This window comes from Amblyraja radiata, chromosome 10 (genome assembly GCF_010909765.2).
Source record: "Amblyraja radiata isolate CabotCenter1 chromosome 10, sAmbRad1.1.pri, whole genome shotgun sequence".
Lineage (NCBI taxonomy): Eukaryota > Metazoa > Chordata > Chondrichthyes > Rajiformes > Rajidae > Amblyraja > Amblyraja radiata.
Window position 1 is genome coordinate 13,237,780 of NC_045965.1, and position 144,179 is coordinate 13,381,958.

The window sequence follows — 144,179 nt, forward strand, 5'->3', positions numbered from 1 at the left end:
AGCACGAGGACCCAACTGAAACTTGAACTCAGGAATAGATGAAAAGCTATACTTTATAACCTATGAACCTATCTCCATTGATGTATTACAGGTAACCCATTCCACCTCCCTTGTTTTTCTGTTGTGTTTTTTTTTTTTTTTGCTTTCTTTTTTATTTGTAACTTTCTACCCTCTCTTTTTCCCTCTTTCTATAAAAAATAAAAACACTAGAAGCAGAAGTAATTGATAATGGAAAATTTTAATAATGTATGACTGATGTATATGAAAAGTTTTTTTACTATAATATGTAACTACATTTTATAATATGTCTACTTCTAATAAATAAATAAAAAAAATAAAAAAGAATACTTCATACAAAAAACATTGAAATCATACTTCTACAGTGCACTAAAACATGATTTTAATACATCAAATTTCAAAAAGTTCCTACCCTGGGAGGGGGGGACACCCTTCTTCCACACCCTCTCCCCACTCGGTTGCTCCACTCCCTCACCGGGTACCCCCAAGGCCAGTGATCAGTGATCGCACAGCCTCCCCCCTTTCAAAAACGCTCCAATCCAATTTAAAGCATATATATTGCATTCAAGTGTAAGTTAAAAGACTCGCTACAGTATGCACCATATTGCACAATTTCAAGCTGAAAAATGCAAATGTTCTGTACCAATGGGAGGAGGACACTCCCCTCCCCCCCCCCCCCCCCGGTCGCTATACTCCCTCGGGCTTGGTCTCTCGCAATTTCTCACTCCCAACTGTCACTCAATGTTGGCAGCCCTGTTATGATCACCCTAAATCAGTACCCCGTTCCTGCTTTCTCCCTTGATTCCGTTAGCCCTGAGAGCTGTATCTAACTCTCTCTTGAAAACATCCAGTGAATTGGCCTCCGCTGCCTGCAGTGGCAGAGAATTCCACGAAACTATTGCGACAGTGGGCAAACTAACCAGGGCACTGTTATTTGCAAGACCACTCAAGTACCAGTAACGTCAGGAACACTGCTGTTACAGTTGCAGACCACAATTAGTGCCAATGGGTGTGTTACAGTGTACGTTGCTGCAAGTAAAATCTTTGTTGTTTTGTTCAACAATTGAATTACAATTAAACACTGTTGACTCTTGATTCATACTGCATGGTGGCGCAGCGGTAGAGTTGCTGCATTACAGCGTCAGAGACCCGGGTTCAATCCCAACTGCAGGTGGTGACTGTTCGGAGTTTGCACGTTCTCCCAGTGACCACGTGGGTTTTCTCCGGGTGCTCTGGTTCCAGCCCCCACTCGAAAGACATACAAGTTTGCAGATTCTACAAAAATTGTAAATTGACCCTAGTGTGTAGGGTAGTGCTAGTGTACGGGGTAATCGTTTCCATGCAGTGTCTCTAGAGTCTAAATTACTAAAAGGAATCAACAAGCACCACTAAGTGGCTGCTTCTCCAGAGAAAAAAACTGCTTAAGCACCCGTCTGTCCATCTCTCTCCACGGATGCTGCCTGACCCGATGCGTTTCCCCAGCAGTTTCTTCACTCAAGATTTCAGCATCTGCAGTCGCTTGTGCCATAGAACTTGGCTGAGCTGTTTCTATGTGAAATACATGATTGAAATGATTCTGCTGGGGCTGTCCATAGCAATGAAGGTATAAGAGACTGAAAGCTGTTACTTCCACGTTGAGGAACAGCTTCTTCCCTACACCCATTAGGTTATTAAACACTGCAATCTCCAACTAGGCTCCAAACTATAGACTTAGAAGCATTTATTTTTACTTATTGAAAAAAAAATTGTTGTTGTTGTTTATTGTGAGTTTTTAGAGTACCATGTTTAAATGTTAGTTGTGCGGCTGTAAGAATTTCATCATGTATGAAGGAACTGGAGATGCTGGTTTACACAGAGGATAGACATAACTGCTGGAGTAACCCAGTGGGTCAGGAATAGGTGACGTTTCAGGTTGAGAAGAAGAGTCTCAACGCGAAACGTCAGCTATTCCTTTTCTCCAGAGATGCTGCCTGACCCGCTAAGTCACTCCAGTAAGAATTTCATTGTTCCATTTCAGGGCATATGACAATAAAACATTCTTGACATATAATCAAGAAACCCAATGTACAATAAACCAGTTTCTAGCTCTGAATTTCTTTTTTATTAAAATTGTACACAAAGGTCAAACAGGATTAAGTCACTTTATTTGAAATGCTTGAACTCTTACAAACAGTGCATTTTGTTCATTTACCACTAAGCACACGGTCGAAACATTTGTACATGGCAGTGAACAACTTTGTTGGTGTTAATGGCTCAGTCTAATTAACAATGCTTCAGGGCACCGTCTGCAATTTATGAACTTGCATTTATGGACAAACATCAGAAATGTTCTGAAACAAACATTTCGAACTTGTGGAGATGGGCTTCACAAATTCAAAGCTGTAATTACACCTGCAAATGTACATAACATGTTACACAATTAACGGTTTTAAATGGAGAAAGAGAAAAAAATGCCAGGCTTTGTTCAGTTTTCTACGTTAATGGTGCAAACACACGAGATGCAAGAATCTTTCGATCTGTCAAGTGTGATTAATGGAAACTGGCAAATAGCACTTGCAGGGGTTACTAGCAAATTTATAATTACATGTCACAGTACTTGGTCAATCACATATCGATTTGGGGAGATTATTGCCTGATATACCTTTTAAATATTTAAACCGATTCATTCCAGGTAACAAATTCATTCATTCGTTGATCATTCCACTCTAAATGTATTTCCATCCCTCTGGTTTGACTACATTTAACATGATTCCATTTAATGATTCAATGAATGAGGAATTTTCACCCCTCTGGTTTCAATACATTTAACATGATTTGGTTGAGTCATATGTAGATGTCAGATATATTCCATGATACCAACTCTATGCTTGCCGATTATTTAGCGGACATGTTGCACAAAACGTATCTCTGGAATAAATCTACAATATTTATAAACATGTGCAAAGTCTTCTGTGGACTTCCAGACAATCAGTTGCACCTAATGAATGGAGGATTCGATCTAGTTCCAAAGCATCAACAGGATCATTTAAAAAAGTTAGTTCAGATAATAAAACATCACAATCTCAGAAGTTTAGTTAAGGTTCGGGCAGCTTTTCACTGTAGGCTACTGGTCCAATGATGTCGTTGGACAGAGGGAGCTTTTAGGCAAACAGGGCAATTGGGAAAGTTGGCACATTGCGAAAAAAAGTGCTGAAACTACGATCACATGGAACTTTGAAATGTTAGCTGCAATTGTGTTCTATGAAGATGCTGCTGGCTATCAGAACCCATCAGATAGTTTTGTTCAGCGTGGATCCGTAGGTGGCAAAATGGCAACTGGATTGTAGATTTGACGATGCATTTTCCATCCCATTACACTTCACACCAATCAATGATCGGTGTAAAATGATATTATAGGTTCTTTTCGGGAAATTGGGGTCACATTGTCCCAGGACCTAACCATGTTGCATTCATGCCACGTGGGATGGGACCGCGGTAGGTCCATACATTTTGATCCAGACCGGACCGGACCAGACCCACGTGGAATGGATCCAACCACCTATCCCTCGTCCCCACACCCCCAGGTTGCCCGTCTGACTCTTGATCGCACCATCACAGTGTATCACAAAACCCCAGCCACATCCCCTAGGTTTGGTATGTACCCCGTCCTCCCATTCACAAACTCTCCCCCCCAACTTCACCAAGAGCCTTCATGGACTTCCAAACAGCTTTAGTCAACCGCCTTCAGTGCTTCCCAATATAAATATGTTAGGGTTCCAACCTAACCCGTAGGCCCGTCACATCACTTGATTTGTATACTGCTACCGTGACATTCTCCAAAAACTGGGCTAAGATTTTTTTTTTAAAACCTGTACATAGCACAACCGTGCCCTTTTATAGCCCTAACTGTCCTCATAAGTAGTACTGATACATGGACATTATGTATGGACAAGAGTTTCTTTTTATACAGTGTCATTAGTTAGTCTGATACAAACCATTTGTTTTCGAGTAGTGGATTGTGCAGCTGTAAACGTTCAATTAAACAAAATTATGCACGAGTAGACTGTCAATTTGTTAATTTGTGGCTTGTTTTCCTTGGTCAGGAGGAGAGATGACACCAGTGAAAAGTGCCCCAAAGATGTTTAAACCAGTACATTTAATAGCTCTACAATCTAGTTCCATTGTTCAAATTGGTTGCTAGATCATTAATGAGGTGGGGGGGGAGGGGGGAGAATTTGGTTCAATCACATCAAGATTATTATAGCGATGCTTTGAGGTGCCCAAGTAAAATGTTTTAACATTTTTTCATGGGAACAAGAACAAAGATATTTATAAATAATCCTGCTTCTACAAATATGCACATATACTTAAGACGATTGTCTATGAAACTACAATACTGCTCTGAAGCCACAATTTACGGGACTGAAACACTCTAAAGCATTTCTGATAAGGCAGATTCTAATAATAATAACAACCATCTCGCCAACCAACAATTTGCAAGATAGTTGCAGAAAGTATGCCCATAACAAATAAACTCAGATTATTGTGGGCTTCTCGACGATGGATCATAGAATAGAGTACACCTGCTGACCTGTTCACTCTGTACAAGTCCACTCTATGTTAGTTTCCTTATATTTTGTCTTCAAGTTTTTTTATTACTTTACTTTAGAGATACAGCACGGAAACAGGCCCTTCGGCCCACCGATTCCGTGCCGACCAGCGATCAGCCTGTATACTAACACTATCCTACACACTTGGGACAATTTTACCAAAGCCAATTAACCAACAATCCTGCACGTCTTTGTAGTGTGGGAGAAACCGGAGCACCCGGAGAAAACCCACGCGGCCACAGGGTAAACATGAAAATTCTGCCCCTGTGTCAGTGCCGCCCTTTTTTTATGTGAAAGAATGGACAGTCAGGAATTGAAATGAATTGAATTATTAAATTGCTGCGAATCACTGGATCATATTATAAACATTTACAAATTCTACCATAACAGGTCATTATGAATTCAGTAGCCTGTTTGCTCTGCATGAAAGCTAGATAAAACATATCACATGATTTCTACATTGTGTAAACTTAGTTTGCAAAACACTTCAAAAACAAAAAGGCGGACCCAGTGATTAGAAAGATGATTTGTTCTTTGGACCACGTCACCACATATTGTCACTGTGGACTATGAAAAGTTCATGTACAACTCAGTACACTATTGCTCATACATAACAATGCACCGGCCTTTGTACTTTAGTCGTCTATCACACGTCTTAAAAAGCTCAGACATACAAGTCCAAATATGTTGCTGACAGAAACAAAGCTTGTGGCATAACACCACAACCTTGAAAAGTAGTGAGATAAATTACCTGTCCAAAGTAACTTTCAGGATATAGCACAGGGTGACTGGCTAGGGTCCAGCATTATTTCATTTATTTCTGTGTTATCACCAGCTTGTTCGGCAGTGAGTTTAAGGCATTAAGTTCTTAGGTTGCGTCACCAACAGTATTAAAGTTCAGATGTACCCAATCAATTATTTTTTTTACCGTGTTGCTTAGCTGCAGCCCTATAGAATATTATTTTTTTAATATAAAAGTATCTCGTAAAGGAAATCCCTGCATACATGATTTTTAATAAATGCAGTGCACTTGCAAATGCCACCTGGGCTGTGAACCAACAACTTTCCAGGCACTACGTTTGGCTTCTTCTGTTGTCGTTGAATAAATGTTTCAGCATGTATACCTGCAGACACGACACTATGAGCATCACAGCAAGGTTCACTATCGACCAGAAATTCACACAATCATAGTTGCCTTCTTGGAGGTTCCGATCACGTGCCTCAAAGGCTCGGAGCAGCCCCTGTATCTGGTTGCTCTTACTAAGTCTCCCTTTCACGCTGTTTATCGTATCCTGAAAAAGCGTCCCAAAAGAAAATAAAATCACATTTCACAACAAAGAGATCCAAGCTGAGCAAAGAGTTAAAACAGTGGCAGTGGGTGGGCATTCAAGAGCAGCAGACTTTAATAGCAGCAGAGTTTTTGAACGTTGAATATTCTGCTTTAAGATGAAATGCCTAATGATCTATAATACTTTATATTATATTCATTGTATAGACACACAGTTTCTCTCCAAGAAATCAGTTGATCAATTCTCCTTACTGTAGAACCGCAGATGCTGGTTTACAAAAGAAAGACACAAAGTGCTGGAATAACCCAGCAGCTCAGGCAGCATCTCTGGAGAACAAGAATAGGTGACGTTTCGGGTCGGGGCCCATCTTAGTCAGGAGAAGGGTCCCGACTGGAAAAGAGATGCTTCCTGACCCGTGGAGTTATTCCAGCTCCTTGTGTACTTCTCCTTTCTGGTGGGCTGAATACTACCTGTAATAGTGGACATCACCACAACTGAATTAGTCATGGTGAACTTACTTCCCTCCCAATTAAAGTATGTAGAACAAGAGACTTGTAACATTTACATAATTCCACTTATTTATGAAAGAAAAAGCTCCCAAAAACCCAGCTAACACAAATTCTACCCTCTCTGGTATGCAAATCCAATCATTTCATTACTTTATGCATAACATGCTCTCTTGAACGCTTACCCCTTTTTGTCATTTCCCCTCACATTCCCATTGCCAATGGCAAACAGAAATAGCAGAAATTTAATTCCACCTGTGATCTTATAAAGTTGTACAAAATCAGGTCAGGTCGGGGGGGGGGGGGGGGGAGTTTCCCCCTGCCATGGGTACCATGTAACCCCGTGCTACCTGCTCCATGGTCGGATAGTCGGCGACTAAACCGTCTCCCCCACCTGGTTTGCCAGGTGAGGAGGGGGCTGTTGACCCCCAGCAGGACCAAAAACAAGACCTGTCAAAGGGCGGATGAGCTCCTAGCGAGCAATTGGCCATCCACACTTCAGTAGAAGTTGCGATCACTGTCGTACATAGCATTGTAAGGAATAATGATAAAGCACACACACCAAAATCCTATACTTCCAGCGGCGGAAGACCGCAGGAACTGCAGGACAGAGATGTGTGGTGCGTCCGTCACCGTTCCTGCTGGAAACCAGCATCACTGTGTCACTAATGTTTTCAACGATGATGCATGAATAACAAAATCATGAGAGGAGAATCTCTTGCCAAGAGTGGGGGAATCAAGAACCAGAGGACATGGGTTAAAGGTGAGGGGGGAAAGATTTAATAGGAACCCGAAGGATACCTATTTCACACAAAGGGTGGTGGGTGTATGGAATGAGCAGCCGGAGGTGGTAGTTGAGGCAGGGACTATTGCAACATTAAAGAAACATTTAGACAGGTACATGGATAGGACAGGTTCAGAGGGATGGGGGCCAAATGCAGGCAGGTGGGACTAATGTGGATGGCACATGTTGGTAGGTGTGGGCAAGTTGGGCCAAAAGGCCTGTTTCCACACTGTATGACAATGCATATTGCCTTACTATTGATCTGAGACAAACAGTGACAAAGGGTGTGAGGCTAATACGCAAGTGATATGTAGCTCAAGGTTGAGCCGTATTGAAAGCAGGGAAAGCCAAAAGCTGAAGTGACATGGATTATAAAATGTAAGAATCTGTACTGCATTGGTTTAAGTAGACTAACAAGATGCGTATCAGGAATGTTACTGGCTGTTAAATAGCTAATTGATTTCTGTTGTACCTGCCTCCGATTTTCTCAATCCATTCCTAATTTTGTATCACACTAGTGATTTTGATCAGAAAAAAAGACACATGCAAGTTGCCACCTACCAGAATATCTTCCAGTTTCATATCAAGCAGCTCTCCTCCTGGTAGAATATCGTTCCACTTGGTTGAGTCACCCTCAGGTTCCATGTTGTCCAGAATAAGCTCAAAGAACACTATCTTTTCTGATATGGAACTAAATGAGTTGTCGAAACAAAACATGTAGTCCCCATTCTCAGTTTCGATGCTAAAAATGATAGAGAAACTAGTCAATTTGAAATGAATGGAGATAATGGAGGTAGCAGCTAAATGGAACTATTTTATACATTTGTAACTATTTATAAAATAGGCTACGAATGTCACTGCTTTGCAAGTCGACTATATACAGTGCCCTCCATAATGTTTGGGACAAAGACCCATCATTTATTTATGTGACTTTGTACTCCACAATTTGAGATTTGTAATAGAAAAAAAAAATCACACGTGGTTAAAGTGCACATTGTCAGATTTTAATAAAGGCCATTTTTATACATTTTGGTTTCACCATGTAGAAATTACAGCAGTGTTTATACATAGTCCCCCCATTTCAGGGCACCATAATGTTTGGGACACAGCAATGTCAAGTAAATGAAAGTGGTCATGTTTAGTATTTTGTTGCATATCCTTTGCATGCAATGACTGCTTGAAGTCTGCGATTCATGGACATCACCAGTTGCTGGGTGTCTTCTCTGGTGATGCTCTGCCAGGCCTGTATTGCAACCATCTTTAGCTTATGCTTGTTTTAGGGGCTAGTCCCCTTCAGTTTTCTCTTCAGCATATAAAAGGCATGCTCAATTGGGTTCAGATCGGGTGATTGACTTGGTCACTCAAGAATTGAACATTTTTTTTAGCTTTGAAAAACTCCTTTGTTGCTTCAGCAGTAGGTTTGGGATCATTGTCTTGCTGTAGTATGAACTGCCGGCCAATGAATTTTGAGGCATTTGTTTAAACTTGAGCAGATATGATGTGTCTATACACTTCAGACTTCATTTCGCTACTACCATCAGCAAGTGTAATATCAATGAAGATAAGTGAGCCAGTACCTTCAGCAGCCATACATGCCCAGGCCATAACACCCCCACCACCGAGTTTCACAGATGAGGTGGTAGGCTTTGGATCTTGGGCAGTTCTGTAGGCACTGGGAGCAGCAGTCTGTCATTTCTATCTTTTTTTTAATGTTCAGTTAGTCCAAAGTCTGTTTTGGGGGGGAACTTTTACTTTTCTATGTGGGGGAGGGGGGCAGGGTAAGGGGGAAACCGTCTCCCAGTCTCTTCCTGGCGGGGACGCGACTATTTCTCCGAGTCGCGTCCTCGCTCCCCACCTCGCGGCCTACCAGCTGGATCGGAGCGGCCTTTCCTGCCGGGGACCGGGAACCGGGAACCGGACCGGGGCTGCTACAGCGGCGGCGCAGCGCTGGAGTCACCGCGGAGCGGGCGATGCCTACCTGGGTCGCCGTTTGGAGCTCCGGAGCGCTGGGCCGTTGCTCCAACATCGTGGAGCTCTGGTGCGGAGAGCTTCAAACGCGGGCGGCGCTGAACAACATCGTGGAGTCCTGGGGCGCCTTGCAGAGGGTCTACAGCAGCAGTCTCCACCCGGCACGGTCTGCGGACTTTGGAAGCTGCCGACTCCGGTAGGAGGGGGCCGGCTCTGGTGTCCACGCCGCTGAGGACGTCCCGCAGCCCCGACGTCGGACTTGTATCACCCCGGCGAGCGGTCCTGGACATCGGGCCGCCCGTAGCTGCAACTGCGGAGGGCTTGGGGAGGCCCTGACCACGAGGAACAGTGGAGGAAGAGACTGACTTTGGTGCCTTCCCACACAGTGGGAAACTTTGATTCTGCTGTGTGGGGATGTTTTATGTCAAATTCTATAGTGTGTTGTGTTCTTTATTTTTATTGTATGGCTATATGGGAATTTCATTTCACTGCTGTATAATTACAGCAGTCATTTCTACATGGTGAAACCAAAATGTATAAAAATGGCCTTTAATAAAATCTGACAATGTGCACTTTAACCACATGTGATTTTTTCTATTACAAATCTCAAATTGTCGAGTACAGTGGCAAATAAATAAATGATGGGTCTTTGTCCCAAACATTATGGAGGGCACCGTATGTATTAGGAGGAAAAGGGGGCACAGGCAATTGAACCATCCTATCACCAACTAGAGAGCGATCCTGGCCTTCAGAGTATTTTTTTAAATGACTCTTTACTGGACATTATCTTGCACTAAATGTTATTCCCTATATCTGTACACGCCGTGGTTGTAACCATGTATAATCTTTCCGCTGACTGGATAGCATGCAACAAAAGGCTTTTCACTGTACCTCAGTCCACAGGACAGTAAGCTAAACTATTACAGATGCACAGCCCTAAGTCAAAAGGCAGTGAAACTTTAAAAAATAATTATTAAAATAATCAATATTCATCATTATTTTATCGCTGCAAAAAGGCCAGAGATTTAATTTCTGTAAGCTACCTGCCTTTAAAACTGAGAACATAGAAATCATTGTTAGCATTCAACTTGTGCACAATTGCAACATGCATGCACATTTCTGCAAAATCACTGATCTTCAGTCATCTCTGAAATGCATTCTGCATACTTGAACTGAAGAAGATTTATTGTAAACACAAAAAGGATTGAGCAGTTTGTGACCAGGAACAGTTTATTTTCTGTAGTTGAACATTTCTCACTGGTGCTCTCTTTAGTTTAGTTAGGTTTAGAGATACACCAGGGAAACAGGCCCATCGACCCACCAGGTCCGCGCCGACCAGTGATCCTCGCACATTAACACTATCCTACACACACTAGGGCCAATTTATACATACAACAAGACAATTTACCTACAAACCTGTACATCTTTGGAGTGTGGGAGGAAACTGGAGATCTTGGAGAAAACCCACGCAGGTCATGGGGAGAAGTTACAAACTCCGTACAGACAGCACCCGTAGACGGGATCGAACATGGGTCTCCGGCGCTGCAAGCACTGAAAGGCAGCAACTCTACCACTAAACCTGTCCTTGGCAGAGCAATTCCCAAACCAGATGGTAATGTTCCCGGACAAGATGCTTTCCACAGCCGCTGCGTAGAAGCACTGGAGGATCCTCGGAGACACTCTGAATTTCCTCAATTGCCTGAGGTGGTAAAGGCGCTGCCTTGCCTTACTCACGAGTGCTGAGGCGTGTGATGCCCATGTCATATCCTCGGAGATGTGGACTCCCAGATATTTAAAACAGTTCACCCTATCCACAGGATCCCCATTTATCCTCAATGGAGTGTACGTCCTCGGATGATGTGCCCTCCTAAAGTCCATGATCAGCTCCTTCGTTTTTTTGATGTTCAAGAGGAGGCTGTTATCCTAGCACCAGAGTGCTAGACCAGCCACCTCCTCCCGGTAGGCCTTCTCGTCGTTGTCTGAGATCAGGCCCACCACCACAGTGTCATCAGCAAACTTAATTATTGAGTTGGAGCTGAACCTAGCCACACAGTCATGTGTGTACAGGGAGTACAATAGGGGGCTGAGGACGCAACCCTGGGGCGATCCTGTGCTCAGGGTGAGGGACTTCGATGTATTCCCTCCCATCTTGACTACCTGGGGCCTGGCGGTGAGAAAGTCCAGGACCCAGGCACACAGGGAGGTGTTGAGCCCCAATTCCATTAGCTTCCCGGCCAGTCTGGTGGGGACTATCGTGTTGAAGGCTGAACTGTAGTCTATGAACAGCATCCTCACGTAGCCCCCCTTCTGGCTGTCCAGATGGGAGAGAGCGGTCTGCAAGACCTGGGAGACCACTAGGCAGTAATAATGGATTTAGGATTGAGGATAATTTGTCTCCAATATATATATATATATATATATATAAACAAGGAACTGCAGATGCTGATCTACAAGAAAAAGACACAAAATGCCTGAGTAACTCAGTGGGGAACATTGATAGGTGATGTTTCTTCAGTGTACAGTGCGGTCCAGACACGAACTGTCACCTATCCATCTTCTCCAGGGATGATGTTTGACCTGTTGAATTACTCCAGCACTTTGTGTCTTTTTTTTCTGTCTCCGCTCTAGTTTTGTGGATTCTGAGGTGGCTAACAAGGACAACACAGGAATTGCAGACCCTTCCACGGATTGGGTAGTAGATGCCTTATGGCAGCTGGGCAGTCTGTGAGGTGGTTCACCTCTTTAGGTTTGCCCTTCCACACATGGCACTTCGCATCTTGTCCTGTAAACTGGCCACCACCTATGCTGCGCTGATGTCAAAGAGTCGGTGTCTCTAGGTTGTGATAGCAGAGGAGCATTCAGGTCTGTCACTGTTTCGGGTTGGGACCCTTCTTCAGACACTTCGGAACTACTCTGAAGAAGGGCCCTAATCAGAAACCTTATCTATCCATTCCCTCCACAGATGTTGCCTGACCAGCTTTTTGTGATTTGCTCAAGATTCCAGCATCTGCAGCATCTTGTGTCTACTGTCAGTGCTGTACTTGTCCAGGCAGATCCTGGTATTCCAGGTCCTGAACCTCATAAAATGGAGTGAAACTTGCCTGTGCATGCTTTCTTTTAACCTGGGGCAGCCATAGCATAATAGATTCATAAGGATAGTGTTAATGGAGTCTATCAATCTTTATCCCCTGTACCCGACTCCCCAGCATCTACTCCACCACCTACCAAGGCCCCTCCTTTGAACATCTCCACTGACCTCCTTACCCCTCCTCCACACTGCTTCCTCTCCCAGTTTGACCTGGTCACCCCTATTGAAATCTCCAAACTCATCAGCTCTTCCAAACCCACTACCTGCTCCCTTGACCCTCTCCCCACTCCCCTGCTGAAGTCCTGCCTTCCCGTTCTCTGCCCCTACCTCACTAATCTCTTCAACTCCTCATTGTCCCAAGGAATTGTCCCCTCCGCTTTCAAAACTGCTGCTGTCACACCAATCTTAAAGAAACCTGGTCTTGATCCCTCCTCTCTCATTAACTACCGCCCAATCTCAAACCTCCCCTTTCTTTCAAAAACCTTGGAACTTATCGTTGCGTCGCAACTTCATTCCCACCTCCTTGTGTATAACCTACTTGAACCCCTCCAATCTGGCTTTCGCCCCCTCCATAGCACAGAATCTGCTCTCCTCAGTCCTCAACGACCTCCTCACCTCTGCTGACACTGGTTCCCTCAACATCCTCATCCTCCTCGACCTGAGCGCAGCCTTCGATACAGTGAACCACAACATCCTGCTCACCAGACTCAAAGACCTCGGCATTGAAGGCTCTGCACTCAGCTGGCTCCGTTCCTACCTTTCCAACAGATCCCACTTCATCTCTCTCCACAACCACACCTCTGCTACAGCCACAGTCACTCAAGGCGTTCCCCAAGGCTCCGTACTCGGCCCCCTCCTCTTCATCATCTACATCCTCCCCCTTGGTCAGATACTCTGCCACTTCAACCTGGACTTCCACTGTTACGCCGATGACACCCAGATCTACCTCGGCACCAAATCCCCCCACAACCCCCCCCCTCTCCCATATCAACTCCTGTTTGTCAGCTATAAAAACCTGGATGCAACATAACTTCCTCAAACTCAACAGCGATAAGACAGAATTCCTCCTCATAGGCTCCAAAGCCACACTCAGCAAAATCAATAACCATCGACGGCACCACTGTCTCCCCATCTCCCAAGGCCCGCAACCTTGGCGTGATCTTTAATTCTACCCTCTCCCTTGAGCCTCACATCCTCCATGTCATTAAAACCTCCTTCTTTCATCTCCGCAACATCGCCAAACTCAGACCCTCTCTCACACCTCCCGCTGCTGAAAGACTCATCCATGCCTTCATCTCCTCCCGACTGGACTATTGCAACTCACTTCTCCTTGGCATCAGCTCCACCTACATCAGCCGACTCCAACTGGTCCAGAACGCAGCCGCCCGACTCATCACCCACACCAAATCCTGGCATCACATCACTCCAGTCCTCAAACAACTTCACTGGCTTCCCATCTCCCACCGGATCACCTACAAAATCCTGATCCTCACCTACAAAGCCCTCCACCATCTGGCCCCCCCATATCTCACTGACCTCCTCTCCCCCTACCAACCCTCACGGTCCCTCAGATCCACATCAGCCGGTCTCCTCTCCATCCACAAGTCCAACCTCCGCAGTTTTGGGGACAGAGCCTTCTCCAGGGCAGCTCCCAGGCTCTGGAACTCCCTCCCCCAACTGATCCGCAATTCCGTGTCCCTCACCATCTTCCAGTCCCGCCTCAAGACCCATCTCTTCACCTCTGCCTATCCTTAGCCCCACGTCCCCCTCCCTTTTCATCTGTGCATTAATTGCCTCATATTGTGTTTTGAATTGTATTCTGTCTTTACTTTGTGTACTAGTCATGTCTCTACTATTTATTTCATTCCCCTTACATGTTTTTCCTCTACCTGCTAAATTTTTGTAAGGTGTCCTTGAGACTCTTGAAAGGCGCCCATAAATAAAATTTATTATTATTATTATTATTAATAGCCCTGTCCCACGGTACGAGTTCATTCCAAGAGCTTTCCCGAGTTTAAAAAAAATCAAACTTGTGGTAAGCACGGAGAATGAACGTAGCGGGCACGTCTGAGCTCAGGAACGTCTCTTAGCGGCTCGTAACGCTAACGGCAGGTACTCGGGAAGACTCGCTAACGGCAGGTAAGCACGGGAAGACTCGTGAAGATTTTTCAACATGTTGAAAAATGTCTACGAGAGCCCCGGGTAATGACGAGTGGTCATTACCGTAAATCTCCGAGTTCGAATCAGGGCAAATTCGGGAGAGCTCTTGGAATTAACACGTACCGTGGGTCAGGGCTTTAAGACAATTGGAGTCAAGACCCTGTGGCATGGAATTTATGACTTGGCCACTGTTTTAGTTTAGAGATACAGCGTGGAAACAGGCCCATTGGCCCACCAGGTCCACGATGACCAGCGACCCCTGTACTCTAGCACTATCCTACACACTTGGGACAGTTTTCAATTTTTACCAAAACCATAGACTGCTTCTTGACACAATTGCACGTTCTCCCCGTGTCTGCACAGGTTTCCTCCGGGTGCTCCAGTTTCCTCCCACAACCCAAAGACGTGTGTGTTTGTAGGTTAATTGACCTCTCAATAAAATTGTCACTTGTGTGTAGAGAGTGGATGGGAAAATGGGATAACATAGAACTAGTGTGAATGGGTGACCGATAATCGGCTTGGTCGGACGAAGGACTGATTTTCATGCTGTATCGCTAAACTAAAATAAGCCCACAATTATTATTTACATAATTCAACTTTGGTTCTTGCTCATCATTTGAAATTTATTTAAAACTGTTTAAACACATAATTGTCATTATATGAGCATTCTCTCAAAATGTTGAAAAACAAACACCAGGTATATCACAAATCACATGCAATTCAAATGAATGCTTTGCAGCAGTGTCAATAAACACCTGCTTATTTATAATTCACTTTTGCAATTCAATAGTTTAAGCCTCCATGAGCTGCTTTTAAATACACACGCCCACATTTGTAAAGGAATCTGTCATCATTTAATTAATACAATTGCTACCTGTGATGGATCTTTGGCAGCCTCTTGGCCAGTCCCGAACAGAAATCTGCTGGGCAGGGTTAGTGCGGGTTGGGAAGAGATGGGGATTGGTTTGTGGGGTATTAGAAATTCATTTGCCTTCTGGCAATCAAATACATTGATAAATGCCTGCCAAAACACATAACACTAACCAACCGATAAATATAGAAAGAAGGAACTACTGATTTTGCTTTACACTAAAGGACACAAAAGGTCCTGACCTGAAACGTCACTTATTTTGTGACCACGTAGGCTTTTTCTGGGTGCTCCGGTTTCCTTCCACATTCCAAAGACATACAGGTTTGTAGGTTAAGTGGCTTTGGTAAGATTGTAAATTGTCCCTAGTGTGCAGGACGGTGCTCGTGTATGGGGTGATCGCTGGCCGGCGCGATCTCGGAGGGCCAAAGGGCATGTTTCCGTGCTGTATCTCAACAGTCTAAAGATGCTGCCTGATCTGCTGAATTACGCCAGCACTCTGTGTCATTCCATGAATGTATTAATAACTTGACGATGTTACCTGCTGCAAGGCAAACAAGACATGTGGAAATAATACGTTATTATGGTTGTTATGTTGATTCAGATTCTGTTCACTGCTGTCTGTAATTTAGGTCACAGCAGTTTTTCTGCTGATATGCACTAATTTCTTTGGCATCTGTGGAACATGGTTCTGCACAATTTTACAGCCATGTTTCCTGCATTACACAATAGCTAAACAGCGAAAAATAATTAATTGCCATTAGAATCCGAAATATTTGAAGCTGCTGGAGCCTCTCTTTACAGTCTCTTTGATCCAGATAATTGTGGGAGCAAGCTATCTGTAAACTAGGTTCCAGATTTTATGTTATCATTCTGTATAGCATAACACCATTTGATAGCACATATTACTAGGAGCAGGGACCATGTACATGAGTGCACATAACATTCAATGTGTTCACAAATTATTCAATGCGCGCACAACTGCAATGTTTATTTTAGTATTCGATGGATTCAGAGCAATAAGCTGGAGTAATACAGAAAATAGTGGATGGCTCGGCTTGCCCTCTGTAGAACCGGGAGAGGGAAGCCGCCGAGTTTGGCCCCTGAAGTCGGGAACCAGGGAGAAGGTGGAAGGTGTTGGCGATGGTGGCGGACGCTGGACAAAAGGTCCAACCTTCTTGTGCCTCACCTCGCACCACTATTCTGCCACAAAACAAATGAGCTAGTCAGTTTAAAGTTCAAATGGAATCCAATGACAAAGCATGTTTGATGTTTTTCAACAAGAGTAACTCCCATGACGAATAATGAACATTACAAAGTCTGTCACTCACCTGTGTACTCCATCAGACTTTCTTTGATCAAAATAGAGAACCTTTCCATTTGGGGATGAAATGTAGAAATCCACATCTAATCCCGCCCCATCGATCACCTAGAGGGCAGGGGAGAATATTAGTTTTGTCCAAAATCGTACAATGGATTCACTTGGTCACTGTCAAATTGATCTTTTCATAATAATTTAAAGTAATAAAGAAATTTAAATAAATGCGCACCTCCAGATTCAGGAACATTTTTTTCACAGCTGTTATCAGGCAACTGAGCCATCCTATCACCACCTAGAGCTACTATCTACCTTAGTGGAGATCCTTGGACTATCTTTGATCGGACTTTACTGGACTTTATCTTGCACGAAATGTTATACACTTTATTCCCCTTATCATGTATCTGTACATTTTAGATGGCTCGATTGCAATCATGTATTGTCTTTCTGCTGACTGATTAGCACGCAACAAAAGCTTATCACTGTACCTCAGTACATGTGACAATAAACTAAACTCATAATTAAATCCAGCTGAAAACAATAATAGTTTTTAAATATTTAATTAGTATTTAAATACATAAAACTGCAGATGCTGGTTTACAGAAAAGGACACAAAGTTCTGGAGAAGGGTCCTAACTTGAAACGTCGCCTGTCCATGTTCTCCAGAGATGCTACCTGACCCACTGAGTTACTCCAGCATGTTGTGTGCTTTTCAATTTCATTAAATTGTCGCTAACGTCAGCAAATATTATGGATCATTAAAATATCAGTAGAAAATCTGCAAGGCAAAACCTCCTACAACAATTGCAACTGGTGGGTTTTAACATTTTGTGTTGCAGGTAAAATATTGGCACAGAATTCTGTGCTACCGTCTCATTGCTTCAAAGGCCCAGAGTTGATGCTAACCTCAAGAGTGCGGAGCTTCTCATGGTTTCATGGATTTTACCGGGTGCTCTGGTTTCACCCCAAATTCGACATTTATGCTGGTAGGTCAATTGGCTACTGTAAAATTAACCCTCAGTATAGTTATGAAGCAAAAGAATCAGCAGAGAGTTGATGAGCAAGGCTACAGGGAAATAAGCAGAGGGGAAAGAGGACTGGTAGGTTTCTTTGGGGGGGGTGATGGAAATCAGGCATAAGACCTTATGACACAGCAGAATAAGGCCATTCAACCCATCGAGTGAACTCTGTTATTGATCTATTTTTCCCTCGTAACTCCATTCTATGCCTTCTCCCCAGAATCTTTGACGCCCTTCCTACTCAAGAACCTATCAATATCTGCCGTAAAAATACTCAGTCGATTGCGGCAATGAATTCCTCAGATTCACTGCCCTCTGGCTAAATAAATTCCTCCTTATCTCCATTATGAAGGTACATCCTTCTCGTCTGAGGCTGTGCCCTCTGGTCCTAAACTCTCCCATTTTCACATCCTTTTCACATCCATTCTAACTGGACCTTTAATTATTCAGTTGGTTTCAATGAGAACCCCGTCATCCTTCTAAACTCCAGTGAGTACAGGTCCAGTAGAGGCCTTCAAACGCTCCTTGTACGTTAACCCAATCATCTCTGGGATCATTCTCATAAACCTACTCTGTATCCTCTCCAAAGCCAGCACATCCATCCACAGATATGGGGCCCAAAACTGCTCACAATATTCCAAATGTGGCCTCACCAACCTCTGATAAAGCCTCAGCATTACATTCTTACTTTTATATTCTAGTCAGCATTGCCTTCTTTACTACGGACTCAACCCACAAATTAACCTTTCGGCACAGCCTCTCCCCATTTAGAAAGTAGTCTACATTGTCCTTCTACATTCTATTCTATTTGCCACTTCTTTGTCCACTCTCCTAACCTGTCCAAGTCCTTCTGCAGCTTTTCTGCTTCCTGAACATTACCTGGTCCTCCACCTATCTTTGTATCATCTGCAAACTTGGCCACAAAGCCATCAATTCCCTCATCCAGATCATTAACATGTAACGTGAAATGTAGCGGACACAACACCGGTTCCTGCAGAACACCACTAGTCACTGGCAACCAACCAGAAAAGGCCCCTTTATTCTCACTCTTTGTCTCCAATCTTCTATTGACTCTTCAGTTTGGAAGGGCTTGCAAGAAATTACCAGCTACAAGAGGAAAGCCCCCTGCTCTTTGGACAATCGTCAGCTGGCCAACGACCTGAATGAGTTTTACTGTAGGTTTGAAAATCAGAAACGTAACCCTGGTACCCACTCCCGCCTTCCCCAACCAACACAGCCAGACCCCAGTCTGCAAAGAATGGACCCTGCACCCTCTCCTTCCCATTCACCGCTTCACACCTACTTAAGGCAAGACTCCAGTATGAAAAGACCACCCCAACCAACACTTCACACCCACTGACCTCAGTCTGCAAAGACTAGGCCCTTCTACACCCACCCCCCCTCCAATTACCACTTCACACCCAATTATCCACACCCTCCTTGCTGAACAACATCACTTCATCAACAATAAAAATAGAGGAGGTGGAGAGTCTTTTCAGAAGACAGAAAAGCCGGAAATCTCCAGGACCTGACAATGTTTCCTCCTCTACTCTCAAGCTCTGCGCCAAACAACTGACACCGGTCTATACAGACATTTTTAACCAGTCCCTGCAAACATGTACTCTCCCTGCCTGCTTCAAAGTCTCCACTTTTGGCCCTGTACCCAAAAAGGCAAGGATTACTTGTCTTAATGACTACAGGCCTGTCGCACTGACCTCTGTAGTCATGAAGACACTCGAAAGGCTTGTGCTGGCCAAGCTGAAAAATATCACAATCCCCCTGCTGGACCCTATGCAGTTTACATATCGGGCCAATAGATCTGTGGATGATGCAGTGAACCTGGGCCTGCACTTCATCCTACAGCACCTAAACGGCCAGGGGACCAATGTGAGAATTTTGTTTGTTGATTTTAGCTCTGCATTCAACACCATTGTGCCAGAGCTACTACACTCCAAACTTTCCGAGTTGACTGTGCGTGAACCCCCTCTGTCGGTGGATCTCCAGCTTCCTGACAGACAGGAAGCAGCATGTGAGGCTGGGAAGGCACATCTCGGACCCGCAAACGCTCAGCATAGGAGCACCGCAAGGCTGCGTACTCTCTCCTCTCCACTACTCTCTCTACACCAACGATTGTACCTCCACAGACACCTCTGTCAAGCTTCTCAAGTTTGCAGACGACACAACCCTGATTGGGCTGATCCAGGATGGGGAGGAATCTGCCTACAGACAGGAAGTGTCACAGCTGGCATCCTGGTGCTATCGCAACAACCTAGAGCTCAATGCTCTTAAGACAGTGGAATTGATTGCACACTTTAGGAGAGCTCCCCCTCCCCTCACCCCACTCACCATCAACAACACCACAGTGACATCTGTGGAGTCTTTTAAGTTCCTGGGAACCATCATCTCCAAGGACCTTAAGTGGGGGACTACCATCGACTCCACAGTCAAAAAGGCACAACAGAGGATGTACTTCCTACGGCAGCTGAGGAAGCACAATCTGCCACAGGCAATGATGGTCCAATTCTACACGGCCATCGTAGTCTGTTCTCACCTTCTCCATCACTGTCAAAGCTGCCACAGCTAGACATAAAAACAGTTTTTATCCACGAGTAGTTGCTCTACTCAACAGCCAAAAATCTGTAGGCTCCCTTTGATGTGGTATTTTGTTGGTTCACATCAAGTCAAGTCGTCAAGTCAAGTTTATTCGTCACATATGCATACGAGATGTGCAGTGAAATGAAAAGTGGCAATGCTTGCGGATTGTGCAAAAAAACTACAAAACTTGATCAATTGATCAATGGTGTTTTATCATTAATGTTTTATTATTATTAATCTTTAGTGTTTTCTGAGTCATTCGCAACTGTCACTATATGTCATGTTGTTATTTATGGGCGGAGCACCAAGGCAAATTCCTTGCATGTGAATACTTGGCCAATAACCTTACTTACTTACTTACCTACCCATGCTTGTACTTTGCCTATAATAAATACCATGGACTCTCATCTTTCTTAACAGCCTCACATATGGCAACTTGTCAAAGGCCTTCGGAAAATCCAAGTGAACAACATCCACTGACTCTTCTTTGTCTATCCTGCTTGTTAGCTCCTCAAAAAACAGATTTGTCAGGCAGGTTCTCCCCTACGCAAAACCATAAAGGGAGAGGAGGGCAATGGGGGAGGTGAGGAGGGATAAGCAAAACCGTGCTGAAGTCCGCCTATAATATCAAGTGCTTCCAAGTACCTAGAAACCTCTTTAATAATGAACTAGACTAAGTGTGACCCATTGGAGGCTTGGTCCCCCAACGCAATGTTCCACCACTCACCCATAGTCCCCAACTGCACAGGCGCAGCTCATTTCCCCTCATCCCTAGCAACTCTCTCCTCGCCATTCCTTCCTCCCTCTTCTTCCTCTCTCCTCCTCCCACTCCCCCATCCCTCCCCGCACCCCGCTCTCCTCTCCTTTCCCCTACCGTCAGTCATGCCCTCCGCCATAACTCCTCTCGCTCACATCTCCCACTGCCCTTCTCCCTCATCTCCCCACTTCCTCTCCCTCTATTTCCCCCTCCTACCTCATCTCCCTCTCACCTCAGCCCTCTTCTTTCCCTCGCCTCCTCCACTCCCCAAATCCATCCCTCACCTCTCCCTCCTCTCCTTTCCCCTACCCTCAGTCACTCCCTCCCTCCCGCCATAACTCCTCTCCCATCCCTACTCCCCTCCTCTCCCTCTATCCCCTCTCCTCCCCCACTCTCCCTCCCCAGAATCTCGAGGTTGCCGCTCCTCTCCTTTCTTGCGTGCCCTGGAGGAGCATCAGCTGTCGGCGCCCTCAGAGCCAGGCCTCAGTTCGGCCCAGAAGCACCAGCAGCTACGGCCGCGCCGGCGTGTGAGCGGGAGGGGGGGGGAAGAACCCGGAGAAGAGATGGGGGGAAAACCCACGGGGGAGAGGGGGGTATCACGGGGTAGGGGGCAGGAGCCAGAGAAGGGGACCAGAGGGGAAGGGGGTGGACCTGTGGGCCGTTGCGTTTGGGACCGATAGCAGGAGCTAGATGCTCTCCTCCGCCGGGATCAGAATGCCGCTTTCCGTTTGGTGACATTGCCGCGATGCTGGGCTGCTGCTTGGGGCAGGGCTGCTTCGGGTCCCTCCGAAAGTCCGGTTGGAAACCTCCGCCGGCTTTCCTCAGCTCCAGTAAAGACGCGATGGCGCAGGAAGGGGCGGACCGTCCCGGGGAGTGACAGGGGAAGAGACTAATCCGCGCGGCGCTGGAAGGCAGAAGAGATCGATCTGCGCATGCGCGGTTTTTAAGGTTTTTAAACCTCGCTAACTGTGACGACATTCAACCGATCGGAACGAAACTTGATGGACTCGGAGCATAGGATGAACGGTGAGTGAACTGGCGGAAAATCGTAGCGCTTTCGCGAACCGTTTTTGCGCTAATAGAATGACCGCCAAACCGTAAGATAAAAAGATCAGAGTTTTAGTTATGTATAGATTCTAAAATGTTTACCAACCACAGAAGTCAGACTAACTAGCTTATTATTTTCTTTCTTTTGCTTTGCTCACTTCTAAAACATTGAAGATAGACACAAAACTGCGATTTTCCAGTCCTCTGGAACAATATTCTTGAAAGATCACTGCTAATGCTTCCACAATCTCAACAGCTACCTCTTGTTGAACCCTGGGGTATAGCCCATCTGATCCAGGTGACTTATCCACCTTCAGTCCTTTCAGCTTCCCAAGCACCATCTCCTCAGTAATAGCAACTACGCTCACTTTTGCTCCCCTGACTTACATAGACCAGAGAGGCCGAGTGGCTCTGTCTGTGTTGCAATAAGAAAATTACATCTGTTAAAATGAGGAAATGAATACTGTGCACATCTGGAGATTGCAGTACATTCTTCCTCTAACGTACAAATGCAAGGTTGTTCTTTCCACTGAATGCTCCTCGTCACAGCCAATTTGAAAGCTAAACAAAGAAGGGTATTTCCATATCTAGCAATGCACAGTTGATTCCTTTATGCAAGGTCAAACAGAATCTGGTAAATTTGGGTTGCAACCTGTTCACCAACAGAACTCCGCACCAAGAACTCACAACTCTGTATCAAGGATCCAAAGGCATCGCACAGAAAATAGTAAAGCTCCAGGGAGCAATCTGCCAGAGTCTGTCCTATAAGTAATTGGATAATGTACAGTGAAAACAGCACAGCAACAGAAGGGTCTCGAGCCGAACCGTCACCTATCCATGTTCTCTAGAAAAGCTGCCTGACCTGCTGAGTCACTCCAGCACTCTGTGTCCTTCGGCACATCTTGTGACATTTACCGGCACAATGATTTGTTTAATATGCATATGCAAATCTATAGGAGTGAAGTAAGGTCTCAAACAGCATTTTACACATTTGAATTGAATTGAATTTCTTTGTCATTCAAAAACAAGTTTGAACGAAATTTCGTTACCATGCAGTCATAACAGTAAGAAGGCAAAAAACACTCAATTAAACACAAACATCCATCACAATGACTCTCCTCCAGGCACCTCACGGTGATGGAAGGTAAAAAAAGTCTTATCTCTTCCTTGCTTCTTCTCCCACGGTCAGGCATCAAACTGCTGCGTTGAGGCGATCGAGGCTCCTGATGTTGAAGCCCCCGCTGGACGATGGATGATGTCACAGTCCACAGGCTCTGCGACCGGAGCCCTCAAGGTCGATTCCAGTTGGAGGCCACCAGCTCCTCGTGGTTAGGCCACAGCGCAAACGGAGATACGACACGGAAAAAGGTTGCATCTCCGTTGAAGAAAGAGATACAAGTCTCCCCCCCCCATATACAACTAAAGACTATAACATACATCTAACATTAACAATAAGACAAAGAAGAAAAAAAAGAGACAGACGGACTGTAGGCGAGCCGCAGCTGTAACAGAGCACCTTAAAATCAGGTATAAAGAGCAAACAAACAGAAGATCATCCAACCTCCTAAAAGCCTGTCTCACTATTTAACTAAGTCTGCAAATCCATCTTTTCCTTAGTTATAAAGCTTTGCTGCATTAAAACTGCCCTTTTCGCTCAATTCATCTATGGCAACCCAGTTGTCTGACAAAGTCCCACTTGCCTGTGTCTGCCCATATCCCTCCAAACTTCCCTACACATGTACCTGTCCCAGTATCTTTCAACTGCTGTAATTGTTCGTACTTCTACCACTTCCTCCACCAGCATGTGCCATCTATGCACCGTCTGAATAATGTATACAGACCCATACATTAACAGTTAACTAAAATATATTCATTTCAAGTATAAAGTTATTTATGAATGTTTTCCATATTTCTTCCAATCTTTCCCAACTTTACTCTTAGTTTGAATAGGTCTACCTGTTCTAGATTTCACAATCAACAGAAGTAATTTCTCCTTATCTTCCCTGTCAGTTCCCCTTAAGGTCTTGAAAAGCAATCTCGACTGTCTACATTTCAACTTAATAATCTCTTGTCTCTTCTCGAAACTTGACCTCCAAGAAAATATGTCATTCGAGCTGCATTTCCAAAGCCAATATATCCTTCTCAAGCTGTGATGCCTAAACTGCTCGAACTATCCAAGTGAAATCTCAGAAGTCTGAAGAAGGGTCCTGACCCTAAACATCATCTGTCCATGTTTGCCAGAGATGTTGCCTGATCTGCTGAGTTACTCCAGCACTTTGGGGTTTTTTTTCAAGTGAAATCTAAGTTGGGCTTTATACTGTGCATCTGCAGAACATTAAAAAATAAATAAAGGCCCCCCCCATTTGGATTATTTTCTATATTCAGAAGATAAATAAATTGTTTGCCTTTAATGATCTAGATACCTCTCCAAGCTTTCACAAACCTTACCCACTTCATGTACATTATCCAGTTCTGATCAGGTCCAAGTTGACATTCACATTTTGCTCACATTAAAATCTATTTTGCCCAAATCCTGCCCATTCTCCCAAGTTAATAATGTCTTTACAATTTAATGTTGCCATCCACACTGCTTATAATGCTGCCTATCTTTGTCTCATTGGCAATGGTGCAAAGGTAAATTTTTGTGCTATTATCCAGGTTATTTATAAATACATCGAACAGTTTCAATTCCACCTGCCACAATTTTATAACTTAAGACACAAAAAGTTACTCAGCGGGTTAGACAGCATCTCTGGAAAAAAGGAATAAGAAACATTTCGGGTTTGAAGAAGGGTCTCGACCCGAAACGTTACCTATTCTTTTATTCTCCAGAGATGCTGAGTTATTCCAGCTTTCTGAGTCTATCTTTGGTTTAAACCAACATCTGCAGTTTCTTTCCACACAATTCTCTAACAACTTGCATATTATTGCTGCCTTCTACCATAATTTCCCAATCGTGTCAATAACCTTCTACTAATGGACTCTGATAACTAGTATCCATTAACATTGCCCTGTTCATCATTTTTGTCACCTTTGCACAGAATCTTGTTTTATCAGGCATACAAAATATACCTATCAAGCAAAAACTTACGGTCACTCTGTCTTTAATTATAAGCTTAGCAATCTCTCAACAATATGGCTAATTAGGCCATAGCAGCTTCCCTCTTTCACCTTCCATAAATAGTGGACTGACATCCACTATTTCCCAACTTAAAGCAAAAGCTAAATGAGGAAACATTAGAAGATTATAATAAGGTCTTCTGAATGCTCTTAGTTCCCTTTAACATGGAAAATTGATTTATTTTAAAACAGTTGAGTTGCTGCTTAACAGCGCCAAAGACGCGGGTTCGATCTTGACTACGGGTGCTGTCTATGCAGTTTGTACGTTCTTGCTGTGACTGCGTGGGTTTTCTCTGAGTGCTCTGGATTCTTCCCACATTCCAAAGGCCTGCAGGTTTGTACGTTAATTGGCTCCTGTAAATCGCCCTTGGTGTGTAGGATGCGAAAAGTGGGATGACATAGAACTAGTGTGAACGGGCGATTGTGGTTGGCATGGACTTGATTGGCCAAAGAGCCTGTTTCCACGCTGCATCTCTAAACTCTAATAAAAACATTCTGTTAGGGTTCCATCAACTGAAACGGAAATTATAAAGGACTCACTCATAATTAAATATTACAAACATTTATTCCACGTGGATATGTCAAATTTGTTGCTTGGTAAATCAGAAAATGGACCAGGGAGAGCCGGTGGATGTAGTGTACCTGGACTTTCAGAAAGCATTTCATAAGGTCCCACATAGATTAGTGGGCAAAATTAGGGCACATGGTATTGGGGATAGAGTGCTGACATGGATAGAAAACTAGTTGGCAGACAGGAAACAAAGAGTAGGGATTAACGGGTCCCTTTCAGAATGGCAGGCAGTGACTAGTGGGATACCGCAAGGCTCAGTGCTGGGACCGCAGCTATTTACAATATACATTAAGGATGTAGATGAAGGGATTAAAAGTAACATTAGCAAATTTGCAGATGACACAAAGCTGGGTGGTAGTGTGAACCGTGAGGAGGATGCTATGAGGATGCAGGGTGACTTGGACAGGTTGGGTGAGTGGGCAGATGCAGTTTAATGTGGATAAATGTGAGGTTATCCACTTTGGTTGCTATAACAGGTAGACAGATTATTATCTGAATGGTGTCAGGTTAGGAAAAGGGGAAGTACAATGAGATCTGGGTGTCCTTGTTCATCAGTCACTGAAAGTAAGCATGCAGATACAGCAGACAGTGAAGAAAGCGAATGGCATGTTGGCCTTCATAACAAGAGGTGTTGAGTATATGAGCAAAACAGTTGTACAGGTCCTTAGTGAGACAACACCTGGAGTATTGTGTGCAGTTTTGGTCTCCAAATTTGAGGAAAGACATTCTTGCTATTGAGGGAGTGCAACGTAGGTTCACGAGGTTAATTCCCGAGATAGCGGGACTGTCATATGTTGATAGAATGGAGTGGCTGGGCTTGTTTACTCTGGAATTTAGAAGGATGAGAGGGTATCTTATTGAGACACATAAGATTATTAAGGGTTTGGACACGCTAGAGGTAGGAAACATGCTCCTGATGTTGGGGGAGTCCAAAACCAGGGGTCACAGTTTAAGAATAAGGGGTAAGCCATTTAGAACGGAGATGAGGAAAACCTTTTTCACACAGAGGGTTGTGAATCTGTGGAATTCGCTGCCTCAGAACGCAGTAGAGGCCAATTCTCTGAATGCTTTCAAGAGTAGTTCTTAAAAATAGAGGAGTCAGCGAATATGGGGAGAAGGCAGGAATGGGGTAATGATTGTGGATGATCAGCCAAGATCACTGTGAATGGCGGTGCTGGCTCAAAGGGCTGAATTGGCCTACTCCTGCACCTATTGTCTATTTTAAGAGAAACAGCTTCAAAGGATACTGCAATGAGCAATGTTAGAGTATGAATCTAAAGGCTAATTATTCGAATGGAATCATATATTGTCTTTCCGCTGACAGGTAAGCACCTCGGTACACGTGACAATAAACTAAACTAAATACTTTTCTCCTGTGTGGTAGTTTGTCCAATTAATGATCGAATGTTATCTAAATTTTCTTCAACATCCAGCCGGAAAACCAAATGTTGAAAAATCCATTAAAGGAAAATGCACAAGATAAGATTTCACAGTATTGCTGGGGAAAGAGAGTGTTTTAACGTTGATTGAAAATTGGTAACCACACAGAAGGCAACCACTTGGTAACCACACAGAAGTCAGAATAGGTATTTTTCATGCTAGATGGATGCAACTCACGAGTCTGGTAACTCACAAGGCTTAGGTATTCATTATCTACAGTGGCTTGCAAAAGTTTTCATACCCCTTGAACTTTTCCACATTTTGCCACGTTACAACCACAAACGTAAATGTATTTTATTGGGATTTTATGTGATAGACCAACACAAAGTGGTGCATAATTGTGAAGTGGAAGGAAAATGATACATGGTTTTCAAATTTTTTTACAAATAAAAAACTGAAAAGTGTAGCGTGCAAAAGTATTCAGCCCCCCTGAGTCAATATTTTGTAGAACCACCTTTCGCTGCAATTACAGCTGCAAGTCTTTTGGGGTATGTCTCTACCAGCTTTGCACACCGAGAGACTGAAATTTTTGCCCATTCTTCTTTGCAAAATAGCTCAAACTCAGTCAGATTGGATGGAGAGCGTCTGTGAACAGCAATTTTCAAGTCTTGCCAGAGATTCTCAATTGGATTTAGGTCTGGACTTTGACTGGGCCATTCTAACACATGAATATGCTTTGATCTAAACCATTCCATTGTAGCTCTGGCTGTATGTTTAGGGTCGTTGTCCTGCTGGAAGGTGAACCTCCGCCTCAGTCTCAAGTCTTTTGCAGACTCTAACAGGTTTTCTTCCAAGATTGCCCTGTATTTGGCTCCATCCATCTTCCCATCAACTCTGACCAGCTTCCCTGTCCCTGCTGAAGAAAAGCATCCCCACAGCATGATGCTGCCACCACCATGTTTCACAGTGGAGATGGTGTGTTCAGGGTGATGTGCAGTGTTAGTTTTCCACCACACATAGCGTTTTGCATTTAGGCCAAAAACTTCAATTTTGGTCTCATCTGACCAGAGCACCTTCCTCCGCATGTTTGTTGTGTCCCCCACATGGCTTGTGGCAAACTGCAAACGGGTCTTCTTATGGCTTTTTTTCAACAATGGCTTTCTTCTTGCCACTCTTCCATAAAGGCCCGATTTGTGGAGTGCACGACTAATAGTTGTCCTGTGGACAGATTCTCCCACCTGAGCTGTGGATCTCTGCAGCTCCTCCAGAGTTACCATGGGCCTGCTTCTCTGATCAATGCTCTCCTTGCCCGGCCTGTCAGTTTAGGTGGACGGCCATGTCTTGGTAGGTTTGCAGTTGTGCCATACTCTTTCCATTTTCGGATGATGGATTGAACAGTGCTCCGTGAGATGTTCAAAGCTTGGGATTTTTTTTATAACCTAACCCTGCTTTACACTTCTCCACAACTTTATCCCTGACTTGTCTGGTGTGTTCCTTGGGCTTCATGATGCTGTTTGTTCACTAATGTTCTCTAACAAACCTCTGAGGCCTTCACAGAACAGCTGTATTTATACTGAGATTAGATTACACACAAATGGACTCTATTTACTAATTAGGTGACTTCTGAAGGCAATTGGTTGCACTGGATTTTATTTAGGGGTATCAGAGTAAAGGGGGCTGAATACTTTTGCATGCCACACTATTCAGTTTTTTATTTGTAAAAAAATTTGAAAACCATGTATCATTTTCCTTCCACTTCACAATTATGCGCCACTTTGTGTTGGTCTATCACATAAAATCCCAATAAAATACATTTACGTTTGTGGTTGTAACGTGACAAAATGTGGAAATGTTCAAGGGGTATGAATACTTTTGCAAGTCACTGTACATCAGTGACTTGGAAGAGAGGTATAAAGTCTTCAAATGTGTAGTATCCAAGTTTGCCTGTAATGTGAATATAGATTGACAGGCAGGCTGTGATGAGGATACATGTACTCTGCAGCTGATTATAGATAATTTGAGTGGCTAAAATATGGAAAATGACATTTAAGGTACAAAGTCATTAATTTACGTAAGAGCAATCAAAATACAGGCTATTATCTAAATGGCGAGAGATGGCACATGAATGAAGTATAGAGTAAGAGTTCTGGTCACAATAACAAAGGGTTAGAATTTAGATGCAGCAAGTAGTTGGAAAATGGCATGTTGGGCTTTATTGCAAGGGAAATGGAGTAAAGAGTAGCGGGCGGCACAGTGATAGAGTTGCTGTCTTACAGAGCCAGAGACCTGGGCTCGATCCTGACTACGGGTGCTGTCTCTACGGAGTTTGTATGTTTTCCCCGTGACCTGCGTGGGTTTTCTCCGGGATCTTCAGTTTCCTCCCACACTCCCATTCCCTTTGTCCTGTTTTCACACCTTACACTTCCTTATCTATACACCTCCTTTTCCATGTACCGCACACTCCCCTGATATCAGTCTGAAGAAGTCTCGACCCGAAACGTCACCCATTCCTTCTCTCCAGAGATGCTGCCTGTCCCGCTGAGTTACTCCAGCATTTTGTGTCTATCTTCGATTTAAACCAGCATCTGCTATTCTTTCCTACAAATTTTGAGATGTTTCCACTTGTGTGAGAGTCTCAAAAAAGTGTAGATGGTTACAAGATATGAAGACAGCCATTTATAATAGAGACATGAAGAAAACTATTCTCCTAGAGGACCGTGAATCTTTGGAATTCTTTATCTTGGAAGATTGTGGAAGCTAGTGCACTTTGAGAAGTTGATACATTTTTGAAATATTTGGGAATTGAGGACCATGAAGAGCTGGCACAGAAGGGGGGTTGAAGCCTGGATCAGATCAGCCATGATGGTAGTGAAGAGCAGGGCAGGTTGTAGGGGCGAGGTGTCAACTCCTGTTTCCATTTCCCGATCCTGGCACAATCATCAGATTTGGATATCAAACACCAGAACTATGATGAATTTTCCAGCCAAACATTAGTGGAAATATTGATTATTACTCTTAAAGGATTACACTCAATTTTCTTAATAAACAATGACAAAAATAACTGTTTTGATTACAGGGCAAGTGATATTTGCAATGTAATGGCATGTAAACTTGCTGACACATGGTAAAAATGATTGGATTAACTCCATTACGCAAAGACCAAATTACATCGAATCTACCCAGCTATTTCTCCATTATGTGACAGATGCAAAGGTGCAGATGGGTCTTTAACACACATTTTTTGGTCCTGTTCTCATATACAAAGATACTGGTCTGAAATATTTAAGTGGTTCTCTGGGGTCTATGGAAAAGATATTCCCCCTGAACATTTTTCACACAGAGAGTGGTAAATCTCTGGAACTCTGCCACAGAAGGTAGTTGAGGCCAGTTCATTGGCTATATTTAAGAGGGAGTTAGATGTGGCCCTTGTGGCTAAAGGGATCAGGGGGCATGGAGAGAAGGCAGGTACAGGATACCGAGTTGGATGATCAGCCATGATCATATTGAATGGTGGTGCATGCTCAAAGGGCCGAATGGCCTACTCTTGCACCTATTTTCTATGTTTCTATGATCCAGAACTGGCACTTTTTGGATGCTCAGAGACTGCTTTGTACTTCACGTCTGAAGAACAACACACACTGATGCTTGGTATGGTGGCAGCCAAGAAAATGATCCTAACAGACTGGAAATCATCCACACCCCCCTGCTTCAAAAAATGGCTCAATGAAATGATAATAGTCATACAGATGGAAAGGATACGCTTCTACAACTCCAAGGTACCCAACAACTTTTTAAGTGTTTGGGGACCATTTATCAACCATCTCAAAGACCAATAATTTCATATTATCTGTAGAGATGTAGTCCTGTGCTCTTTACTTATGCTCTTGCAATGCCTGACTGTGTAGCACCATGTGGATTGCACCAATACTGTTATGTCTGGCGGCTTTTTTCTGTTGTCTTTTGTTTCTTTCTTTTCTTTCTCTTTTTTGTGTTGTTGTGTTAAATAAAACATCGAAAAATAGTTTAAAAAAAAAAAAAATTAAAAAGCACATAGTAAAAATGATTGGATTAACAAATAATTTTGCAAATCGTAAGTTAGAAGCCCGTTCTGCCTTTTCACAGAATTGCTACAGAATATTGCGAGAAAGAACGAGAAATAGGTAACTGGTAATATCACTGTTACACTGTTTCAATTGTTTGGGAGAGCAGATAGATATATGTCAATTTAAAATGATGAAACTACTTTTAAAAATCTTTGATGAGCTCCAAGTCATTGTTTGCAGACAAACAGAACTTTGACATGACATTTTTAAACCTCACCAGCTAAAGATATAGGTTGCAAAATGTTGTGGCTCATTACAAGCTAAATATCAAAGTTCAAAACTGGAACACCCTTGACCTATTGGCCCATCCAAATTAACTTACAACAGGTGGTTAGGTCATAATGACCCATTCAATTTAAAGTTCAACACCTCATAGTTAGGTTGGGCAGCTTACAACCCAATGAGTATTGTTTCCTCTAACTTCAAGTAACCCTTGCTTTCCAGCTCTCTCCATCCCTCTGCCACCCTAATTCTCCAATTAGTTTCACTGTCCTCCTGATTAATTTAACTGTTTGTATGTCTTGTTGTCATCCTTCCCCATAGCCAACAACGAATTACATAGCCAACAACTACATTTGCTTGATCATTGACTGCTTTGATCTGTCGTTCTCACACCTTGTCCATCCACATCTCTAGTTTCCCTCACCCCTGACTCTCAGTCTGAAGAAGGGTCTCAACCCAAAATGCCACCCATTCTTTCTCTCCAGAGATGCTACCCGTCCCGATGAGTTACTCCAGCATTTTGATGTATCTTTGGTGTAAACCAGCATCTTCCAGTTTCTTCCTACACATTCACAATTTCAGACTGGATGCAATCGTTTTTTTTTCCACATAGAAACAAGGAATAGTAGATATTGATTAATACGCGAAGGGACACAAAGTGCTGGAGTAACTCAGGTCAGATAACATCTCTGGAGGACATGGATTAGGTGAGGTTTCAAGGAGAGGTGCCGCCTCTCTTCTATGGCTTTGTGGCAGCCTAAGAGAATTGCTTGTTTGGGAGACCTTCTGTAAAGAATATTGAATGAGCACCAATGTTTTATAGACATGGTCTTTTTAAAATTGTTTGTCATGTGCCTGCTTATTGGCTGTGGTCCTCTAAAAAGTGGCATTTTTACAGTTAAAAAAAAAAATGTGATTGTATGTCTATTTCCCATTCATTTTATAAGTCCCTGACATGCCTCAGACAGTTGCAAACACAAAGCTAGTAAATTGAATAACCTAGCTTAGGTAAAGTCTACTTGTAAAGGCTGACAGAATCTGGGTGTTCTGTTGAGCTCAAGACCATGAGGAGATCTTGCAGAACAGACACAATGGCCTGGATGTTCAACTCAAGCTCCTAAACCTTATGTTGGAATAACCCCATGAGGAGTTATAATATCCTGTCTAGAAAGTGATAGCTTGAATGAAGTAGTGCTCCCAGAATACTTAAGAGTCATACAGCATGGAAACAGGCTGTTTAGCCCAACTCACCCAAGCCGACCAAGATACCCCATCTAAACTAGTCCCATTTGCCGCTTTTGGCCCATATCCTTCTAAACCTTTCATATCCGTGTACCTGTCCAAATGTCTTTTAAATGCTCTTATGCTACCTGTCTCAAAAACTTCGTCTGGCAGCTTGTTCCATATACCCAGCATTGAGTCCAGACCAAAAGGATACAAAGTGCTGGAGCAACTCAGCAGGTCAGGCAGCATCTCTGGAAAACACGGATAGGTGAGGTTGAGGCTCTTCTTTAGAGCCCCCCCCAGGGGTGTGTGTGTGAGATGTGTGGGTGTGAGATGTGTGGGTGTGACATGTGTGTGAGATGTGTGTGTGTGTGCGAGATGTGTGTGTGTGTGACGTGTGTGTGAGATGTGTGCGTGTGTGTGACATGTGTGTGAGATGTGTGTCAGAGATGTGTGTGACGTGTGTGTGTGACGTGTGTGTGTGTGAGATGTGTGCGTGTGTGTGACATGTGTGTGAGATGTGTGTGTGTTACGTGTGTGTGACATGTGTGTGACGTGTGTGTGTGTGTGACATGTGTGTGACATGTGTAATTACGTGTGGTTGAGAATGCATGTGCATACGCACATGTGTGGTTCGCACACACGTGGGATAGATAGATGGATCAACAAGATAACTTTGAGCAGGGAAACAACCCAGTGGCCAACCTGATACTCGATCTCCAGGGTGGCATCTTTCTTCATAGTTTGGTAGAAACATTCCTTCTGCCCCGCCGGCAGAGTGAAGGTGAAGTCGCTGTCAAAGGACTGAGAGAAGCCGAAGCAGAGCGGGGCCCAGCAGCAGCACAGGAGGAGGAGGAGGGGGGGCAGCCCCAGCCCCGGCCCCAACATGTCCGTGGGTCGCTCGCTCGCTCGCTCGGCGGGACGGTTGGTGAACGGACGGACAGACGCCAGCCCGCGAGGCTCAGGCGCACTCACCGGACACCGCGCGTCATCACGCCACTACGTCCGTCAGCTGGCCCAGGCCGTCATTACGTCACTGCGTCCGTCAGCTGGCCCAGGCCGTCACACGTCACACCCCCCTTGTCCGCAACTTCCAACCAAAGATCCTATAGGATATTTGCTTCGTTCAATCAATCAATCAATCTTCCAACCTTTTCCCACGACTGTCTGTCATTTAACAAAAAACAAACGAAGTCATGATCCGTCACATCGATCAAAACCAAAATGCAATAAAACCACACTGCCAATTCACCGCACACGTGTCAATGGAGAGCTCAGGCCTCGCCCTTTCCCCCACGTGGAGCACCGCTAGCCGCAGTGGAACTACAACCCCCAGACTGCATTGCGGCAGGATGGGGAGCTGACGCAACAGTGGGGGAGATTGCTGAGTGGCTGCTTGTCGTATGACGTCAGGAGTTAACGAGGGGGCGGGTGACTTGAATTCCATCCTCCCCTTCCCCCCGCTGCTCCTTTTATTCGCTTCCGACTTCAATGCGGAGACGTCCGCGATGCTGGCGGCGGAGGAGGAGGCGGGGCCGGATGGAGGTGAGGGAGGGGAAGTGGGCGTGGCCTGGGGAGGGGGCGTGGCCGCGGCCGCGGGTTTGAATACTAATGAGGTTCTAACTCGACAGCGCGAAGAGTCGGCGGCGGCGGCGGCGGAGGACGCGGCTCCCGCTCCCTCCATGTGCGGCCCGGCCTCCCTGGCTGCCGGCCTCAGCCCAGGCCCCGGCCTAGGCCCAGGCCACTGCCTTCATGGAGGCCGCTGATCGCACCCAAGGCGACTGAACCCGGCGAGCGCGGCGCACCGAGCCACCAAGGCCAGGAGAATGTCAATTGCTGTGAGAAGATGAACCAGCGCCGCTTCTTGTTTGTATGTCTGATTATCTCCGTGTTATACTGGTGAGTGTCCTCGATCAACCCCCTCCCCTCCATCCCCATCTCGGTTAGGCCCCGGGACGCCCTTTCCTCCCCACTAGCTCTCCACCTCTTTTTTTAAAAAAACACAGGACAAGCCCCCACATGGTGGAAGTTTCATGGCGTGACTGGGGGCTTTCTGTTGGGGGAGGATAAATCCGCAGTTCCTTCCCGCACAAATATAAATCTAACCTTGGCTATAAATCTAATCTCTTCAGTGGCTTTCACTCCTTGACATGAAGAGGTTTGTCTCATTCTGACAACCCCTGTGATATCTCATTCTTCACCATCCCTTCCCCCCCCTCCCCCCCATTCTGATTCAGAAGTTTATTTTCTTAAACATCTCTTTAACGTTGCCTTCCCTGTGTACAGTTGTTTCCATTGTTATGGAATAATAGCGGGTACTTAGAACATATAACAGTACACAAGGTAGACTGGAGTAACTCAGTGGGTCGGGCGGCATCGGGTGACTGAAGAAGGGTTCTGACATGAAGTGTCACCGATTACTTTTCTCCAGAGATGCTGCATGACCAACTGACGTCTCCAGCATTTTGTGTTTATCGTTGGTGTAAACCAGCATCTGCGTTTCCTTCCTACACAGAACAGCAGAGGAGCAGGCCCTTTGCCCCACAATGTATATGCTGAACATGATGTCAAACCAGACTTATCTGCTTGCACATGATACATACCCTGCATAATTCATGTGCCTTTCAAAAGCCCTCTTCTTAAAGACCACTCACTATTGTATCTGCCTCCGCCACTGCCCTCTGGCAGTGTGATCCAGGCACACCACCCTCTGCATAAAGAAACAAGTACTGCCCTTCTCCTTTAAACGTTGTCCCTCTTAATGCTATGCACTCTTAGTATTTGATATTTCAATCCTTGGTAAAATTTTCTGATTGGGTCCAGGCGTTGCTTTCAAAGGTGTACAACGCTCACAATCTACCTTCTTTACGTATTTCACACTGGCATATTAACTTGTAAGTCACAATTTGAAAGAATTGTTTTATATTTACAGTAGCTTCCTAAGGAGTTATTGACATCTGTTTACAGGTTAAGAATAGGTTTGGTTCACAGTGTAAAATTATAGTTGGCATCTTCAGTTTCTGTGCTGAGGCTTTCACTTCTTGTTCTGGAGGTTATTCTTTCTTTCTGACAACTCTTTTAATTTTTCTCCTGACTGCTTGTAGTTTGTCATTCTTCATTATCTTTCCCTCCCCCATTCTGATATCCTAGCTTATTACTGTCTTTAAAATGTATCGGTACTACTGGCATTCAAGTCCTGTGCATCTTTTCTGGCCTCTGATGAAATACAATGCCACTTCTTCTTTTTTACTCCGAATCAAACCTTCTGCAAATAGACACAAAATGCTGGAGTAACTCAGCGGGACAGGCAGCATCTCTAGAGGGAAGGAATGGGTGATGTTTCGGGTCGAAACCTTCTGCAATCTTGATATGGTTATCAAAAAAGAATTCCTGTGGAATATACTGTAAATATAAAAATAGCTTTTAAATAGTGTCTTGTGTGATAGCATGCCATTGTGTGATAAGTGGGTAAGAAGATATGCTGTGAGAATTGTATGCCTCTTAAAAATAGTCCGTTCGTGCTGTTATATCATGTAGAAGCCGAGAGTGGTGAATGAGGCAAATAGATTGCATACTACCCTTGAGCAAGAAAACACTTGGATCCTTGACTGTCGTGTCAACATTGCCAATTGCATTCAAGGTCACCTAGCTTAACTTTCTTGCCTCTGACTCTTTCCAGGCTGACATATATCATCTGCAGTGTCAGCTCGTTTGTGGCCCAGATCAAACAAGTGACCGATTGTTGAGCAAGGCCATCGGCTTCATATCTTTTTTTTCCTCTTGAATAGCTGCTTAATTTCCCAGCGCTGTTGAATTTTCCAAAGCACAGTGAGCCTTGCATTATTTATGCATTGCCCTTTGGGCCTGCATTAGCAGAAGTGGTACACAGGTTACACAGTGTTAGCTTTAAATTGCAATTAGCATGCAACGGTTATGGTGTAAAGAAGTTAGTAATGTAGTTTGAGTTTAGTTTATTGAGGTTTTGTTGCGTGCTAACCAGTCAGCCGAAAGACTTTGAGATGGATGTTATTAATACAATATGAATATTTGTCAATGAGTGATTTGACATTTTAGCTAATTAAAATTTTAGCAAAACTATGTTTTTATTACCGAATTGGCAGTGAGGCAAATGATCCTTGCAATTAAGTACAAATGGGAGAACAACTATAAACAAGGGAGCAATGTGTGGATAAAAGTAACTTCCAGAGGTTGTTGAAATAATTGAAGCATTCCACATTTGGTTTCTGAATATTTCAACTCACTGACCATCTTGAAATGCATTGAATTGCTGAAGTTGCAAAGTTATTTTAATTTAACCTTCTGGTGACTGCATTACGATGCATATATTACTCAGATACTGCAAATTGACCATTATAATTGTTTCTATGTCCCAAGTTTTTAACGTGTATTTTTCTCCCTCCATGTTCTTCCCCATTTCTTTTAAAATCTTTCTGTATCTGATTTGAACTGAATTTGTCCAATTAAATTTGCACACATCATCATGACATTTGATGCAGCTAATTCAGTTGCTGCCACACACTTCCAGTGATCCTGATTCAATGCTAACCTCTGGTGCCATCTGTGTGGAGTATGCATGTTCTCTCTGTGACTGCTTGGAAATGTTTATAATACCTTGCTTTACAGAAAGAGTAATAAAGCAAAAGATGTTCGTGAGGGTAAACCGAGAGAAGTATAAATGATTTAAACTTTCATTGGAAAGGAAAGAACTACAACATGGTGTCCAATGCCCAACTGTGACATGAGTAATAAAAAAGAAACTGCTGGTTTAAATCAAAGATAGGCACAAAATGCTGGAGTAACTCAGCAAATCATGCAGCGTGTCTGGACAACATGGATACATGTTTTAGATTGATTTTCAGATTTTTACCTGAAATGTCACCCTTCCATTTTCTCCAGAAATGCTGCCTGACCTGCTGAGCTACTCCAGCATTTTTGTCGACCTGTGATATGAGTCATTTGTGTAGTTTTTAAGACTTCCCAGTGGAGATTCTAAATGGCCCAGTAAAAAAAACAGTTGTATCCAAAAATTTACAATCTTCACTTGCTATTTTTCTTAAAGGTTGGCAAAGATTTAAACTGGAATATACTGAGAAAGTTAGTATATTCTGATTTGATATTTAAAATTGCATTGTATTTTCTGATTTCTTACAGGTAATCCATTACAATACGTCATAGCGGCTTGTTATTTTAGTTTGTTAGTGCAAGATTTTCATGCTTTATAATTGGTGTACATTTGGACCGAACTCGGCCATCTTCCATGACCTACGTGAGACTCGAGTCCTTTGCTGCTTAATAATTTGTAGGATTTTATTGCTCAAAGAGCCAGCATTCTGTGGCCTTTCTAACTGCCCTTAAGTTGACAGTGAGGCATTTTTAATGCATGTGGTTAATGATATTCAGGACCATAGTGGTAATATATAGTTTAAAAAAGATTATCGAGATGGTCTGTATCTTGGGGCGTTTGGAGATTGTAAGATTCCCACTAGCCTGTTATTGTTTGATTTTCTCAGTGGTAGGTGGCTTTGGCAGATGCCATTGATGTCTTGGTGGGTTTGCTTTAGTGATGCCCTGTGGGAACAAGCCTTTCGGCCCACCGGGTCTGTGCTGACCAACGATCCCCGTGCACTAATACGATCCTACACACTAGGGCAAATTAGCATACAAACCTGTACGTCTTGGAGTGTGGGAAGAAAACCTGAGCTCCCGGAAAACACCCATGCGGTCACTCGGAGAAAATACAAATCCATACAGACGTAGTCAGGATTGAACCCGGGTCTCTGGCGCTGTGAGGCAGCAACTCTACCGCTGTGCCACAGTGCCGCCTGCCTGTGCGGCTTGTAAAGAAACAGTAATAATGTTGTGGCTTCGGAGAGTGTCAATTTTGGGGCAGTAGATGAAATGACAATCCAAGGTTGAAAATGTAATTGTTCATGGAAGTGGAAGGAACATTCCAACTCTCTCCTGACGTCTAGATGGTGGTTCAGTGGTACAGGTCCATCACTGATTTTCTGGCAACTGGTGGCGGCACCTCCTTTAATTCCCACAAGATTATCAGAGCGCACTTGAAATTTCCCCCCTTGGAAGTTCCCCCTAAAATGTTGCGCCTAGGCCAGGTGAGGCGACTAATCTCAACCTAATCGGGACTTCATTTGGCCCTTCGGCTGGGGCTCTGGTATTCTGGCCTGGCCAGAGCTGGCAGATCCATTCCCATAGCCAACTTCCACGGCTAATTGACTGGTCACATTTGTTTCCTGTGGCTGGAACTCTGGAACTCTGGCCTGGCTGGAACTGGCAGATCTGCTCCTATAGCCAACTTTGCGGGCCGGTATCTCTGCCCCTGGGTGGCCTAGTACCACTGGACTCCCCTCGGAGGCTGTGACCTCTCTTGGTACAGCAAAACGGGTTATCCAGAAAGGCTCTGGAACCAAGTGTGCCGGACAATCGGTTGGACCTGTGGGCCTGTGCTTTATTATCACGTACTGAGGTATAGCAAATTTATTTTGCATATAGTTCTGCAACAATATTACTATACATTAGGCACAATTTAACAGTATAGTAGATTACACTGAGGCAGTATACAAGTTTGGCGTCATCTTGTATAGAAAAAGAATAGCATGCCACAGGATAGCCCCTTATTTGCTGGAGTTGTGTAATTGGTGGAGCTAAGCTTCATTCCAGTGGTCAATTGATAAACCACCACTCTCCATGAAACCTCTCCTTCCCCAACTGCCAAAATGTGTTTGTAACTGTTAAGACTGTGGCAACAACTGTTGGCAACAAGACATTAAATCCAGTGCATATAATCGGGTGATCTTAACTGTTCATGGATTATTGGTTATAATTTTGCTGCGCTTCACTGAATTCGTACCCAAATGTTTCTTGGCTTCTTTACCTTTTGAATTGAAGTCTTTTTTTTCTTCTTTTTTTTTTAACTGGGGTTTACTGGTTGATATGAATGAGTCAGTCTCCTGACCCTGAGAACAACAAAAGGTGTCTCAGTCAGTTTTCACATGGGCAACATTACCAGAATGGTTATCTCTACAAATGCCAGCCACGTTGCAGCTCTTTGTATCGGCTTTTTAGCAGCTTCCTGCTTCTAAGATTCTGCACCCTTTTTAGTTCTGTTGGCCATGTATAGTTAATTTAAAGAAACAATAATGACAAACTTTTTAGTTTAGAGATACTGTGTGGAAATGGGCCTTTTGGCCCGCCGAGTCCACGCCAACCAGCGATTACCCCGTACACTAACACAATCCTCCACACTAGGGACAATTTACAATCTTTTCCGAAGCCGATTAACCTACAAATGTTTACACCTTTGGAGTGTGGAAGGAAACCAGAATACCCGAGGAAAACCCACGTGGTCACGGGAAGAATGTACAAACTCTGTGCAGATAGCACCTAGTCTGGATTGAACCGGTGTCTCTGGTGTTGTGAGGCAGTAACTCTACCACTGTGCCACCGTGCAGCCACAAAACTTTCTCTCATTTTTTTTGGAGTTCTGATGGGTTTAAAAAAAAAAAATTGTTTTTAATCTGATTAAAGACAACTCATCCAATGATTGAAGAATAGAAACCGCAAACAAGACAGCCATTTGATCATTTGTGATCGCACTAGCCCTTCCTGGTAGAGCTATCCAGTCAGTTCCCCTCCACCCTCTTCGCTCAGACCCTTGTAAAGTATTGGCTTCCAATAAAAGACTTCAGATTTGTGTTAGAGTAGTGATAAATATGGCCAGGGCGTAGCTCAATGCTGATTATTTTTTTTAAGTTGAATGCTTTACTGCTCTAGAGATGATAATGAAAGTTTATAGTTCACTAATGCAAGATAAGATATCATGGGGATGAAATGTGTTGAACCAGGACTGTGGCTTGCAGTTCATCTGCCATCTAACCTGCCTAATGTGCCTTCTGCATTTAAAGTCCAGCAGAACGGTACGAGTAAAGATCGGGTTGTGCAAGACAAATGTCCTGACAGGATTTCACAGCCAGCAAAGTCAGGGGTGGAGCATTGCCAGGTGTGAAGACTGTAAATAGTTTTAAATGTCAAGTTTACAAAGTATTATTAAGGCAAACAGTTGTAAAGCATGTAGTTCAATGCATTGAACTGAGGCAAATCTAAACAAAACAAAACTTTGCTACCGACTCCTTTGCCTCAGAATCCATGTGTCAGAATTAATGTTGTCTGATGGTGCACAATCCAGAACTGTTGGTCCACCTCGTCTCCTCTTGGTATAATATTGGTAGAACCTCAGTAAGACTGGCAAAACCACTAACTGCCATTCAATAGGTTAGTGCAGTTTTCTAAGTTTGCAAGCACTATTGAGACAAAGTATTTAAAATGGTTGATTTCCAGACGTTTTGGTTGGAACTGCCTGCAAAACTCAATGAGACCCAATTCTTGGAAATTTATGGCTGAGAAGGAGGCTGATTGTCCACCATGTCCCTCCCTGTTGTAGGTATGTGGTCCCTTGATCATCTCCTTGAGGATTCCAATCCATAGCAGTTGTTGTTCTATGAACAGAGAGCAGTTTTAAATTATCTTGTGCAATTTGCTGCTTCTTTTATACTATAGCCTGTTATTTTATTCATTAACATTTAAACTGTTTAAATATCACCTTTTAAACATATTTAAATATCACATACTTTCAAAACAAACAATAAAGGTTGTAAAGAAGATCGACACAAAGCTGGAGTAACTCTGCGGGACAGGCAGCACTTGATAAATGGCCCAAAATGAATAAAATATCTGTTTTAAGTCAACTACATTTATGGGGGAATTTGCCAGTTTTATTGTAGGAAAAGTAAGGAATAATCACTCAATTTCTGTGGTAATTAAGGCATAGAAGAACTAAACACACTTTTAAAGAATGTGCCAGGTATAGATTAAACTAATGGGAACATTTTAAATGCTCAAACATGCCAGCACTAAGATTTAGACACCTGTGTATGCTGAAGTACATTCTAAGGTGCCCACTTTGTAGCTTGTTAAATCTTGACATGGAAAATTACAGCACAGGAACCAGCCATTTGGCCTTCGTACGATGTTAATGCTGACCACTATGCCAATTAAATTAATCTTATCTGCCTAATAATACCATCTGTGGTCAATATTCTTCCATCCCTGCCTGATCATGTGCCTGTTTAATTGCTTCTTAAACATTGCTGTTGTATCTGCTTCTACCGATACCCTCTTGTATTTTACATTTCTGTGCTGGGAAAAAGACTCTGTCTACCTACCTATGCCTCGCATAATTTACTTCCATCTGGTTGCTCCTCGATCTCTGATGCTCCAGAGAGAAAACAATCCAACCTCTCTTTGTAGCTAGTTCCCTCTGAACCAGGTAACATCCTGGTGAGCCTTTTCTGCCCCGTCACCAAAGCCACTGCGTTCTTCTTGTAATCCTCTTTGTGATTGTGCACAGTACTCCAAGTGAGTCATTATAATTTTATAGGGAGTCAGACGGGCTTGTGTAGACGAGGTGCCACTGTGCCACGCACCTGCACTCTGGGTGCAAAGTCCACCTGGCATGGGATCCTTTTTTATTTCCCATCCCATTTTCACACCTTGGCTAAACAAAACAAACCAGTGGTTTCTCCACTGCCAGAGTGAAGCCAACGCAATCATACACCTCAAACGCCACCTGGGTAGTCTGCAACCCAATGGTATGAACATAGATTTTTCTAATTTCAGGTAACCATTATCTCTTGTGTTTTTCCCCTGTCTCTGTCCTGCTGATTCAACTCTGGTCCTTTCATCTTTGTTCCCTTTTTGATGCCCTTCCTCCAGCCTCATCACCTATTTGTCTCCTCCTTGGTTTCATTTACCGACTATATATGCACCTCACCCATTGGATCCCCTCTCTATGTGGTTGCAGCTGCCCTTCACCTCTGTCTTTATTGTTCCCATTGTCACCTTCCTTGCAAATTCCAGTACTTACTGCCGTTGTGTCGCTGCTTATCACCCTTGAGCCCCTGTCTCCATCTTCACCCTTCTCCCCCATTTGCCTTTTTTTGCTGCTGCACCCGCTGAGTTTCTCCAGCTTTTTTGTGTACCTGCCTTTTTTTTAATGTCTGCTTCCACCTATCAACTTCAGGCCTCTCCACTCCAACCCTCATGCTTCCCCACTTTGTTCCTTCTGCCCATGATCACCTGCCCCTCTGTCCACTTATCGTCTACTGGCTTGTCCCTCGACTCTTTATCCCTCTCCTTTTTTAATACTTCTATTTCCTCTCCAATCCTAATGCAGAGTCACCAATTTCTCCCCCCCCCACCTCCTATAGTTGCTTAACCTGCTGAATTCTTCCAGTATCTGCTTTTTAACTCCAGATTCCATCATCTGCAGTCTCTTTTGTTTCCTGATTATTAACTGTACCTTCTCCTGTCCGCTTACTGTGAACATTTAGTTCTGTACTAAATCCTGCTGATGGAAACAAAATGAAAACAGTAGAAATCTATCAATGTGATGATTACATTTATATAATGGACCAAATTTTGCTGGTACAATCTCGGAATTGGAATCTTCTCTTTTGGCTTGAAGAGATTTGCAGCGTAAATTATTATTTTTTAAGTCTCAATTTGATTTTGTGGGCCTCTGGAACCTTTGGTGAAATACAGGATCAATGGTACATGTATCTCAACTAGTGAGGTTTAAATAGTGAGTAGGATCTGCTAATGATTATGATGGAAATAGATAATTAAATCTAAATTAGAGATGGATAGCAAATGGACACACAGGAAAACCTAAGGGTTGGGGATGGAGAAAGAATTGGTCTCCTTGGAGTAATTTGCTATTTGCAGGTGAGGCTCTAGTTTTAATACTTCCCTTCATGGGGCCCATGGGACAGTGATGTTGCAGGTGCATATGTTTTGTCACTTAAAGATATCCTCGAATTAACAGAATAGAACCAGGTGGGGAATTTAGTTTATATTAATGTTGCCTATTCTGTTATTCATTAAAAATAGTGAAGATGTCGATAGTGAGATCATGTTTTAGTGAAGTTCACTGTTACAGATCCTTTTGCAAGTTGTATTGATTTACTGATATGTGTCTGCTCCATGCAGGAAGCATGTGATTTCATCTATCCATTTCATCTATCCATGTGATTTCATCTATCCATTTCTGGGTCGTTTATTTTTTTGCACAATGGATAATAAATGAACAAGGTTATTTAAATTGTCTCTTCAATTAAATCAAATTTACAGCACACTGATCTTTATTCACTGCAGCCCACTACTTCATTCAACCTATTCTTTTTCCTGCTATTATGTAGCTTCTCCATTGCTACTTGCTCTTGAATTTGATTTGTTTTATGATTTGATCTAAAGCAGTTTGATATGTATTTCCAAGATAGACACAAAAAGCTGGAGTAATTCAGCGGGATAGGCAGCATCTCTGGAGAGAAGGAATGGGTGACATTTCAGGTCGAGACCCATCTTCAGACCCTTCCCAATGTTTTCAGTCTGAAAAAGGGTCTCTACCCGAAACGTCACCCATTCCATTTCTCCAGAGATGCTGCCTGTCCCGCTGAGTTACTTCAGCTTTTTGTGTCTATCTTCGGTTTAAACCAGCATCTGCAGTTCCTTCCTACACATAGCTGGGGGCAGAATGCATCTGCAGATTCCTAAGATGCAAGCAGATGTAGTGCATAAATATTGCATTTAAATTGATTTGCAACTTCCTTAGTGGACATGAATGGAAATATTTTCAGTGTGGAAGATAAAATTCCCGTTCACTGAAAATTTGTGCATTTAATATAAAATCTGGAAATCCTATCCCTGAAGTTTGTGCTAAGCCAAACTGTTTTAAATTTAAAGACAAATGTGCATGCATTAACATTTTCTTATGGTTATTGTGCACTTGGCAACTGTAAACATTTAAAATTTCCCAAGTATGCATTATTTCAATGTTTCCCACTTGCTTGAACATCATTTGAGAAATGTGAAGTAAGTTTTTAAATATACATTGGTGCTCCAATTGCAATACTTGTTTACCAATTGTAGAAACTGACATCTCCCGTGATTTGAGACTTTTATGTTCAGAGGGATTTGAACATTTTAAGGCCTCTGGTGTGTTTCTTTGCACATCCATGTATTGTGGCCTGAGTTTGCACAACATAATAAAACATTGGTTAGGCAGCATTTGGATGATTGGGTACAGTGTTGGTCACCCATTTGCAGGAAGGATGAGGCTTTGGAGAGCGTGCATGAGAGGTTTACCTGAATGCTGCCTGGATTAGATGGTATTAGCTACAAGGAGAGTTTAGACTAATTTGGACACACTGATCTGTTCTGTATTCATGCCTACTATATTCTTTTGTGCTGAAGCAAATCAAGAATTTCATTGTCCTATCTGGGACATGACAATAAACTCTCTTGAATCTTGAGCGTTGGTGGTTGAGGGGAGACTTGATAGAATGTATTAAAAAAATATCTAAGGCATAGATAGAACAGACAGTCAGAACTTTTTGGTGGGTGCCTGGAATATGATGTAGGGATGGTGCAGGAGGCAGATTAGATAATGGCATTTAAGAGGATTCTAGATAGGCCCATGCATATGCAGGGAATGGAAGCATATGGATCATGTGTAGGCAGAGGAGATTACTTTAACTTGGCATCATGTTCGTCGTTGACATTGTGGGCCTACGGCCTTGTTCCCGTGCTGAATGCTCGATGTTCAAATACTGAATGCAGCTTAATTTGTGTAAACTGTGCAGCTTTGTATTCTTATTTGCATTTGCCTTGCTTTATCAAATCCATAATTGTTGGAAAACTTAAATTACTTCACGATTAGTTAACTGAAATGCAGCAAATTCATATCTATATTAATTTGATGTGCCCACATTATTTTTCAATAGTTTTTGGTATTTGTATTATAATTCTTAAATTATTTTTCTGCAATTGTTTCTCCTTTAATTAATTGGAAAAATAACTCTTCCTGCATTTGCCTTAAAACTACCTAGATCTGTTGAGAGAGCCTCCACATGTTCTACACACAGTAAAGCATTGTGCTATCTTCCTTCACAGTTGCCGTGCCTGAAAATTGGTTAAGCTGTTAGTCTGCGTTTTTTAGCTGTAATGAAGTGTCTAATGGGTCAGGACAGATTGCCAGTAATTACTTTTTACAGTACATAATGTGGATTCATTCTTATAATTAATGTTCTGATGCCAGTAAACATTGCGCACTTTTTATTTCCTGTACATTGGTGAGACCAAGTGCATGCTTGGCGATCGTTTCGCTGAACACCTCCGCTCAGTCCGCATTAACCTACCTGATCTCCCGGTTGCTCAGCACTTTAACTCCCCCTCCCATTCCCAATCTGACCTTTCTGTCCTGGGCCTCCTCCATTGTCAGAGTGAGGCCCAGTGCAACACCCCAACGGTATGAACATTGACTTCTCTAAATTCAAATAGCCCTTGCTTTCCCTCTCTCTCCATCCCCTCCCCTTTCCCAGTTCTCCCACCAGTCTTACTGTCTCTGACTCCATTCTATCTCTCACTCCTCTGAAGAAGGGTCTTGACCCGAAACGTCACCCATTCCTTCTCTCCAGAGATGCTGCCTGTCCTGCTGAGTTACTCCAGCAGTTTGCGTCTACATTCGATTTAAACCAGCATCTGCAGTTATTTCCTGTGCACTTTTTTATTATAAGATTATCATCAATATGAACAGCAAGCATTTGAACTCCATGTCGTGTACAGTTAAACTCTGAATTCTGGTGTATCACCAAATTCAGAAGTAAGCTGTAGTTGCTAATTCCCAAGACTTACCAGTGTTGGGTAATGCATGCCTTCTGTTTGGTGCCCATGTCTGTTTCTTCATCAAGATTTAATTTATTTATGTAATTTGCTGTGGTGCACCCATGTATTAACAATTCTAAATTGTGGTACTTGGAATTGTGTGCACAATTAGTCTTGGTGATGAATAAAATTGAGGAAATGCTTTGCCCAGCTTTTTAATGTCAATGTTGATGTCTGAGCCTCGTTGTGTTTTTCCTGACATTTTGCTATCTTGTAAATTGTAATTTCTTCTAAGTAAAAGTTAAATTTGCGAAGCAATTGAACCATCAAATTTCATACTGTTTGTGGGACTGTTGTCACATTTTTTTAAGGATTTGAATGCAGGGTTGACTCCCCAGGGCTGGGTACTGAATGTGCCTGGACCCAAATAGGTTGATTTGCCTTAACTTGTTTAGAATTTTAATTTTTTGCATTAGTAGTTTTTTTACTGTGAATTAGCTCTCGTACACCTTGGGTTTAATAATTATAAACTGGTACTGGGTAGAGCACATGCAGTACTCAAATATTTTTTTTGTTGTTGTCTTCTCCATGTAAACAAGATACTTTTAGTAAAACTACCGAAACAATATTAAATATTAAGTTTGCTGGAATAGTGATGAGTAACTTTAAGATGCGACTTATTTCAGTTATGTTAGTTGGAATTTGTTGATTCAGCGAAAAAATCCTTTAATGTATGGCCGCTAAGATTTCTTTTTACTGTGGAGATCGTGAGGAGGCTTTTTCATTTTTACAACACGTCTTTGTTAAGCCCTTGTTCCAGAGACAATGGCATGAATTATGTCATCAATAAACCAAAGTGCAATTTTTTTTTTTTGCTGAATAACAAATCCTGTTCCTTGCAGTTGATATTTTAAATGTGAATTCACAGATTTTTTAAATTAAAAAAAAAAAAAAAATCCTGGTTTACCAATGTGAAGAAGGGTCTCGACCCGAAAGGTCACCCATTCCTTCTCTCCATAGATGCTGCCGGTCCCGCTGAGTCACTCCAGCATTTTGTGTCTACCTAGTTTTTAAAAAAACAACCCAACATGATATATTTAAAATGCAATGCAAATAACCAATAATTGGAAGAATTAGTAACAACATTGTTTGGCTCTATTGAAATGTAAAGTCAAACTAAAGGGATTGAATATAGAAACATAGAAACATAGATATTAGGTGCAGGAGTAGGCCATTCGGCCCTTCGAGCCTGCACCGCCATTCAATATGATCATGGCTGATCATCCAACTCAGTATCCCGTACCTGCCTTCTCTCCATACCCTCTGATCCCCTTAGCCACAAGGGCCACATCTAACTCCCTCTTAAATATAGCCAATGAACTGGCCTCGACTACCCTCTGTGGCAGAGAGTTCCAGAGATTCACCACTCTCTGTGTGAAAAAAGTTCTTCTCATCTCGGTTTTAAAGGATTTCCCCCTTATCCTTAAGCTGTGACCCCTTGTCCTGGACTTCCCCAACATCGGGAACAATCTTCCTGCATCTAGCCTGTCCAACCCCTTAAGAATTTTGTAAGTTTCTATAAGATCCCCTCTCAATCTCCTAAATTCTAGAGAGTATCAACCAAGTCTATCCAGTCTTTCTTCATAAGACAGTCCTGACATCCCAGGAATCAGTCTGGTGAACCTTCTCTGCGCTCCGTCTATGGCAATAATGTCCTTCCTCAGATTTGGAGACCAAAACTGTACGCAATACTCCAGGCGTGGTCTCACCAAGACCATGTACAACTGCAGTAGAACTTCCCTGCTCCTATACTCAAATCCTTTTGCTATGAAAGCTAACATACCATTCGCTTTCTTCACTGCCTGCTGCACCTGCATGCCCACTTTCAATGACTGGTGTACCATGACACCCAAGTCTCGCTGCATCTCCCCTTTTCCTAGTCGGCCACCATTTAGATAATAGTCTGCTTTCCTGTTTTTGCCACCAAAATGGATAACCTCACATTTATCCACATTATACTGCATCTGCCAAACATTTACCCACTCACCCAGCCTATCCAAGTCACCTTGCAGTCTCCTAGCATCCTCCTCACAGCTAACACTGCCCCCCAGCTTAGTGTCATCCGTAAACTTGGAGATATTGCCTTCAATTCCCTCATCCAGATCATTAATATATATTGTAAATAGCTGGGGTCCCAGCACTGAGTCTTGCGGTACCCCACTAGTCACTGCCTGCCATTGTGAAAAGGACCCGTTTACTCCTACTCTTTGCTTCCTGTTTGCCAGCCAGTTCTATATCCACATCAATACTGAACCTCCAATGCCGTGTGCTTTAAGTTTGTATACTAATCTCTTATGTGGGACCTTGTCGAAAGCCTTCTGGAAGTCCAGATACACCACATCCACTGGTTCTCCCCTATCCACGCTACTAGTTACATCCTCGAAAAATTCTATAAGATTCGTCAGACATGATTTACCTTTTGTAAATCCATGCTGATTTTGTCCAATGATTTCACCACTTTCCAAATGTGCTGCTATCCCATCTTTAATAACTGACTAGCAGTTTCCCCACTACCGATGTTAGACTAACTGGTCTGTAATTCCCCGTTTTCTCTCTCCCTCACTTCTTAAAAAGTGGGGTTACGTTTGCTACCCGCCAATCCTCAGGAACTACTCCAGAATCTAAAGAGTTTTGAAAGATTATTACTAATGCATCCACTATTTCTGGAGCTACTTCCTTAAGTACTCTGGGATGCAGCCTATCTGGCCCTGGGGATTTATCGGCCTTTAATCCATTCAATTTACCCAACACCACTTCCCGGCTAACCTGGATTTCACTCAATTCCTCCAACTCCTTTGACCCGCGGTCCCCTGCTATTTCCGGCAGATTATTTATGTCTTCCTTAGTGAAGACGGAACCAAAGTAGTTATTCAATTGGTCCGCCATATCCTTGTTCCCCATGATCAACTCACCTGTTTCTGACTGCAAGGGACCTACATTTGTTTTAACTAATCTCTTTCTTTTCACATATCTATAAAAACTTTTGCAGTCAGTTTTTATGTTCCCTGCCAGTTTTCTTTCATAATCTATTTTTCCTTTCCTAATTAAGCCCTTTGTCCTCCTCTGCTGGTCTCTGAATTTCTCCCAGTCCTCCGGTATGCTGCTTTTTCTGGCTAATTTGTACGCATCATCCTTCGCTTTGATACTATCCCTGATTTCCCTTGTTATCCACGGATGCACTACCTTCCCTGATTTATTCTTTTGCCAAACTGGGATGAACAATTTTTGTAGTTCATCCATGCAGTCTTTAAATGTCTTCCATTGCATATCCACCGTCAACCCTTTTAGAATTAATTGCCAGTCAATCTTGGCCAATTCACGTCTCATACCCTCAAAGTTACCTTTCTTTAAGTTCCGAACCATTGTTTCTGAATTAACAATGTCACTCTCCATCCTAATGAAGAACTCAACCATATTATGGTCACTCTTGCCAAGGGGGCACGTACAACAAGACTGCTAACTAACCCTTCCTCATTACTCAATACCCAGTCTAAAATAGCCTGCTCTCTCGTTGGTTCCTCTACATGTTGATTTAGATAACTATCCCGCATACATTCCAAGAAATCCTCTTCCTCAGCACCCCTGCCAATTTGATTCACCCAATCTATATGTAGATTGAAGTCACCCATTATAACGGTTTTGCCTTTGTCGCACGCATTTCTAATTTCCTGTTTGATACCATCTCCAACTTCACTACTACTGTTAGGTGGCCTGTACACAACACCCACCAGCGTTTTCTGCCCCTTAGTGTTTCTGTTGAATATGGTGGCATGGCCCTTCAGCTCGCATGTAGTTAGTATTTTCTGACTGCGGGCTGTTCATTTTGAGAGAAAAAATGAACGTCTCAATTTTGCAGTTACAACCCGGGAACAGCAAATAACCCCTCTAGAGACTAACTCGCCTTTTATACATTCCCTTCGGACAGTCGAGCTGTTTGTTGCCTGTTGGGAATAATTTCTTCCTTCTGAGAAGCCTAAAGATTGGAATAAATGAATGCTATAGAGGTGTATGTCAGAGACGGCCTGGTTTTTATTATTTATTTGATTTGATCTCCTGCGACATTGCAGATAGTTGGTCGGGTGATTTGTTTTGTAAAGGGAACTCTATTCTGTGCCATTTGGGAATATATTCTCCATTTGATTTTTGATGGAACTTTAAATGGGATTTTCTGGTTTTACTGCTTGTGTATGCAAATTGACAGTCCTTGTAAACTTTTAGTCAGAAGAAATAAGTATGAGTGCTTTTCCTTTTAAATATTTTTAAATATGTCCACGTTGCAGCCAAAAGCGTGGCACCAGCATGCGTGTCTCCACAAATGCTTCCTTAGTGCTGGCTGCTGAAGTGATGTATTATGTTAGAAGAAAGCTGGCTGTGTTCTTTATTAGATGTTTTCAGTACATTTTGATATTTGCTGTTGGTTACGTGATTACAAATTAATAATTGAGTTTGACTAGGCTACATGGGAATTTATGTACACAGGCATTTTTGTTTTTGGCCGTGCAAATGTTACCTCTATGGGCCCTACCTTTACTGGTAACTTCTCTTTCCTCCTGGAACTGATGAATTGTTGCTCTTATTGAGGATGGTGGTGGTATTTTTGGTAGGAATGGTGTCATATTATGAGGTATGAAGTTTTGTATTAAACTCATTGCAGCCACAATATTAAATGTATGAAGGAGATTAGAGTGGCCCCCTTAATTCCTATTCTTAACGTTTCTCTTCGTTATTGCTGAACAGAAGAAAGCTTGCAAACTGGTTGAGTGCATTCTATATTAATCCATGCATATGGAAAGCCCAGAAGGCATCTGCACTGTACAGTGACAGTCTTGTGAATCTGGACAGGATATTATCTTTGACAGTTGCCTCGGGGGCTGCCGTTAAAATGTAATTTTTCTAGCATATCCCATTTAATTGCATTACAGTGAAATGCTTTCACAAAATGTGGGAAGCAAAGATTATTTTCTTCACCATGTTTTTTTAATTTTTGGGGATAAAATCATTCACTTGCATAACCCCGATGACTTAACCCCAGAACTTGCGTTGGATGATAAAATATTTGGAAATAAATAGTGTTTGGTTGATTCACTCTTAGCGAATGAGTTATAATTTGCCAAATAGTTGCTCCCCAAATGCTGGGCAACGTCACAGAATTTGTAGAACCAGTTTGTCGGGACCAATTGACACTTGGGAATAGTGCCTGTTACGAGAGGAGAACAAAAATGGCATTAAAATGCAGTCATTAGGATTGATATATTTAATGCAAACTATTTCTTAGGATCTTTGAATATGGTATCTTGTTTGTGACACTTCCTTTAATGCATCTGGTAAACACTTGACTGGAAATCAAATGCATCTTGTTGTGGGAGATTTAAACAGCAATACACATTGTCACTGTACCAATGAAAGGTCTTTACTGAGTGATCAATATTGCATGCATGGAGGAAATGGCCCAGAGTTCTCAACCTTTTCTGCAGTCCCATTTTCATTTGTATAGAAATAATGATTTTCTTTTTATGACATACATGCTTGGGACAAAAATTGGGACAGCAGCAATTCACTGCTGTTAAAGTTTGCTTAACACTCAGCACAAAATCTTATCCAGGGTAGTATCTGATTGACTGATTCTTCCAGTACTGTGTGAATTTATGCTGGTGACCTTATTCCTTCATCTGGATCCGTAGGGTTGTGTTGGCCAGGCCTAATCACTAATTGGCCTAATCTTGGTTACCATGACAATAGCTATATTCTCTATCTGCCGAGAGGTCCTGGGTGCCTCTGAAATGAGCCCATCGTGCCTTATCTTCCCCGCTGTTTATTTTGCTTGGATAACCTGTCTTGATAATCCCTCCAACCGCCTAAGTTATTACTGCTGGCGCAACCTTGGCCCTTAATGGAGAACCAAGTGGGCAGATAGCACAGTGGCGCATTGTCTCTTATCTCAGAGTTCAACTGCTCGTGTGCAGCCTTGCTGACTTCAGCTTTTGTACGCAGCAAAACTTCATAGATGATCTTAACCCTTGATTGCCCTTGCTGATGATGCTCCCTTACAAATGTCCCAGTACACTGCCCTCCCCACTTGGCCCTTGAGTACGAACTCAAGGAAGCCACAACTAAATCTCTACTGCTCTGAAGTGCCCACCCTGACACCTGTGATCAGGCACTTCAGTGAAGAAGGGTCTCGACCTGCAATGTCACCCATTCATTTTTTCCAAAGATGCTGTCTGACCCGCTGAGCTACTCCAGCTTTTTGTGTCTACGGTTTAAACCAGCATCTGCAGTTCCTTCCCTCACACACGTCAGTTCTTCTGTGGCATCTCCCGATACTCGTGCAGATTTCTAAGTGGGAAGATCAATGCCTTTTACTAACTCATGATTGCTTTTTTTTTTTTGCTAGTTCTTGACTAATAATGTACAAATGACAAACACTATTCAATACATTCTGAAAACTGTTATGTACACACCACCAACGTTGCGGCCCGATGGATAATGGGAAACCCGCCTTTATGACCAGCTGATGCTCCTGGAGGGCACGGGCAGGCTTAGCAACATAAATCGCAAAGCATTTTCCCTCGGCTTTCTTCTGCTCATTCACTCTTATGGTAAGTCAAGTCTGAGCCAGGAGCTAATATGTGTGATATTAAGCATTCCCACTTCGACATTAAGACTCTCGTTCCTAAGTGATAAGACCAGAATTACACCATTCGACCCATCAAGTCGACTCCGCCATTCAATCAGGGCTGATCTAGCTCTCCCTCTTAGCCCCATTCTCCTGCCTTCTCCCCATAACCCTTGACTCTCTGATGCCACCCCTCCAACTGGTGGGTTGAATCTTTGCCATCCTGCACTCTGTACCTAGTTGCTACCTGGTGGATTGCGTCTAGGTGCACCTGGTGCACCCTCTTGCAATATTATCTATGAGGATAATGTACTATTGATGATCTCTAACTCACCATTCAGTTCTTAGGGGGTGGAACTTTTCAAAGTTGTAAAGATCTTGCCTCAGAAGTTTTGTGTGTTCGGTACCTTGTATTGAGGCCCAGATAGGAACTAGTTGGCAAGACCAATATGGTTTAAAAACATGGGTTTCAAAGTCAAGTAGGTGATTGTACAGGGGAGGCCTCCTTGTACAAAGGCTGCTTCTGTGGCAGTGAGACGTTATTCTCCCTTTCTTCAGTATGGATGAAATGGTGGGAGGAGTGGAATATTTCCAGGCTGTTTCTTGGAAACGGAAACTTCCTTGCATCAAAATTCCCTGGGGGATACCCTGCAATGTCCCTGCTGGAAACCACCTGTCATTCTTTGGGTTCCTGCAGACGTGTGAAGTGTCTTGCGAACTGTAAGGACGCTGCATTACTGGATTTGCAGGCCTCTGGTGCATTAAATGGTCATAAAGTTGTAGGTCCAGTTAAAGTTTACAGTCTAATCATTACCAGGAATCGTCGCGGGTCAATGCTATTGGGGAGCTGCGTTCTATGGAGGGCTAGGTTGTTCCACTGACAATGTCGATGGACTGGGCACTCAGATGAGGGAAAACCTATGCTTGTGTTACATTTATATGAAACATTTGGGCGGTCACATTTAGAGTATTGTGTTCGGGGGGGGGGGTGGTGGGGGGGAAGGAACAAGCCTCCTGAGGAATAGTTGAGGCAGGTACTATCGTAACATTTAAGAAGCATTTGGACAGGTACATGGATAGGATAGGATAGGATTAGAGGGATATGGGCCAAATGCAGGCAGGTTGGACTGGTGTGGTTGGGGCATATTGGTAAGGTTGGGCAAGTTGGGCTGAAGGGCCTGTTTCCATATGATATCTCTGCCTCTACAACACACATAAGTGGATGTTCTTCACTTGGGAGAGTGATGCGGAGGAATTGACCTCTCCTGAAGGACTTGCCCATGTGGGAATGCTGATTTCTGGCAGAATTGTTAAAATGTCTGATGGAATGTGGAGTGGGACAGATGAGAGGAGCTTGAGCTCTGGGTCATCTCCCGTGCTGATTGCTTGAACCGTATCGCGTTTGTTGTTGGAAATGCAAGCATTAAACTAGAAACTAAAACCAGTTTCCATAATACATATTGTGTTTTGAAATGCCACTGGAAATTTAGTCCATGTCATTATTTTGTCAAATTTTGTTATATGTGACAAAACACAAATAATCAAGAATCATAAATCTTGATGAAATGCAGCATTCCATTGATAAGTAGCAAGGGAATGTAGGCCAACAGGTTACAGATAAAATTAGTGGTATGCAGTTGGTCTATGCTGGCATTGACTGACATGGGACAAATGGCAACACAAGTATGGAGATGACTTCTGTGCTTTTATTTTCCCAATTGTTAGTCTGTAAACGGCCTCCAGCAACATGAACCCTTCTTGAAATTCATGTATCCGAGTCTCTAATTTCTACAGGGATTTTCCTGATGGTCTGTTGTAACAGCTGAATCATACACCACCTGGGTCTTCTGCAAATGGTGCGCCCAAACTGCAGGATCCTCATCTGTGGAAATTATATCCTGCAATGTACAAAATACCTTGTGGCAATTTCCAACTTGGAATCTCTTAATCGATGCATGACTGTGTTGTATGTTAGATGTTTCTCAGGTGGAATAGGGCCTGTCGAGAATGAAAAAAATTGCAGGCAGGTGGGACTGGTGTAGATGAGGCATGTACTGTTTACTTGGTGTTTCAACCTTAGTATTTCCCTGGTGTTCTCGTCTCGGGCACTCTCTCTTCTCCCATCAAGCACGAGGTACAGAAATGTGAAAACATGCCTCCAGATTCAGGGATAATTCCCCAGCTGTTATCGGGCAACTCAACTACCCTATCACCAACTTGTGAGGGTGGTCCTGAGCTACCATCTACCTCAGTGGAGACCCTTGGACTATATTTAATCAAGTCAAGTCAAGAGAGTTTATTGTCACGTGTCGCAGATAGGACAATGAAATTCTTGCTTTGCTTCAGCACAACAGAATATGGTAGGCATGATTACAGAACATATCAGTGAGTCCATATACCATTATAAAAAATATATACACACATCAATATATTAACAGATAAAGTGCAAATAATCAGATCATTATTATTATCTATTAATGTTCAGAGATTTGTTTCAGTTGAGTTTAATAGCCTGATGGCTGTGGGGGAGTAGCTATTTCTGAACCTGGACTTTGCCGTCTTCAGGCTCCTCACCTTCTACCTGAAGGTAGCGGGGAGATGAGTATGTGGCAAGGATGGTGTGGGCCCTTGATGATGCTGCCAGCCTTTTGAGGCAGCGACTGCGATAGATCCCCTCGATGGTAGGGAGGTCAGAGCCGATGATGGACTGGACAGTGTTTACTACGTTTTGTAGTCTTTTTCGCTCCTGGGTGTTCAAGTTGCCGAACCAAGCCACGATGCAACCGGTCAGCATGCTCTCTACTGTGCACCTGTAGAAGTTAGAAAGAGTCCTCATTGACATACCGACTCTCCGTAATCTTCTCAGGAAGTAGAGTCGCTGATGTGCTTTTTAATAATTGCATCAGTGTTCTCGGACCAGGAGAGATCTTCAGAAATATGCACGCCCAGGAATTTGAAGCTCTTGACCCTTTCAACCATTGACCCGTTGATATAAACGGGACTGTGGGTCCCATCCTACCCCTTCCAAAGTCCACAATCAGTTCCTTGGTTTTGCTGGTGTTGAGGGCCAGGACCTTACTGGACTTTATCTTGCACTAAACATTATTCCTGGTACCCAGTAACTCAACACTGTGGAAGGCCTGATTGTATCATGCATAATCTTTCAGCTGACTGGATTACACGCAACACAAAGCTTTAAAATGTACCTTGGTATAAGTGACAATAAACTGAATTTAAAAAAAATAAAAATTTGTAGAGCTTGGCTATAAAATTAGAAATAATATTTTGTAAATTGCACCGGTGGAAGGATCTTTTTTTCAGAGCAAGGAAGTTTAAGTTAACTGGCAAAAGTAATTGTGCAAAGAAATTATATGGAGGGATAGGGAAAGGAAATGAGGGTGAAGCAGTGGAGTGAAGTGAATGCTTATGAGTTTGGAGAAATCTGTCTGCAGCTTGTACCCTAAACTCTGGTCTGGTTTTATTCCTTCCACAGCATTTTGAAGTCTAGAGGCATGATGACATAAACATAAGGTGGACAAAAATGCTGGAGAAACTCTGGGGGTGAGGCAGCATCTATTCCTTCGCTCCATAGATGCTGCCTCACCCGCTGAGTTTCTCCAGCATTTTTGTCCAGCTTCGATTTTTCCAGCATCTGCAGTTCTTTCTTAAACATGACATAAACATATGTTGCTTTTCTTAACTCTGAAAGCCCTGTTTTCATTAGGTAATAAAGGTGCACTTAAGTTTGGAGTATGTGCTGGATCCTTCAGAGAATAAGAAATATATAAATAAATCATGAACACTACTTTGAGGGCTGGCATTTTCTTTGCTAGTTTTCCTGGGAATTTACTGAGAAAATTTGGGTCTCATATTTGAGAAAGGATGTGCTGGCTCTGGAGAGGCTCCAACAGAGGTTTACAAGAATGATTCCAGGAATGAGTGGGTTAGCATATGATGAGTGTTTGACAACACTGGGTTCTACTCGCTGGAGTTTAGAAGGTTGAGGGGGGGACCTCATTGAAACTTACAGAATAATGAGTGTGGCCACAAAATGCTGGAGTAACTCAGCAAAACAGGCAGCATGTATGGAGAGAAGGAATGGGCAATGTTTTGGGTCAAGACCCTTTTTCAGACTACTTTTGATTTAAACTAGCATCTGCAGTTCTTTCCTATGCATAGATAGAGTGGATGTTTCCACTGGTGGGAGAGTCTAGGATCAGAATTAAAGAACGCTCTTTTGGAAAGGAGGTGAGGAGGAACTACTTTAGTCAGAGTTAATCTGTGGAACCCATTGTCACAGAAGGCGGTTGTGGAGGCCAAGTCAGTGGATGTTTTTAAGGCAGGGATAAAGAAATTCTTGATTAGAATGGTTGTCGAATGTTATGGGGAGAAGATGGGAAAATGGAATTAGGAGGCAGCAATCAGCCATGATTGAATGGCGGAGTAGACTCGATGGGCTGACTGGCCTAATTCTACTCCTAACTTGTGAATTTGTGAAATGCATAACATGGTCAAGACATTGTTAATTTGACTATTTACTAATGTTAGGATATTTCTGACAATCATATCTACTCTCGAGGCACAAGAATTACTTGCTGGAAAATTTGTTAACAAATAGTTAATTTAGTTAAACAAAATAGAATTATATGCTTCACTTCTTTGGCGTAGTTTATTCAAAGTCGGGGAAGCAAATGCAAATCGTGGTGACATTTTAAATTCGAATTATGTGCGGCTTGCATGTGATCTTTTGCTGTAATTTTTTTAAATCGTCCTTGTACAAACTGGCCAGGTGAAAATAATCACAATATGAAAAATCACTAAGTACGAGTTGGCAGCAACCTTTTTGCATATAGGTATTTAATGAGTATGTTTTACCCCTTTGAATGCCAAATTTTCTTAAACTGACTGCAGTACTCCAGTCCAACTGCCATTGTTCTACCTGCTCTTTTTTAAATTGCGAAGAGTTTTTAAAACTAGCTCGATTTGTATTGAATAGATTGCCAAGATTGTTATTTTCCAACATGCCACATATCTGTGTTTTTGTTGCAAATGTTTAAAGCATATTGTATTTTCTAATTCGTTTAACAACACTAGTCTAAACTTGGCTTCAATGTAATTTGAACCAGTTCTGCTGAGGACTTTTAAAAGTGCACCTTCAAATCATCGGCTGAAACAAGTCGATAATCCAAGCCGTGACTTCAGTCCTCTTCGCCCCAAGTGTGGGTGCATCCATGGAAACTGTCCAAACATCCTGGAGTTGTGCAGTCGAGCTATTATTAAGGTGCAAAGTTACCTGTGCGTCATTAGGACATCCGATGTATCACCTTGTTCTTTTTGTCCAATTTATATTAACCCTTAAACTATCATTGACCAACGCAGGTGGCATTTTTGTTTTTACTTAAATCATTAATTTAATTCCAAATGAGCAATTCAGAAATTTCAATATCCAATTCAGTCATAGATGTAGCCCTTAAATCACTTCTCTACAAAAGCTTTTAACATTTGGAATTAATTGAATGGAGCAATGAATGTATTATTCGGTAATCTATATTTCTTTAGTGGCTTACACCCCTGTCTGCAGTTGGTTGTAGTTTTCAACCTGGTATTGCTTTCAATTGCACAAAAGATGCAAAAACGTTGATGTGATACGTGTTAAGAGAACAGTATTATGACGTTCCACCATCTAGCAGGTACTTTGCACCTATTTTTTTGAACATTAGTTGACAAAATCCAAATCTCATTGTCTTTGATCAAATGGTATCTAAATTGCATGCCACTTTAAATCAACAGTGATCTGTTATTATTTTTGTTACGTCTTTGAATTTATGACATTAATGAATGAGTATTTTAGTTATGCTCAAGATAGTTTTTGGGGCAGTTGAAATTATAATTAATATCTGTCATTATTAATTGTGAAAAAGCCTTTTAGGATGGTCTCTAACCGTTTATCCTGCGTAATTAGAAATATTAATTTGTTTTTGGAGTAAAGCGAACATAACCCGTGTACATATTTTTTCACATGGTGTAACATGTTTTAAACTTTGATTATAAAAGAATTGACCATATTATGCAACGTTAATGCCATGTTAATTGATCGCCCATCATTTTGTAATGTGTTTGTATAACGAAGAGCAGTTTGAATCAGCTACTCTGGATATAATTGTTCCTGCTTGCTCTGAGATGTAGCCATTGACCCTACTCGGCTCCAGTTTAGTTTAATTTATTATTGTCACGTGCACCGAGGTACAATGAAAAGCTTTTGTTGCGTGCTACTCAGTCAGCAGAAAGACTATACATGACTACAATCGAGCCATTTACAGTGTATAAATATCAGAGTTAAAGTAAAAAATGCTGCTCTAAGAATGGAGATTGAAGAGTGTGGAGCGATTGTAATATGAGTTTGCTGATCTGCTTCTGTGGCTAGCACGTAAAGCAGTGGTTCTTATCCTTTGAGGAAAGATTGAAAAGACTAGGCTTGAATTCACTGGAATTTAGAAGGATGAGGGGTATCTTATAGAAACAAAAAGACTGGACAACCTAGATGCAGGGGAAATGTTCCCAATGTTGGGCGAGTCCAGAACCAGGGGCCACACTTAGAATAAAGGGGAGGCCATTTAAGACTGAGGTGAGAAAAAAAAGTTTTCACCCAGAGAGTTGTGAATTTGTTGAATTCCCTGCCACAGAGGGCAGTGGAGGCCAAATCACTGGATGGATTTAAGAAAGAGTTAGATAGAGCTCTAGGGGCTTGTGGAATCAAGGGATATGGGGAGAAGGCAGGCACGGGTTATTGAATGGGGCCGATCAGCCATGATCACAATGAATAGCGGTGGGCCGAATGGCCTCCTCCTGCACCTATTTTCTGTTTCTATGTTAAGAACCGCTGATGTAAATAGTCGCCTGGGTTGGGTGCCATTCTTTCATTAAGAGATTAGTGAGATTTTAAAAATAGTTTTGCTTACTCTGCTCTTGGATTTTTCTTGGTAGCGGTTTTGATCAGTAAGCAGGTACTTGGAGTTACTGCGGTGATTTCGTAATTGTATTTCTGATAGCAAGCCAGTGCAGTAGAAGGGGACTTTTGATTCCTGCAGCAAGTTCTAAATTAGAATAGGAGACACGTGGAACTGTGGATACTGGAATCTTGCATAAATGAACGGTGTTGGAGTAACAGTGGGCCAAGCAGCATCTCTGGAGGACATGGATAGGCGACATTTCGGGTCAGGACCCTTCTTGAGAACGATCCCCACCCAAAACTGCACTATCTACGTCCTCCAGAGATGCTATCGGACCCACTGAGTTACTCCTGCACTTTGTGTTCTAAATTAGAATAGTGTTGGGCTTGTGGCATTTATTGTGATTGTCCTTATTCATATATTTCATATGTTGTTAACTCTGACATAACCAATGTTAACTCCGATATAACCAATGTAGCAGTTTGCTAGGATTATTTTTGGTTTGACCTTGAGAAAATTATTAAAGTTAAAATGTATCTTTACCTGCTGGGCTAAAATGGAGACATTAAACCAGAAAATGTGTATGGACAGAGCATTCCTAATCTGATGTATAGATGTTATATCTGTAACTTTTTAGAGATATGAGAGGAATAGATTGGGTGGATGCAGAGTAGGGGAATTGTCCACAGTAGGGGAATTGTCCAGAGTAGGGGAATTGAGAACTAGACATGGGTTCAAGGTGAAGGGGAAAAGATTTAATAGGAATCTGAGGGGTAACTTTTTCAACAAAGGCTTGTGGGGGTGTGGAACAAGCGCCAGAAGAGGTAGTTGAGGCAGGGACTATCATGGCGTTTAAGAAATTATTAGATGGGTACATGGTGACGAAGCCAACCCTTTAATAACTCATAATCACACTTATAATCATCATCTTTTTATTTATTTATTTTTAGTAGAAGCGGTGTACAAAAGTATAATCCGCGGCATATGACATACATTTATTGTACAGCTTCAATTTTAATTTTTAGCTAAGATGAAATAGAAAAAGAGAGAAAAAGCAAGAAAGAGAGAAAATGAAAGAAAGGGAATGTGTAAGAATAGAACCCCTAGACTACCAAATAGGTGTAGTCGATGAGTGCGTAAGTAAAAGAAATGAGAAAAATGTAAAGAAATAAAAAGACACAAACAGAAAGAAAAACAAAAAGTGATGATATACCTGCTTCATATCTCTCCCCACCATCACCCAGCCCGCAAGTCGGTTTAATTCCAAAGTTGTGTTGCACCATACTATCCTTGTAATGAATCAATGAATGGAATCCATGTCTTCGAAAATTGCTCTGGTTTTCCTGCTAAGCCAAGTCTCATATTTTCAAGATGTAGCGTCTCAGACATGTTTGTAATCCACATTTTAAGAGTTGGGGCAGATGTATTTTTCCAAAATTTAAGTATTAGTTTTTTTGCCGTTATCAGGCCATAATTAAGGAAACGTCTTTGAAATAACACTTATAATCATAATAATGCTTTATTAGCCAAGTATGTTTTGCAACATACGAGGAATTTGAATTGCCATAGTCATACCAATAAAATGCAACAGAACACACAAAATACATTTTAACATGAACATCCACCACAGTGACTCCTCACCGTGATGGAAGGTGAAAAAAAGTTCAATCTCTCCCTTCTTTGTCCTCCCACGGTCGGGGGCCTCTAACCTTCCGTTGACGGGACGATCTTATTCCCGTAGCTGGCGACGGGCCTTCTTCGTCGGTGCGATCAAGCTCCTGCATTTGGTGGGGGGGGGGGAGAGAGAATCTCAGCTCCCCCGCACTGGGCGATCTACCCTGGGTAGATGCTAGTCGATTGTGGTGTGGCTTTTGGAGCTCCCGACGTTGGTCTCAACCCGTGACTGCGAGTTCCTCGACGTTAAAGTCGGCAGGCCGCGGGGAGCGTTGATCCCAGGCAAGGGATCGGCTTTGATTGCAAGTTCACGTCCCCACGGTGAGGCTCAAAGTCAGTCCCGAGCAAGGCCTCCAGCTCCACGATGTTAGGCCGCAGAGCGACCGGAGATACGATCCGGAAAACAATCGCATTTCCAGCAAGGTAAGAGATTGAATAAAAGTTTCCCCCGACCCCCTCCCCCACCCCCACAAAAAACAAACCATAAAACATTAACACATACTTTTTAAACGCACTAAAAATAACAAAAGCCAAAAAGGACAGACAGACTGTAGGCGAGGCTGCCATTGAAGCGTCACCTGGTGGAATGCTATATAGTTCCTTGAGGAGCTATATAAGATTACCTATCAGCAGTGGGTTTTACTTACACAAGGAGAGAAGTGTCTCGGTCAAAGGCTGTGATCGCAACTCCAAAGTTAAGTTGGTGTAGCAGGACATTGATACACCAAAAAGAGATAGCATCTGAGGAAGCACAGATGTGAGACAGATTGATATGTTAATTACAGGAATTGTGCTTTACTCTTACATTGTACAAAAGTCTGCATGCAACAAGGTACAAAGGTAAGCATATGTTAATAATTTGACACTGGATCACGACTTTTTGGGTCTTGGCTTAACGGGGTACACGGGTAAGGAAGTAAATGTGTTTAATCGCAAATACCAGCTGGCGGCTTTTGAGTGCCGCATGTGTCGAGGTAAGGACAATGAGTATGTTAACAACAGTTGCTAACTAGCGTCTTTTGGGCTCCGCACGCAACGGTACAAAGGTAATGTCAATGAAGATGTTCATGGCGAGTCTGCGAGAACTGGGATGTAGTGGAACTAACAGATAGTATGTTACGTGATAGATGCTGACGGGCGTCTTATGGACTCTACGCGCAAAGGCGTACAAGGGACGCAGCAGAGTACAAAGGCGAGGGAAATGAATGTGATAATGGCAGATGCTCGCTGGCAACTTGAGCTAATGTATTTAAACACCTCCAACAGTTTTTGGGACTTCAACACTGGATCGGGCAGGTTTAGTGGGATATGGGCCAAATGCAGGCGGTTGGGACTGATGTAGATGGGACATGTTGGTTAGTGTGGGCAAGTTAGGCTGGAGGGCCTGTTTCCACACTGTGTGACTATGATAATTCTCTTGTATATATGTATGGCCCCGCTGTATCTCAATGCAAGTGTTGAAGGTTTGTTTTATTTATTGATCTCTCAACGTTTCTTCTGCCACAGTGAGATGCAACATTCAAATACAGAAAACCTGTTTCATGTTGCTAATCCATTGACTTTCAGATTTCTCACGCTGTGGGTAAATTGAAACCACCGCACAGTGCTAACCACATGCATGATATCAACTATGAGATCCACAGTGGGATCTTGGCAGAACTGCCACTAGCCTTAAGACTTTGCTAAACAATTAAAAATGTATTCTTAAAAATCAGAAAAAAGAAAATGCTGTGAATACTCAGCAGGATAGTGGGAAGAGAAATGGAACCAATGTTTCAGGTCAATGACCCTTCTTGAGGATTGGGAAGATGAGTGAAGGGAGATGGCCCTGGGGTAAAACCAAGGTGACCCTAGGGATCACCTGTATGTAACCAAGTTCATCTCATCACTGAGTAAGTGGGAGAATGAGAATGTCGACAAAGCAATGCAAGTTACAAAATGCAGAACAGAAATGTGTACCTGGCCAGTTAGGTGGGTATGTTCTCCACTTGCATTGAAAATGGAGAGGTGGGAAAAACTGGGTGGATGGGGAGGAAAAGCAGCATTCAAGATAAGCTTATATTATTCTCAGTGATACAGACCCAGGAAGTCAACTTTTGGGTTCCTGGGTCAAAAACCACAAAAAACTAGATTACTTCTAGATGCGCTGGGATGCATCCTCAGTGATGTGACCTGGGGTCATCGGGTGTTTCGGGTCTCACAACATCAGACGCCCTCGCCCAGGCGACCCAGCCGGGGTTGACCAGGCCCCGACTTGCGTCCCAGCAGCAACTGCCCACGGATCAGCCCTCTCTTCGAGTATTATTCTCAGTGATACAGATACAGGAAGTCAACTTTTCAAATAATTACACATAAAATCTTTTTATGTATTGCAGTGCTTCTAAGTTGTGTGCTCAAATTCCACATTTGGTAATTTTTGTTATTCATTTAATCCATTTGCTGCCTCCAGACTCCGTTTCATAGACTGGCACAATGTACGATGCCATGAATTGTGTCAACTTTTCTTTCCAGATGAGTACTTTGTTCAATGTAGTGGAACACTTAAAGAAAATTAATTTTGAAAATATTGTGTTAGAGTGTGGTGGCACGGTAGCAGTAGAGTTGCTGCCTTACAGTGCCAGAGCCTGGGAGCTCCAAACCGGCGCGGCCTTGTCGGCTTCGGCAGCCGCGGGCTCCAACCAGGAAGAGGCCGTTCCAGGTGGCCCAGCCACCGAAAGGACTCTCCCGACGCCGGGGCAAGACCACCCGGTGAGAACGGCCAGGGACATCGGGCCTCCGTAGAGGCAATTGCGGTGGCCTCAATAGGCCTGACTTTGGGGTGAACATGGGGTGGGGACTGGACATTGTGCCTTCCTCCACAGTGCTATCCACTGTGGGGGGGGATGATTTTTTTTGTCTAATTGTAGTCCTGTAGGTCTGTGTCCAAGATGGCTGCCGTGAAGAGAGTGGACGCTGGCGCGCTTTGGCTGCCGCTGCTCTCTCTTCACACTGTGTTTTTGATTTTCTGTTTTTGGATTGAATTCTGTTTTTAATTTGTGTCTCTGTGATGTCTTTTTTACTTGTTCTATTCCGATTATATGTTTTTATTCCGATTACTATGTAAGGTGTCCTTGAGATGTCTGAAAGGCGCCCATTAAATACAATTTATTATTATTATTATTATTATTAAACTGCCGCGCAACTGTAACCGCCCTAAGTTGTATCGTATGACACAGAGGTTGGGCCTTGCATGTCGGGTTTCTTTCAAAATTTCTATTTTACAGTAAGAAATTCCACAGTAAGAAATTGTGTAATGGGTTAGTCAGTTTAAAAAATTGTTCCGTTAAAACTGGTGGGACCAGTTCTACATTTTTGATCCGTGTATTCTGCTGTATCTAGTCAGAATGCTACCTTTATTTCGGTTCAGATGACTTGTTACTGTGTAAGGTTGCGTTTTACTTGGAGAGAATGGGCGGTCACGGTGGCGCAGCGGTAGAGTTACTGCCTTGCAGCGAATGCGGCGCCGGAGACCCGGGTTTGATCCCGACTACGGGTGCTGTCTGTACGGAGTTTGTATGTTCTCCCCATGATCTGCGTGGGTTTATACCGAGATCTTCGGTTTCCTCCCACACTCCAAAGACGTACAGAGAGAAGTTTTTTTGGCCTTCCATCACAGCAATGTGACGGATGTTTATGTAAATTATGTTGTGTCTTGGGTCTATTTGTTTGTAATGTATGGCTGCAGAAACGGCATTTCGTTTGGACCTCAAGGGGTCCAAATGACAATAAATTGAATTGTATTGTATTGTATTGTTTGTAGGTTAATTGGCTTTTGGTAGACAAAAATTGTCCCTAGAGGGTGTAGAATAGTGTTAATGTGCGGGGATCGCTGGTCGGCACGGACCCGGTGGGGCGAAGGGCCTGTTTCCGCGCTGTATCTCTAAACTAAAACTAAAAATGGGTCCGTTGTATTTTGCTGATGTACACAATATCCTGATAAAAGCTGCGATATTTAGGAATGTAGAAAACGTTCTAGTCAGCATCAAAGTCGCCATGGGTTTAATGTGTTAATCCAATGTTTAACTTGCCATGTCTCTATGGATGGTCTGAAAATGTTGATGTCATTGTCAATGCATTATTAAGGGATTATTCCAAAGTACAGCATGGTCTGTTCCTCCAAGCTCTTTTCTCTTCATCCTATTTCATTTTTCTCTGATTAACTGATTGATATCCATTTGTTAAAGTGCGACCATAGAGTGGTAATGCCTACTGGTGTGGGATGTGATAGTCAGAGGGTTAATTCCTCCCAGAGCAGAAGTATAGACAGTGTTTTCATTGTACAAATGAACATGTACAAGGATGGGTAATGGTCTGGAAATTATCTGAGAATGACCAGTCCAGACTAGTTTGAAGAAGTGTCACAACCCAAAACATGACCTATCTGTCTTCCAGAGATGCTGTCTGACCCACTGAGTTACTCCAGCACTTGTTCATGAATAGTACTGAGGCCGAAGAAAGAATAATCTTAAATAATTTCTACACTGCGAAAGAGCTAACTTTAAGGGAGGAGGGCCAGAATAGCAGATTCAAGAGCTAGAGGACATGGGTTTAAGGTGAGGGGGTGAGGGAAACGGAATAAGGAATCTGAGGGGCAACTTTTCTATGTAAAGGGTGGTGGGTATATAAATTGAGCTGCCAAAAGAGGTAGTTGAGGCAGCCACTATCGCAATGTTTAAAAGACATTTGGACAGGTACATGGGTAGGATAGGTTCAGAGCGATATGGGCCAAACGCAGGCAGGTGGGACTAGTGTAGATGCGGCATGTTGGTCGGTGTGTGGAATTGGATTTTTGCTAGGTTTAGATAAGCTTAAGTTTTCCAAGTATTTAGATGGAGGACATTTCAGTCGGATAAAGAGTGATAATTTGAGCATGACGGTAGTTTGGTAGAACTGGGTGTGTTGCTAAAATATGATGAAGGTTGACTACTTTCATAATCCATAATCTAGGTAATAGTTTGGAGGCAATTTGCTCATAAACCTGTTGGAAGGGACTGCAGATAACTCAAATATCACTGTACCTTAATGGGTGCATGTGACAATAAATGTGAATCAGATGCTGGTTCTCGACCTGAAACGTCACCCATTGCTTCTCTCCATAGATGCTACCTGTCTCGCTGAGTTACTCCAGCTTTTTGCATCTATCTTGACCTATTAACCTACATACCTGTAAATCTTTTGAGTGGGAGGAATTCCAAAGATGTACATGTTTAGACGTACAGACGTCCCACATTCCAAAGACATACAGATTTGTAGGTTAATTGGCTTGGTAAAATGTTAAAAAAAAAAAAGATTATCCCTAATGGATGTAGGATAGTGTTAATGTGCGGGGATCGTTGGTCGGCGCGGACCCGGTGGGTTGAAGGGCCTGTTTCCACGCTGTATCTCTAAACTAAACTAATCCGAAGATCTAAACCCACGCATGTCACGGGGAGAACACACAAACTCCGTACAGACAGCACCGGTAGTCGGGAACTAATGTCATGAAATAACAATCACAATAATACTTTATTAGCCAAGTATGGTTTGCAGCATGTACAAAGAATTTCATTTGCCAAGTCAGTCATATAACTAAAAGCAATGGAACACACAAAATACATTTTAACATAAACATCCACCACAGTGACCCCCCCCACATTCCTCACTCTGATGGAAGGCGAAAAAAAGTTCAAATCTTTTCCCTTCTTTGCTCTCCCGCGGTTCGGGGGCCTCGAGCCCTCTGACGGGACGATCTTTACTCCCGTAGCCGGCAGCGTAAACCTTCCTCGTAAACCTTTTCTCTGTCTGTTTGTCAGGTGCCCCCATTGGCATGTAGGTTGTACTGGGCAACAGGAACCAACATCCACGCAAACACATATTGCACAAAATGAGCACTTTGAAGAAAAGGTAAGACAGATTTAATATTTAAAATTTGAAATTGCTTAGTGGGTCACAATAACATGAATACTTTTTCAGGTGCAAAAATGTTGTTTTAAAGTAAAATAAGTCCGAAGATTAAACTTGTATAAATGAAAGGAGACAGGCACGTTAGTTTAGTTTATTGCCCCGTGTACTGAGGTACAGTGAAAAGCTTTTGTTGGATGCTAACCAGTCAGCGGACAGACAATACATGATTATAAACAGTGTACAGATCTGAGAGGAGATTATATCATAACTAAAGTAAAAATGCTGCTGTTGGAGCAGAGATTTAAGAGTGGAGTGATTGTAATGCATGATCGCAGGTCCACTTCTGTGACCATCATACAGTCGCCTGGGTTGGGCATCTAGGATCAATTTATTTTGTGCTATTAAAAAGTCCATTTAAAAAAAAATAAAGTTTAGCAATTGGTGGTCAGTGTCTTTTCATTCATTTTCACAGAGCATAAATTGAGTGGGTGTACTTTTTTTCCCCCCCGTTGTGTTGTGTTACTGTTTGCTTGGATTTGTCTATAACAGCCAGAATTTCATTTACCTGCAAGTTGTATGTTAATGTAATCTAGCCCAAACAGGATGTGTCTGATGAGTCTGCAGATGTGAAGCATTCGCATATTAGCCGCCAGCTAGATCCCCTCCTAGAACAGTACACGCATGCAAACCAACAGGTAAGGTTATGTAAATTCTGAATGGCTATTTCAAACTTTCCCATTTGTAAAATGTGCCACGTTAAATGTTTTAATTTGTGGTTCTTGAGGTGCAATAGCTACCATTCACCAGGATATTTGCATGTTTTGATTGAAACATTTTGGCCGTTTGAATAGACCTGTTCTCAATATTGGGTCATTAATTATTTATCTCTTGTCATTGTGACGTGGTAGTCATTGCACAAACCATATAAAACATTTACTGCAGTTAGTTCCTCCTAAAGGAGACTATGGGGATAACATTGTCATACTAGTTGAGTTATTTTTTTAAAGAAATAATCCTTTTGCATATTCTGACCAGAAGCAAAGATCTGAGAGATAAATTTAATAGTACAGTATTTATAACAGGAGGGAAGTACGGTTTTTGCTGTGAAAACTTATAAGCAACTTATTTTTAGACTGGAAAAGATACTCATTTATACTTTTGCTCTGGTATTTTATTTCATTCACGTGTTTAAACTATGATGTTTTATTCTTAATTGTTTACTGTATGTTGTGTTACTTGCGGGCGGAGCAAAAGGCAAATTCCTTGTATGTGTACATACTTGGCCAATAAACTTATTCATCCATGCTTTCTCTTGGACCGTGCAGTTGAATTCATCTCTTCAATGATTTCTTACTGCTTTAAAAAAACAAAAACAAGTTTACCCCAAGGGTTTTTTCACTTCATACCATTTTTGTTAAGCATTTTAAGTATTGGCAACATTCTCCACTTGAAGGTGTTTTTGTTTTAAACATACAGCGTGGCCCTTCGGCCCACAGAGTGCGTTGCTGACCAGCGATCCCTGCACACTAATGCAATTCTGCGCACACTAGGGACAATTTACAATCTTACCGAGCTAATTAACTTACAAACCTGTACGTCTTTGGAATGTGGGAGGAAACCACCGGAGATCCTGGAGAAAATCCACGCAGGTCACAGGGAGAACGTACAGACAAGCACCAGTAGCCCGGACTGAACCCTGGTCCTTGGTGGTGTAGGGCAGCAACTCTACCGCTGCACCATTGTTTGGCCGTTCAATAACTGCTTTTTGGATGTTCTCTCATACCTTGTCCAATAGGTACATTATTTGCATGTAAACCATGACAGTAAGAAGGTAGTTTGGTCAAATCATAGTTGATTGTGATATTGCCCACTGGTAGTTCTATAGAGTTTAATCATTTTTGCTACCACCTTTTTAAAAACTCTTATCGGCCTGGAGACACGAAGGACGTTTGTAGTTTTTCTTTGATTAATTGGAGTTGTGATTTAAAAAAAAAAAAACCTGAGCTGTAGCACTGCTTATTATTTAATGTTTATTGACCATGCCTAATTCTTTATAAAAGTAGCAGAGTTCCATCTTCTCCAACTGATACAATTTATGAGTTGAAAGTTCTATCAGTTATTTGTTATTTACTCCAAAGACAATGGAAGGGCGATATTTTTTCTATGCAAAACAACGTGATGTGGAGGGCTAGTTGGAAATATGGAGTTTTAGTTAATATTTTGGAATGATTATTTGTGGCATACAGTTGATGATTTGAGATGCTCGTCATGAAATATGTGATACAGGTTACTTAGAGTCTGAAGAAGGGTTTCGGCCCGAAACGCGCCTACTCCCTTCGCTCCGTAGATGCTGCTGCACCCGCTGAGTTTCCCCAGCAATTTTGTGTACCTTACTTAGTAAGCTGCCTAGTTTTCAAATACTGGAATGCTCTCCCTCCCCCTCCCCCTCCCATTCCCAATCTGACCTTTCTGTCCTGGGCTTCCTCCACTGTCAGAGTGGGGCCCAGCGCAAATTGTTCTCGGACCAGTCTAATTATCCCCGATTATATTTTATCATTGTCACCTCTCCTAGCTAACAATGATCTATTCTACATTTTCCTTGAACTACATCTCATTTGATGTCTCGTTTTCACATTTTACCCTTCCTTATCTCTATGTCACCTTCTCCCCGACTCTCGCTCTGAAGAAGGGTCTCGACCTGAAATGTCACCCATTCCTTCTATCCAGAGAAGCTGCCTGTCCTGCTGAGTTACTCCTGCATTTTGTGTCTTTCATCTGAAATGGGAAATATTAAATGTAATAAATGCAATACATTAATGCTTGCAGTCTCATGCCAAGTTCATTGTTCCCATTTGTACTGTTTGTTGATTGTTGAGGAAGGCTGTTCCATTTGTGGACAATGAAGTTCAAAGCAAGCGTAACAATGTTCTGGCAGAAATGCCAAATGGCTGATCCATCTCGACATTGTCCTGACAATCAAAGCCATCGCAAAAGTCTGTTTCCTGCCAATTCAATTTGCTGCATGTGAAATCAAGTTGCGACTACGTATACCGCATATAACAAAGGCGGACAACATCGCATCTGTAGCTCTGAAGACTGATGTTCCAGAACTAACAGAGTCTCCAAGCTGTCTGTTCTGGTACAGAGAAAGCACTATTGACCTGACGATGTGGAAAAGCTATGCACATCTAATCTAGCTAATTATTAGAACATAGAACAGTACAGCACAGGAACCCAGTCCACAATGTCTGTGCCAAACATGATGCAGAATACAAATCTTACCTGCCTGCATATAATCCATATCCCTGCCTAGCCATTTCCCTTCACAGATGCTGCCTGACCCGTTGAGTTACTCTAGTACTTTATGTCATTTGAAGTAATAAGTGTCCTGCTCTTAACTGATTGTGTTGCTTTACCTTTTAACAAGAACAACTTTCTTTATATACAGCATGTGAAATCTGAACAGTCTGCCTTTCCTCACCCTGGACTCGAGCCTTCTGTAGAACTAGTGGAACCACCTGCTAGCGTAGCTGCTAGTATTGATGACATTTCCAGTCTGACTACCTCGGAGAACACATCCTTTCAACACAGGCAAGTGTCCTGCACTATCCAACAACCTACCTTGACTCACCAATTATATTGGAAATTTAAATATAACGCTGTGACATTTGCTCTAAATGGTTTAAAGGTTTATCGTGACAGACTAAAATTATATATTTCAAAATACAGTAATGCCTGTAATGGCAGATTATTATATCGTTCAAGGAATCTTTCCTCTAGCCACTATGATTGAACACGGGGGTAAGGAGATAGTTTTGTTACGCATGCGAGCTCTCCACGAGACATTCAAAGCCGTCCAAAGATAAATCTTCAAAACACAATCTCTTGAATAATAGTTTATTTATTGTGGTAGTAAAAACAGTAAGATATTAATCCAAACGTTTTCTTGTTTAAGTACATTTTGATCTTGCTCGTAGTCAAACTCGTGCATGGTCTGAAACTACTGCCACTACATTGCTCACGCGCATGGATGAGAAACGACAAGAACGCTGGATTGAGACGGTTGAATCGATCGACTTCACCCACTCGAGCTGTAAAGCATGGCACACAGTCAACCGCCTGACTGGCAGAGCTACATCCAAATCCGGCAAATGCACAGTGACTGCCAACACAATCGCATCTCAACTAGTCAAGAATGGTCGATTCACAAACTCTGACCGTGATTTCTCGTGCGAAGTGAGCAAAGAGGTGGCCGAGTTATGGAAAACCTACTGAGTGGATACGGACCTAACAACGGCTTTCACCTCTGAGGAAATGGTTACAGCACTCAAGATGTTGAAAGCAGGAAAGGCCCCCGGATCTGACAGCATACACCTGGAGTTTCTACTTCATTCTGGAGAAGCTGCTACCAACTAGATCTGACAGTACCTGTCGACCTCCATGGAGAAGTGCAAAATACCAAAGATCTGGCGTCATGCAACAGTCATCGCTCTCCTGAAACTGAATAAGATAAAGGATGATCCTAAAAGCTACTGGCCCATCTCGCTCCTCTGTATCCCATACAAACTCTTTGAGAGGCTGATCTATGGGCCTATCAACCCCATCATAGACCCTCAACTACCCCACGAGCAGGCTGGTTTCCGCCAAGGTCGATCTACTGCTGTCCAGGTAACCCTCATCATCCAAGACATCGAGGATTGCTTTGAGGCAAATGAGAAGGCAGGAGCTGTTCTTATAGATCTGACAGCTGCCTATGACACCGTGTGGCACTGGGGACTAACTGCAAAGCTACTTCGGGTGCTTGGTACGCTACATCATGGAGCTGATATCAAACCGCAGCTTTGTGCTTAAGACCAGTGATGGACAGTAGAGTAGGCTACGTAGACTGAAGAATGGCGTCCCACAGGGATCCGTCTTGGCTCCACTGTTTTTCAACGTGTACATCCATGACCTCCCAGAGACCATCGCTGGAAAATATGGGTATGCTGACGATCTAGCCATCCTGATGAGACACAAAGAGTGGAAGACAATCGAAAGCTCCTTGAGTCAAGACTTGGGGACTTTGGCAGTATACCTACGACAGTGGCGTCTAAAGCTGAGCGAAGGCAAAACAGTGTCAACAGCATTCCATCTAAACAACAAGGAAGCTAAGCGAGAGATAGATGTCTTCGTTAACAACAGGCGCTTGGACTGCCAACAAACACCCACTTACCACGGCGTAAAGCTGGACAGTTCACTTACATTTCGTCAACTCCTGGCTGGTCTCTGCGACAAGGTCATGGCACGTAGTGGCCTCATCCGACGGCAGCTGGAACAAGTTGGGGAGCCAGTCCATCAACTCTTCGCACCTCTGCCTTAGCTCTTGTGTATGCCCCAGCTGAGTACTGCACACCCGAATGGAGTAGAAGTAATACTAGCCTGGTAGACACGAGCCTGAACAGCACCTTGCGATCCATCACTGGGTGCCTCCAACCTACTCCAGTCGAGCAGCTCCCTATACTTGCAGGCATTCCGCCTGCAGGGATCCGAAGGCAAGCAGCAACTGGCACTATCTCGTTGTGCCATAGACCCAGATCACCTCCTCCATCAGGCTATCAGCAAAGAGCTGAGGCCGCCCTGACTGAAGTCTCTTCACCCCTTTGCTCCACATGGAAAACAACTCCCAGCATCCATCCAGCCAACTGAGACAAAAGCACACTGGATAGCCACCAGTGGTCACAGGAGTGGGAGGCAACCTCATCTCCATTACACAGCTACATCTCTTCACCAGCCTCTTGTCCAGGGTCTGACCTCCCCAGCGGAACATGGGTGAAGCTCAACAGACTTGGTACTGGAGTTGGGCGTTTCAATGCCAGCATGTGGAGATGGGGACTCCGCCAGAGCCCAGCCTGTGAATGCGGAGCAGAACAACAGACAGCCAACCATGTCATCTCTGGGTGCCAGCTCTACCACCCACCAAATGGAGCTCAGGGCCTGGCAGACATTGACGCAGAGACAACAACCTGGCTGCTCAACACCTGGCTTGAGATCTAACTATCCCTTTGGTTTATGAAGGAACTGTAGATGCTGGAAAAATCGAAGGTAGACAAAAATGCTGGAGAAACTCAGCGGGTGAGGCAACATCTATGGAGTGCAGAAATGGGTGACGTTTCGGGTTGAGACCCTCCTCGGTCTGAAGAAGGGTCGACCCGAAACGTCACCTATTCCTTCGCTCCATAGATGCTGCCTCACCCGCTGAGTTTCTCCAGCATTCCTTTGGTTTGTTTCATTCGAAAGAAGAGGAGAATGTGGTCGAAAGCTGTGCCTTCTCCCCCATGCTTCCTCCAACTAACACTAAAAACTACTAGCATGTCTGTGAAAATCCTCGCCGCAAACAAGCCTCCAACTACGTTATAAATCCCACCCACATAATTACAGGCAGATAAAATTTAAAGGTGACTGGTTATAACATACTGAGTTAAGCTAAATGGCTACTACATTGCCAATGTGATTTATTCCTTAAGAATGTGTAGCCATAAGAATGAAAGCAAGTATTTGTACATGACAATTATAAAAATTGAGTTCATATTTTGTAAAAACGTTGATTAGTTCAGGGTGCGTGTTTTAATTTTTAAGTTTCTTAAAGTTGTTGGGGGAAGGACTTAATTGAAGCAATTTGTTAAATTTGTCATTTTTTTTCTTTCTCTTAGTGTAACAGAAAATTCCAGTGATGATACTCCTGAAATAAGCTATGAACAATCGAAAGCTGACTGTGACGCTGGAGGGGAAAGTGAGGCCATTCCTCAAAGCAAGCCATCCTCCTATCTCAGTCTGCTTGAGAGGTGAGTGTGTTTACAAAACCATGTTGCTTTGTCTGGTGTGCTGGATGTGCAGTACCTGGCTGCTTCATGCTCTGCTTGTTTCTCATTACTGTACGTGCATGAGTGTCAATAGTCATATACACTGACAGCAGAACAAAGTTCTTGCTTGTATGCAGCATTGCTATGGTATAAATAACACAATGGTATAAATAACAAAATGTACCAACACCTATTATGTTTCTGGCTGCACAACGAAGCATTAAATAGAAGAAAAAAAACCCCCAAAAAAATATGTTCCTATATTATAGTCCTCAGGAAAAACCTAATGATGAGGAATCTTCTTCAAATGGCAAGGAAAACGTGCCCATTTCTAGTTCCGAACCTGAGCTTACTGAGATTCCAAAGACTGTTTTGCCTGAAGCTGACCAAGAGAAGCCAGCAGTAGATCAAAAATCCAACACAACACAGGCCTTGCAGATGGAAGAGTTGGCAGAGGTAAGAATGACTTAATATGTTCATCCCAGATGCGCATTTTTTTTTTTTTGTGCCAAGTTGGTCAAATTTCCAGTCTCTTGGGCTACCATCCAAGTATCCAAAAACATCCCGTTTTAGCAAAAGCCACGTGGTGTGATAACTTTTTAACAAAAAACACCTTTTTTAATTGTAAATCCATACTTCCCAGCCTTTGGGTCACGAGGATGTCTCGGAAATCTGATATAGCTCGACAGATTTTTTTTAAAGTACCTATCAGAACTGCTTTGCAATCCCTTCATGGCAGTGACAGTCTTTCCTAATGGATGAATTAGAGGCCCAAATAGAGGCCTAAACTACATTTTCCATCGGCTTCAACAGTACAGCGGATCACAATTAAATCAAGGAGATTACGTTATAAATTAAGTTGATTGACTAAAAGCTGTAAAAGAGGGCATTTTTTCAATGTGTTTTTCTTGGAGAGTTTATTAATCTTGGAGTCATTAATCTTCATTTAAATAATGACAAGCGATTGTTAAAGTTTTTAATAACCACAAACAAATCTGTGGATGGCGTTCGATTGCTGAAACTTTAATCCAATTTGAAGCGTTTCCAACTTTCATTTTCATATTGTCAATTGCAAAATCTGATATTAACCAGTGAGAAATTGGCTGTTCTTTAGTTGTTTAAAAAAAAAAAAATTGTTTAAAACTCATGACTGGTTGTTACTTGTTACTTTAATTGAGGAATTGAGTTGAAAATGTAATTTGTTCACCAAGAACGTTTCAAAGTAGTGGCACAGTTGCGCAGCAGTAGAGTGCTGCCTTCCTGCGCCAGAGACCCAGGTTCAATCCTGACTACGGGTACTGTCTGTACAGAGTTTGTATGCTCTCCCTGTGACTGCGTGGGTTTTCTCCGGGTGCCCAGGTTTCCCCCCACATTCCAAAGACGTGCAAGTTTGCAGGTTAATTGGCTTGGTATAATTGTAAATTATCCCTGGTGTGTGTAGGATAGTGTTAGTGTGTGGGGATCGCTGAGCGGACTTGGTGGGCCGAAGGGCCTGCTTCTGCGCTGTATCTCTAACCTTGCTGCGGTTTCCTCCCACATTCCAAGATGTACAGGTTTGTAAGTTAATTGGCTTTGGTAAAGATTGTCTCTCGTGCAGGATAGAACTAGTGTGCGGGTGATCGCTGATCAGCATGGACTCGGTTGGTCGAAGGGCCTGGTTCCATGCTGTATTATCTAAACTTAGCTAAAGTAATACTTGTGAGCAGAAAGGGAGGAAAAACAGTAATCCCTGGTTGCACTGGATTTGGTTTTGCTTTTAAAATTGCATGACTTTACACTAATTCTGCCGATAGCTGATTAATTGGGCTGACGTTGCTCTTGAGGTTAGAGAATTATAAGGGTTTGTGATCTGCTGAGAGTTTTGTTTGAATCTTTAAAATGTTTTTTTGAGCTAGTCAAGTATCAACAATATTTTAAATGCAAGCTGATATGAATTTCACTTTGATATAGGACGCTGAAGTTCCAAGAGAACCTCCGATTCCATCTAAAGATTCGGGAGACATTCCCTCGTTTGATGAATGGAAGAAGAAAGTCATGGAAGAAGAGAAGGAGAAAAGTATGAATTGGAAAGCTTGAGAGATGACCTGAGTGAATGGAAACATTGGTGGTACAGAGGCTAGAGCTGTAGGGTGGCACAGCGGTAGAGTTGCTGTCTTTCAGCACCAGAGACCAGGGTTTGATCCTGACTACGGGTGCTGTCTGTACCGAGTTTGTACATTCTCCCTGCATGCGTCTTCTCCGGGTGCTCTGGTTTCCTCCCACACCAAAATCGTACAAGTTTCTTAGGTTAATTGGCTTGGTAAAATGCCCCTAGTGTGTGTAAGATAGAGTTAATGTGCAGCGATTGCTGGTCGGCACAGGCAGGGTGGGCCGAAGGGCCCATTTCCACACTGTATCTCTAAACTAAATCTGGGTTCAATCCTGACCTGCGTGGAGTTTGCTCATTCTTCATTTTTAACCACATGGGTTCCTCGTGAATAGGGTGATTTCACGAAAGGTCACTGGAGCATAAATCCCCACTCACGTGACCGAAATTTTTAACTGGGGGACAAGCGTCACTTCCGGTACATGTTAGTGGATGGGAAAACACGCACTTTCACACCCGTTAAAAACATCGAAAACGACCCGTTTTTGAGCTGCAATTAAGTGAGCCGGTCGGGGTGACCGTGAGGAACAGCTACTTAAATTTACAGTCCAAAAAAAAGATAGAAACTAAGGTAAATACAAGAGCGAGCTGAAGGTGTAAAAAAGGCGGAAGTGCTAGCGGACTTTTTTCTTGGAGATTTAAAGATCCAAAATATCGGGAATTATCGCGTTTGCTCGCTGCATTTCATCAAAAGTGGCATTATTGACTTTTTAATCTTTATTCATTTGTTATATGAAAAGTATTAAAAGTTAGAAACCCGTCAGTAAAATTGCAAAATCGCCCATGGTTCTCGGGTGGGTTTTGACATGCAAAATGAAAACGCTTCTGAAGCTACATTTACCATTTAAATAATCGTAAACTCTCAATGCGTTTGGAAATCAATTTTACTCAGATGCAAGCTAACGATTATTTAAATGGTAAATGGAGTTTCAGAAGCGTTTTCATTTTGCATGTTAAAACCCACCCGAGAACCATGGGCGATTTTGCAATTTTACTGACGGGTTTCTAACTTTTAATACTTTTCATATAACAAATGAATAAAGATAAAAAAAGTCAATAATGCCACTTTTGATGAAATGCAGCGAGCAAACGCGATAATTCCCGATATTTTGGATCTTTAAACCTCCAAGAAAAAAGTCCGCTAGCACTTCCGCCTTTTTTACACCTTCAGCTCACTCTTGTATTTACCTTAGTTTCTATCTTTTTTTTGGACTGTAAATTTAAGTAGCTGTTCCTCACGGTCACCCCGACTGGCTCCATTAATTGCAGCTCAAAACCGGGCCGTTTTCGATGTTTTTAACGGGTGTGAAAGTACGTGTTTTCCCATTCACTAACATGTACCGGAAGTGACGCTTGTCCCCCAGTTAAAATTTTCGGTCACGTGAGTGGGGATTTACGCTCCAGTGACCTTTCGTGAAATCACCCTATACACAGGTTTCCTCTCGATTACCTCTGTGTTGTGAGATGTGTGAATAGGAATACAATGTCAGGACCAGAAGAAGCACTGGAGTCACATTGTCTGGTTCCTAGAATGTTGTTGTTCAGTCACCAAATTAAATTCAGTTCTCCTTAACTTTTTCCACATTATCTGCCTCTAAGTATCTTCTGAGATTTACTTTTATGGTTGAACAATTTCGTTGTGCATTGATCAACTCAGAATTATAAGTGGACCAGCTTTTTAAACTTGCATCAGTTTTCCATTATTTAAGAAGGAACTACAGATGCTGGAAAATCGAAGGTAGACAAAAATGGAAGGTAGACAAAAATGCTGGAGAAACTCAGCGGGTGAGGCAGCATCTATGGAGCGAAGGAAATAGGCAAAGTTTTGGGCTGAAACCCTTCTTCGGACTCTAGCATTTTTGTCTACCATCAGTTTTCCATTGTTGATTCTGGAGAATACATTTTTCACAGCTTGCTTCAAATCCTAGAAAGCGACAACTGTTTGAATTTTATAAACATTCGAATATTCTGGATGAATAGTTTGCTTATATAACAGTACCATATTTAATTGATGAGACTCCTTGTCAAATATAGTATTTGTGAACTGGAAAAAATGCTTCTGTTTTCTTTTTAAAATATTGACCCGTTGGGGGCCAAAGCAATGTTTCTGTAATCTTGATGGGGGGTTTTTTTCAGGCCAGTCATTACATACTTCCAGTGGTGGGCTTCATTCTTCAAAAAAACTACAGAAAAACTTCAATAACTATGCATCTGTGGAGTGTGGAGCAAAAATTCTCGCTGCTAATCCAGAAGCAAAGGTATTACATTCTTTATTCAAGGATTGTAAAGGGCCTGTCCCACTTTCACGACCTAATTCACGACCTCTGCCGAGTTTGCCCTTGACTCGTACTCGCAGCATGGTCGTCACGAGGTCGTAGGTGGGTCGTAGCAGGCCGTGATGCTAGTCGTAGGTACTCGTGGCATCAAGTAGGTCGGGGCCTTTTTTCTAGCCTGATGAAAAATGTCCACGAGTAAAAAAGGTTGTGAATTAGGTTGTGAAAGTGGGACAGGCCCTTTACTTGTCATTTATAGTAAGCACATTATTTTTATTGAACTGTTATTGTGCTTCTGTCTTGGTGTGTCTCTGTTAAAGAATAGAATTCTAAAAAGCTAGACCTGTCTGTCAGGGATGGAATAATGGGGCCATGTTCTTGGCAATTATTTATATGGATGTGCATGTGTGTATAATGTATGTGCCCATATAAAACAGGTCAAATTATAATTCCTCTAGATGTGTCGGTGCTGCTGTGGCAAGGCTAAGCAGCGACTGTCTTAAATTTATGCTGTGCACTTAATCTTTAAAAAGACACCAATACACTTGCCGGATGAAGATGACAAAAACTTTGTTAAAGCAATGCTCGATGTGTGCATCACTCATTGGGCATTCAGAGCTCATTTTCCTTTTTTCTTAAATGTTATGAATGCATAATTTTAAATCTGATCCTTCTAAAGTAAGTTCTGGTCCATTGCGACAGTCCTTGAACAGATGGACCATAAGATTGGGAGCAGATAAATTTGTGCACGAAACATGTGCACGCCTATGCTAGTATTTATTGTTCCTTTGTCCATAACCAAGTGCCTTTGGAGGTGTGTGGGTGGGAACTCACAATAGTGAGACATTGTGCTGCAGTACAAGTGCTCTGTGTTGTTCGGTTAGAACTTTCTCGAGTTTTACCCAGTGATGACAAAATGGCGATCCACTGCCAAGCTTGACTAGTGTGTGACTTAAAGGGAGCTGCAGTTGCTGGGGTAAAAAACCTTGTTCCTTAGGCATCCAAGGCCACTAATTTCATTCTCGGTGGTCAATGGGTTTTTTATTGTCACGTGTACCAGATACAGTGAAATACCTTTTTTTTGCATACAGCTCAGCAAGACTATCCCCGTACATAAGCACAATCCCCGGTTAGTACAGTACGCACAGAGCAGCCCACAGAGTCCATGTGCAAGAGTTGCCATTTTGGCACCATTTTATAGTTCCAGCTGCAGCTGGCCACAAAGGCCCGGTGCAGCCGTCGCCTCCATTTGCAGTCGTCCCGCGAACCATCGTCCCTCTCCACGCCTTGCCCTCTTCAGCCATCGTTTCCCCAGTGGGCGCCTCCTGCAGCGGACCTCGAGGGCCCAGAAGGAAAGTATGTCCTCTCCACTGGGCCATTTGTCTGGCGTCTGCCACTGTCGCAGTCTCCTTCCATCCCCTCTCCAAATCCCGATCCACGGAGCGAGCAGGGACCAGACACGGCGGCCTTTCCTCTCCAGGCGAGCTGGGCCTGCGGTTGGGATACAACTGCAGGCCGTGCTCCACTCTGCTGCAGGGCTTCCAGTAGCTTTCTCCATCGTTGAGGCCCTGCACTGTATCCCACTTCCGGACTGCTTACCAGCCCTCTGCCTGACTTCCTCCTCTCTGGTCCACGGGGGGGGGGGGGTCAGAGGCCGGGCTCGGTGCCTGGACTAGTACGCGTCGCCGTGACAGTGAGCCAGGCCTGTTGTTGGGCCTGGCTGCAGCTGTTGCCTGTCGGGAAGCGACCTTCTGTTGAAGTCAAGATAAAATGGTGCAGTTTTTGTAGGTCAGCACAGTGGCGCAACAGTACAGCACCAGAGACCCAGGTTCGATCCTGACTACGGGTGCTGTCTGTATGGAGTTTGTACTTTCTCCCTGTGACCTCTTGTGGGATTTCTTCGAGTGCTCTGGTTTCCTCCCACACTCCAAAGAAGTGCAAGCTTGTAGGTTAATTGGCTTTGGTTTAAAAAAAATTTGTAAGTTCCTAATGTGTAGGACAGTGCCAAGTCTACCAGGTGATCGCTGATCAGCGTGGGCTGAAGTGCCTGTTTCCACACTGTATTTCTAAAATCTGAAGGCTAGTTGGTATACACTGCAGTCACTGGTTGTCATGGTGAAGAATCAGCATTTGGGATGGTGGGTAGGGTGCTATTAAAACAGGCTGTATTGGCCTGGATGTTTTTGGTCCTTGAATGCTGTTGGAGTGGCATTCAATCACGCAAGCGAAAAGTAGCTTTCTACTTGGGGGACTCGTCTTCTGTGAAGTCAGAAGATGAGTTGATCTTTGTAGAAAGCCCAGTTTCTCACCTTTTTTGGTTGCTGGCCTAGTGGTGTAAATGTGAGATGTGATAACAGTGTCAAGGGGTGGTGTTTAGATCCCATTGGAGATGGCCATTGTCTAGCAAGCATGCATTCCACTTCTTTAGTTCAAGGCGGGATAGTGTCTGGGTCTAAAGAATCATCTCGACCCGAAACGTCACCTATTCCTTTTCTCCAGAGATGCTGCCTGACCTGCTGAGTTACTCAGCTTTTTGTGTCTCTCCTTGGTTTAAACCAGCATCTACAATTCCTTGGTAGACACAAAATGCTGGAGTAACGCAGTGGGTTCCTTCCTACACATAGCGTCTGGGTTTACTGCATTCAGGCACCATCTATCGAGTTATGGATGTTGAGCTGGCAGTGGTGTGCATCCACTTTTCTGGCCTAATGGGAAAGAGAAGGAAAGTTATTAAGCAGCAGAAGATGTCCAGCGTTAGTGCATTACTTTGAGCTCCTGTTATAACATCCTGGGGCTTAATTTGAAAGGCCTGCAATGACCTCCGTGAGACTTAATTGTCTGATGTATTTTGATCATGGAAAGTTTCGCATTAATACTTGATGACCAAGTTTAATGAATCAATTCAATGATACTTGATTGTCACATATACCTAGGTACGGAGAAATGCTTTGTTTTGCATACAACCTGGTAAAATCCGATAGCATTTCGCCGAACAGTCCTACCTGTTGCTGGTAACAGGCCCCATGCTACCAGCAGTAGTTCCCCATCAGTAAAGTGTCTTGACTGATCCTTTGATTTTTGCAGCAGTTATTCACATCTGATCCTTAGAATTTAGCACTATTGTACCTCTTGTATGGGATCTGGAGCTGAGTAAAACAAGTAAGTGGGGTTTGTTGCCACTGTTTACTATTCCTTGAATGACCAGGGATAGATTGATAAAATGTAATTTGACATGATTGATTTGCTGGGTGTATTTATACAATGTTCTATTGTGTCGGGTAGATAATTGCATTTTGGAACAGCACTGGACCAGCTAGTTCCAGAGAGAGAATGCATTGATTGGCACGGCATCCAGAATGTTTGCTTTTGAGATTTGCTACATTAGACACAATCGGCTACCTGATATTAAATGAGGCAAATTAAATTGATTTAAGATTGGCTTTGGTGCCAATGTAAGGGTACAATAAAAAAAACAAATTATTTTGATGTGAGCAAAGGTGAAAGTAAGATTAATGTTAATCCTGTGTACAGCATCCAGAAATAAAGACAAGTGTTTGTCAGGTTTCTAGGGTGGAAACATGAAAGATGAGATTAAAACTTAAGACTTTTGCGTTTCTTTTTTGCTGTTTTGAGGTAAGTAGGGAGTTGTAGGGTGGCACAGCAGTAGAGCTGCTGCCTTACACCGCCAGATGCTAACTATGGATGCTGTACGTTCTCCCACACTCCAAAGATGTACAGGTTTGTAGGTTAAGTGGCTTCAGTAGAATTGTAAATTGTCTGTGGTGTGTAGGTTAGTGCAGGTATACGGGGTGATCGTTAGCTGGCGTGGACTCGGGCTGAAGGGCCTGTTTCCGAGCTGTATCTCAAAACATCTGCATGCATTTATCGCAGTAGAGCATTTCAGTCCTAAAGGTGTTTATTACAATTTTGCCTTGCAGAGCAATTCAGCAATTCTAATGGAAAATATGGACTTGTACATGTTAAATCCATGCAGCGCCAAAATTTGGTAAGTTGTAAACCCAGGTCAACAATTTATGAAAATTAAAGGAAATCTCTTCATTTGATACCATTGGCAGAAAACAATCACAGGTAGAATAACGTCCTGATTTAATAGTTACCTATGATACAGCAAAATGGCTTTTTTTTGTTGTTGCAGGTTTGTAATTGAGTTGTGTGAACCTATTCAAGTCAGACAGCTTGATGTCGCAAACTTTGAATTATTTTCATCTACGCCAAAGGACTTTCTAGTTTCCATCAGCGATAGGTATGTTTTAGTTACCACTGTTTAAAGGTTTTATTCCATACTTTGTTTTTAGTCCAATGCAAAAATCATCAGTGTTGGTCCAAGATGATTTTATTTTCTTGATAGCCCTGTCCCACTGTACGAGTTCATTCAAGTGCTCTCCCGAGTTTAAAAAAAAAAAAAAATCAAACTTGTGGTAAGCGCCTGGAATTAACGTAGCTGGTACGTCGGAGTTCGGGGACGTCTCTTAGCGGCACATAACACTAACGGCAGGTACTCGGGAAACGTGATAAGCTCAGGAAGACTCGTGAAGATTTTTCAACATGTTGAAAAATATCCACGAGAGCCCCGAGTACCGACGAGCGGCCATTACCGTAAATCTCCGAGCAAAATCTCAAATTCATGTAAGGGGTAAGACGTTGAAAATCTGAGGTAAAATTGAAAATACTAGAAGTAGTTTGGGTAAATAGAGCATCTGGAGAACTGAAATGAGTTACTGTTCCCAACCTAAAACAATAATTCTTTCAGTCCGAAGATGCAGTTTGATCTATTTATGGCATTTTAAAAAATAAAGTTTTTGATAAAATAGTCTTCTTACAAACTATTTTATTCTGTTAGCAAAACCGGATATTGTTCTGTTTGTGGCAAAAGTCTAATATTAAACGACTCCTAACAACTTTTATATTTGCCGCTTTTATATTCAGATATCCCACCAATAAATGGGTTAAACTCGGCACATTCCATGCTCTGGATGAGAGAACAGTACAGAGCTTTCCTTTAGATGAGCAAATGTATGCCAAGTATGTCAAGGTAAATGTGCATGTTTCTTTAAATTGGAAGGAATGACATCACCACTGGTTAAATCATCTGTTTACAGGAATATATTATATAATCTGATATTAAGTGTGACCATTGCTGCTTGCATTATCTGTTCGATTCGCCAGAGGTATCCTCCGTACTAACTTGTGCAATAATAGTACTCTAACTACAAGGTGTTATCTGTTTTACGTAACATGTCTTAAGTGGGTGTGTGCACTTCATTTCTAAACACCTGAGAAATCTTCTTGCATAAATTTGCTGCAATGGACTCGTAGTTCAAACCATTATTGAAAACCAGTCTTCATTCAAATGTTTAATTTTTTTTTTTTAATTTACATGCGATTATTTGTAACCACTGGTTTCATTTCTTCACTTAAGGATTCTTTGCTCTGGAGTTTTTTTTAAGGATTGGTTTCCTTCCCCCATTTCTGACGAACAAATCTTGCGTAGCTAGAAGGAGCCCCAAAGTTATCAATTTGAACTGAATTTGGGCACTTGCATCTCTTAAACAAAAATACATTTCTCAATATGTGATATTTAATGAATCTGGCAAGTTTATATTGCAATTGGTGCTAGGTATTTGAGACATGTGAGAACTAGCCAGAGAGAGAGCATTCATCCTGAAAGGATGTCTTAAAACAGATCATACTTTTCATCTGTGCTGCCTACTTCATGTTACTTATATTCATCATTATTACTGCTCAATAACTTTTTAAAGGGACTTCATCCCAACATCTGGGATTTACAGACCTAAACAACTTTGGATGGAGAAACTGGAGCCTATCCTAAAGTAATCCAAGGTTGCTTGGGCTTGTTAGACTTCATCTAGAACGTCAAGAGAGTGGAAATGGGTGAACTTAAACCTGGTGGAGTCTGTTGTTGGGAGACCGGTGATGGTGCCTTTCAATGCCCAGCAAGGTGTTAATTTTGAATTGTGAATTGCAATGCTTTACCAGAGGGGTGCTTTTATTCAGCATAATGATTGTACAGGTGCACAACCTTTTATCCGAAAGCCTTGGGACCAGACACTTGTCGGATTTCGGAATTTTTCGGATTTCCGAATGGAAGATTTTTAGCGTAGATTAGGTAGGTAGCGCGGGCGGCTTGAAAAGTCTGGAGCAGCTGCCTCCTCCCCGGAGACCGGGGAATCATTGCATAAATGTTAGTCAGTTAATTTGGAGGGATTTTATGTGGTGGGGGGGGGGAAACTTTAATTCTTAGTCCCCTACCTGGTCGGAGAGGCGGGGAGCGGGCAATGCCTTACCGGGTCGCCGTGCAGTAAGCTACGGAGTGCTGTGGCCGCCGACTCCCAACATCGCGGAGCTGGGAGCTGCGGGCGTCCGGCCGTGGTTGGAGCTCTGACCCCGGCAACTCTACCCCTGGCTGCGCGGCGCTCAAAATCCAGCGCGGCCCGCGGCCGGACGCCGGCAGCCTCAGCGCCGCGATGTTGGGAGTCGGCGGCGTCGCAGCGCTGGGGTACCAGCGGGGAGCGGGCAATGCCTTACCAGGTCACCGTGCGGTAAGCTCCGGAGCGCTATGGCCGCCGACACACAACATGTCGGTGGCCACAGCGGTGCTGGGGCTGCGGGCGTCAGGCCGCGGGCCGCGCTTGATTTGGAGCACCGCGCAGCCAGGGGTAGAGTTGCCGGGGTCGGAGCTACAACCGGCGCCGCCCGCGGCCGGACGCCCGCAGCCCCAGCTGGGATCGGCGGCCACAGCGCTCCGGAGCTTACTGCACGGCGACCCGGTAAGGCATTGACCGCTCCTCGCCTCTCCGACCAGGTAGGGGACTAAGAATTAAAGTTTCCCCCTTCACATAAAAGCCCTCCAAACTAACTGACTAACATTTAAGCAATGATTTACAGATGTTTAAGTGTCTCCCCGGTCTCCGGGGAGGAGGCAGCCGCTACAGTAGTACAGACCTGGGTTGACCGTGGGTCGTTTCGGGTCCAGTTTGGCGCCAAACGCGAGCTTTGGTGTGCAGACGACATCCTGGAAAAAATGGCCGGTTTTCGGAGTTTTTCGGTTTCCGGAACTCCGGATAAAAGGTTGTGCACCTGTACTGCCATTACTGCATAATGCATGCATGTCAAAGGTCCCGTAATTTAAAATATTGTGCCAACAAAACTAATACTATGTATCAAAGGTGGTTTGATCATATGTATTTGTGTCATTGCTTTATTAAGTAGTTTAAGGCAGATAAATATTTAGTATAGTTGAACCCTACTGTATTTCGAAGGCAACAATCGTGAATTAATTTGTTCATAATTTTTTATAACTCATCCAATTTACCTGCAATGCAGACTTAGGAATATTTGGGGTTTTTTTTTTTTTTTTTTTTCTTAACTGTAGGATACAATCCCTCTCTTTGCCTCCTGTTTCTTTCCTCTCAATAAAATGGTGCACTAGTGCTATATGGTGATTTCCTTCTTCCCACTTGGTTGAAAGGATGAGAGCTTTGTGTTAATAGACACAATGTTGGAGCAACTCAGCACGACAGGCACCATCTCTGGAGAGAAGGAATGTGTGACGTTTCGGGTGGAAAAATCTTCAGTCTGAAGAAGGGTCTCGACCCGATACGTCACCCATTCCTTCTCTCCAGAGATGGTGCTTGTCCTGCTGAGTTACCCCAGCATTTTGTGTCTTTCTTCGGTTCAAACCAGCTCCTTCCTACACTGAACTTTGTGTTAGTTGACTTGAACATCTGGTGCTTTGCTTTGGCCTCGATTTTGTTATTTTTTCACTAAACTATAACCCGAATGCTCATGAGCAGTCTGTTTTTTCCTTAAATAGCTGAAATTAGTGAAGGCGTGGAGTGCTTTTGTTAATGTAAAATAAAATTGAAATTAATTGATTAATCCAATACATGGCTGAAAATATCCTGCAAAAATTCAACAATATCTTTAAAAATGATCAAGCTATGGCTTGTTTTACCTAGAAAGCTTTTGTGTTTTGCTATTTAAATTCTTCTGAGCACAATGTTTGGAGAAAAATTTTACTTGCAAACTGTTTGAGAGTATTGGTACTGTGACCTTTTTTTAATAGCGTGTAGTATTCGACCTTGCTGTTACTACTCTTACTGACATCTTTTTCTCCCTTTCTCTTGCTTCAGATGTTCATCAAATACATAAAGGTTAGCATTAATAGAAGTTAATCATGGATTGGAAGTTTCCTTTCTGGAGACACTGCAAGCATGCATGAAGTATAACCTTGCATGCCTTTATCAATGAAGTAACGTGCACTGGTGAAACTAACCAAATAAATCAAACTTAAACGCCAAACCACTCCAACTGGGATCATTAATTCATTGCGCTGTTTCTGTCAACAAATATCACTGTTTGAATATATTAAGAACCTTTCATGAAGTTTGGTGAAAATTTAATAAGTGTAATCATCTCAATAAATCTGCTCCCACTATAGCGAAGTTTGTAACTTAACATTGGTGTTTGTTATGCTATGACTAGAGTTGTAGCACATAGGAATGGTCGCTTGCTACACTACATATTCCTTCCGTTATTTTACAATCAGTACACAGCAAAAGAGAGTTGTTACATAGCTGGTTTTAAGCCTTGTTTTTTTTAATAAAAAGGGAAGGTTAGTCTTTTGATTATTGTTCATATAGCTTATTACAATTGGCTTAGTATCATTAGTTTATTACCATTATCTCTAGCTTGAAAACAAACTCAAGAATATCAACATCTAATGGTGATAAATATCTCCAATACCTCGGCATTGTTTCCATATCTATTGGATTTTCATCAAACTTGTATTCACATAATTGTGTATCCATATTCCTCTGTTTTCAATTTTTAAAACCAGTCACTCTTGGGACCAATATGATATCTGACTATACTACTGAAACAAATTCATAACCTTCACAAATACTACTTATAATTGTATATTTTCAACTGCTTCTGTATTCCTTTTGTTTTTTGTCGGGAAGCAGGTTTTGTTTAAGGAAACAAACTCTTAACCTAAATGTGTTTAATTATGAGCTTATTAATAATGGGCATTAATGTCAAATGAATGTGTGGGGTCTTGCCATCCTTGTATTTCTGTGTTAAATTGAATCATGCAAAGCTTTCATAAATTATTGATTTGTAACAGTGTTCTGATTTCCACTGTATGCAGTATTCAGTTAACTCTTAACATGTTGTATGTCTTGTAATACCGAGATGACAAAGTCCTAATCGCATTGTAATAGATACTTTCCATTGCTCAGGTCTTGCAGCTTTCTGTGAATGGTTTTTTGGATTATTTTCATGGGTTCTTGCGTGTTCACATCTAATTATGGATGAGTGAAGTCATTTACAAAAACCTTTGACTGATTGCATGAAGAGTATTGTGTGTCTCCCTCCATTAATGTGCGAGTGTGAATGTTGATGCTGCTTGACTTGGGCAAATGTGCCAAGAAACAAGTATTCATTTGTTAACAAGTGACTTTAAAAAAAAATTGTTGTTCAGAATATATTTTATTTGCATATTTACTAGCTACATTGTGCACACTTATTATATTAAAAGTTGCAGAACTGGTTCATTATAAACCTGTAGATTTTTATCTTGAAAGGTAACAAACCATCAGTTTTTAAATTTACCACTATTTCTCTGTTATATAAATACTTGTCTGCACTACTTGGTGAATGAGTTTTCTGAAAGTTTCACCCATGCTTTTCTTAACTTGACCAATTAAATGACTTGACTTGTGTTCATTCAGTATTTGCTCTTTTGTAGGTGGAACTGGTATCACACTTTGGATCAGAACACTTTTGTCCCCTTAGCCTTATAAGGTATAGTTGAGGTTTACTGAATGCATCAATCAGTGTTCCCTTTCAAGTAAATAAGACAACCACATTTTCACTTTGTGCGTTTCCCAAAACCATGCTCTGGAATGTTATTAGATGGAAGACTGGCGAATACAGAATCGAAGTTGAGATAGTTTGCAAAGGCAAATCGCACAAAATCCAACATTTTTGTTTGAACAGTGTCTGTCTATTTTGATGTCTTTTAAAAAAAAATAATCAAGATACAATATATAGAATCTATGCAGTAAAATCAGAAAGACAAACCATTTTCCAGCCAAATATGTGGCAAATATTGAGAATTATTAACCAGGCTTCAGAGAGTAAATATGCTGTTTTTCAACAAACCAACTAAAAGTTGTTTGATGTCAATTATATTTTGAATGCTCTCGACTATTGTAAATCCCAAAAGCCAAGCTGATTAATTTTGGAGGTATTGTCTGCTCATAATGCGAAACATACTATTGAAAGCTCACCAAACTAAAGCCATTGAAGGCCTTTGAGGTGCTGGCCCTTGCAAAAGTAAATGATCAAACCTCGAATGCAAAAGTGGCAAACTGAAATAAAGCAATGAACAATTGCTTCATTAAAAACAATCAGTTTGATCTTTTATGTCACAGGAGCTAGGTTAATATTTCAGTGTAATGTTTTCTTTTTTTAGTGGAAAACTAATGGAGAGCAAGAGATAACACTAGTGGAGCTCCATGTTTGCTGATATTTTAAAATATACATTTATTTTGTTGCTTTTAAAATATAACTTCAAACATTTTTGTGTTAGGGTGTTTGGTACCAGCATGGTGGAGGAATATGAAGAAATTGCTGAATCTCAGTACAATACCGAGCGCCTGGAATATCTTGATGAAGATTATGGTATGGATATTTTAGTAGTCTTCTCTTTGTAGATATTATTGTAGACACAAAATGCTGGAGTAACTCAGCGGGGCAGGTAGCAAAGGAGAGAAGGAATGGGTGACGTTTCAGATTGAGACCATTCAGACTATCTAGGAGATAGATCAGTATTTAGGAGATAGAGCAGTTTGTTCAGTGTCAATTTCCTGCATAATGTCATTGTGTGACTAGCCAAGAGTTTGTAATGTCTAATTAACAATTCTATCTCCATTTCAGTCTAGCAACTTGAGATAAGCTCAAACATGGATGGGTATCTTGACCATATTTTTATTGCTTTCACAAGAGGACAGTGGGCAGGTGCTATAGACCTGCACGGGAAGGTAGACGCTCCCGCCCCCAAGAGCCTCGGGCAGATGGGGCTTGTCAGCATGGGAAGGCAGTCCATCTTGGAGAGGGAAAACTCTGATTTAAAACCTCCACTGCCTTGTGGCCATATCCAGTCATGGAAAAGGCTCCTGGAGTAAACCCCAAGAAAATCCGGAGCCCATAAGGCAGGTCGTCGTTGTCTACTACCTCGCTCTGGCAGCTCCTGCGACGGCGCTGGTGCCAAACTGTAACGGCCCTGCTGTTCCTTTGGATCGATCAGCGACGTGGAGTGGGGGGACGTGCTGCATGGGCAACAGCCTGTCCTCCATATGACATCACCCAGGCATGCATCCGACCACACATCACCTGCAAGCTAGGATGCATCACCCATGGTCACTCACAAGAGAACTTCATTACATTTCTCAGTATCCCTGTTTTGTCTCGTTCATTTAACAATGCCACCTTTTTAACCAGTGCTGCTGATGTGCCTCTTTATTAGACCAAATATTTGTCACAAGCTATATCTGGGTCTTTTCCATTGACTACATCTCTACTCTAGCTGTCTAGGATGCTCTCTTGGCTGTTCTAAACTTTCCTCTGCCTGGTTTTCCCACTCCTCGGGTTCTTGCTTTTCTCCCCCAGTGTCCTCCATGTTCCACATTTTCCAGGTGAACAGAGATGAAAGAATTCGGGTCTGTTCCTTGGTGTTTAGAAAAATGAGAGGCGACCATATTCAAACAATAAAGATCCTAGCAGGGATTGACAGGGTAGATTTCACAACTGGGAGAGTCATAAGGCGGGGACCTGCATTCAAAATAAGGGGCAATGCCTATAAAGCTGAGGTGCATAGAAATTTCTTAGGATAGGGAATCTCTAGAATTCTGAGCTCGAGGCAGAGGTAGAGGCCAGATCGTGTTTCAAAGGTCTTTTATTGTATTCGATTTACTGTTTAAAGTGGAGACAGATAAATAACTGAAAGATAAAAGAATTAAAGGTCATGGGGAGTTGGCATATAAGGAGTTGAGGTCAGCATAAATTAGCCATGACAGCATTGAGTGGTGGGCAGGCTTGATGGCTACTCCTATTCTTATTATATTGTATTCTTGTACTTTCTTCTCCACTTCCGCATTATATCTTTAAACTTGTTTATTTCTAATCTTTTTATTGACTTGAAATGTGTTTCCAATTTTTGTTGACCGCATTTTCAGCATCTTCCATGGTTTGTCATTTCCTCCACTCTCTGCCATCGGCAATTGTACCAATGACCTGGAAAACGAGAGGCGACGTATTCTGTTCAAAGGCATTCTCATAGAATTAAAATGCTGTTCCTGCAGTGTAGGAAATCTTTAACTAGAATACAAATGCAAGGATTACAGGAACGTGGAATACATTAAACACAGAACAGAAACAAGTGGGTGGTCTTACTGTTCAAGCCACCTCTCATTCTGTACACCTCATTCCAAGTTATTTGAGATGTCTTGCAATGTTTTTCTATATAATGGTCTTGTTTTGTTATGCGAACAACATAGCTGTACATAGTATTTGATGATTGACAAACTGCAATTATCATAGATGCTTTTTACTTTTTAGCACAACACATTTTGCTAAATACAACATTACATTTTGCAACTTTCTAAACTAGGTATTCATTGAATATTCTGTAATATTTTGATGGTTCACCTTTTCGCTGGGCGATTTGAAGCTATAATGGGATCCGCTTCACAATTTAATTTGCAAATTTACAGTTTTTGCATCCTGGCATAAAATATTTGTGGGGTGAGGAGGAAAATAATTTAAAAATGAGTGTTTTGTGAATAGGAAGGAAATTTAAAGAATCAAGGCTTAAAGTAAAAAATGGAAATTGCATGAGGCACTGAAAAAGAATGATGAACAGTCTGGGTTTTATTTTTACTTCAATGTCTCCACCGCCATTTTGTGTTCAGCTTGGTGCTGAAACATACTTGCTTAGTTACTACTTGCTCCCATGTACATTTTCGGGCTTCCATACCAGTCTTTCAAATGGTGTACACGTGTACTGGTTTCATACCAGAACTGTTGGTTACTATAAGCTGGCTGAATCGAGTGTTCCCCATCGCTCTCCCCACATCCAAACCTATTTGTCAATGCAGGTTCCAAAAATTTGGAGGATGAATTAAACCTTGTACTTCAGTCTCAGTAATCGGCTAAGGTGTGCGAATTATATGAGAAGCAATTCCCTGGGAAATTGTAGGTGGCAGCACATTGAGTCTTTCAAAGAACAATAATTAATGATTGGTACAACCTAAAAGATCTTTAAAGAAAATTTGGCTTACTTGAAAAGTAGACTGTTCTTGATTTAATATTTCAAAACGCAGCTTTCTTTTATTTCCTGTTTGCGCTTGGTTTTTGGCAGTGTGTGATTGCACTGCTTTCCGGAGATTCTGCATAGAGTTTGGGTTCATAAACCAAAATCGCCGTAAGCATTGTTTTCCCAGAAGGACCAGACTGGCTTTGGACGTGTATTGTTTCCACAGTGTGGAAATCGGCAATCTTGAAACAGTTTTGACAGCTGTTTTCTGCAAGCAGCATTTGGTGCGCACATTGCTGTTTAATGTTTGCATGTAGCTTTTGTGAAAATGTCTGTATGTCATTGCTATTAAACAGATTATCCGCTGGATTATGGTAGCCGAGAAGAAAAATCATCAAAAAATCTACTGGGCTCAGCCACAAGTGAGTTTTTAATACTTTTTAAAATTCCTCATTTTGAACTAAGGATGGATTACAAAAATTGTGACTACAGATCATAGCCATTGACTATAATGCCTCTCTATTTCTCTTGCCCTGCCCAAACCTGATCTGTGCTTAATCAAGCTGCCTATTTTCAATCCCTCATTCTGTTTATTATGCTAAACCTTCCAGCCTTTGAATTGTTAACTGAAATCATGATTGCAATTTGAGTGTCCCATGTTGTTTGATGGTGGATGCAAAACATGTTCTAGTGTTCACTTGATCTGTAACAAATTATGATAGCCCGTACTTAGTGATTTTCAGTTGACTATTTGAATTGAATTGAATTGAATCCTTTATTTGTCATTCAGACCTTTCGGTCTGAACGAAATGAACGAAAGATTTGCATTTTTATGGAAATGGAGGGAGAAGAAATAGTCCATCCAAATTGCTTAACCAAATGTTTGGACGTTGGAGATAAAGCAAAACACTTGGTGTCTGTCCCAAAATGTAGAAACGAGGAACTACAGATACTGGTTTACAAAAAAGGGACAAAGTGCTGGAGTAACTTGAGGATTCTTGATATGATTCAAGTCCGGATGGTTTTTAAATTACAGGGAACCTACAGTTCATGGAGTTTCCTACATGTTTGAACACGATCCATTGTTTCAAAGTGTGTTGTGCAGGAATCACTGTCCAATATATGCAATTGGGAACTGTTTTAATTCTAACAGCGGTAACATTGGACCTCAAGAACCTAATATGCAGATTTTGATTAAGATCTCAGTAATTTGAGATCACTCTAAAGAGATGACAGCTGTCATATGTCACCAATGCTGAACACAGCATTTTTTTTTAGCTTGGGGTTATCAATGTGAGCAAGTTGTCTCGTCAGTCATTAGACTTTTTGATTTTAGAGACACAACGGTAAGTGGGCCCTTTGGCCCACCGAGTCCTTGCCAATCAGTGATTACTCCAGGCACGTGCCGCGAGTAATTACTCGGGGTAGGCACTCAGTCGGCTTTTTATAAAAAAAATTAAAATGCGCAGATTGTTCTCTCCGTAAAAATAAAAAATAAAAATAGAAACAGTAACAATTCAATTTGTCCAAGGCTTCCAAATCTCCTTTATTCTGAATTACTGAATGGGTGGGGGGTGAAGGGTGATGGCAGGTGGTGAGATGGTGGGAAAAACGGGAGCACAGGGAAAAGTTGAATCGGTTGTCATCTAATTGAATGACAACACTTATTCAAGGGACCAATTGGGGGGAGAGTTCCTTTCACAGCGTGTGGAGAGTCTGTGCCAGGAGTGAAGTTGCGGGGAGGGCAGGAGTGTTGAGAAGGAGGGGGTCGGGTTAATGCCAGTAACTCACTCACTCACCGCTGCCACGGCGCTCCCGGCGTGGAGCCACCGCATTGTAACCAGGGATAGAAGCAGCTCAGGTAGCTGCGAGCGGCCGCCGGGACCCGAGAGCAGAACAGGCCACCACTTCAGCGCCTTCTGCCGGCCCGCTCACCTCTGGCAGTGCCCTCCGTCTGAACACCTCGCACCTGACTTCGCTCATGGCAGCCGCTTCCGCAAATCCTTAAATTCCCACAGCCGAGTAACCTCAATCGCGCTGTCGGAATTTAAGGACATGAGTGAGGCCAGCGAGCGGCAGGAGAGGGGTTTTTAGACGGAGAACTGCCAGAGGTGAGCGGGGTCCGGCAGAAGGCGCTGAAGGCGGTTCCGCTGTCCGGCCCGGCGGCTGCTCACAGCCACCCGAGCTACTTCTCCCACCTCCCCACCTGGCCCCGGGCCAGACTCCCCAAACGCTGTGAAAGGAGCTCTTCCCACCCCCCACACCCTGGGACATACGGTATTTAAAAACATAAACACAAAATGTACTTACTACATTGTCGGTACACGGACACCATTCTTCTCTCTTTGTTTCCTAAGATACACTTAAAATAATGACAATCCATATTTGAAAACCCCGCCAAGAAACCAGTAGGCTGCAGCGCATGCTCAGTGCTGCAAAGGCAGAATTTCAGCTGCCTTCAGCCCCACTTGAAATTGACGGCTTGGAGCACCGCTGACGGCACGTGGACGTCAAGGGTTACATGTATTGCGGATGAAAGGCACGGAGAATTATGCCTACCTAAGAGATCGATCTCTTAGATAGGCATAATTCTCCCATGCCTTTACTATTTATATTTAATTATTACCATTTTATAATTTTAGTCAGGGTAGGCAGTGCCTACCCTGACGGCACGTGCCTGGATTACTCCGTGCACCAGCACTATCCTACACACTAGGGACAATGAACAGAGGCCAATTAACCTACAGACCTTTGGAGTGCGGGAGGAAATCGGAGCACCCACAGAAAACTCACGCAGTCTCTGGGAGGAAGTGCAAAAGACATTCAGACAGCACCCATTGACAGAATCGAACCCGGATCTCTGGCGTTGTAAGGCAGCAACTGTAAAGGCAGCCAATGTGCTGCCCTTGAACTTGTGCGGGCATGAAACCCATACCTATTGCATTTTTTAGAAATTGAATGTTTGGAGCTATTCACATCCAACGAACATCACTGCAATGTTTCTGATCTTACCGCAACAACGTAATACCACTTCACATTCAACTAACGCGCATGGAATGCCAAATTCAATCTTTAAAAATTGAGATGTTACATATTTTATAGCATGTATGAATTTTTAAGAGGAAAGTAATCAATGTATTTGAAATAAAAGATGAAGCCCCACTTTAATTTTTACTTGGTTACTAAATTCCTGATCTCACCGTATAGCTCTGTACTAATTTGATTACTCGTATCTGTACCTGTTTGCGTACAAATCAATTCAAATTTGTACCAAACTTGCTAAGTGACGGACTTGATGAAAATATCCAGTTTTTAAGCTCTTTCTTGTTGGGTTTGTTAGGACCTTTGGCTAAGGGCAGTGCAATTGGCTGAAGTTGTTACAGCTTCTGAAAATTTGTTTTCTGGTTCTCATTACATGTTTTTAAAAAGAACTGAAAGGAAGGGATTGGAAAGGGGTTGGTTTGAAAAGATAAAACGACAATCTCGTGCTCTTTCTGTAATGCTGCCCTGTGATCGCACATGTGTGTGCATGCTGCATTGTAAGTGTGAGCAAGATAACAACACAACTGCTATGGAGCCAAGAGCTGACAAGTATGTGCGATCCGGGGAAGAGCAAAGGTAGAAATGTGAAAGAAAATGGGATTGTTTAACATTTTTATGTTTCTGACAAAACATAGCATAACTAATGTGTTGGAAGGAATTGCAAATGAAATGTGTAGGAAGGATCTGCAGATGCTGGTTTAAACCGAAGATAAACACAAAGGTGGAGTAACTCAGCAGAACAGGCAGCATCTCTGGAGAGAAGGAATAGGTGACGTTTCTGGTCCTTCAGCAGACCCTTCAGAAGAAGGGTGTCGACCGGAAATGTCACCATTCCTTCTCTCCAGAGATGCTGCCTGTCCCGCTGAGTTGCTCCAGCTTCTTGTATCTGTATTCTATACTATAACTAATGCTTTCCCAGATAAGTTGTGATCTAGCTGAATAGTGGAGTGTTTTCAAAAGCGCAGATGGCCTACTTACATTATTTTCTATTGCATTCTTGTTCTGTAGCATGGTACTTGCACTATTTAGTATGCACGTAGTTCTGTGTAATGGCTTTTACTGGATTAGATGTTGATTTGTTGTTCATCTGATTCTGGTTCTGGCATGCTCAGTGTTGTTATAGCTTTTTCTCTGTTGGGTTCTCATAAAACATGGTTTTCTGCTGCCTAATAACATAGCACACATGGCTATTAACATGTGTAATGTGGGCTACAGATGTTTGTTTTATCTTCCTTTATTCCTTTGAACTGCAGTCTATATAGAATAGGTTGCTGAACAAGTTCTCTTGATTTTTGTTATCTACAATCACATTTTCATAGTTTTAGTTAAATGCTCACTCAAGTTATTGTAGCAACCATGCTGATAATGAGGCCTGACCCAGTTTCAGTTGGAGTGCCCTGTGGTACACTGAACATGCCAAAGGCCATAAAATTGCAAATATAAAAAAAGTATAGTGAGCAGGGAACATTTTTCTCATATGTGTCCTGAGGTAATGTGGTCATATTTAATGTATTCACAGAATTCTGGCTCTGAAATTAATGATTTTTTGAGTTGGAACCCACTCGGTAGGATTGGATTGTATAGGATTTGCCAAGTTCACAAAAAACACAGCTTGTTTTTGACTACTGAATTTACTTTTGATGGGGAATGTTTTCTTGTTTGGATTCTACACAAAGTTCTAAACCCGACGCTTTCTTAATTTCAAGGAAAGTCATTTTTTAAATGCATGCACCATATGAAGTTCATGCGGCTATTTACTAGTAGGAATGTTTTTCTGGAAGTTCTCAAAAGGTGAGGTGTGTGTGTGTTCCAGCAAAATAGGAGCACCTTTAAGATTTTGTGCACTGTTTCTGTGTAGTACAGAGGCAAATAAATAAATGATGGGTCTTTGTCCCAAACATTATGGAGGGCACTAGGGCTGGTTTGCTCTTTCGCAGCTGACATATACACAAGGTTTTTGTCCTACATTGTAATTTTTCTGTGATTCTAAACATCTTAATTTTGTTTCCGAACTTTCCTGACTTTAAGTATAATTTATGCTGTTTCTGTTTTTTTAAATAACTTCTTGTCTGAGTTCATTTTTTTAATATCTGAAAGAGCAATAAGAATTTAGTATTTGTATCATAGAAGAAGGCTCAAAAGCATCTTAGTACAAACTATTGGTGTTTGAGTTTGAGCCTTTACTTGTTTACATTGATTAGTATAAATTTCATGTGAGGGGGAAAAAAAAATTTGACTGAAAATAATCACATTTTAGTTTGCTTTATACTACTCGTCCAAAACTGCTTTGGGGCATATTAAAATTATCTGGTTTGGTTTCAAGTGGATTGGGAAATACTTGACATTGGACAAGAAACATGAAATTTCATGTTTTGTTGCTTGATGCATTTACTTACAGCCTTGCGTGATACTTTCGAATGTCCCAAAATAATTTGCAGCCAACAAAGTCATTATGATGTGTATCCACCATACCAGGATGTTGCTTCAAAAATCATTCCAAAAGTTTGAAAATGTCTGTCTCAAATTTTGATATTGAACGTATTAATTATCGACATACTTGAGGTTTATTGCTTTCAGTTGGGGAGGGGAGGGAACACTAAAATATCAATTTGAAATAAAACTTTTTGATTCATTGGGACTTTTTTTTTAAACTTGTTTTTAAATCTTCTCTGCAAATTTTCTGGATTCAAACATTAACAGCTTGTCTGGCGAAGCCTTCATAAAAGTCTCTTTGCAAATACTGTTGTTTCTTTACAGATGCTATTTTGAACATGGTCAACATAGCGGCCAATATGCTTGGTGCCAAGAAGGGAGAAGAGGAAATGTCTCGAACAGAAGGTAAGGTTTTAATGTGGATTTAAAGGCCCTTTACAATGGCATGCATTTTCTGAAATATTTTTGTTCCGAATTCTATTGTGACTATGTCAATATTGGCATTCTTTGCATTACACAGAGGGTGGAAAGATTGATTTTAGTCATGGCATTACATAAATTGATGACACAAGGTGGTTGTTTGGCTGAATAGTCAATGTGGGTTGAAGTACAACTGATCCTATTTTCCGCTCTCCTCTCCCCCTCCCCCCCCCCCCCCCCCCCCCCCCCCCCCCCCCCCGACCTCGGTCTTCTACAGTGTTTTAATGTTCATCTTGCTGCCTGTTAATTATATCGAGGATTCCTGCCTCCATAAGAAATGTAGGCAGTGAATTCAAGAGCTCTCTAACTTACAATTATTTGGTGCTTTTCAGATCTTTGTTTTGTCTGAGAAATGCACCCCTTAACAATTTTTTAAAAATGTGTTTTTAAGTATCTAATGGCCTTGCTAGTGATTCCAAGTGTATTGCCTAGGTTATTCTGCACTATTTCCTCTGCTTTTATTTTGGAATTATTTTGCAGTTAATGGAAGTATGACACCCGAGAATGAAACTACAAAATCGAACAGTTCTGTTCCTGAGCTAAGTCCTAGCCCAACCTCTTTAATGCCCGAGTAAGTATATAACCTTGTTTGTTACTGTGTAGAATACTTAGTCACTGCTGCATCCGTCTGTGCGATTTGACTGAGTTTCAAGTAAGCTTGGACTTTGAAGCTTTAATTTTTAAGATTGCAAATGGAACTCTAATCTGAAACATTAAATTATTTTTTTCATGTTGCATTACTGAGAATAATTTTTATTCTGTGGTTGAATGTAGTAATGAATATTTCTGATTTCAATGCCAGCAAGCTACTAGATAAAGGCATGCCTTATGCTGTGTTTCTTTTGGAGCATTGAAGGGACTTAGCCACTGCCAGGGCAATGTGGTCCAGTGTTGGATATATCCGAGGACAACGTGGTCTTGCATGCACAGAACAAGGCTGGGATATTGGCCAAACAATTGAATGAAGTACTTTCATTCTGCAAATCCCCACACCTATCCATCAATTATACCATGCTCAACTATTGAAAATATCAGTCTGTGATTTTTCCCCCTTTCACACCTCCACTCTATAATCCATGCTTTCTCTCTGTGTCAGGCATTTATTGCAAAACTTGCCTGTGTCCCCCTCCCGTGCCAGCCTATGCTCCTCTTTGGTTTAATTGCAAGTCTAAGCACTTTATCAATTATAGCACTTAAGATTTAAAGGGAGTGGCATTCCATCAAAATTTACCATGTTCACTCATTGTAATTTCAGCGTTTGTGTGTGTTCTCTTCCCCCCCCCCCCCCTGTTTAAATTACAGGATGTAAGGCAGACTGGTTATCATTCACATGAAGATTTGGAAGGCAAATAAGAAGCAGTTGTGAAAGATTGCTTGCTTTGGGGTGTGGTGATTATGAAGTAGAAATGAACACATAAACAAAATCACTGGTTTGGGGTAGTCATGGTTGTGCAGCACAGAAGCAGTTCTGATAAGTCATTGCAGATCATTCCGACCTGTGGAATGGACTAGAACTGCAAGAGGCTTCCTGAGGCCTCAACAACCACATATGCTCTGGAATGGAGAAGCTCAGTGTTGGAGTTTGAATAATAGCTGAAGTCAGATGAGTTGAGATAAAATGGATGATGAGGATTTAAAAAAAAAAATGGAATTAGTGTTTCTTTCACCTATATAGGCCAACAAACAGGAGACAAAGATTAAAGAAATCGGTAGAAAGATTGAAGGCAGTATGAGGTGGGGGGAAATGAGTCATAGTCATTCGGCACAGAATCAGGTCCTTGTAGCCCAACATCCATTCCGACCAAGAGGACTCATCTAGGCTAGTCCCACTGGCCGCCTTTGGCCCATATTCCATAAAACCTTTATTATTCAGGTATGTACTTGTCTTTTAAATGCCATTAACTGCATCAACTCTGGCACTTTGTTACGTATACCCACCCCCCCCCACTAGTGGTTGTAAATGTGGTTTTATCTTATCCATGTTGTCTTAATCATCTTGTTATGTGCTTGCAATTTTTCTGTATGGTTGCACATTCTTCAAGGCGAAGGATAATGCAAATTGAAATTGGCAGCAATATCAACATCGCCGTGAACATAAACGTGTCAGAATTGTTACAAAGCTATAGGATAATACAGTTATAGGATGGAGAATATTCAGCATGTAGACCTCTTTGAAAGCGCTATCTAATTAGTTATATTACCTCACCTTTGCTCCATAACAAACTCTTCCTTCAAATATGTGCCTGGCATTAACGATGTTTGTCATGATCAAGCATCCAATACTCGATCTGTTAATACTTAATTTTTTTGCTGTTTCAATCTTTTTTTCAGTCTACATTCTAGGTTATAATTTTCACTTGCTGTGTTCCCTTTACATTAGTTGACACGTTCTTTTGCCAATTTATTGCTTCCCGTGATGGAAGAATTCGCAACCCTTAGTAATTCATTCTCTTTAATAGAACTAAATGTTGTACACCGTCCTAAAACAAATTTTGACACATTCTTACAGAGGACGCATGCGAATTCAAACGCATCTTGACTATGGTGAAATCTAAATCTACTTGAGTGAACTTCCAAATATGCATGACTTTCAAAAAGATGAGACAGTCACCTGTGGCACATTGAGTATTCCTTGTATTGATCTAAATCGGCAACATTTCTGTTTAGAATAGTTCCATTTTAGCAGTAGAACATCATGACAAGGCACGCGTTATTTTCCCTCCCTGATGCAAAAGCCGAGCTTTGGTGACCTCGAGGATTGCATATTATATGCGAAGACTGAGTTAGTGAGTTACTCTGTGATGCCAAATTGTTACTCTGATGTAACATCCGACTGATATTCGGGGATAAGCCATTCTTTTGTAAATGGGTGAGGGAGTTTACTCGGAACAGTAACTCTAATACTTGATAAGGCCAGATACTCAATTGAAACGTGCTGAAGATAAGGCCCATGCCTAGTGACTGCTAATAAATTATTCCAAACTGATCCCGGAGGTGACTCGGTTAACATATGATGAGTGTTTGACGGCACTGGGCCTGTACTCGCTGGGGTTTATAAGGATGAGGGGAGAAACATCATTGAAACTTGCTGAATAGCGAAAGGCCTGGATAGAGCGGATGTGGAGAGCATGTTTCCACTGGTGGGAGAGTCTTGAACTGGAAGGCACAGCCACAGAATAAAAGGACCTACCTTGAGAAAGGAGATTGGGAGGAATTTCTTTAGACAGATGGTGGTGAATCTGTGGAATTAGTTGCCACAGAAGCCAAGTCATTGTGGAGCCATGTCATTGGGTGTTTTTATAGCAGAGATTGACGGATACTTGATTGGTAAAGGGTATCAAGGATTATGGGGAGAAGTCAGGAGAATGGGGTTGAAAAGGAAAGATAAATTTAGAAGATTTAGAAATTTAGAAGATTGAGGGGGGATCTTATAGAAACTTACAAAATTCTTAAGGGGTTGGACAGGCTAGATGCAGGAAGATTATTCCCGATGTTGGGGAAGTCCAGAACAAGGGGTCACAGTTTAAGGATAAGGGGGAATCTTTTAGGACCGAAATGAGAAAATCATTTTTTACACAGTGGTGAATCTCTGGAATTCTCTGCCACAGAAGGTAGTTGAGGCCAGTTCATTGGCTATATTTAAGAGGGAGTTAGATGGGGCCCTTGTGGTTAAAGGGATCAGGGGTATGGAGAGAAGGCAGGTACAGGATACTGAGTTGGATGATCAGCCATGATCATATTGAATGGCGGTGCAGGCTCGACGGGCCGAATGGCCTACTCCTGCACCTATTTTCTATGTTTCTATGTAAATCAGCCACGATTGAATGGCGGAAAAGTCAATGGGCCGAATGGCCTAATCTTGCTCCTATGACTGATGAAACTCTCTCTGCTTCTTTTTAGGGTGGATTTGGTGGTTACTTCTGTTATTGAGGAAGAGCCAGAGCCAGAGCCTTCGGACTCGAGTAGTCAAACGGAAATGTTAATCGTGCAGCTGGTACATGAGGATGATGAGGAATTAGTGAACCGAATGTCTACTGTCATTCTTCTAAAACCTGAAGATGACTATGATATTGGAGCCAGTTGGTATGAAGCAGAAACTCTGATATACTGCAGCGAGCTGCCTCGGATTTCTTGCATTGCAAGCTTTGCGGAGTATGTTTCTAAATGGTGTTCCATTAATGCCGCCCTGCAGCGGCAATGCAGCGTAACACACACTGATGAGCAAAAAGTTGAACTGGTTCCCAACATTGACCCGGTTCCAACTGGGCAGCAGGAAACCCTTCTTGTAAATGTAACTAACGAGACGAAAGAGGATGAACCGACGGAAAGTGTGCCGACTGAAAAAGTGTCTAAAGTTTCCAGTGAAAGTCAGCCCAGCACTCATTCATCCGAGAACTTGGTTAATCTGACGGACTCTGTGGAGTTGGAGCCCAGTCATCCTCCCCTCGCTTCCCATTCTCCTGAAGTCAGCACATTTGATACCAAGTATGATGTGCAATGTACTGCCGTTCTTCAGAGTTCTGATGATGCCGCTGACAAAATGGCCGACCAGGCCCAGTTGCACCCAGAGCTCACTGTACTCATTCTGGATCAAAGTACAGAAACTAAACTGGAGACCGTACAAAAGCAAGCAGCTGAAGAGTCTGAGGAAACTTCACTTGTGTTAGAAACCGAAGCTGCTAATGGCCCAGACTTGAGTATTTCAGTCAATGGGTCCATAAATGAAAATGGAGGTGTTATTCCGGTGTCAATAATTCCTACAGAACCCTTGCAAGCAACTGGTAGTGTGGATGAATATCCGGTGACTGAAATTCAGAATGAAACTACTGGAGCAAAAGAGACTGTGGCGGACGTGGAAGAACCTTTGTTACCTTCGGGTTCAGATGTACCTGCCTCCTCCGTAACCGAGATGAAAGATGAATATCAGGCTGCAGAGGAAATCCTCCTGTCTGTCCCATCCTCGAATGGATTGAATCGATCAGTTACCGATTTCTATGCAGAGCCGCACAATGTAACTGACCTGGGATACACTAATGGGAATCAAGTACATGGATCCAACCAAAAGGAATCTGTGTTTATGCGCCTCAACAACCGTATTAAGGCGTTAGAAATGAATATGTCCCTGAGTAGTCGGTATCTTGAAGAACTGAGCCAACGGTGTGTACAATTGTCTTTGGTGGTCTTTGTATCATCTTTGCAAAGGAATATCTGAATCTGAATTTGTTTTATCAAATTATTTCTGTTTCAAATAATGTGTATTGCAATGGGAGGAAAAAACAAAATTGTAGCTATGATTAGATTTATTGTTGTCACATGTACCAAGGGTACAGTGAAATGCTTTGTTTTCATTCTTTCCAAACAGATCAGATAAAACTATACACAAGTACACTCGTCAAACTCCTATACCATAGGTAAAGCAAAAGGGAAGATACAGAGTGCAGCATATAGTTCTCAGCATTGTAGCACATCAGTTTCATAGACAAAGTCCAATGCCCGCAATGGGTGAATCGGACAATACCCTAGCTTATGGAAGGACTGTTCTGAAGCCTGATAGAGGGAAAGTAGCTGTTCCTGAGTCTGGTGGTGCGCTCTTTCAAGCTTCTGTATCTTCTGCCAGACGGGAGCAGGGAGAAGGAGGAATGACCAGGGTAAAAAGGGTACAACATTTAGTGCAAGATATAACATTGAAGTCCAATTAAAGATGGTTCAAAGGGCTTTAAATTGCATACCGTCATTTGGAAGCTTGCTTTCCCTAAAGATGCCCCCCCCCCCCCATATAGTTAAGTTGAGTGAAGTTTACATCATTATGTTTTGTGCCAGTCTGCCTTCTGTGCCTGGCTATTATTTCTGTAGTGGGGGGTAGTGCATCAGGTCAGCTGACTACAAGGAGTCCCACTGCCACACTCAGTTTGAGAGCTGTGATTGCCATGAACAGAGAGGCAGTCTCATTTCCACCCCCTTCTTCCACCTTCCCTGACCTGCTTGGAATCCAATGATAGGACACTGCCATACAGATGGTCAGAGTTGGTTCACTTGACTAGTGATTATATCAGCCTGAGATGTGTGTAGGAAGGAACTGCAGATGCTGATTTAAACTGAAGATGGACACCAAAAACTGGAGTAACTCAGCAGGTCTGAAGAAAAGGAATACTGGGTGACGTTTCGGGTCGAGACCTTCAGATGACTAAAGAATGATCTCAACCCGAAATGTCACTAATCCTTTTCTCCAGAGATGCTGTCTGACCCGCTGAGTTACTCCAGCTTTTTGTGTCGATCTTCAACCTGAGATCTTCCTAGTTGTTGTGATGCTGTTTACTGGATGAGGCCATTGGTGAAGCATGACACAACTTTATTACACTTTCCATATGCTCCTCATCCTCCAGAACCCAAGAATGTCATCAGTTGCGTGAATAAATTATTGATCTTTAACTTGGCATTTATCGGAATCAGATTGTTTCATCCCCTGTTTTGGGGGATAATTATTGAACTGTCCTGGTGTCACAGGAACCTCTAACCATTGACTAAAAGTTTGGACAGTGGGCTACAATTTATGAACTGTAAATGTTGCCAATCAAATGTGCTACTTTCTGTTATATAAATGTGTCATCTATGTAACTAGTTGTGCGAGTGTACTAGCTTAATTAATTCCACAGTTATGCTGATTGATATACTTTTAAGTTTTGCAGATGCTATTCATTTGAACTGTAGAATTGTCTTTGTATTGAGAAATATGTTGGTTTCTAGGTATCGCAAACAAATGGAGGAAATGCAGAAAGCGTTTAACAAGACCATAATTAAACTACAGAACACTTCCAGGATAGCAGAGGAAAAGGTACTTTTCACCGCATTTCTCAAAGACCATGTTAATCGGAAGGTTGTAGACACAAAGAACTGTAGATGCTGAAATCTTGAGCAAAACACAGTGCTGGAGGAATGTCTGGAGACGTCATCCTTCCATGCCCTCCACATATGCTGCATGACCTGCTGAGTTACTCCAGCACTTTGTCTTTTTTTTTGTAAACCTCCATCTGCAGTTCCTTGTCTCTGAGTAATTCTAGGTCTCAGTTCTGCGTTTTCCTATTTGCCACCATTTTGCAAAGGGTCAAAACATTATATGACCATAGAAAATCTGAAAGATACAATACAAATTAAATAAAATATCCTGTGAGGAAGAAGATCCCAAAACAATGTACCCTTTATGGGCCTATCCCACTTGGGCAATCTTTTAGGCGACTAGGCTGTTGCGACATGTCGTCAGGGTGGCGCCTGTGTGGTCGTGAGTTGTCTCCTCAGTCGCCCAAAGAGTCGCAGTGTCTTTCTGGTCGCCGCTGGATTTTCAACACGTTGAAACATTTTCGGAGACAGTCGGTGACAGTGGGTTTGACACCAATGAGTGTAGCTTGACTTCTCCTGACGTAGGTGCTGTCGCAGTTGTCGCCAGGTTAACGTAGGTTGTCGCCAGAGCTGACTTTGTTTTTTGTTGTTGTTAAAGTAATGGTTTTATTTCAAATTTTATGTCGATGGGGGGGGGGGGGGGGGTCCAGTCACCGTTTTTTGTGCGATCTGCTATGACTGACAGTCGCCGAAAAATAGCCTAAGTGGGATGGGCCCTTTTTTAATATGAGAACTGTTGGGATTGTTTGCTTCGATAATGCATTACAACTATAGGTTGCTAATCACTGAAATGTTTGTAGTTCACTACTTAATGCTTTCACCTAAGGAGTTTTAACACTTTGAGAACATGTCCATAAATGTTTTTAATAAGTTTAGTGATTTCTTGCAAATGGCTATTGATCAAATGTGACTTGCAGATATTATTCAACATTAACATGACTGACGTCACCTCTACTGCATGCGGTTTGTACTCAGACCCATCAAATGACATTTCACACACAAAATTTAGTTTTCAGCATTTAGAAATTGTTTGCACTTTAATAGTTGTGGGTTGCATAGAAAGAGGATGGGTTTTTCCCCTTCCCCTCCCCCCCCCCCCTCCCCCCATTATACTTGGGCGAAACGTTGAACTGTTAAACTGGTATTTAAGACAAATGAGTACATTTGCAATTTTTGTAAATTGTACATTGCAAGTTTTCAACTTTAACTTTAAAATGAGACAACTGAATTCAGAAAAGTCCCGCAATTTGAGGTTCATTTATTTGGAGAGCAATTATTTATTTGTTGATTCATCATCTTTTTTTGTGCTTGCAGGACCAGCGACAAACTGAAACAATTGGTTTACTCCAGGGGCAGCTTGCAAATCTCACTGAGCTGGTGGGAAATCTAACACAAATGGTGGAAAGACTGGACCATGAGGTAACTGGTTGCAAAATCATGTGATGACCATCCAATCGTTTACTTAGCCGTGACTGTGATTGCTAAAAATGCATTGTGTAATTGTGAATTGAGGATAAAATCCAGTTGAGTGGCATTTGTTATACATAAATGCTGCCATAGACACTTCACTGGATGTTCCCCTTGATTTTTAACCTGTATTGAAGAACAAATCCCGCTTCCTTTATTAGAAACTACTGCTTATTATTGATAGAAAGGTTATATTCATACAGCACAGGCCCTTCGGCACAACTTGCCTGCCGACTATGATGCCCCATCTATGCCAGTCCCACTTGGCTGCGTTTGGCCCATATCCCTCAAAACCTTGCCTATCCATGTATCTATCTAAGTATCTTTTAAATGCTGTTGTAGTACCTGCCTCAACTACCTCCTCTGGCAGCTCGTTCCATGTACCCAAGTGAAAAACTTCCCCTTCTGGTTCCAGTTAAATCTTCCCTCTCTTGCCTTAAACCTTTGTCTTCTGATGCTTCATTCCCCGTCCCTGTATAACGATGCAGTGCATTCAACATACCCCCTCATGATTCTATACTTCTCTGTAAGATCACGCCTAAGCCCCCTGTACCTCAAGGAATAAAGTCTTAGCCTGCTCAACCCCTCGATACAGCACAGGTCATTACTGAACAGTTTTGCATGTTTTTCCTTCAACTGTAAATAGGTGGCAGTGTTGAGTTTTGCAAAGAGCTAACGTAAAACATCATCCTAGCCGCACATACAGTGTGGAAACGGGCCCTTTGGCCCAACTTTCCCACACCGACCAACATGTCCCATCTACACTAGCCCCACTTGCCTGCGTTTGGCCCATATCCTTCTAAACCTGTCCTATCCATGTACCTGTCTAATCGCTTCTTAAAAGTTACGATAGGTCCTGCCTTAACTACCTCCTCTAGCAGCTCATTCCATACACCCACCACCCTTTGTGTGGAAAAGGTTACCCCTCAGATTCCTATAAAGTCTTTTCCCCCCTCACCTTAAACCTATGCCCTCTGATTCTCGATTTTCCCCTACTCTGGGCAAGAGATTATGTGCATCTACCCAATCTATTCCTGGTACGATTTTATACACAGTTGAAAACGTTAATGTAAATCAGAGACTAGCTGGTGTAGGCGATGGAGCATTGTTAACTTTCCATCGCTTTGAACTTCGATAACAAGGAATACACCAGCGCTGTGAGGTGCCTGATTCATAAAAGAAAACAGTTGCGGCTTTCTGTACGCGGGAGTTTGCACCACTGGCAACTATAATAGATTCCTATGAAATCTTTTCCCCCTCGCCTTAAACCTATGCCCTCTGATTCTCGATTTGCCCTTCTCTGGGCAAGAGACCCTGTGTGTGTGTGTGTGTGTATATATCGACATATTCCTCTTGGATGTTGTCTCAGATTAGTTCATTGCTTTTCCTCATAGGTTTCTGACCGCCAGAGTTACCTGGTAATCTCTTTGGCTCTCTGTGTGATTCTGGCTGCGCTGCTGTGTGCACAGAGATGCTGGAACAATGCAACATACCGGGATGTTCACTCGCCCACCGTTCCTAAAAGCATTCACTACCCCAGCCCCAAAAGGTAAGGGGCATTTTACTTTGTACTATTTAATCACATAAATAACATCCATAAGTTCGCAAGTGATAGAAACAGAATTAGGCCAGTCCGCCCTTCAAGTCTACTCTGCCATTCAGTCATGGCTGATCTACCGTTCCTTCTTGACCCCATCCCCCCTGCCTTCTCCTTATAACCCCTGACTCCGCTGTTATTGGAGTTGTTGCCTGGAAGTTTTACTTGAGGGGGAAAAATCCTCTAAACAGCACTCTCCTGGAAGGAACTGCAGATGCTGATTTAAAACAAAGATAGACACAAAAAGCTGGAGTAACTCAGCGGGTCAGACAGCATCTCTGGAGAAAAGGAATAGGTGACGTTTCGGGTCGAGACCCTTCAGATTGAGAGTCGGGGGATAGGGAAAAGAGAGATATAGACCATGTTGTGGAGAGATAGAGATGTAGAACAAATGCAAAAAAAAAACGATGGTAAAGGAAACGGGTGCTCGGTTAGCTGTGTGCTCGGTGAAAACGAGTTACAGACAATGAGACTCAACAAGACGACTTTGAAGCATGTTCCTCCAATTTGTGTTTAGCCTCACTCTGACAACGGAGGACCTCTAGGACAGGAAGGTCAGTGTGGGAATGGGAAGTGGAATTAAACTGCTTGGCAACTGGGAGATCGGGTAGGCCCAGGTGGACTGAGCGAAGGTGTTCGGTGACAGTCACTGCAGTCTTTATTTCAGTGGATGAAGCTAGTGACAAAAGCTGATTTTGATTTTTTTTTTTTTTAAACTGATTCGTATTTCAAAAATAATCTGGAACTAGCATGTTCATGGATTCCATATTTGTGATATATCAATATAAGATCATAAGTCATAGGCCATTCCGACAACCAAGTCTACTCCACCATTCAATCATGGCTGATCTATCTTTCCTTCTCAACCCCATTCTCCTGCCTTCTCCCCATCACCCTTGATATTCTTGCATTCACATTAGTTACAATCTATAATGTGTTTTAGACTTTTAAAATTCCCACCCAAGTCTTAAAGCTGCGACTTTTAAGAATCCTGAAGGTGTTTTTTTTTTGTTGGAAAAATGATTTAACAATGGCCAACCTTGCTTGTATTTTGGCTTGCATTCGTAGACAGTCCAGGAGGATGATTTGTGTATATGTGTTGAGGGGGATAAATAGAATAATTTATTGAACTCTATCTGCTTTTTTTCCTGAGCCGCAAGCCACTCCCAGCTGAGAATTATTAGCTATGCCACTTGAAGTACTTTGTTCTTGTCTAGGAAGGGACTGCAGATGCTGGTTTTCACCGAAGATAGACACAAAATGCTGGACTAGCTCAGCGCGACAGGCAGCATCTCTGGATAGAAGGAATGGATGACGTTTTGTGTCGAGACCCTCCTTCAGACTGAAAGTCACCCATTCCTTCTATCCAGAGATGCTGCCTGTCCTGCAGAGTTACTCCAGCATTTTGTGTCTATCTTCAGTACGTTGGTTCTAGTTCGGTCCTTTACTTCCCATGTCATGGCATGGTTTATGCTCTGAAACTATGAACCTCAGAATAGAAGGACGTACCTTTAGAATGGAGATGAGGAGGAATATCTTTAGCCAGTGGGTGGTGAATCTGTGGAATTCATTGCCACAGACTGCAGTGGAGGCCAAGTCATTGGATATTCTTAAAGTGGAGATTGACCGGTTCTGCGTTAGTAAGGATGTCAATGGTTCCGGGGAGAAGACAGGAGAATGGGATTGAGAGGGAAAGATAGATTGGCCATGAATGAATGGAGAAATAGACTCAATGGGCCGAATGGCCTAATTATGCCCCAGTGACGTGAACTTATGAACCTATATTATACACTGATTATTTATTCAGCATCACGACAAGGTCTTTTGTTGGCCTTAATATTTTGATTTTTTTAATTTAAAAAAAGGAGAAATAATTTTTATATCTATTGCTGGAATGTTTTGTATCATTAGTAATGCACTGTACTTATTTTCAATTTACCTTACAAAACAACACACATTGACCTATGTAGAAAAAGTTACTCTCTGCCTTTCTTTGTCTTGCTCGTCACCTGGTGACTTGAAAGTAAAATTCAAACCAAGTTTTTTCAGTTTGTAGTTGAAAGTTAATGTTGAAATTTAATAAACATAAATGACATCTCTTGTAACAAATTATTTTGTTCTATAAAGGTGTTTTTCTTCCTATGATGATATGAATCTCCTCAGAAGAACATCATTTCCTCTTGTTCGTTCCAAATCTTTTCATCTGCCCACAACTGAAGGTAGGTATCTTGGCAGCTACTATTTTAACTAGTTTATGAAAGCTTTTGCTGAATTTGAACATTTGAACAGTATATGTAGCATGTTTAAGCATCACAGATTTCTACCTTGTGGCTTATTTTGGTGTTTTTCTTCCCCCGTTATTTGTTAGCACTTGATAATCAACGAGAGAAGAGTGTATCATCTCCAGAGGAAAGGTTCAGGGTCCAGAGCAATAAGTCAGTCAGTGACGCTAACTCATCGGAAGGCAGTGCATTGCAAGGCAACTCAGTGCAAGCAGAATCATCTTAATTGTACTGTTGAATTAGTCACACCAGAGATTTAACCGCAAGGCATGTGAAAGGATTTTAGTATCAATAACCTTCTTAGCCATAAGTGAGATGTGCTTTCTTATAGATTTCAAGACAATTTTTTTAAATACCTAATATAAGTTGCATTCAGCTGAATAACCACTAGTTTAGAGAACACACACACGTGCGCACACATATGTACACATGTACACACATACACATATCTACACACACATACACACACATACACATGTACACACATACACATGTACACACGCATATGTACGCAGGTGCACGCGCGCACACGCACCCATATATTTAGGAGTTATTGAATATTCAAGAGGGCTTCATGATTTGGAAAACATCGAATGTGTCAGAGTAGTGTTGATTATGTTACTGCACTAGGAAGCAAGAGGCCTGGACTTGAAAAATAGAAAATGTGAATTAATATCTCTCCATTGGTGGGGAATAGTTGTGTATACTGTATATTTTTAAATATATAGTGTCGGGAAAACAGCTGCTATTTTACTTCCTATGGGGAAGGAAAATGTCACCCAATTTGGCTTAATAGTTGTCAATAATGGAGGAATATGAATACTTTATTGCCACATGTGACTAGGCACGGTGACATTCTTTGCTTGCATACTTAACTTTCAACTAAATGGCTTTCTAATATTATTAACCTTTCCTAAGAATGTGGGCTTGTATCATTGTGCCATGCAGCATGAAAACTGGACTTCAACCCAACTCGTCCATGCTGCCGAAGATGCTATAGACAATAGGTGCAGGAGTAGGCCATTCGGCCCCTCGCATCAGCACCGCTATTCAATGTGATCATGGCTGATCAGCCACAATCAGTACCACGTTCCGGCCTTCTCCCCATATCCATTGTCACTGCTATCTTTAAGAGCTCTGTCTAGCTCGCTCTTGAAAGCATCCAGAGAACCAGCCCTCCACTGCCCTCTGAGGCAGAGAATTCTACAGACTCACAACTCTGTGTGAACATTTTTTTCCTCATCTCCGTTCTAATTGGCTTACCACTTATTCCACTGGACTCCCCCAACATCGGAACACGTTTCCTGCCTCTAGCGTGTCCAAACCCTTAATCTTACGTTTCAATAAGTTTTCCTCTCGTCCTTATAAATTCGAGTATACAAGCCCAGCCGCTCCATTCTATCAACATATGACAGACCTGCCATCCCGGGAATTAACCTGGTGAATCTACGCTGCACTCCCTCAATAGCAAGAATGTCCTTCCTCAAATTGGGATACCAAGATTGCACACCATACTCCAGGTGTTGTCTTACTAGGGCCCTGTACAACTGCAGTAGGACCACTTTGCTCCTATACTCAACTCCTCTTGTTATGAAGGACAACATGCCATTTGCTTTCTTCACTACCTGCTGTACCTTCATGCTTACTCTCAGTGACTGATGAACAAGCACCCCCCAGATCCCGCTGTACTTCCCCTTTTCCCAATTTGACTCCATTTGGATAATAATCTGCCTCCCTATTCTTGCCGCCAAAGTGGATAACCTCCCATTTATCCACATTAAACTTCATCTGCCATGCATCTGCCCACTCACCCAACCTGTCCAAGTCACCCTGCAACCTCATAGCATCCTCCTCACAGTTCACACTGCCACACAGCTTTGTGTCATCTGCAAATTTGCTAATGTTACCTTGAATCCCTTCATCTAAATCATTGATGTATATTGGAAATAGCTGCGGTCCCTGCACCGAGCCTTGCGTGACCCCACTAGTCACTGCCTGCGATTCTGAAAGGGACTCGTTAATCCTTACTCTTTGTTTCCTGTCTGCCAACCAATTTTCTATCAATGTCGGCACCCTACCCCCAATACCATGTGCTCTAATTTTGCCCTCTAATCTCCTATGTGGAACCTTATCAAATGCTTTCTGAAAGTCCAGGGACACTACATCCACTGACTCTCCCTTGTCCATTTTCCTAGTTACATCCTCAAAAAATCCCAGAAGATTAGTCAAGCACGATTTCCCCTTCATAAATCCATGCTGACTCGGAACGATCCTGCTACTGCTATCCAAATGTGCCGCGATTTCATCTTTTATAATTGACTCTAGCAACTTCCCCACTGCCAATGTCAGGCTAACTGGTCTATAATTCCTTGTTTTCTCTCTCCCGCCTTTCTTAAAAAGTGGGATAACATTAGCTACCCTCCAATCACCAATGCGTCCACAATTTCTAGAGCCACTTTCTTAAGTACCCTGGGATGTAGACCATCAGGCCCTGGGGATTTATCTGCCTTCAGTCCCATCAGTCTACTTGACACCATTTCCTGTCTAATGTGAATTTCCTTCGGTTCCTCCATCACCCCAGATCCTCTGGCCATTAGTACATCAGGAAGATTGTTTGTGTCCTCCTTAGTGAAGACGGATCCAAAGACCTGTTCAACTCGTCTGCCATTTCCTTGTTCCCCATAATAAATTCACCTTTCTCAGTCTTCAAGTGTGCAACTTTGGGCTTAACTAATGTATTCCTCTTCACATACCTAAAGAAGCTTTTACTATCCTCCTTTATTCTTGGCTAGCTTACCTTCATACCTCATCTTTTCTCCCCATATTGCTTGTTGAGATGTTCTGTTCTTTAAAAGTTGCCCAATCCTCTGGCTTCCCGCTCATCTTTGCCATGTTATACTTCTCCTTTATTTTTATACTGTCCCTGACGTCCCTTGTCTTACTCCCCTTGGAATCTTTCTTACTCTTTGGAATGAACTGATCCTGCACCTTCTGTATTATTCCCAGAAATACCTGCCATTGTTGTTCCGTCAATAATGCTCTGTCTCAGCCAGTCCCATTTGCCTGCGTTTGGCCCATATCCCTCGAAACTTGTCCTATTCATGTACCTGTCTAAATCATGAATGTTGTTATTGTACCTGTTCCTCTGGCAGCTCATTCCATATCTTGCGTGGAAAAAGGAGAGAGATTTGTTAATTTGCTGATTTTTAATATGCAAGTCATGAATTTAATTGCATAAGCTTTTATTCGGTTCCAAGTTTGCCACTGTAAAGTATGCTGTAAAATATAAAGCCTTGTTTTATCTATTTCACTGCTAATATTTATGATGCTTTGTTTTTTCAAGTGGGACCAGATGACTTGTACATTGTAGAACCACTAACATTTTTACAAGACAATAAGAAGGTACAGTTCTTTTAACAAAAGTTTACTATTCGTGTATTATTGTCACGGGTACTGAGGTACAGTGTGTTATCCAATTATGTTGGACCATGTTATATATGAATGCAATTAAGCCATCCACAAGTTCACAGTGAAATACCAGAGCACAGGATATAGTTAGCACTATTTGAGAATTACAGGTGCAGATAAAATGTCAATTGTCAGCAATGAGGTAGGTTGGAAGATTGGAGCTGCATCCTAGCCTATGGAAGGACTGTCAGTGGTCTGACAACCGAAGGGAAGAAGCTGATCCTGAATCTGGTGATGTGTGCTTGTATCTTCTGCCCGATGGGAGTGGGATGAAGAGGGAATGACCTGGGTGGGAAAAAAAACTCTACTTAGTTGGCAGCTTTCCTGAGGCAGCGTGAAGTGCAGATGGAGTCGTTGGTGGGGAGTCTGGCCTGTGCAGTGGGCTGGGCTAGATCCACAACTCTCGCAGTCTTCGATAGAGCTGTTCCCAAACCACGCTGTAATACATCCGATAGGCTGCTTTCTGCCGTCAATCTGTAGACGTTTGTAAGAGTCATTTTGAGAAACGCCCAAGTTCCTCAGTTTCCTAAGGAAGTAAAGGCATTGATATGCTGCCTCAGTGTGGCTGGTCCATGGCAGATCATTGCTACCTTCCACACAGGTGAGTCCATGTGAGTAGGGGCCACAGGCAGTGATTCCTGGCAGTGAGGCCAGACCAGTATTATTCAGTAGTGTAGGAAAGAACTGCAGTTGCTGGATTAAATCGAAGGAAGGCACACAAAAAACAGCGGGACAGGCAGCATCTCTGGAGGGAAGGAATGGGTGATGTTTCGGGCCGAGACCCTCCAGCATTTTGTGCCTACCATTATTATTCAGGCTTGGTCAAATCTGTTGGAGCTGTACGGAATTTCCTTTAGTCTTTGGTTCCCTCTCGATCATGTCATAATTCTAGCGGAACAATAATTAATCTGATTATCTAATGATAAAATATGTAATAATGTTTCTCTTTGAAGCTTGCAATAGCTAACAGCATTTATTTTTTACATTTTAATAGAAAAAGCGATGCCGAATAAAGATTGAGAAGGTTGAAACCGTGAAACCAACAGAGTCTGTAATCCCAATGGTTAATGGAGGAGTAAAATCTTGCAAAGCTCCTTCAGAGCCAAGTGATTTTTCGAACACTGTCTACAGTTCTTCGCTCAAAGGTCCCCCGTCTGAAGGGGGCTCAGAGACCTCGTCACAGTCGGAGGAGTCCTATTTTTGTGGCATCGCAGCATGCACAAACCTCTGCAACGGACAAACGCAGAAGCCTAAAACTGAAAAGCGATCTTTGAAAAAGAAAAAATCAAAGGTGACCGATCAAGGGAAGTTCATCAGTAACTTGATACAGACTAAATCAGGATCAATGCCAAGTTTGCAGGACATAATAAAAGGAAACAAGGATATCACAGTTGGGGCATTTGGTGTCACCACAGTTTCGGGCCACGTGTGATTGTGATTTATGGACTTTGAATGGGGGGCCGCCTCTGTTTTTTCGTGTTTATGGTTTACAAGGCACTTTTGGCCTTGCAATACCGAAAACTTCAAAATAATAATCTGCTGGTGTGCGAGTCTGCCTTCAGGGTCTGTTTGAAGCAGGAGGAGCTTTATACTTGACTTCCATGGGGAGCAACATTCTACAAGCCATCTCCACGTGAATTTTGAAGAAGGTATACAAGTCGTGCAAGAGGAATCTCCCAGGAGGATATGCGGTGCAATTAGTTGGATTAAGAATCTGTTTCATTGGGTACAGATGGAATGAATGCACAATTTCTGCATTTAGCTGTATTCCTCCAACTTGCACCTTTTTCCATATTTGTGCCTTTTGTATATTTATAATGTAGCTGAAAATGGAGTGGTTCTGTCTCCAATTTACCTTGTGTTCATCTCTTTTCCTTTCGATCGTATGTGGGTTTGATACTGTAACACTAGAGTTCTGTAAAGATCTGTGCACAGTCAGGTCCATGCTCCAAAGAAATTGAATAAGAAAGATATGGGAGGGGAGAGAGTCCTTTTGAAATTCTCTTTTAATATTGCAATTCAACTATAAATCTGGCAGCCCTGTTGTGCATTAGTTGCAATTTCTAAATTGGCTAGAGTGCAGATTTTATATGCCTCTCAATTGGTACTTTCACATCACAATACAGTGTTTTTATTTCCGAGGCATGTGTTTGAAAGTTCACGTTGAAAATGAGGGGGTTTTGTTTTAGAATGTATATATGTGTGAGTGAAGGAGAGAATTCCTTAATGACAGAACACCTAATGTCAAATTGTTAACTTATAGATCAATGTGCACTTTCACTTTTTAAAATTCCAATGCTTTTTGCTATGTTGAAGTTCGTCATAGTTTGTCAAGTAATTTAATGGTGAATTTCATGTTTTGTTTGTTTTCTCCCACCCATTTGCCCCCTCAGCATAGAGTTTGACTTGTGGTACACTTCCCTGCTGATCTGCACAGTAGCCAGTCACAGGACTTGAGGACAGTTGTGATGTGGGCCTCTGTGAAAGGGTCCAAACTTGAGCAACCTATTATTTATATGTTTTTAAACGTGTATTGTGTGCTATGCACAACACTGTGGAACACAAGGATAATGTGACTGCAGAGCTGTAGTGCCATTAGGAAACTGTGAATTTCTAAATAAAATGGAACACTTTACTGTCTTTAATCAGTTCACATGTTTAATAGATTCGTTTTTTAAATTATATGGGCACACAGTGGCTTGGTGGGGGGGTTGCTATATGGAGTTTGCACATTATCTATGTGACTGCGTGGGTTTTCTCCGGGTGCTCTGGTTTCCTCCCACATCCCAAAGATGTGTAGGTTTGTAGGAAGGAACTGCAGATGCTGGTTTAAACCGAAGATAGACGCAAAAAGCTGGAGTAACTCAGCGGGTCAGGCAGCAACTCTGGAGAAAAGGAATAGGTGACTTTTCGGGTCAAGTCTGAAGAAGGGTCTCGATCTGAGATGTCACATTCCTTTTCTCCAAAGGCACAGTCTGACCCGCTGACTTACTCCGGCTTTTAGTGTCTATCTTCAGGTCTGTAGGTTATTGGCTTCTGTAAATTGCCCCGAGTGTAGAGGGAGTGGATGAGAGAGTGCGATAACATAGAACTAGTGTTCGGTGGTCATCTTGGCCTTGGTGGGCCAAAGGGCTTGTTTCCCCGCTGTATCTCTAAATTAAACTAGAGAATCTAATAAAGGATTAACATGTGTATCTTTTTGTTTAATGATGCATGGACAGGTAAATGGATAGGAAAGGTTTGGAGAAATGCGGGCAGATGGGTATCCACTGTATAAAGAAGGGTCTGGCCTGAAACATCACCTATCCATGTTCTCCAGAGATGTTGCCTGACCCGCTGAATTACACCAGCACTTTGCATCTCTTTTTGTGGGCAAATGGGACTAGCTTAGATAGAATATCTAGCAGCATGGTGCGCTGACAGCAACCTGGCCCTTAACTCCAAGAAGACCAAAGAGCTCATTGTAGACTTCAGGAAGTCTAGGGGCGGCACGCACACCCCCATCCACATTAACGGGACGGAGGTGGAACGTGTTTCCAGCTTCAGGTTCCTGCGGGTCAACATCTCCGATGACCTCTCTTGGACCCACAATACCTCAACTCTGGTCAAGAAGGCTCACCAGCATCTCTTCTTCCTGAGGAGACTGAAGAAGGTCCATCCGTCTCCACAGATTCTGGTGAACTTCTACCGCTGCACCATCGAGAGCATCCTTACCAACTGCATCACAGTATGGTATGGCAACTGCTCTGTCTCCGACCGGAAAGCACTGCAGAGGGTGGTGAAAATTGCCCAACGCATCACAGGTTCCTCGCTCCCCTCCATTGAGTCTGTCCAAAGCAAGCGTTGTCTGCGAAGGGCGCTCAGCATCGCCAAGGACTGCTCTCACCCCAACCATGGACTGTTTACCCTCCTACCATCCGGGAGGCGCTACAGGTCTCTCCGTTGCCGGACCAGCAGGTCCAGGAACTGCTTCTTCCCTGCGGCTGTCACACTACTCAACAATGTACCTCGGTGATTGCCAATCACCCCACGGACACTCCTCCCACAGGAAAAACACTATGACTGTATGCATGTAAATAGATTTATTTATTGAAATCATATTCTATGTCGCTCTTCCAGGGAGATGCTAACTGCATTTTGTTGTCTGTACTGTACATTGACAATGACAATTATAGTTGAATCTGAATCTGATCTGAATATCATGGTCAACATAGACGCATGGGCCTGTTTCCTTGCTGTACGAGTCCAACTCTACGCTGATCAAACCAAAACATGTAGTATTTCATGAATGAAGCACGGGAAAGAACCATCGTCTGGTTTATATCCTATGTAGTCTATTCATTCCAGTACACTGTTAGGGCCTGTCCCACTTGGGCGACCTAATCCGCAAGTTCTGGCGAGTTTGCTCTCGACTCGTACTCGCAACATGGTCGACATGAGGTTGTAGGAGGTCTTCGTAACTCTCTTTCATGCTCGAGAGCTCTCCGATTACTCGAGGCCTCGGCTAGGTTGCAGCGTTTTTTTCAATATGTTAAAAAATGCCTGCGAGTAATAAAAAAAAGGTCGCCATGGGAAAAAATCCATACTTTTTTTACTCTTAGGTTTAGGCGTAGTAGATCATAGTAGGTTGGCATGTTAGTCATAGGTAATCGAGAGTATTCGAAGGTAGTCGTAAATTGTCTTCATCATAGTCGAAGGAGGTCGTCTTCAGTCTCCACTATTCGGTGTCCAATTTTCCTGAAGTTAGTCGTAGCTAGTTGAAGCTGGTCTTCAACATAGTCGAAAGAGGTGGAAGGAGGTCTTCTACATAGTCGAAGGTGGTCTTCAACATGTCATTTTTTCAAACTCTCCTAAACTCGCCAATTAGGTGGCCCAAGTGGGACAGCCCCTTTTACCTTCAAAGATTTGCAAACCCATTCTCCTGGTGTCTATTCCTGTATGGCTTTTTTAATTGAGCATTATATTTTATCTCCTTCTTAACATCACTTTGCAATTATTGATATTAAACTTCATCTGCCCCTGTCCTCCCGTCACCTCGTCGGAATATGTGACATTTTGGGTCGGAACCCTTCTTTAGACTTCTGAAGAAGGGCTCCGACCCGAAACGTCACCTACACATGTCCTCCGGACAAGCTGCCTGCCTGACCCGCTGAGTTACTCAGCACTTTTGTTCAAGTTTTCATGCGAGGCATGTCTCACGGCCTTGCCGTTAATAATACATTGCACGGACTAGGAGTTTAATGTAGACACAAGGAACTGCAGATGCTGGAATTTTGAGCAGAACCCAAAATGCTGGAGTAACTCAGCGGGACAGGCAACACCTCTAGAGGACATGGATACATTATCAAAAGCTTTTTGAAAGTATGCGTACATCATCCCTCTTGGTTACAGAATCAGAAAAAAACTTTAATTAAAATCTAATTGTCCCCTCAAACAAAAACATGCTAACGTTCCTTTAATTCACTCTTTTTAATATGATCATTAATTTTTACCTGATTATGGTTTTTGGTGCTTTTTTCCCCTCTCAAGCCTACAATTGCAGCACGGTGGTGCACCGATAGAGCTACTGCCTTACTGTGCCAGAGACCCTGGTTTGATCCTGACTACGGGTGCTGTCTGGAGTTTGTACACTCTCCCCGTGACCAGCGTGGGCTTTCTCCGACATCTTCGGTTTCCTCCTGCACTCCAAAGACGTGCAGGTTTATTGGTTTCATTGCCTTGGTATAAATGTAAATTGTCCCTCGTGTGTGTATATGATTGTGTTAATGTGCAGGGATCACTGGTCGGTGCAGACTCTGGGCTGAAGTGTCTGTTTCCACTCTGTATCTCTAAACTAAACTAAATTGTGTTTATCCTTTCATCTTGTTCTTTATACAAGAGTGCAGTGTTTGAACCAGGGGCCACAGTTTAAGAATAAGCCATATAGAACGGAGATGATGAAAAACGTTTTCACCCAGAGAGTTGTGAATCTGTGGAATTCTCTGGCTCAGAAGGCAGTGGAGGCCAATTCTCTGGATGCTTTCAAGAGAGAATTAGATAGGGTTCTTAAAGATAGCGGAGTCAAGGGATATGGGGAGAAGGCAGGAACGGGGTACTGATTGTGGATGATTAGCCATGATCGCAGTGAATGGCGGTGCTGGCCCGAAGGGCCGAATGGCCTACTCCTGCACCTATTGTCTATTGTTTAAAAACAAAGTAGAAAGGAGATATGCGGGACAGGATGGGTGCCTGGAAGGTGATGCCAGGGGTAGTGGTGGAAACTGATATAGTAGTGACATTGAAGAGGCTTTTAGGAAGGCAGGTGGATATGGATCACATGCAAGCAGAAGGGGGTAATTTAATTTGGCATCATGGTCAGCACAGATATTGTGGGCCGAAGGGCCTTTTCCTGTTCTGTTCAATGTCTGCACTGAGTCGGGACAATGTGTTGTCACATGCACTGTCACCTGTAGCCTCCCTGGGTTTTGAACATACTCTGAGAACATCGAACATTACAGCACAGGTACAGTCCCTTCAGCCTACGATGTCTGTGCTGAACATATTTTGCATGTTCCTAATAGGCTTCCTCCGATTCAGTGGTAGTGATCATGGCTATGCACCTATGCTGTCAATCTGCACTTCAACAAATTACCAGTTTTTAATTAATTTTATTTAAAAAAAAATTATAACTCGTGTAAATCAGTAAAAATATCTAATTCATTAATGAAATGCATTGTGAATCCAAAACAAAATGCATCGGGATACGTGTTATTAATCCTTGTAACCTATTTTAAAATTGTTTAAATGTTTTCACCCTCATGGAAAATTCTGCAGATATTGGAAATATGAAATAAAAGCAGAATGCTGTAGATATTCGACAGGTAAGTCAGCGTCAGTAGAGAAGAGCACTTTAAAAAACAATTCTTGGGGCATAACATAAATTGTGGTGCAGGTCTCTTCTATACGTGGTGTAATTTTCATGCTCTTTTTGGGGAAATAAGCTTAATTTACAAATGCAAACTATGAGGCTTCTGTGTGTGTGGCCATTTTGGTAAAGTAGACCACGTTACTAATGCCCCTGTCCCACTTAGGAAACCTGAAAGGAAACCTTTGGAGACGTTGCGCCCCACCCAAGGTTTCCGTGCGGTTCCCGGAGGTTTATGTCAGTCTCCCTACCTGCTTCCACTATCTGCAACCTCCAGGAACCGCACGGAAACATTGGGTGGGGCGCAAAGTCTCCAGAGGTTTCCGTTCAGGTTTCCTAAGTGGAACGGGCATAAGGTGTAACATATTTTGTGCTAATGCGCACTGTCCATATTGGGAAATGACTACTTGGTTAAATTCTTCAAGCGCCAGTTAATGGCACAGATGCAATGGCTGAAATGTGGTGTTTTCAAATGTTCACAAGTAGAAATAGGCCATTTGGCCCATCGAGTCCACTCCGCCATTCAATCATGGCTGATCTCGGCCTCCTAACCCATTTTCCTGCCTTCTCCCCATAACACTTGACACCCGTTCTAATCAAGAATTTGTTCTGCGGTATATTTGACCTTGTTGGTTATAAGCTGAAGGTGGATTGTTCTTCACACCAGGAGAATATGGGAGTCAAAGTGTTCAATTGTCATATTACTGAAACTATTAAGTTCCTCCTTGCAGCAGTATAATAGGTCTGTAAACACAGTGCTCAATAGATAACATGAACAACCAAATAAGTGAAGTTCAATAAATTAAAAAAACAACATTATTGCAAAAACAAAATAGCCTGAAGCCCCTACCTAGTGCAACCAAGGAGCCAACTGAACAGTTTGTAGTTTGTAGTTTAGTTGGTATTTGCAGTGTTCAATAGCCTGATGGTTGTTGGCAATAAGCTGTTCCTGAACCTGGAGGTCACTATTTTTCCTGCTTCCTGAAGGCAGGAGTAAAATGAGTGTGACAGGGTACTGTGTCCTTTTTCACGCAGCACTTTTAGCTTCAGTACCTTAAACTCTTAAGTTTAATGTACTGAAGATTTGCATCAAAGGATTGCATCATCAAAAACTGGACTGCAACCGACAGTCTATCAAGCCATTTAGGCTGTGGGCCGAGGAGCTTTATTCCAGTGTTTCGTGACCCAAGTCACCGAACTACATGAAATTTTCACATATTGTGTAAAGATATTATATAAATCACCCCTGAAACTCGTCATGAACAAGACTTGCACATTTTTATTAAATTAGAGAAAAACCTGAAAAACTTCGGGTATTTTTAGTCCAATCAAAGCACGTTTAACATTGAGTTGTCTGCCAGTTGGCCAATCACGCGCTTTGTTTCAGGCTAGCACACAACATGGCTGAGAGGGGGCTTCACTGATGCCTGTTTTACTGGAGATTCCGATGAAGGTTCTTTGTTGTTCTGTGGAATACATGTCGTGGAAACTTGCAGCAGGGTAATTGAATTTAGTGAGAAAAGCATTAAGAAGTCTGAAGAATGTGCAGCTAAGTGGGTAGAAGTAAAAGAAAGTCTTGAAATCAAAGTCCCTGCAGAGATGCTGCAGGTTTACAGGGTTTCCTTTATTGTCATTCAGACCGAAGTCTCAACGAAATTTCGTGCCTGCAGTCATACATGCATACAATACAATAAAAAAACAACAATAAACACATATTAACATCCACCACAGTGAGTCCACATAGCACCTTCTCACTGTGATGGAGGCAAAAGTCTTAGGGCTGCAGTCTCTTCCCTCCTCTTCTCTCTCTGCGCTGAGGCGATACCCCACCGGGCGATGTAGCAAACAGTCCCACGGCTCAAACACCGCGGCCCCGGGGTGGTCGAAGCTGCCGTCCACCAGTCCTGCTGACACAGCCGCTGGCCCGCGGCCGAACCCCGGACTCAGGTCACCGCCGCCATAACGCCATCCCAGCCACCGGAGCACCGTTCCAGCCCCGAGCCGGATCGCCCTCACGTGAGTGCCGTTACTGTCTCAGCCTCGCGCCAGGCAGCCCCGACATGGGCGCCGCTCCTCCCTCGGGCCGGGCAGCCCCGACATGGGCGTCGCTCCTCCCTCGGGCTGGGCCGTCCAAACATGGGCGCCACTCCTCCCTCGGGCTGGGCCGCCCCGACCGGGCGCCGCTCCTCCCTCGGGCTGGGCCGCCCCGACCGGGCACCGCTTCTCCCTCGGGCTGGGCCGCCCCGACTGGGCACCGCTTCTCCCTCGGGCTGGGCCGCCCCGACCGGGCGCCGCTCCTCCCTCGGGCTGGGCCGCCCCGACTGGGCACCGCTCCTCCCTCGGGCTGGGAACGCCGTACCTCCCCGAGCTCGGCCACTCAGACGGGAGCACCGTTCCTTCCTCGGACCAGGCCGCCCCCCGGGAGCATCACAGCCCCTCACGGAAGCCCTGTTCCAGCCCCGAGCCGGGCCGTCCTCACGAGAGCGAGCCCAGGGTGAGTCCTAGCGGGCTCTGCCTCCTGAGCTTCGAGGTCGCCAGCTCCACCATTAGGCCTCAGCGCAGACGGAGGCAGAGAAGGGGAATACGACAAAAAAGTCGCATTCCCCCGCAGGGAGAGACAGCAAGCCCCGTTTCAAACCCCCCCCCAAACACAAACTAAAAAAACAAAAACTGGACTAGCCAAAACGAAATAAACAACACAAAAAAAGCAAAAACAAACGGACTGCAGGTGAGCCGCTGCTGCCAGGGCAGCGCCGCCACTTCCGGACAACACTAAGTTGTGAAACTTTGTGAATCAACTCAAACTGAAAGGTAAGATCTAAAGTCTGAATTTATGAAAATTAATCTGTATGGACTTTAATTAATTTCATTGCACCCTTTATAATGTGAAAAAATGAGATTTGGAGGCTACTCCACTCACTCATTCACTCACTCATTCACTTATTCATTCATTCATTCATTCATGAAGTTGAGGGCCTAAACTATGTGTATCCATAACACAGTCAATTAAACATTTTCACTAATGCCAGCTTGTTGTAGAGTAATAAGTCTTTAACAGCTAATCTCGAAGCTGCCTGCGATAACTTACCGGGAAAAAGTGCTCCGATCGTGGGGCCTAGGTACTTAATATAGTGAAGCCGCGGTCTCAATTAAGCAGCGGCCGATACGCGAAATGGTTGATGTTTCTGTAGAAATGAATTGGTGTATGTGAACTTGAACTAGTTTTTCTATGGTAGTAACCTATTGTTATTCTCATGAACATTAAGAAGAGGTTGACATTTTATGAATTGAAGTCCATGCAGACCTAAGTAATATGAGATTTTTTTTTCTGCAGCTTCTGCCCCTCCTCTCTTCAGAGCCTGTCCACACAAAAGTGGTTTGTGTGGACATGGACTGTGCTTTAATGAACACTAATTTGATAATTTCCTCATTGGTATGTCGATATTGTCTTACATAATATAAAACATGAAAAGATGTAAAATACACCCCTACACATAATATCTTCTATTATTAGGAGGCAGCAGTGTATCCTGGGTTATCATGCAGAGTGCTATCGTCACTTCTGCAACATAACAACAGATTTATGTAAGTGTGTTGACTGCAGAAACTCTATTACTGCAAAAGACTTTGAATCTGATGAAGAATATTCAGATGAAGATCAGATGTAATGTAAACAAAATAAATTGTGGAAAAAAACGATTATATAAAGTTTTATTTTAATGTGGATCGTTTCACTGTTTATTTGATCAAATTATTTAAACAATGAGTGAATTACTTATGATAATGGCGTGCTGGTGAATGACTGCGACAATCCACCCACCGATTCACACATACATACATATGCACATCCACACACACATCCATCCATACGCACACTTCCATGCATGCAAACACATATACATGCACACATAAATCCGCACACACACCCACACATCCATTCACACGCAGACATACATGTACACATCCAAACATACATGCACACTTACATCCACAGATACCCGTTTGAAAGGTATACACAGGCGCACACACACACACACACACACACACACACACACACACACACAAACTAGAGATAAACAATGCAACACTTTTAGGGTTCTTTTAGGTTAAAGGTAATAGCCCTCATTTGCAAAGGCACCATCCGCGGGGGGGGCTCTAACATAAATATCTCATTGTAGCTTAAAATGAATATTCATTAAGTAAAGACAAACGCATAAAGACGCGCAAGAAGACGACGGGCGAAAGAAGACGGCTGGCGCAGAAAGACGACGGGCGCAGAAAGACAAAAGACAACGGGCGCAGAAAGACAAACACAAAAAGACAAATGCAAACGCTAAAAGACGACGGACACAAAGAGACAAACGCAAATGCTAAAAGACGACGGACGCATAAAGACAAACGCATAAAGACAAACGCATAAAGACAAACGCATAAAGACAAACGCATAAAGACAAACGCATAAAGACAAACGCATAAAGACAAACGCATAAAGACAAACGCATAAAGACAAACGCATAAAGACAAACGCATAAAGACAAACGCATAAAGACAAACGCATAAAGACAAACGCATAAAGACAAACGCATAAAGACAAACGCATACGAAAAAAGAAACAAAACGCAGAAAGAGGACGGGCGCAGAAAGAGGACGGGCGCAGAAAGAGGACGGGCGCAGAAAGAGGACGGGCGCAGAAAGAGGACGGGCGCAGAAAGAGGACGGGCGCAGAAAGACGACAGACGCAAACAGACAAAGGCAAACACTAAAAGACGACGGACGCATAAAGACGGACGCAAAAAGACGGACGCAAACGCAAAAAGACAAACGCAAAAAGACAAACGCAAAAAGACAAACGCAAACGCAAAAAGAGGACGGGCGCAGAAAGAGGACGGGCGCAGAAAGAGGACGGGCGCAGAAAGACAAACGTAAAACGCAGAAAGACAATGGGCGCAGAAAGATCACGGCGCAAACAGACAACGGGCGCAGAAAGATGACGGCGCAAACAGACGACGGGCGCAGAAAGACGAAGGCAAGCGCAAAAAGACAAAGAAAGCAAAAAGACGATGGACGCAAAAAGACGACGGACGCATAAAGACGGACGCATAAAGACAAAGAACGCAAAAAGAGGACAACGCAGAAAGAGGACGGGCGCAGAAAGAGGACGGGCGCAGAAAGGACGGGCGCAAAAAGACGAACGCATAAAGAGAAACGCAGAAAGAAGACGGCGCAGAAAGACAAACGCAAATGCTAAAAGACGACGGACGCAAAAAGACGACGGACGCAAAAAGACGACGGACGCAAAAAGACGACGGACGCAAAAAGACGACGGACGCAAAAAGACGAATGCAAACGCAGAAAGACGACGGGCGCAGAAAGACAAACGGATAAAGACAAACGAAATGCAAAAAGACAAATGAAAGACGACGGGTGCAAAAAGACGACAAAGGCAAAAAGGCAAAAAGACGACGGACGCAAAAAGACGACGGGCGCAAAAAGACGACAAGCGCAAAAAGACGACAAAGGCAAAAAGACGACGGATGCAAAAAGACAAACGCAGAAAGACAAACGAACTGCAAAAAGACAAACGAAACGCAAAAAGATGAAGGCGGGCGCAGGCAGACGAAGGCGGGCGCAGGCAGACGAAGGCGGGCGCAGGCAGACGAAGGCGGGCGCAAACAGATGACGGTGGGCGCAAACGCAAACAGACAACGGCGGGCGGTGAAAGAGGCCGGCGGGCGGTGAAAGAGGCCGGCGGGCGGTGAAAGAGGCCAGCGGGCAGTGAAAGAGGCCGGCGGGCGGAGAAAGAGGCCGGCCGCAAACAGATGACCACAAACGCAAAAAGACAAACGCAAACGCAAAAAGACGACGGACGCAGAAAGACGACGGGCACAGAAAGACGACGGGCGCAGAAAGACGACGGGCGCAGAAAGACGACGGGCGCAGAAAGACGACGGGCGCAGAAAGATGACGGGCGCAGAAAGACGACGGACGCAAAAAGACGAACGCAAACGCAGAAAGACGATGGGCGCAGAAAGACGACGGACGCAGAAAGACAAACGAATAAAGACAAACGAAATGCAAAAAGACAAATGAAAGACGACGGGTGCAAAAAGACGACAAAGGCAAAAAGGCAAAAAGGCAAAAAGGCAAAAAGGCAAAAAGACGACGGACGCAAAAATACGACGAGCGCAAAAAGACGACAAAGGCAAAAAGACGACGGATGCAAAAAGACAAACGCAGAAAGACGACGGAGGCAGAAAGACAAACACAAAAACACAAAAAGACAAACACAAATGCAAAAAGACGACGGACGCAGAAAGACGACGGACGCAGAAAGACGACGGACGCAAAAAGACGACGGACGCAAAAAGACAAACAAATAAAGACAAACGAAATGCAAAAAGACAAACGAAACGCATAAAGACGAAGGCAGGGCTTCCGGTGGCGCTATGGAGTAGGAGAGACTCGCGCCAACTAGCTCCGTGAAAAAAACGAAAAAACGGGGGGAAAGACAGATCCTACCTGCAGAAAACGGCACCGATTGTTTTGCACTAAGCCCGTGACGTCATCAGGCGCGCGACACCGGCTGTATGTCGACTCAACATACTCCCCCCCGCAAGACAAAAAACGGCAAGACTAAAGAGGTAGGCCCAACTGAAGCCTCGGCCTCAGGTTTAACAGCATCCCGAGAAGACATCTCAAAGAAGAAGAAAAAGACTGAGATGGAAGAATTAAAAACTTTCCTTAAGGAGGAACTTAAAAATCTTAGACAGAACTTTCAAGAGGTTAAAGAGGAGCTGGCATCTTTTAAAAAAGAAATTAAAGAACAAATTAAAGAAGATGTTACAGAGATTGTACACAAAGTCCTTGAAGACTGGAAATTAGATATGGAAAGAAATATGACTCAAAATGTTGAAGAAGTAAATGAAAAACTGAATAAGATGGAATCCAGATTTGATTCTAAACTTGAACCTATTCTCCTGACATTAAACCAACACTACAAGATTGTAAAATAACTTGAGGAACTTGCTGAGACAAGCACCGCAACTACAAAACAACTCATCACTGAGAACCAACGCCTATCAAAGTTATTGCATCAAATAACTGAAAAATGTACAGACTTGGAGGGACGACAGAGGCGTCAGAACTTAAGAATCGTGGGCATCCAGGAAGGCAGAGAGGGGACTCATGACCCCCGTGAATTTGCTGCAGAAGTACTGAAAACAATTTTGAACCTGGACCAGGCGCCATTACTTGCCCGAGCGCACAGAGTGCCGAGACGTCCCCCAAAGGTGGGCGACCGACCAAGAATAATGATAGTAAAGGTCCAATATGACCATGTATTGGATGACATGATGAGGAAAATTGGCAAAAGCAGAAATCTTGTATATGAAGGAGACAAGATTAGCGTATTCAGAGATTACCCTGTGGAAGTTGCTAAGAAAAGAGCGTTGTTCACAGAAACAAGAAGAATACTGAAGAACATAAAGAATCTGAGATATGGACTGTTATACCCCGCAACACTAAGAGTCAGTTACGAGAAGAAGGAATACTTCTTCATCAAGCACACGGAAGCATTTGAATTTGCCAAGAACATCGAGGACAAGATCGAAGATTGAAAAATATTCAACTCTTAACACCTACCCGGATACTGCTATCTCGCAGAGAAGATATGGAACTCTAAACTTTAAACTATTATATTTAAGAGTTGCCTAAAATTCGCAATAAGAATTGGGTATATTTCCTGCAACGGATATATAATACTAACATTCTAGTACTAACCTCTAACAACTATTAATAATCAAGAATATTAACTAACACTAACTAATGATAATAAGATTATTTAGATTATTTAAGAATTAACTAAAAGTATGAAATATAAGTAAAGTATGATTCAGGTATTTTATAATGAGAAATGTTTGGTGGCTCTCTCTCTGATGTTTTCGTTTTTGATTATTCTTTGATAAATGTTTATATTATACAAAACTAACATTTCAATTTGAGACTACTAATTATACCATTAATGGAATATAATCAATATTTCTTTCCCCCCCACAAATTGTATGCATCGAATTGGAAACTTTCCTTTCAAGGAAAGTACGGAGCTAGTATTTTAATAAACCAAAAGCTACGGAAGTCCATAGATGCTTAGCCACATTAGGGTGGCTATCACTAACTGCACTAATTGTAGTTGTAGTTGCTTTTCTTTTTTACTTTCCACACTTTACTAACCCTATTTGCTATCACCTTTTTTTATCTTGTATCATATTATATTTTGTATTTGGAATGGAATTGCATATTTTATTTAAGGAGATATGTTCGGATGGAAAACAGACGTGACCTAAAATTCATCTACCTGATGTTCAAGTATAAGGTAGGGTTGAGTGTGCTGAATCATCTGCTCTACCACTTAATCACAAGATGCAAGACATGAATATAAAAATTGGGGGGGAGGGAATTAAATTCTGTAGTTGGAATGTTAAGGGAATTAATGATCAAGAGAGGCAAAGTGTTAGCTCATTTAAAATCATTGAAAACAGATATAATATTTCTCCAGGAGACACATCTTAAAAAGGAAGCACAACACAGATTGAAAGCAAAATGGATTGCTAAAGCGTACCACTCTTCATTCTCACATAAATCAAGAGGTGTTGCAATATTAATTCGTAAAGGTATACCCTTTAAACATATATCAACGATAGAAGACATTGAAGGCAGATATATTGTAATAATAGGGGAGTTATACTTAAAAAAGGTGACTCTCCTCAATGTGTATGGACCAAATTTTGATAGCCCTCTGTTTTTTAAGAGAATTCTTAACAATATCCCGGAAGGTACACAACAAAACTTAATAATCGGTGGAGATTTAAATTGTACTTTGGATGCTTGTTTGGATGGTTCATCAACTCAAAGAAAACTAAAATCTCGATCAAGTGAATTTTTAAATTCATACATTAATACTACTAATAGTAAGGACGTTTGGAGAATTAAAAATCCATCGGGCCGAGAATATTCATTTTACTCACCAGTACATAAAACTTACTCAAGGATAGACTATTTTTTAGTAGATTCAAAACTTATCCCATTTACCTATAACTCACAATATTATAACATCATAATCTCAGACCACGCGCTATTAACATTTATGATCAAAATAAACGGAATGGCAGAGACACAGTCACAATGGAGATTTAATCCCCAAATCTTAAAAGATAAGTCATGTAATGAATACCTAGTAAAACAGATTAAAATGTTTTTTGAGGCTAACGATAGCCCTGAAATCTCTGCCTCCCTTCTTTGGGAAACATTTAAAGCATTTGTACGAGGAGCATTAATTTCTTCCCAATCATTTTTTAATAAAGAGAATAGGGCCAAACAACAGAAACTGGAAATGGAAATAAAGCAATTAGACACAGAAAATGCAGCAGCACCATCCACGATAAAACACAATAAAATTGCAGTATTGAAATATAAATTAAACAAGATTTATTCAGACCAAGTTATAAAACTTTATCAACATACAAAACAATTAAATTTTGAATTTGGTGACAAACCACAAAAACTATTAGCGCGTCAACTTCGCAAATTGGATGGGGAAAAAACAATATACAAAATTAGAACAGATAAGGGAGAAACATTAACACTGCCTAAAGATATTAATGATAGATTTCTACAATACTACCAAAAATTGTATTCATCTAAAATAACAGAACAATCAACGGGAATGGAAACATTTTTACAGAATTGTAAGTTTGCGGGTCTAGATCAGAAAGAGAGAGAATTGCTAGGGGCTGAAATTACGATAAAAGACATTGAAGAATCAATAAAGTCCTTAAAAAACGGAAAGCCGGCAGGACCCGATGGTCTAAATTCGGAATTTTATTAAAAAAATTATGATTTGCTTTCCCCACGCCTACAGACAATGTACAAATACGCATATACTCAACAGAAACTCCCAGAAACTCTAAATGAATCTACAATCATACTTATACCAAAAACGGACAAGGATCTTGAAGACCCAGGTTCATACAGAGCTATAGCCCTCTTAAATACTGATCAGAAAATATTAACTAAGATTCTATCTAATAGATTGAGCTTAGTGATCAGCAAATTAATACATCCCGACCAAACAGGGTTTATCCCCAAACGGTATTCATTTTATAATCTGAGAAGATTATTTAATATTATATACTCCAATAGAATCCCTAATGCAGAGCTAGCAATTATCTCGTTAGATGCTGAAAAAGCATTTGACCAGGTAGAATGGCCATATTTATTTTCGGTGATGGAAACATTTCAACTAGGAGCGAAGTACTGTACTTGGGTTAAATTGTTATATTCTAATCCAACAGCTAGAATATTAACAAACAAAATGTTATCAACTAAATTTAATCTCTCTAGAGGCTGTAGACAAGGATGCTCACTATCCCCACTATTATTTGCTCTTGCAATCGAACCCCTAGCAGAAAGCGTTAGAAACCGTCCAGGAATATTTGGATACAATACTAGAGACACAAGGAATAAAATCTCCTTATATGCAGATGATATACTAATATATATTACAAAATTAGAAACTAGTATTCCAAACCTATTAAATCTAATAACTTAATTTGGTCAGTTTTCGGGATATAGAATTAATTGGAATAAAAGCGAAATCATGCCAATAACAAAATTCAATTTACATACAATACAACAATCCCCTTTTAAAATAGTTAAAGATAAATTTAAATACTTAGGAATCTATGTAACTGAGACATATACCTCTTTATTTAAACTAAATTTCCCACCCTTACTGAATAAACTACATAAGAATATTCAATACTGGAAAACACTCCCCATTTCTATGCTTGGGAGAATTAATGCTATAAAAATGATTTTTTTACCGCAACTGCTGTACCTACTTCAATTAATTCCGATATATATCCCAAAAACTTTTTTCAAAAAAGTCGATTCCATTGTTACAAGTTTTGTCTGGGATTATAAGAATCATAGAATAAGTAAAAAACATTTATGTAAATCAAAGATAAATGGAGGTCTGGCTTTGCCAAATTTCTTATTTTATTTTTGGGCAGTCCATATTAAAAACATGAATTTCTGGCTGGAAGAAATGGATCAACAACCAGATTGGCTAAGGATGGAAAAGGAAGACTGTCTACCTTTTGAAATTGGACCGATCATATTTGCCCCCACAAAACGACGGGCGCAGAAAGACAAATGCAAAAAGACAAACGCAAAAAGACAGTTGCAAAAAGACAATTGCAAAAAGACAACAGCAAACGCAAATGCAAAAAGACGACGGGCGCGGAGAGACGACGGGCGCGGAGAGACGACGGGCGCGGAGAGACGACGGGCGCGGAGAGACGACGGGCGCGGAGAGACGACGGGCCCGGAGAGACGACGGGCCCGGAGAGACGACGGGCCCGGAGAGACGACGGGCCCGGAGAGACGGCTAACGCAGAAAGGCAAACGCAAAAAGGCAAACGCAATAATGAAACGCAATGACGGAGGCAATAAAAGACGACATAAGCTAAAAGACGACAAAGGCAAAAATACGACACAATAAAAGACGACGAACGCAAAAAGACGACGAGCGCAAAAAGACAAACGCAGAAAGACGACGAGCGCAAAAAGACGACGAACGCAAAAAGACGACTGGCGCAAAAAGACGACTGGCGCAAAAAGACGCCGGGCGCAGAAAGACGCCGGGCGCAGAAAGACGACGGGCGCAGAAAGACGACGGGCGCAGAAAGACGACGGGCGCAGAAAGACGACGGGCGCAGAAAGACAAACACATAAAGAGAAATGCAAACGCAAAAAGACGGCGGGTGCAGAGAGACGGCGGGCGCAGAGAGACGGCGGGCGCAGACAGACGGCGGGCGCAGACAGACGGCGGGCGCAGACAGGCGGCGACTGCAGACAATCGGCGGGCGCAGACAGAGGCGGGCGCGGACGCAAAAAGACGAAGGCGGACGCAAAAAGACGAAGGCGGACGCAAAAAGACGAAGGCGGACGCAAAAAGACGAAGGCGGACGCAAAAAGACGAAGGCGGACGCAAAAAGACGAAGGCGGACGCAAAAAGACGGCGAGCGCAGAAAGACGGAGAACGCAGAAAGACGACGAACGCAGAAAGACGACGGGCGCAGAAAGACGACGGGCGCAGAAAGACGACGGGCGCAGAAAGACGACGGGCGCAGAAAGACGACGGGCGCAGAAAGACGACGGGCGCAGAAAGACTAACGCAAAAAGACGACGGGCACAAAAAGACGATGGGCCCAAAAAGACGGCTAACGCAGAATGACGACAAACGCAAAAAGGCAAACGCAAACGCAAAAAGACGACGGACGCAAAAAGGCGACGGACGCAAAAAGGCGACGGACGCAGAAAGGCGGCGGGCGCAGAAAGGCGGCGGGCGCAGAAAGGCGGCGGGCGCAGAAAGACAAACGCAAAAAGACGACGGGCGCAAAAAGACGATGGGCCCAAAAAGACGGCTAACGCAGAAAGACGACAAACGCAAAAAGACAAACGCAAAAAGAAGACGGACGCAAAAAGACAAACGCATAAAGACAAACACAAACGCAAAAAGACAAACGAAACGCAAAAAGACGACGGAGGCAAAAAGACGACGGAGGCAATAAAAGACGACATAAGCTAAAAGACGACAAAGGCAAAAATACGACACAATAAAAGACGCCGAACGCAAAAAGACGAACGCAGAAAGACGACGAGCGCAGAAAGACGACGAGCGCAAAAAGACGACGAACGCAAAAAGACGACTGGCGCAAAAAGACGACTGGCGCAAAAAGACGCCGGGCGCAAAAAGACGCCGGGCGCAGAAAGACGACGGGCGCAGAAAGACGACGGGCGCAGAAAGACGACGGGCGCAGAAAGACAGACGACGGCCGCAAAAAGACGACGGCCGCAAAAAGACGACGGCCGCAAAAAGACGACGGTCGCAAAAAGACGACGGACGCAAAAAGACGACGGGCGCAGAAAGACGACGGGCGCAGAAAGACGACGGGCGCAGAAAGACGACGGGCGCAGAAAGACGACGGGCGCAGAAAGACAAACACATAAAGAGAAATGCAAACGCAAAAAGACGGCGGGCGCAGACAGACGGCGGGCGCAGACAGACGGCGGGCGCAGACAGACGGCGGGCGCAGACAGACGGTGGGCGCAGACAGACGGCGGGCGCAGACAGGCTGCGGCCGCAGACAATCGGCGGGCGCAGACAGACGTCGGGCGCGGACGCAAAAAGACGAAGGCGCGGAAGCAAAAAGACGAAGGCGGACGCAAAAAGACGAAGGCGGACGCAAAAAGACGAAGGCGGTCGCAAAAAGACGAAGGCGGTCGCAAAAAGACGAAGGCGGACGCAAAAAGACGAAGGCGGACGCAAAAAGACGAAGACGGACGCAAAAAGACGAAGGCGGACGCAAAAAGACGGCGAGCGCAGAAAGACGGAGAACGCAGAAAGACGACGAACGCAGAAAGACGACGGGCGCAGAAAGACGACGGGTGCAGAAAGACAAACGCAAAAAGACGACGGGCACAAAAAGACGACGAACGCAAAAAGACGACTGGCGCAAAAAGACGACTGGCGCAAAAAGACGCCGGGCGCAAAAAGACGCCGGGCGCAGAAAGACGACGGGCGCAGAAAGACGACGGGCGCAGAAAGACGACGGGCGCAGAAAGACGACGGGCGCAGAAAGACAAACACATAAAGAGAAATGCAAACGCAAAAAGACGGCGGGTGCAGAGAGACGGCGGGCGCAGAGAGACGGCGGGCGCAGACAGACGGCGGGCGCAGACAGACGGCAGGCGCAGACAGGCGGCGACTGCAGACAATCGGCGGGCGCAGACAGAGGCGGGCGCGGACGCAAAAAGACGAAGGCGGACGCAAAAAGACGAAGGCGGACGCAAAAAGACGAAGGCGGACGCAAAAAGACGAAGGCGGACGCAAAAAGACGAAGGCGGACGCAAAAAGACGAAGGCGGACGCAAAAAGACGGCGAGCGCAGAAAGACGGAGAACGCAGAAAGACGACGAACGCAGAAAGACGACGGGCGCAGAAAGACGACGGGCGCAGAAAGACGACGGGCGCAGAAAGACGACGGGCGCAGAAAGACGACGGGCGCAGAAAGACGACGGGCGCAGAAAGACTAACGCAAAAAGACGACGGGCACAAAAAGACGATGGGCCCAAAAAGACGGCTAACGCAGAATGACGACAAACGCAAAAAGGCAAACGCAAACGCAAAAAGACGACGGACGCAAAAAGGCGACGGACGCAAAAAGGCGACGGACGCAGAAAGGCGGCGGGCGCAGAAAGGCGGCGGGCGCAGAAAGGCGGCGGGCGCAGAAAGGCGGCGGGCGCAGAAAGACAAACGCAAAAAGACGACGGGCGCAAAAAGACGATGGGCCCAAAAAGACGGCTAACGCAGAAAGACGACAAACGCAAAAAGACAAACGCAAAAAGAAGACGGACGCAAAAAGACGGACGCAAAAAGACAAACGCATAAAGACAAACACAAACGCAAAAAGACAAACGAAACGCAAAAAGACGACGGAGGCAAAAAGACGACGGAGGCAATAAAAGACGACATAAGCTAAAAGACGACAAAGGCAAAAATACGACACAATAAAAGACGCCGAACGCAAAAAGACGAACGCAGAAAGACGACGAGCGCAGAAAGACGACGAGCGCAAAAAGACGACGAACGCAAAAAGACGACTGGCGCAAAAAGACGACTGGCGCAAAAAGACGCCGGGCGCAAAAAGACGCCGGGCGCAGAAAGACGACGGGCGCAGAAAGACGACGGGCGCAGAAAGACGACGGGCGCAGAAAGACAGACGACGGCCGCAAAAAGACGACGGTCGCAAAAAGACGACGGTCGCAAAAAGACGACGGTCGCAAAAAGACGACGGACGGAAACAGACGACGGGCGCAGAAAGTCGACGGGCTCATAAAGACGACGGAAGCAAAAAGACGACGGACGCAAAAAGACGACGGACGCAAAAAGACAAACGCATAAAGAGAAACACAAACACAAAAAGACAAACGAAACGCAAAAAGACGACGAACGCAAAATGACGACAGACGCAAAATGACGACGGACGCAAAAAGACGACGGGCGCAGAAAGACGACGGGCGCAGAAAGACGACGGGCGCAGAAAGACGACGGGCGCAGAAAGACGACGGGCGCAGAAAGACAAACACATAAAGAGAAATGCAAACGCAAAAAGACGGCGGGCGCAGACAGACGGCGGGCGCAGACAGACGGTGGGCGCAGACAGACGGCGGGCGCAGACAGACGGCGGGCGCAGACAGACGGCGGGCGCAGACAGACGGCGGGCGCAGACAGGCTGCGGCCGCAGACAATCGGCGGGCGCAGACAGACGTCGGGCGCGGACGCAAAAAGACGAAGGCGCGGAAGCAAAAAGACGAAGGCGGACGCAAAAAGACGAAGGCGGACGCAAAAAGACGAAGGCGGTCGCAAAAAGACGAAGGCGGTCGCAAAAAGACGAAGGCGGACGCAAAAAGACGAAGGCGGACGCAAAAAGACGAAGGCGGACGCAAAAAGACGAAGGCGGACGCAAAAAGACGGCGAGCGCAGAAAGACGGAGAACGCAGAAAGACGACGAACGCAGAAAGACGACGGGCGCAGAAAGACGACGGGTGCAGAAAGACAAACGCAAAAAGACGACGGGCACAAAAAGACGACGAACGCAAAAAGACGACTGGCGCAAAAAGACGACTGGCGCAAAAAGACGCCGGGCGCAAAAAGACGCCGGGCGCAGAAAGACGACGGGCGCAGAAAGACGACGGGCGCAGAAAGACGACGGGCGCAGAAAGACGACGGGCGCAGAAAGACAAAAACATAAAGAGAAATGCAAACGCAAAAAGACGGCGGGTGCAGAGAGACGGCGGGCGCAGAGAGACGGCGGGCGCAGACAGACGGCGGGCGCAGACAGACGGCAGGCGCAGACAGGCGGCGACTGCAGACAATCGGCGGGCGCAGACAGAGGCGGGCGCGGACGCAAAAAGACGAAGGCGGACGCAAAAAGACGAAGGCGGACGCAAAAAGACGAAGGCGGACGCAAAAAGACGAAGGCGGACGCAAAAAGACGAAGGCGGACGCAAAAAGACGAAGGCGGACGCAAAAAGACGGCGAGCGCAGAAAGACGGAGAACGCAGAAAGACGACGAACGCAGAAAGACGACGGGCGCAGAAAGACGACGGGCGCAGAAAGACGACGGGCGCAGAAAGACGACGGGCGCAGAAAGACGACGGGCGCAGAAAGACGACGGGCGCAGAAAGACTAACGCAAAAAGACGACGGGCACAAAAAGACGATGGGCCCAAAAAGACGGCTAACGCAGAATGACGGCTAACGCAGAATGACGGCTAACGCAGAATGACGACAAACGCAAAAAGGCAAACGCAAACGCAAAAAGACGACGGACGCAAAAAGGCGACGGATGCAAAAAGGCGACGGACGCAGAAAGGCGGGGGGCGCAGAAAGGCGGCGGGCGCAGAAAGGCGGCGGGCGCAGAAAGACAAACGCAAAAAGACGACGGGCGCAAAAAGACGATGGGCCCAAAAAGACGGCTAACGCAGAAAGACGACAAACGCAAAAAGACAAACGCAAAAAGAAGACGGACGCAAAAAGACAAACGCATAAAGACAAACACAAACGCAAAAAGACAAACGAAACGCAAAAAGACGACGGAGGCAAAAAGACGACGGAGGCAATAAAAGACGACATAAGCTAAAAGACGACAAAGGCAAAAATACGACACAATAAAAGACGCCGAACGCAAAAAGACGACGAGCGCAAAAAGACAAACGCAGAAAGACGACGAGCGCAGAAAGACGACGAGCGCAAAAAGACGACGAACGCAAAAAGACGACTGGCGCAAAAAGACGACTGGCGCAAAAAGACGCCGGGCGCAGAAAGACGACGGGCGCAGAAAGACGACGGGCGCAGAAAGACGACGGGCGCAGAAAGACGACGGGCGCAGAAAGACGACGGTCGCAAAAAGACGACGGTCGCAAAAAGACGACGGTCGCAAAAAGACGACGGTCGCAAAAAGACGACGGACGGAAACAGACGACGGGCGCAGAAAGTCGACGGGCTCATAAAGACGACGGAAGCAAAAAGACGACGGACGCAAAAAGACGACGGACGCAAAAAGACAAACGCATAAAGAGAAACACAAACACAAAAAGACAAACGAAACGCAAAAAGACGACGAACGCAAAATGACGACAGACGCAAAATGACGATGGACGCAAAAAGACGACGGACGCAAAAAGACGACGGACGCAAAAAGACGACGGGCGCAGAAAGACGACGGGCGCAGAAAGACGACGGGCGCAGAAAGACGACGGGCGCAGAAAGACGACGGGCGCAGAAAGACAAACACATAAAGAGAAATGCAAACGCAAAAAGACGGCGGGCGCAGACAGACGGCGGGCGCAGACAGACGGCGGGCGCAGACAGACGGCGGGCGCAGACAGACGGCGGGCGCAGACAGACGGCGGGCGCAGACAGACGGCGGGCGCAGACAGACGGCGGCGCAGACAGACGGCGGGCGCAGACAGACGGCGGGCGCAGACAGGCGGCGGGCGCAGACAGGCTGCGGCCGCAGACAATCGGCGGGCGCAGACAGACGTCGGGCGCGGACGCAAAAAGACGAAGGCGCGGAAGCAAAAAGACGAAGGCGGACGCAAAAAGACGAAGGCGGACGCAAAAAGACGAAGGCGGTCGCAAAAAGACGAAGGCGGTCGCAAAAAGACGAAGGCGGACGCAAAAAGACGAAGGCGGACGCAAAAAGACGAAGGCGGACGCAAAAAGACGGCGAGCGCAGAAAGACGGAGAACGCAGAAAGACAACGAACGCAGAAAGACGACGAACGCAGAAAGACGACGGGCGCAGAAAGACGACGGGCGCAGAAAGACAAACGCAAAAAGACGACGGGCACAAAAAGACGATGGGCCCGAAAAGACGGCTAACGCAGAAAGACGACAAACGCAAAAAGGCAAACGCAAAAAGGCAAACGCAAAAAGGCAAACGCAAAAAGGCAAACGCAAAAAGACAAACGCAAACGCAAAAAGACAAACGCAAACACAAAAAGACGACGGACGCAAAAAGACGACGGACGCAAAAAGACGACGTACGCAAAAAGGCGACGGACGAAGAAAGGCGGCGGGCGCAGAAAGGCGGCGGGCGCAGAAAGACAAACGCAAAAAGACGACGGGCGCAAAAAGACGATGGGCCCAAAAAGACGGCTAACGCAGAAAGACGACAAACGCAAAAAGGCAAACGCAAAAAGACAAACGCAAAAAGACGACGAACGCAAAAAGACGACGAACGCAAAAAGACGACGAACGCAAAAAGACGACGAATGCAAAAAGACGACGAACGCAAAAAGACGACGAACGCAAAACGACGACGAACGCAAAAAGAAGACGGACGCAAAAAGACAAACGCATAAAGACAAACACAAACGCATAAAGACAAACACAAACGCTTAAAGACAAACACAAACGCAAAAAGACAAACAAAACGCAAAAAGACGACGGAGGCAAAAAGACGACAGAGGCAATAAAAGACGACATAAGCTAAAAGACGACAAAGGCAAAAATACGACAAACACAATAAAAGACGACGAACGCAAAAAGACGACGAATGCAAAAAGACAAACGCAGAAAGACGACGGGCGCAGAAAGACGACGAGCGCAGAAAGACGACGGGCGCAGAAAGACGACGAGCGCAGAAAGACGACGCGGACGCAAAAAGACGAGGAACGCAGAAAGACGGACGCAAAAAGACGACGAACGCAAAAAAGAGACGGACGCAAAAAGACGACGGACGCAAAAAGACGACGGACGCAGAAAGACGACGGGCGCAGAAAGACGACGGGCGCAGAAAGACGACGGCCGCAGAAAGACGACGGGCGCAGAAAGTCGACGGGCGCAGAAAGACGACGGGCGCAGAAAGACGACGGGCGCAGAAAGAGGACGGGCGCAGAAAGAGGACGGGCGCAGGAAGAGGACGGGCGCAGAAAGACGACGGGCGCAGAAAGGCGGCGGGCGCAGAAAGACAAAAAAGCAAAAAGACGACGGGCGCAAAAAGACGATGGGCCCAAAAAGACGGCTAACGCAGAAAGACGACAAACGCAAAAAGGCAAACGCAAAAAGACAAACGCAAAAAGACAAACGCAAAAAGACAAACGCAAACGCAAAAAGACAAACGCAAACGCAAAAAGACGACGAACGCAAAAAGACGACGAACGCAAAAAGACGACGAACGCAAAAAGACGACGAACGCAAAAAGACGACGAACGCAAAAAGACGACGAACGCAAAAAGACGACGAACCCAAAAAGACGACGAATGCAAAAAGACAAACGCAAAAAGAAGACGGACGCAAAAAGACAAACGCATAAAGACAAACACAAATGCATAAAGACAAACACAAACGCTTAAAGACAAACACAAACGCAAAAAGACAAACGAGAGGCAAAAAGACCACGGAGGCAAAAAGACGACGGAGGCAAAAAGACGACGGAGGCAAAAAGACGACGGAGGCAAAAAGACGACGGAGGCAATAAAAGACGACAAACGCAAAAATACGACATACGCAAAAATACGACATAAACAATAAAAGACGACGAACGCAAAAAGACGACGAACGCAGAAAGACGACGAACGCAAAAAGACGACGAACGCAAAAAGACGACGAACGCAGAAAGACGACGAACGCAAAAAGACGACGAACGCAAAAAGACGACTGGCGCAAAAAGACGACTGGCGCAAAAAGACGACTGGCGCAAAAAGACGACTGGCGCAAAAAGACGACTGGCGCAGAAATAGGACGGGCGCAGAAAGAGGACGGGCGCAGAAAGACGACGGGCGCAGAAAGACGACGGCCGCAGAAAGACGACGGGCGCAGAAAGTCGACGGGCGCAGAAAGACGACGGGCGCAGAAAGACGACGGGCGCAGAAAGAGGACGGGCGCAGAAAGAGGACGGGCGCAGAAAGAGGACGGGCGCAGAAAGACGACGGGCGCAGAAAGGCGGCGGGCGCAGAAAGACAAAAAAGCAAAAAGACGACGGGCGCAAAAAGACGATGGGCCCAAAAAGACGGCTAACGCAGAAAGACGACAAACGCAAAAAGGCAAACGCAAAAAGGCAAACGCAAAAAGACAAACGCAAAAAGACAAACGCAAACGCAAAAAGACAAACGCAAACGCAAAAAGACGACGAACGCAAAAAGACGACGAACGCAAAAAGACGACGAACGCAAAAAGACGACGAACGCAAAAAGACGACGAACGCAAAAAGACGACGAACGCAAAAAGACGACGAACCCAAAAAGACGACGAATGCAAAAAGACAAACGCAAAAAGAAGACGGACGCAAAACGACAAACGCATAAAGACAAACACAAACGCATAAAGACAAACACAAACGCTTAAAGACAAACACAAACGCAAAACGACAAACGAGAGGCAAAAAGACCACGGAGGCAAAAAGACGACGGAGGCAAAAAGACGACGGAGGCAAAAAGACGACGGAGGCAAAAAGACGACGGAGGCAATAAAAGACGACGGCGGCAATAAAAGACGACGGAGGCAATAAAAGACGACGGAGGCAATAAAAGACGACGGAGGCAATAAAAGACGACGGAGGCAATAAAAGACGACAAACGCAAAAATACGACATACGCAAAAATACGGCATAAACAATAAAAGACGACGAACGCAAAAAGACGACAAACGCAAAAAGACGACGAACGCAGAAAGACGACGAACGCAAAAAGACGACGAACGCAAAAAGACGACTGGCGCAAAAAGACGACTGGCGCAAAAAGACGACTGGCGCAAAAAGACGACTGGCGCAAAAAGAGGACGGGCGCAGTAAGACGACGGGCGCAGAAAGACGACGGGCGCAGAAAGACGACGGGCGCAGATAGACGACGGGCGCAGAAAGACGACGGGCGCAGAAAGTCGACGGGCGCAGAAAGACAATGGACGCAAAAAGACGACGGGCGCAGAAAGTCGACGGGCGCAGAAAGACGACGGGCGCAGAAAGACGACGGGCGCAGAAAGACGACGGGCGCAGAAAGACGACGGGCGCAGAAAGACGACGGGCGCAGAAAGGCGGCGGGCGCAGAAAGACAAAAAAGCAAAAAGACGACGGGCGCAAAAAGACGATGGGCCCAAAAAGACGGCTAACGCAGAAAGACGACAAACGCAAAAAGGCAAACGCAAAAAGACAAACGCAAAAAGACAAACGCAAACGCAAACGGACGCAGAAAGAGGGACGGACGCAGAAAGAGGACGGGCGCAGAAAGAGGACGGGCGCAGAAAGAGGACGGGCGCAGAAAGAGGACGGGCGCAGAAAGAGGACGGGCGCAGAAAGAGGACGGGCGCAGAAAGAGGACGGGCGCAGAAAGAGGACGGGCGCAGAAAGAGGACGGGCGCAGAAAGACGACGGGGGCGGAAAGACAAACACATAAAGAGAAATGCAAACGCAGACAGACGGCGACGCAAAAAGACGGCGACGCAAAAAGACGGCGGACGCAAAAAGACGACGGACGCAAAAAGACGACGGGCGCAGAAAGACGACGGGCGCAGAAAGACGACGGGCGCAGAAAGACGACGGGCGCAGAAAGACGACGGGCGCAGAAAGACGACGGCCGCAGAAAGACGACGGGCGCAGAAAGACGACGGCCGCAGAAAGACGACGGCCGCAGAAAGACGACGGCCGCAGAAAGACGACGGGCGCAGAAAGTCGACGGGCGCAGAAAGACGACGGGCGCAGAAAGACGACGGGCGCAGAAAGACGACGGGCGCAGAAAGACGACGGACGCAGAAAGACAAACGCAAAAAGACGACGGGCACAAAAAGACGATGGGCCCAAAAAGACGGTTAACGCAGAAAGACGACAAACGCAAAAATGCAAACGCAAAAAGACAAACGCAAACGCAAAAAGACAAACGCAAACGAAAAAAGATGATGGACGCAAAAAGACGACGGGCGCAGAAAGACGACGGCCGCAGAAACACGACGGGCGCAGAAAGTCGACGGGCGCAGAAAGACGACGGGCGCAGAAAGACGACGGGCGCAGAAAGACGACGGGCGCAGAAAGGCGGCGGGCGCAGAAAGGCGGCGGGCGCAGAAAGACAAAAAAGCAAAAAGACGACGGGCGCAAAAAGACGATGGGCCCAAAAAGACGATGGGCCCAAAAAGACGGCTAACGCAGAAAGACGACAAACGCAAAAAGGCAAACGCAAAAAGACAAACGCAAAAAGACAAACGCAAACGCAAACGGACGCAGAAAGAGGACGGACGCAGAAAGAGGACGGGCGCAGAAAGAGGACTGGCGCAGAAAGAGGACGGGCGCAGAAAGAGGACGGGCGCAGAAAGAGGACGGGCGCAGAAAGAGGACGGGCGCAGAAAGAGGACGGGCGCAGAAAGAGGACGGGCGCAGAAAGAGGACGGGCGCAGAAAGAGGACGGGCGCAGAAAGAGGACGGGCGCAGAAAGACGACGGGCGCGGAAAGACAAATACATAAAGAGAAATGCAAACGCAGACAGACGGCGACGCAAAAAGACGGCGACGCAAAAAGACGGCGACGCAAAAAGACGGCGGACGCAAAAAGACGACGGACGCAAAAAGACGACGGACGCAGAAAGACGACGGACGCAGAAAGACGACGGACGCAGAAAGACGACGGGCGCAGAAAGACGACGGGCGCAGAAAAACGACGGGCGCAGAAAGACGACGGGCGCAGAAAGACGACGGGCGCAGAAAGACGACGGCCGCAGAAAGACGACGGGCGCAGAAAGACGACGGCCGCAGAAAGACGACGGGCGCAGAAAGTCGACGGGCGCAGAAAGACGACGGGCGCAGAAAGACGACGGGCGCAGAAAGACGACGGGCGCAGAAAGACGACGGACGCAGAAAGACAAACGCAAAAAGACGACGGGCACATAAAGACGATGGGCCCAAAAAGACGGTTAACGCAGAAAGACGACAAACGCAAAAAGGCAAACGCAAAAAGACAAACGCAAACGCAAAAAGACAAACGCAAACGAAAAAAGATGATGGACGCAAAAAGACGACGGGCGCAGAAAGACGACGGCCGCAGAAACACGACGGGCGCAGAAAGTCGACGGGCGCAGAAAGACGACGGGTGCAGAAAGACGACGGGCGCAGAAAGACGACGGACGCAGAAAGACAAACGCAAAAAGACGACGGGCACAAAAAGACGATGGGCCCAAAAAGACGGTTAACGCAGAAAGACGACAAACGCAAAAAGGCAAACGCAAAAAGACAAACGCAAACGCAAAAAGACAAACGCAAACGAAAAAAGATGACGGACG

General features: G+C 43.5%; 2 protein-coding genes across 3 annotated transcripts; one reads left to right on the forward strand and one right to left on the reverse strand.

Moving 5' to 3' along the window:
- Window positions 1–2,096: 2,096 nt before the first annotated feature.
- On the reverse strand, window positions 2,097–33,637 carry tmed5 (transmembrane p24 trafficking protein 5). Its single transcript, XM_033028071.1, has 4 exons — window positions 33,332–33,637; window positions 16,602–16,699; window positions 7,748–7,928; window positions 2,097–5,899 (listed from the first exon to the last, which is right to left on the reverse strand). Exons 1-4 carry the CDS (start codon window positions 33,512–33,514, stop codon window positions 5,681–5,683), a joined length of 681 nt encoding a protein of 226 aa, XP_032883962.1. The 5' UTR covers window positions 33,515–33,637; the 3' UTR covers window positions 2,097–5,680.
- Window positions 33,638–34,248: 611 nt separating this feature from the next.
- Window positions 34,249–116,535, forward strand: suco (SUN domain containing ossification factor). 2 transcript variants are annotated; one of them, XM_033028069.1, is made up of 24 exons: window positions 34,249–34,525; window positions 67,516–67,606; window positions 68,200–68,301; window positions 71,055–71,197; window positions 74,296–74,427; window positions 74,715–74,901; window positions 76,396–76,501; window positions 78,728–78,849; window positions 82,803–82,870; window positions 83,021–83,128; window positions 83,812–83,917; window positions 87,039–87,059; window positions 88,658–88,713; window positions 89,504–89,595; window positions 92,584–92,649; window positions 98,027–98,107; window positions 98,663–98,753; window positions 102,083–103,339; window positions 104,927–105,014; window positions 106,391–106,495; window positions 107,938–108,092; window positions 110,268–110,359; window positions 113,766–113,824; window positions 114,885–116,535. In XM_033028069.1, exons 1-24 carry the CDS (start codon window positions 34,473–34,475, stop codon window positions 115,320–115,322), a joined length of 3,819 nt encoding a protein of 1,272 aa, XP_032883960.1. In that variant the 5' UTR covers window positions 34,249–34,472; the 3' UTR covers window positions 115,323–116,535. The 2 variants fall into 2 exon arrangements, with proteins under 2 accessions (XP_032883960.1, XP_032883961.1); XM_033028070.1 differs by lacking the exon at window positions 87,039–87,059.
- The last annotated feature ends 27,644 nt before the right edge of the window (window positions 116,536–144,179 follow it).

Excerpts from the sequence above, each read along its gene's own strand:
- suco (XM_033028069.1), top strand. The coding sequence starts at position 34,473 with ATGAACCAGCGCCGCTTCTTGTTTGTATGTCTGATTATCTCCGTGTTA. Across the intron at positions 34,526-67,515 it reads ATTATCTCCGTGTTATACTG|GTGCCCCCATTGGCATGTAG; the intron begins GTGAGTGTCCTC and ends TCTGTTTGTCAG. Across the intron at positions 89,596-92,583 it reads ATATCTTGATGAAGATTATG|ATTATCCGCTGGATTATGGT; the intron begins GTATGGATATTT and ends GCTATTAAACAG.
- tmed5 (XM_033028071.1), bottom strand. The coding sequence starts at position 33,514 with ATGTTGGGGCCGGGGCTGGGGCTGCCCCCCCTCCTCCTCCTCCTGTGC. Across the intron at positions 16,700-33,331 it reads CCCTGGAGATCGAGTATCAG|GTGATCGATGGGGCGGGATT; the intron begins GTTGGCCACTGG and ends CCTGCCCTCTAG. Across the intron at positions 7,929-16,601 it reads AAGTCTGATGGAGTACACAG|CATCGAAACTGAGAATGGGG; the intron begins GTGAGTGACAGA and ends TATCATTTTTAG.